Source organism: Lynx canadensis, chromosome B4, assembly GCF_007474595.2.
Source record: "Lynx canadensis isolate LIC74 chromosome B4, mLynCan4.pri.v2, whole genome shotgun sequence".
Taxonomy (NCBI): domain Eukaryota; kingdom Metazoa; phylum Chordata; class Mammalia; order Carnivora; family Felidae; genus Lynx; species Lynx canadensis.
The window spans coordinates 133,647,821-133,791,999 of NC_044309.1; the positions used below are offsets into that span (position 1 = coordinate 133,647,821).

General features: G+C 41.6%; 1 protein-coding gene, 1 non-coding gene and 3 pseudogenes across 2 annotated transcripts; 4 read left to right on the forward strand and 1 right to left on the reverse strand.

Annotated features, from left to right (window-relative positions):
* The first annotated feature begins 8,221 nt into the window (after nt 1-8,221).
* Nucleotides 8,222-90,688, forward strand: EP300 (E1A binding protein p300). Its single transcript, XM_030320751.1, is given in 43 exon segments — nt 8,222-8,851; nt 26,798-26,931; nt 26,933-26,968; nt 26,970-27,135; nt 27,138-27,203; nt 27,206-27,312; nt 27,314-27,436; nt 37,802-37,928; nt 37,931-37,981; nt 39,865-40,035; nt 40,038-40,122; nt 40,740-40,822; nt 40,825-40,854; nt 41,825-42,010; nt 42,013-42,069; nt 47,770-47,863; nt 48,466-48,603; nt 50,282-50,399; nt 51,267-51,326; nt 51,328-51,384; nt 51,386-51,443; nt 59,301-59,378; nt 60,845-60,954; nt 63,230-63,367; nt 64,014-64,154; nt 64,156-64,449; nt 65,688-65,867; nt 66,085-66,229; nt 68,065-68,183; nt 69,592-69,831; nt 70,688-70,776; nt 72,771-72,851; nt 75,372-75,428; nt 76,236-76,313; nt 78,049-78,116; nt 80,302-80,452; nt 80,572-80,718; nt 81,316-81,429; nt 82,368-82,533; nt 83,292-83,456; nt 84,521-84,682; nt 86,806-87,087; nt 87,347-90,688. Coding segments are annotated over 43 exon segments (7,260 nt in total). The 5' UTR covers nt 8,222-8,757; the 3' UTR covers nt 89,561-90,688.
* Nucleotides 79,849-79,943, forward strand: LOC115519578 (annotated as a pseudogene).
* Nucleotides 90,689-91,926: 1,238 nt separating the features above from the next.
* On the forward strand, nt 91,927-94,463 carry LOC115517777 (annotated as a pseudogene).
* A 35,330-nt stretch (nt 94,464-129,793) lies between these two features.
* On the forward strand, nt 129,794-130,440 carry LOC115517775 (annotated as a pseudogene).
* Nucleotides 130,441-136,414: 5,974 nt separating this feature from the next.
* On the reverse strand, nt 136,415-136,521 carry LOC115519613. Its single transcript, XR_003970608.1, has one exon. It is a non-coding gene; the product is annotated as a small nucleolar RNA U13 (small nucleolar RNA).
* Nucleotides 136,522-144,179: the final 7,658 nt, after the last annotated feature.

The following is a 144,179-nucleotide window of genomic DNA, read 5'->3' on the forward strand; positions in this document are numbered from 1 at the left end:
CTGGGTTGCATAAGAATGTTCAGCTAAGTAAGTACATCACAAAAGAAGGCTATGATTTCCTTTTTTTTTTTTTACAGCTTTTTTAATATTTATTATTTTTTTTAATTTACATTCAAGTTAGTTATCATATAGTGCAGCAATGATTTCAGGAGTAGATTCCTTAATGCTCCTTACCCATTGAGCCCATCCCCCCCAACCCCTCCAGTAACCCTCTGTTTGTTCTCCACATTTAAGAGTCTCTTATGTTTTGTCCCCCTGAAGAGTATGATTTCCTTTATATAAAGGTCAAAACTGGGTGAAACTATGCTACAGTGCCTGATGATGCATACATAGGAGAGAAAGCTATATTAAAAAGGCAAGGGAATGGTAATGGCTGAAATCAGTGTAGTGGCTATGCTTCTGAGAAGCAAGGGGTATGTGACAAGAGGCCATACAGCCCTGGGCAGGACTGCTAAACATTGGGTATATTTTATTACATGGTCTAGATGATGATTACACAAGGGTTAGCTTTGCCTTTAAACTGTACATGTATGTTTCACACACTCCTCTGTATGTATGATGTCTATCACAATTAAAAAAAAAATAATTTGAAAGTTCAGAAGAGCACATATATACCATTTAAATAAAAAGAAAGAAGTTGGGGGCCCGGGTGGCTCAGTCGGTTAAGTGACTCTTGATTTTGGCTCAGGTCAGGATCTCACAGTTCGTGGGATGGAGCCCTGCATCGGGCTCTGCACAGAGAGCCTGCATGGGATTTTCTCTCTCTCCCTCTCTCTCTTTGCTCCTCCCTCACTCTCTCTCTCCCTCTCACAAATAAACATTTAAAAGAAAATATAAAGAAATATAAACTTATTTGCTCAAACATGTACTGCTTAGGTCTGGAAGCATATGGGGGAAAGTGGTAACAATGATTGGGGTGGGGCCCTAATTGACTAAGGGACAAGAGTAGGAGAAAAAAAAATACACCTTTTTTTTTAAACATTTTATGTATTTACTTTAAGTAACCCCTACAGCCAACATGGGTCTCGAACTCATGACCACTGAGATCAAGAGTTGCATGCTCCACCAACTGAGCCAGTCAGGTGCCCCTTTCTCATTTTCGAAAAATTAAAAAATGACTTCATGAATCTCCTACCAGCTTTTCCACACATTATTAGCTACAGCAACAGTGACTTCATCAAGCCTTTGTAGAGTCTGTTTCCCTTACCTGGAAAGCTGAGCTGGGTCAAAACACAGAATTTAATTGAGGTTCAAGGATGGGTAAGAATGTTGATTTAGACTGACATGTAATTGCTCTGACTTTGATTTATGCCAAGATGAGTGAAAGCAGTAATCCAAAGAAGAAACCTGCAGGGAGGAAGACAAGGCAGATATTCCTCCAGTGTCTCGGGGAGATGCACCTGAAGTCCTGGAGAAGGAGATGTTTTTCAGGGTGGCAGAGTGTAGAACGCTGGGTTTCCTGCTTTGTATGCCTCTAATGACCTCAGCACCCTAAGATATCACTTGTCATCAGGTGATGCCATACATGTAGCTCCCCAGGAAGTCACAGTGCCCATAGTCCAGGGTTCGGGCTTTATGGTATTTGCTGTGCCACCTCTGGGCACTCTCCCCTTACCTGTGCCTGGACTGCAGAGCCAAGGAGTTGTTCGATTATTTCCCATAGGGGTTTTTGTTTGTTTTGTTTTGTTTTGTTTTGTTTTACCAGGATAGCCACTCTGATTCATTCAAGACTCAGCTCCTAGGCTGTCTCCTAGAGAGACATCAACACTTCCAGGCCAAGGTAGTTGTACCATCATCTTTGAGTGAATTGTGAGCATTATAATTGATCTTTGTATTTACATTTCTGTCTCTTTCACTCAATAACAAGACCCTCCAGGGCAAGGACTGCGTCTCATTTACCTATAGACCTGTATGTCCATCCGTCCATGGGAGATGTCCATCTGGGTGTCCCACAAGAACATCACCATTTCCAAAGCTGAACCCATCCAAAGCACCCATCTGAGTATTCATATAGCACTCAACATTCTACTATTGCATCTTTTTTTTTAAGTTTATTTATTTATTTTGAGAGAGAGAGAGCATAAGCAGGGAAGGGGCAGAGAGAGAGGGAGAGAGAGAATCCCAAGTAGGCTCCGTGCTGTCAGCACAGAGTCCGATGCAGGGCTTGATCTCACAAACCACGAGATCATGACCCAAGCCAAAATCAAGTGTTGGACACTTAACTGACTGAGCCACCCACGTGACCCTCTATCTATCTAATCTGGTATACTAGATCATCGTTTCCTGTTTATAAGACTATCTCTACCACTAGATAGTGAGAAACTGAGGGCAGAAACCATGTGAATTTTATTTATCTTTACATTGTTGGAGCCCAGTCAAGTGCCTCCGTACAGGAACTATTCAGTAAATATTCAGTCATCCAAACTGGATATCTGTATCTTCAGGACCAGGTACCATGAGAGTACCTAGGAAATTCTCAGGACACGTTTGTTACATTAGATTCTAGGAAAGATGCTTCTCCCAAAGCCCTCTGCCCGCCCTCCTTCTCTGGCAGGCTTAGATTAACAGTGAGAGCCAATAGTTTGTCACATAGCAACAATAGTAAAGAATGAGCTACTGCCGAATAGAGCAGACGCTTGCCTGCCGCAGAGAGCAGAGCAGAGCTATTTTGAGATTCTTTAGGTAAAGTCACAGTCTGATAGGCCCACACATTGTGGCGATAGTTACCATCAGCTTAGGGGTACAAGGCATTGAAAACATCTTATTTGCATGTCTGTCGTTTTTGCCATCCTTTGGAGAACCCTTTTAGAATACAAAGGACCAAATTTTAGGTCATGGTTTTCTTATTTTGAAGTCAACCAGGTCTTTATTTATAATACTGCTAACATATTTTAATATCCCACTGAATTACTGTACAGATGTTCTAATTTGTAGATCAAATGACCACATATTCCAAATAAAAAACAGGTCTCAGTCCAAATTTCCCAGTATGGCCACATGGTCTTTTGTGGCCTGGCCTGGCCTGGCCACTTTTGCAGCATCCTCTCCTACCCGGGGCCCTCTCATTAGCATACGCTCCAGTCTTAGTAACCAATGTAACGAGTGTGTTGCTCATGAATTATCCATCCTTGATTGCCTTGAGAGAGCCGTCATCACTCTGTTTGATAACTATCATTATGGGTTTCTCTCCAACCGGATGGGGTGCCCAGAGGACAGGAATAATGTCTTCTCCATCTTGGAATCCATAATACCCAGCAAAATGTTGGGCACAGAGAAGTTGCTCAGGAAAGGTTGGTTTTGGGGTGTAAAGATTACAAATTCTTGCTTGCTGGCAGTTTACTTCAGTCCTTATGTTGGGACACCATGCTCAACACAGAAAGTTACAAGTTCTGTGGCTGCTTTGTTGGTTTTGGCCCTGTATGTTCCAATTTTATAGAAAAGGTTTTGTGAATGTGCGTGTTTGAGTATATGTTTATGTGTATAACTTTCTTCTTCTTCCTTCCTTCCTTCCTCCTTCCTTCCTTCCTTCCTCCCCTCCCTTCCTTCCTTCCTTCTTTCCTCCTCCCTTCCTTCCTTCCTCCCTTCCTTCCTTCCTTCCTTCCTTCCTCCTTGCTTCCTTCATTCAACAGACACTCATTGGCTATGAATCCTGCAGCAGTTCCTATACTAGGTACCAGAGGCATGAGAAAGCATAAGACGGGCTTCCTGCCCTGAGGGTTCAGTGGAAAGAGGCCTGTATGTGATGTTGGAAAACCTGAGTTCAAGTCTTCCTTTTGCCTCAGTTTGGGATCTCACAAAGGACATTTTATTTGCTTCAGAGTCTCAGTTTCCCAAATCATTAATGAATACAAACACTTATTCTCCTTCTGTGATAATTATAAAAAACCTGGGTCAAGATGTTCAAGATTCCAGGAGAGAGGAAGATTAGCTATACCTGATGGGCAGGTAAGATAGACTGTGTCCTTGTCACTGCAGTTGAATAAAAGGATGGACAAAGAGACCCACACACTCAGACCAGATTGACAAATTGATGGTATCTAGTCGTTTGTTCAAGAAGTTTGAGTTGAGGGGTGCCTGGGTGGTTCAGTCAGTTAAGTGTCTGACTCTTGACTTCAGCTCAGGTCATGATCTCATGGTTTGTGAGTTCCAGCCCCACGTTGGGCTACAGAGCCTGCTGGGGATTCTCTCTCTCTGCTCCTCCTCTGCTTGTGCGTGATTCTCTCTCCCCGTCTCTCTGCTCCTCTCCTGCTCATGCATCAGGTCCTGAGTTAGGAGCTGGGAGAGGGAGAGATGGACAACACGGTCACCCTTCCTGATGTCACCAGAAAAGGCCAACAAGAACTATAACACAGTGTGAAATGGAGGCGATTCAGAAGTATAGGATGCTTGCCATGGGAGGGCAGGGGAGAGGTCTGCAACCAGGATTCAAGGAGATCAGGAAGGGCTTTACAGGAAAAGGATGTGTAAGCTGAGACCTGAAGAGTGATTGGGAATTAGGTGGACAAAAGAGGTGGGGGTGGTGGGTGTTTCAGGCAGAAGGACTATGTGTGAATGTCCCAAAGACAGAGAGAGCATGGGCACAAGAAGCATAGAAATGATTCCATTTTGCTGCAAGGAGGGAAGTTGAGAGAAATGAGACAGGTAGACAAGGGCCATTGCTTGTACATGAACCTTTATCCTATGGGCAAAGAGGAACCATTGAAGGCTTTTTAAAAAAATGTTTTTAGTTCTGATTTCACGCCCCACAAACATATATAACGTAGAGTGAAAGCTCCCCGTAACACTTCTCTTACTCCAACACTGTTGAAAGTTTGGTGCATATCCTCTCAGCTTCCAATCAATCCATTATTAATATTAATTACATTTATAAAAGTAGAGCCATTCTAGACCTGCTGTGTTATAATTTTTTTGTCCTTAGCAATATATGGATATCTTTCTATGATAGTACATATCTACCTGTTCTTTTTTTAAATTTACATCCAAGTTAGTTAACATATAGTGTAGTAATGATTTCAGGAATAGAATTTAGTGATGCATCACTTAAAGATAACACCCAGTACTCATCCCACCAAGTGCCCTCCTTAATGCCCTTTGCCCATCCCCCCAACCCAACACCTACCTGCTCATTTTTATTTTTATTATTAATGTTTATTTATTCTTGAAAGAGAGAGCATGAGCAAGGGAGGGGCAGAGAGAGAGGGAGACACAGGATTGGAAGCAGGCTCCAGGCTCTGAGCTGTCAGCACAGACCCCAACACAGGGCTCGAACTCACAAATCGTGAGATCATGACCTGACTTGAAGTCAGACGCTTAACCAACTGAGCCACCCAGGCACCTCATACCTGCTCGTTTTTAAATGACGGCATGATATCCCATCATGGCAAGGCTGTTTAATTGCTTGTTTTGTTTTGTGGTAAAAATATGTTAAACATTTTTAAAAATTGGGGCACCTGGGTGGCTCAGTCTGATTTTGGCTCAGATCATGATCTCGTGGTTTGTGAGCTCGAGCCCCGCGTCAGGCTCTGTGCTGACAGCTCAGAGCTTGGAGCCCACTTCATTCTGTGTCTCCCTCTCTCTGCACCCCACCCTCAAGAACAAATGTTAAAAAAAAAAAAACATTCAAGAGATACTGGGATTTTCAAAATCTATAAGTGTTTGGCATGAATCTAAATACTGGTTCTCTACTCTATCCCCACTAACAGTGTATGAAAATACCAATTCTCCATGTTCTTGCCCATATGGGCTACTAAAATTTTTTTCAGGAACAGATTTTATTAAATGTAGAATAGAAATAAAAGTATTTTCTTACAAACACTGACAACATTTTGGAAGTGTATATAAATCAATAATTCCTTGCGCGGATATGAGGCACTTTCAAAACCCGGCCACATTCACATTTGCAGGAGCAACCCAAGTTTGTGAAGACTTCTTCCCTTGATAACAAGTGCTTGGGAAAAACTTTGTTGCGGCCACATCTAGTAGAGCCCTTTTCTATTTAATTTTAGAACGAATGGCTAGGAACAGCTAAGCTGTATTGAGGTATTGAGTGCTACTGTGTGCCAAATACTATGGTGTTATCCACAAATGATCATGTTTAATCTTCACAATAAATGCTTCTCCACTGCAGTAGGGGTGAATTAGGCCTGAACATCACAGGACAGAAGTCATCCCTGTTGGCAACCTGGGTTGCTCCAGTAATACCTGACTCCTGGCTCATTGATTCTCTTCATCGTTCACTTTAAAGAATAAACAACAACAACAAAGTAAACTCAACAATAAGCAAACACCAACTAAGGAGCCTGAGATTTAAAATGAGTGAAACGCTTTAAACTATCTCCATAGATACTGGTTTGGGGGTTTCCTTGGGGAAACACTAACAACCTTGCCACCTCCTCAAGTACCAATTTACCCAAGGCCAAACACAGCGGAATCCTGTGATGTGTAGGAATGTGAAAGCATGCTAGCGAGGCCCTCCTCTGCAAAACTGTGTTGTCACACACACTTTATTTATATTCAAGAATTTTCCTCCTAGTTACATTTTTGCTTTTGTCCGTGCTTAGATTATCTTTAGCACCTTACGTTTTTGCCCTTGTCCATATCTACATTATCTTTAAGGTACTACCTAGACGGTGGGCTTTTATTAAGCTAGCCTACTGGAGGTGGGTGAAAAGTAGTACCATAAAATGTCTTTAGGTCTCAGATGCACTCAGAAAAAGAATTCAAGTCTCCTTTGGTGAGAGTGCAACCCTGTAGGAGCGAGTGGACACGTGGTGGGCAAGAAACAAATTTAGGTCTGGTCCTAAAGCGTCTTTCCACTGCTGCGATTTTTGTTTTCTGATTACCAAAATAATATGGGCTTATTGTAAAACAAATTGTAAAATTTGGAGAAAAGGGAAACAATTCATCATCAGTGTGATTTTTTGGAGGTGAGACGTTCCCTCCGGAAGAGCGATGGAGAGAGGATGCACTGGGTCTCTGGCCCACGACACTGGCCGACGACGGAGTACCCCCTGCCTGGTTGATTCAACCGGGGTTCGGAAGACCGCCCAAGGGCCCTGGACGCAGGGCTATCCCCACGGCACTCCCGTTCGGCCACCTGCGCGGTGACTTGGCGCCTTCCCCGGCGTAGCTCCCGGACTCCGTCACCCCCAATTCCCACCGCTCCTCTACGCAGAGACCCAACCCAGGCACCTTCCCCCGCAAGTGTCCACCGACTGAAAATAGATCCCGAGTCGGCCCCCAAACCGCCCCCCCTCCCTTCAAGTCCTCCCCTTTAAAGGGAGCCACCGGGTGACGCCGGGGGAGTTTGCGGAAGCGCCAAACGCGTTGGGGCCTTGGGCGGATCCCGTGATTGGAACTGGCTCCGCCCCCGGGTCCTCTTCCCCCATTGTGTGAGCGGCTCGGGCCAAGGCCCCGCCCCCTCGCCACCTCCCTCCGGAGGCCCAACCCCTCCCCTTTTTTTCACCCCCCCTTGGCTCATTTCCGGCCGCCGCTGCTACCGCTAGCCTGTAAGGAGGATTCGGCAGAGGGAAGAAACAACAGCCGCCATCTTGTTTGTGTGCTAGGCTGGGGGGGAGAGAGGGCGAGAGGGAGCGGGCGAGAGTGGGCAAGCGGGACGCCGGGCGGAGTGCGGACTGCGGGAGCCAGAGTGCGGAGGCGAGCCGGGCCGGAGACAGGCGGCAGGGGCCGAGACAGTGGCAGGGGGCCCGGGGCGCACGGGCTGAGGCGACCCCTAGCCCCCTCCCGTCCGCACACACCCCCACCGCGGCCCGGCAGCCGGGCCGGCGTCGACGCCTAGGGGGGACCATTACATAACCCCGCGCCCCGCGGCGCCTTCGCCCGCCGCCGAGGGCGGCCCCGAGCGGAGCCCCGGGGGGCGGGCGCTCCCGGCACCTGGCCGCCGGGGGTGGGGGCCGTAGCGGCGGCCGTATTTATTTCTGTGCCGCGGGAGAGGAGGGCGAAGGAGGAGAGCGCGGCGCGAGGAGAGGCCGCCTGCGCCGCCCGGCGGAGCGGGGCCTCCTCGGTGGGCTCGGCGTCGGCGCGGGCGGGCGGCGCTGCTCGGCCCGGCCCCCTCGGCCCTCTGGACCGGCGAGCTCCGCGCCCGGCGTCCTCGCCGCGCCCCCGCCGCGCGATGTGAGGCGGCGGCGCCAGCCTGGCTCTCGGCTCGGGCGAGCTCTCTGCGGCCATTAGGGGCCGGTGCGGCGGCGGCGCGGAGCGCGGCGGCAGGAGGAGGGCTCGGAGGGTGGGGGCGCAGGTCCGGGAGGGGGCACCGGGAGGAGGTGAGTGTCTCTCGTCGCCTCCTCCTCTCCCCCCTTTTCGCCCCCGCCTCCTTGTGGCGATGAGAAGGAGGAGGACAGCGCCGAGGAGGAAGAGGCTGATGGCGGCGGCGGAGCTCCGAGAGACCTCGGCTGGGCAGGGGCCGGCCGTGGCGGGCCGGGGACTGCGCCTCTAGAGCCGCGAGTTCTCGGGAATTCGCCGCAGCGGACGCGCTCGGCGGATTTGTGCTCCTGTGCCCTCCTCCGGGCCTGGGCCCAGGCCCGGCCCCTCGCACTTGCCCCTACCTTTTCTATCGAGTCCGCATCCCTCTTCGGCCACCGCGACCCGGCGAAGAGAAAAAGGAACTTCCCCCCCACCCCCTTCGGGGGCCGGCGGAGCCCCCCAAGCCCACCCCAGGGAGCGGGGCGGGGAGCCGCGGCCGAAGAAGAGATTTCCCGAGGATTCTCGTTTTCCTCGCCTGTATCTCCGAAAGAATTAAAAATGGCCGAGAATGTGGTGGAACCGGGGCCGCCTTCAGCCAAGCGGCCTAAACTCTCATCTCCGGCCCTCTCGGCGTCGGCCAGCGATGGCACAGGTTAGTCCCAGGAGCCCTGGCCTTCCACATCCCCCCCTTCATCTTTTTTGCTCGGTGCACCTTTCTTCCATATTTTCTCCCTTTTTCTCTTCTTAGTTCTCTGCCTCTTGGTTAATTTTAAAGGTGTTTGAATGAGCTGGTCGAAGACGTCCAGTAGCCCAACCATTTTCTTTGCTTCCTAATACATTCGTTGCAACACTATGTCATATCGGTGTGTGTTCTGGAATTAGAGCTCTTGAGTGGTGCTATGGAAATAGCCTTTATTGTTGCTTCCGTGCAGTTTAATTTTTGAAATGCCAGTGCATTTGTGTGTAAGGCTTTTTTTTGCAATTTTACTTTGAATTTTTTTGTTGTTGTTGAGAAATGAGGAATTGCGAATCCTTTCTCCTAGATTGCACTTATTCTGTTTTCTCTACTTTTCACTCTTCCTTTTCAAATTTTCTCTGTTTGGCACAAGATTTTCTGTTGAGGACGAGGGTTTAAAAAATCTTGGTTTTATTTGTGTGTGTGTGTGTGTGATCCAGGATTTCAGGTTTGGTGTGATAAGGTTTAATGTCAAAGCTGAAATTTGGTTCCGATTATTTTACCTACCATTCCTAGGGGGGTTTTCCCCCCTTTTTATTTGCGTTAAGAATCAATATGGAGCGCAGTTCATTTTACATCTCCCGTTTCTTTCGTGTGAGACCAAAATGTCTGAAACTGGGGTTTTAGGTTGGGAGAGAGCAGAGGCATTTTCTTTGCAGTTTGTAGTCACTTTCTCTTGGGGGGGGGGTGGAGATACCCGATTGTGTGGAGTTCTGTAGTTGGAAATCAAAATTAGAAGTTGTAAGCACCCCAGTCATGAACTGCAAAGATAAACTGATCATACAAAAGTTTAAAGTGTGTGTTAGGTTCGGTAGTTGTGTGTGTTTGTCTTTTTATGCTTTAAACCTATTTGGAGATCCATACTCGAGTGTGAAAAAAGCTCTACAATTCTTAACTTCACTCAGTTGTGGACTAAAACCCTTTTGTCAAGGGAAATTCGGGGAGACTTCCCTCTGTCATCCCCTTCTTATAATTAGTTTGGTGCTGTCTTGATGGCTAGCGATCTTCTCTTTTGCCGTCGTAGTTGTTTGAGGTGCCAGGATAATGAAGAGGAAGAATGGCTGGCCATCTGACAGTCCACAAGATGTTCCCCCTTACTCCGGAGCATCTCTTTAACTCAACGTCATCCCTCCATCTGCCAGTGAGAGTGCATAATGGAGTTAAATGTACCCTAGGAGTTTGTAGAGAACTTCTAAAGCATGTTTCTAAGTAGACTTCGTTTCAGAGGGTGAAAATGTAAGGATGTGGCAAATGCTTTGGATTCTTTGCTTTTATGGGAAAAATGTGTCCTGAGTTTCAGATAACCTGCAAAGATTGAGGATTTTTGCTAAGTTCTTTACTTTAGACTTGTAAAATTGGCAGTGTGAGAACTTTGATCTATTCTTATTCCCTGGACTTTCTGTAGTCTTCACGGATTTTTTTTCTCTTACTTGCCTTTTTTTCCCCCTCAACATTGTTACACATATCAAGCGTTGTATTCCTTTGCACTTACTAAAATGTTCCAGAGGATCTTCAGATCACCTCTAGACATATTTCCACCTGTAGCTTTTGTGTTGTTTTCTTTATTTTTTGTGTCGTGTGGTAGTGGGTTTTACGTTGGAGTTCACCAGAGACTTCGGATGTTATCTAGAAAACTTCTTTAATGTGTGTCATTTTGATGACTCCTGATTTGAGCAGCTTAGTCTTGGAGTAAATGGAGTAACGCAAGGCCTGGAAGGCAGGCTGTGCTCTGTTGTTCAGACACCTCTGTTCAGGTGCAGTGCTGCATTCTCCATTTTTGATCTGAGCTAACTCATCTCCGTAGTATCTCACCTGTCCGGTACACAGAAACTGTTTTTTGCTACTTGAAATATCTTTGGATAATTATGAGTCCTAAATGTATCATGTGGGTTTAGTAGAGTAAAAAAAAAAAAAAAAAAAAATTCCTCAACATTGAGATGAACTCAGTCAATTTTAGTACTAAGAGTTTATTTTAGTATTATACTTGATATTAGTATTTACAGAAAGTTACCTTTCTCTAAATTTTGTGGGGAGGGTTTCAACCCCCCCTCCCCCCCCCCCCATTAAGATTGTACTCCAGGAATTCTTTGGTGTCCAGTTTTTAATCCTAATCAGTCTGGGTTTTTTTGTTGGGGGATGGAGGGAGGTGGTTATTAAGAAAATACTGTCACTGTCGCCTTGTGAACTTAATTCAGGTTGGTGACCTTTTTTTTTTCCCTTTGTTTTTCTTTCCCCCCTGCAGCCAGCACTGTGTAGTGTAGTTTGCAGGGAACTTTTAACAGAGACACTTCACTTTAAAACTTTAAATTTTCAAATATGTAACTCTCTACGTTTTGACTTTTGAGTCATTACCTGGATATTTCATAAACGTGAAAGTAAGTTCTTTGGTCCTCAATTATGAATTTTATCTAGAACTGGGTCAAAATGATCCCAATATTCTAGACATTAGAAACTTTTTTCATGATCAGGGCTTGCAGTTCTAGTAGCATAGGTGTACCTAACAAGAGTGTTTGTGTGTGCCAGTTTCATAGGAAAAAAAACTGGAACCCAACTGGGTTGACATACTACAGTATTAACGAAACAAATTAGTGTTTAAATCCCACCTTCTGAATTTTTAAGGTTGGCCACTGATGCAGAATAAAAATGACTTCTCGTTAGACAGTCAAAGATTCTTCTAAAACATTTCCAGATTGATTCAAATATCTTGAATTAAGTTCAAGTTTTATGTGTTGGAATGAGGAGGAAGAGACTTATTTTTTAGCTTTTGCATCTTTTTGTTCCTGTTTCAGTATTTGTAGTTGATCCATTTGATCCATTGAAAATTTAATTTAAGTTGGTATGGTTAGATCAGAACTATTTGATAAATCAAATGACTTTATGTCCCCCCCCCCCGAAAATGATAAAAGCCATATGTAAAAATATTTTGCTAAAATTATTGAACAGAAAGGTTGACAGGTAAGTCCTGAAAATATTTCTTGAACCTATTTCTAATAACCTGAGGGATGGGCATGATGAGAATGATACTGTTGCCTTCGTTGTTCACTGGATATATTCTGTGGCTGCTTTGTAACACTTAATGCTATATGCACTGAAAGATCAGACTCTGGAAAGATGGTTGACAGTGCGAAGATCTGGCATTTAAATGAAGATCCTTCTGGTCTTGGTACAGTTTTGTGGCCCTACTGTGAACTCAAGTGTCAGAATTGGCTTGGATTTTATGCCTATTTTTCATTTGAGGCACAGAGCAGATAGTGGATAAACTATATCATCTTGATCGCTAGATTACTGTACATAATAGAGAAGTGGCAAGGATTTTTTTTAATGTCAGTTATTTCTCAAAACACTCCTGTGGATTAGTGGTTTATTATCCTGACCACGATATTTTTGGTGGAAGCCATTTCTTTTTCAGCTCTTAAACCTGTGATGCTATGTTTTAATTTTATTTTTTAGGGATGTGTGTTTAGATTAGAGTTCAGCTTCTGGAGTTTTTCAGTTATGGCTCCTTGGTTCACTGAGGTATTGCTGACCTCAGTGTTAAGTTGCAAAACATTTTATTATGTGCCTTGAACTCTGTCAATTGCTTATTTTCAAGGCTTTGTAAGTTCATTTATAGGGCTTTAAGAAGGCTGTCTGTGGTTGATAGTGAGATGAAGTGACTTTTGTTAAGTTGTAAATCTTGTATGTGTTACATACAATATGGGTGCCCTTTTCCAGCAGAAACTCACGTTCTCTCACAGAGCTGAGAAATGTATCGGTTTGTCCAGTGAATGTATAAAGGAGAGAGAGGAAACAGCTTCTGCCTTGATTGCCTTTTGGCATTTTCTGTTTTACTTTGTTTTTCCACCTTCTCCTTAGTCTATTCTATAAAAAGAGAGATAAATTGAAACAAGAAGTTAAAAATTAGTGCCTCATGGTGTTTGTAGGGACATTAAGTGGTAAATAGGAAAGGAAAAAGAAAAGAGTAGGAAGAATGTTGCAGATACAAGTGGGAGTGTAAAATACCTCTTCCTGGTATATTTACAAAAACAGTTCAGGAGCTGTTCTGCCAATTCATCCACCCAACAATTAATAGAAAAATACGACATGCTTCTTTGTGTTTTCTGCACTTTTAGTGTTTCATCCTTTGAGAATTGCTGAAATTGAAATTTTTAGTGTGGCAAACATTAGGGAAATTAATGGGCAAGTTGAAACTGAAATTATACCAAGTGTAAAAATTTTAAAACACTGAATTTTGCAGATAATTTTTTTATGTGATGGGTGGTAGTTTTCTTCTGAAATTTTAGTAGGAAATGTTTTATTGCACAGTTCTCAAAGGTTTAAGAGAATGAATACTGAGGTGTTAAGCCTTTTCTGAACAGTTTAGATATAGATCTTATAAGTGCTTCAAAAGGCAATTAGCAATAATTTAGTGGAGAGAGAAAGGAAAACTAAAACTACTGAAAAAAAGTGAGCAGTTAAAGAAAAGGAGTTTTGGAGTCTATTTTAGAGTTCAGATCCCAGACCTGCCTTTATTAACTGTGAACCTTGGGCGAATTACTGAACTTTTTCTCAGCTTTCTCACCTGTAGTACCCACCTTACAAGATTGTGGGGAGGAGTAAATGAAAATTCTCTTTATCCAGTGCTTAGGGTAGTGCCTGTTGCAGCATAGTATGTGCTAATTCTGTTGATGGTTTTTAACCTTACTACTAAATATACAACAACAAAGCAGTGGTAGATTTTTTTTAATGGATCTGTAGATAGACTGGATAAAGAGAAAGCCAAGTCATGAAGTTCAGAGAGGAGAAGCCTTAGAAGTAAAGCTTATGGTGCAAAGATTAAATTTCTAAAGAGTATAAGAACATGGTAGCAGAGAGTAAAATAAGACTAGAAGTACTGTATGTACTGTCACATAGGGTGTCTTGTATATGTAAGTAATTGTATGTGTAAGTGGAAATCAACAAGTATTTAAAGCATAATGAGAAATCAGAAAGCAGATTGTTCTTACTGTAAATGCTCAAGTTAAGAATGGCTTTTTGCTAAAGAACTGTGTGATTGAGCACCATTTTTTCTGTTTTGTATTTGCTTCTCTGCGTTTTAAAGGACTTTCTTAAAAAAGAAGAGGGAGAAGAGAAGGGGGGGAGGGGAGTGCAGTACTTTTCAAATTTTTTTGACCACACCCAGTAAGAGCTGTATTTTACATGAGTACCAGAGACCCTGTCTCAGCAAGTGGGCAAACTTACCCATACTACTTGTAGTATACTATGTATGATGTTTTCTATTTTTTCTTTTTCTTTCTTTCTTTCGTTCGTTCGTTCGTTCTTTCTTTCTTTCAAGTGCTGGTTGTGGCCCATTGTATTGATTTCATGACCCACTATTGGCATGTGACCCACAATTTGAAAAATACTGGCTTAGAAAGGTTGACAAGCTGTCATTGGTCTCTATTGGGCCAACACTTTCTGTATACTAGGCATTTATCATCAGAAGGGAATACTCTGGTAATCCAGACAGACATAGACCCTTCCTTCCGTAGCTCATAGATAAGGGTGGAAGAGCTACATTCAAGACTGATGTGACCAGCATTATATTGAGAAGTACTGTGTACAGTGGGAGAACTGGAAAGGCCTATAACCTGTAACTATTGTTCCTCTGGTGACTGTCTTAGAGGAATTGGTGTCTGATCTTGAGATCTGAAGGATAGGTGTAATAGGGTTAGTAAGAGTGAGCCCAGGCTGGGAACAAGAGTATGGCCTGTTCAGGGAACCTATTAAATTCTATCTGGCTGGGGGGATAGCAAGAAATATGACCATAGAGGTGAGGATGGGGCCACTTAGGCTTGCCTTATAATGCTTATTGGAGTTTAGACTTTACATTTTAGCACTTTTAAATGGATGGGGCAGAATTGTACTTCATGATCGACTAAAGTGAGGAATGCTTTGGAAAGGAACAGGGAACATATGATGCAGGAACACCAGAGAGATGGCTGTTTTAGGATTCTAGCTGTGATGAGTGTGGCCTAAATTGGTAGATGGAAAGCAGTGAAAAGATTAGAGAAAGGTAGGTGACCAACAGAAGTTGGTTGATTAATTACAGGTTAGGATATTGTGATAGAGAGGGATCAAGGATAATTCCCAAGTTTCAAGTTTGGATAGTTGGGTTGGTGAGGTCGCCATTTACTGAGATAGCAAACATAGGAAGTGAAGTATTTGTGTGTGAATGTGGTGGGGGTTAGGGGTTGTGATGAGTTAAGTTTTGAGCATTTTGAAGTTGTGTGATTCTCCTCAGTGGAGTAGACAGTATTCGTTTAGTGTGGCTTTCTCTCCTTTCAGCCAACAAACATTGACTGCCCACCAGGTTTTAGACCCTTGGAAATGTAAAAATGAATCAAAGTACACTTTCTGCTCTCAAAGCATTTAGGATCTGGTGGGGTTGGCATACTTGTCCACACAGTTTTCCTGAGTAATACTCTGATACGTGTTAAAAAAAAAAAAAAAAAAAAGGTTGTGGATGAAGGTAGTGGATAGGGATTGTTTCTGACAGGCCGTGTTTGGAGGACCGGGGGAAAACTTCAGAGAGAATGTGTGTTTGAACAGAGGCAGGAGAACTTGAAGATAACTTCCCTTAGAAGTAGAGAAAGTTGGAAGAGTATTTCTGTGTCAGGTGGAACAAATACGGGTAGCTCTGGTGTGACTAGAACATAGACTGTGGTGGTATGTTTTCATGTGAGACAGATGGAAAAGGATTTTGGTGTCCTATTATGAAAAGACAAAAATGTGATAAAGAGTTTGACATTTTTTACCATCAGGAAAAAAAAAATTATGAACAAGAGAGTGACATGGTCAGGGAAGGGGGAAAGATGAATTCTGGTGACACTGTACAGGATCCAGTAGCAGGCAGGGATGGCAGGAATACTAGGGGTATGTCACTTGTCTTTTGAGCGCACTTCATTTGCCTTGGAAGTTTTTTGGTAGATTGTAATTATTGATGTGAATTGTTTATGTAAGGTCCCAGGTTTTGTTTACCAGTTGTCCTAAATGTAGAAAATACAGCAGATAACTCAAAAACCAATCACTCTTCCCTTTTTCTTTACAGATAGGCAGTCTTTCAGAATTTTGTTTTTGTTCTTTGGAGAGATGGTATGATAGCTCTATCATTTAGGATCCCCTATAGGCATTTCATTCCTTTAGAGTAAACCCCAGTCAAGCAAACAAATCCTAGCCTCACCGCAAAGCTTCTCCCAAGATGTTACCACTACTCAAAATCAAGAAATTGTCAAGGGCGCCCAGGTGGCTCAGTCAGTTAAGCTCCTGACTCTTGATTTCAGCTCAGGTCATCTCACGACTGGTTAGATCAAGCCCCATGTGGGGCTCTGCACTGATAGTGTGGAGCCTGGTTTGGATTCCCTTTCTCACTCTGTCTGTACCTGTCCTCTGCTCTGCTAGTGTGCGCTCCCCTGCTCGCTCTCTCTCAAAATAAATAAATGTTTAAAAATAAATGATCAGAGCTAGATAAGTGAGCGTGTGGTTTAGGTTTAATATGAACGTGTTGTTTACTTGATTCTTAAGGTAGGATTTTAATAAAAGTGTCCTCACCTTTGAATTAATTTCACACCAGGAAGTGTCACTATATTAATAAATTGATAAAGAGCAAGGCAGGCCACACATCTGATCAATCATAGCACTTCATCTTTGTTTAAATGTTGTGATTTAAATAAATGTGGTGGGATTAAGAATCAACTTCAAGTAAGTCACTTGCCAAAGTATAGTTGCACCTTTTGATGTCATGGTTGCAGGACAATGTTAAGAATGCATATTTTGAAATTTGCTTGCACTTCTGCCCTTTGACCCTGTTGGATTTCAAAATTTAACAGTTGCTAACTTGCATGGCTTTGTGATCCTGTATAACCTAATATTCATCTTCTATCCAAATTTGTGTATAATTCACAAATTGTTGCCAATTGTTTTGAAATGTATTAGAAGTCGTATCTGTCTTTCCAGCATGGATATTTTATTTAATTTTCTTTGTCTTTGAAAGTAGTTTTAAGTGTTTGTCCATTTTTCTCAGTAGGTGGACTGTTTGTGATTAGATTAATTCTGCTTCCTTTACAGAGTATCAAATACTGTTTTTAATACCAAATAAAAGTTAGGAAAGTTGTTTCAACCTAATTAATTCCTGAAGTTTGCAAATTTTTCTTATTTTTTTGTTTTTGTTTTTTTTGTTTTTGCTTTTTTTGTTTTATTTTATAATAAAACTTGTTTAAATTTTATTTTTTATTATATTTTTAAAATTTACATCCAAATTAGTTAGCGTATAGTGCAACAGTGATTTCAGGAGTAGATTCCTTAGTGCCCCTTACCCATTTAGCTCATCCCCCTCCCACAACCCCTCCCGTAACCCTCAGTTTGTTCTCCATATTATGAATTTCTTCTGTTTTGTCCCCCTCCCTGTTTTTATATTATTTTGTTTCCCTTCCCTTATGTTCATCTGTTTTGTCTCTTAAAGTCCTCATAGGAGTGAAGTCATAGGATTTTTGTCTTTCTCTGACTAATTTCACTTAGCATAATACCCTCCACTTCCATCCATGTAGTTGCAAATGGCAAGATTTCATTCTTTTTGATTGCCGAGTATACTCCATTGTGTATATATACCACATCTTCTTTATCCATTCATCCATCGATGGACATTTGGGCTCTTTCCATACTTTGGCTATTGTTGACAGTGCTGCTGTAGACATGGGGGTGCATGTGTCCCTTCGAAACAGCTCACCTGTATCCTGTGGATAAATGCCTAGTTGTGCAATTGCTGGGTTGTAGGGTAGTTCTGTTTTAGTTTTTTGAGGAACCTCCATACTGTTGTCCAGAGTGGCTGCACCGGCTTGCATTCCCAAAATTTTTCTCATTTTAAAGACTGCAGTGTTTTTAAATATCATGCTTCTTCAGCACCCCAAACAGCTGAATTAATAATGTAGGAGTATCCTAAACCAATAAGAATGAGAGATCTTTATGAGCTTGTCAATGTCTAGCCAGACTGTTACCAGATTTTTAAAGTTCTGAAGATTTGGCTTTCGTTTCCCTCCTTACTTTTTAAAATCCTGGGTGCCTCCCCTGTAATAGGGGCTCTGAGCATTCCGATGTCTGCCCACCTTGTCACTCACTTTGCTCCCCCTACTTTGAATTCTTTCAGTTACTGAACTGGCTGAGCTTTCCGTGTTCACAACCCATTCTCTCTCTTTAATTCCACAATTCACCTGTCCAGCTCCTTATCCTCTGGCCTCACCAGTGAGAGGAAAGAAAGGTTTTGAGATCTGGAATGTGCATTTTTTACTTAATTTATTAATGTTTATTTTTGAGAGAGAGACAGTGTGAGCGGGGGAGGGGTAAGAGAGAGGGAGACACAGAATCAGAAGCAGGTTCCAGGCTCCGAGCTGTCAGCACAGAGCCTGACGCGGGGCTTGAACCCATGAACCATTAGATTATGACCTGAGCTGAAGTTGGACGCTTAACTGACTGAGCCACCCAGGCACCCCAGGATTGTGCGTTTGTTTTTTTTTTTTAATTTTTTTTCAACGTTTTTATTTATTTTTGGGACAGAGAGAGACAGAGCATGAACAGGGGAGGGGCAGAGAGAGAGGGAGACACAGAATCGGAAACAGGCTCCAGGCTCTGAGCCATCAGCCCAGAGCCCGACGCGGGGCTCGAACTCACGGACCGCGAGATCGTGACCTGGCTGAAGTCGGACGCTTAACCGACTGCGCCACCCAGGCGCCCCTGATTGTGCGTTTTTTAAAAAGCATTTGAATGCCATAGGGAAAACGAAATGAGAGGCAACGGATGAATTCTGTCTTCTGCGTGGATACTTTAGAGTTGACTAGTTTCAGAACACTATGGGTGTTTTGCTTAATGTGTACAGTTTAAGAGCAGAACTGAGTTTTTATTTGACTTCATTTTATCTGAAGCACAAAAATATGACTTTATCCAACAAATGTGTGAGCTTTCTAAATGGGGCGGGGGAAGATGTATAACTAGGAAGAGGTGCTATTTAGTAGAATAGATTTTGAGCCACAATTATTTCAATTTTAAGTTTCACATCCTAGTTAGTAACTTTTTTTTAAAAAAGCCTTTTATGCTCGCAGTGCAGTGTGTGGGATTATATTAATAATTCTAATTTTGAAGGTTATGCTTCATTTATATATTTCATGGTGGGTAATAGTTGTCTAATTCCTCATATATTATGGGATCATCTTGATTTTTGGAAAGGGTAAGTATTCATTTTATAAGAGATTATATGGCTAAATCCATATACCAATATAGAAAACACCAAGGGTAACCTACAAAATCAGTATGTAATAAGGAAAGGATGTTTTGACTCAACACCAGTTTCCCACATATTCAGTCCAAATTCATTTTTGTTTAGATTGTTGCATTTCTAATACTTGATCCATTGTATTCCAAACTCATGTATTCTAAACTTTGCAAGTCAGATTTAAATATGTCCTGTCAGTCACATTTGTATCACTGTGTTTAGATTGAATATACACTGAAGTGAAGGAACATTTTACTCCGGGCGCCTGGGTGGCTCAGTCAGTTAAGTGCCCGACTTTGGCTCACTCAGGTCATGATCTTGCAGGCTGTAGGTTCGAGCCCCACATCGATCGGGCTCTGTGCTGACCGCTCAGAGCCTGGAGCGTGCTTGGGATTCTGTGTCTCCCTCTCTCTCTGACCCTCCCCCACTCATGCTCTGTCTCTTTCCATCTCTCAAGAAAAATTAAAAGAAGCATTTTATTCCAAGTTACTTTGTATTTGAGCATCATTAAAGGTATATGGGAACTTGTCAACAAGCTATTTGGTAGAAATAGCCCAGTAATGGTGTTGATGGGTTGATAATTTTAGTAATCAGGAAATGTCTTACTGGAGATAGTGTGAGTTGATTGACCAGTTGTTTCTGATACTATTTTGTAATGTTTGCCTTAGGATAGTTTAAAAGGTAATAGAATAAATTTCAGATTTATAAATTTCTAATCCTAGAGAAAGGGGGAATTAAGCAATATTTACTAGCTTAGTTTAGTATCTAGAAAAGGTCATTGTCTTTTAGTTTCTTACCTCCTACTTTACAACTGCACTGAACTGCTCTTACCTAGCTTGCTAAATAATCTTCTAATATCTACATTCAGTAAATTCTCTCTGAAGCACGGGCACCACTAATATTTCCTTCTTGGAACCTCGTTTCCAGGACAGTATTCCTGGTAGGTGGCTGGGAATGTTCGGTTTCAACATCTTCTGGTGGTTAAGATCATTGTCCCTTAAATACTTGTTTATCTGATGATCCTCTTCATTGATGTCCAGTGGCATTTCTCATGTCACTGAGTACTTCTCTGGATTGTCCATCCAGATAGCTGTACCTCTATATATCCTCTTAGGTTGTCTAACCCCAGAAGTTTAGGAGTCATCCTTGTCTTTTTTCTCAAACCCACTACCTGTAGTCCAAAGGAGTTCTTTGTTTGGCTCCTTTGCTGCTTCTGCCCTTTCAGTACTGCTCCAGAATTAACTGCTAGTTTTTGTTATTCTCCAGCAGCAGCCTTCTAACCAGTCTCTCTGACTCTAGCTTGTCTGTCTAGTTCATTCTGCATCCTGTTTGCCTGAGTGGGCTTTAATAAATACAAATCTGTTCATATCATATTTTTGCTTAAAATTCTTCACATCAATTTTCTCTTTAGAGTAAAAATCCCAAACTCTTGTTAAAGGACCCTCTAAATTTCTTATGTTTGTTGAACATCTAAATTTTATTCTCCTGATCTGAACTAATCCCTATGAAGGGCAACTTGAGATGGGGGCTTGAGAAGATGACTTATTTGAATCTTTATTTTTTCCCTTTCCTTGAAGGGAAAGAAAGAACTTGTAGAGCTCAGTAAGCGGCATGAAATTGAGGCTGATCAATACTAATCCCAGTGTTCAGTAGGATTTCTTTAAATTGTGACAGTAAATTTTTGATAATTTTTTCCCCCTTGCATCTTCACACATACCACTTTTAGTTTGGGACTTGCTTTTCTACTAGTTTTAGACCATGGTTTTCATTTGCTGTTTGTGACAAAGTCGTGGCTAAGGACGCGCTCTGGAAGTGATCTTGGCCCTTCCCTCTGGACAGAAGGTTCTGAAATCGCTCACCAGGCATTCAGATTCTCTATCACTTAGCCAGGGACACCAGAGTCTTCTGCGTGAGTTTACCTTTCTCAGTAAATACTTGCCCTAAAAACACAACAACAACAACAATAAAACTCCATGAGGGAGGTAGAAGTTTTCTTTTGATGGAAGAGGTAACTTGAGCTTGGTAAATGAAGTCAGCTTATAGAACTGGGTTTAAATCCAAGTATTTGGACTCCTTGAGTAGTGCAAAGTTACAGATACTAGTGATAGAACTAATGGTGTTTAGGAATCATAAATGAGAGTTTTGAGGCACAATCAAAATAGCTTAGGAATAATAATGATAGTGATATTAGATGAAATAATAGGGTCCGTTTGATTAGAGGTCGAAGTATATATGACTTTTACATAGTCTTCCACATTTAATCAGTATAGCTGTTGAAAATGTTTTACAAGTAGAGGTCAGAGAACTTTTTATAAATAACCCGGGGGCGCCTGGCTGGCTCATAGTGCGACTTTTGATCTCATGGTTGTGAGTTCGAGCCCCACGTTAGTGGTAGAGATTGCTTAAAAATAAAAAATTTTAAGTTCTAAATACCCAGTCAGATATAAATAATTATAGGATGCAATTTTAGAGTTGCTGGTCTGTGAGTATATGCTAGATACTGTGAGAAATGTAAATATTTATTAAGTGCAACTCTGGTCCTTCAGATATTCATAGTTTGGTAGTAAGATGCGCACAAGTATTTAGCCATAACAAAAGATAGAAGATAGGAAGTGCATAGTTGAGGTTGAGAGCTATTTTGGGAAACAGGAGTATTGGGATCAGTCTTTTGAGTTGAAACCTGAGTAATCTCATGTAGTAGTAACTACAGTTTAGGTCTGTTGAAAGTACAGGATTGCCATTAAAAAAAAGAACAATCCTAAACTTTTATTTTCAGGTTCTACCAATGTAAACCCTCCTGTCTGGCTTCACAATGGAGTGTAACTTCGTAATGTGATGTTAAATGTTTTGCACAAACACATAACAACCACATGCAGCAAATTTGGCTGTAGTACCGGATTAAATTAAAATCCTTAGGATTCTAGGGCCTAAAGTAAGACTTCCATATTACTTTCTGTTTATTTTTTAGAGAGAGAACACTCGTGTAGGTGGGGGATGGGGGGGGAGCCAGAGAAAGAAAAAATCTTAAGCAGGCTCCATGCTCAGCGGGGATTGATCCTACTACCCTGGGTTCATGACCTGAGCCAAAATCAAGAGTTGGGCACTCAACCGACTGAGCCACCCAGTTGCCCCAAGACTTCTGCATTACTGAAGTTGATTTTACTTCCGTGCATTCTGTATATGTCTCTATTACCTACTTCTGAGATTGTTGAAAGGATTAGTGAAAATATACAGTCACTGAAGTGGCAAGAAAAATGCTTGACACGTTGAAAGTACCTGGTAAAAGTTTGCTCTCATATTAGAAGACTGCTTTGTCTTCTAATTGGGTAATGATTCCATTGAGTAATAGTAATAATAGATGAAACATTTTCATGGAATTTAATATGTGTCAGGTATTATTCTAAATACTTTACATATATTAACTCATTTAATCCTCACAATAACCTATGAAGGTAGGTACTTTCCTGTTTTACAGAAGTGGAAATAAGGCTCTTCTGTGTATACTTGAGAATTCTCTTGTCTGTTTCTCTGAAAAGCTTTTAGGATTTTGATTGACATTGCATTGAATGTGTAATTTTTCTTGTATTATTGCTTTGGCTAGATTCTCTAGTATAGTGTTGAATTAGAAGCATTTGTCATGGTATCTTTGTTTTGTTCTGATGCTAAAGAGACTTTTGATGTTGGTCCTTTAATGCATATTTGCTCTCAGTTTTTAGGTTTTGGAAGAAGACTTTTCATCAATTTAAGGAAGTTCCCATCACTTTCTTAATCGCTGTCATTTTGGGGGGAGGTTTTTGGTGTGATTGGGCATTGAATTTTATACAGTGCTCTTCTTATAGCCATTGAGATGAATCTTACATTTTCATTCTCATTTGTTAATAATATGAGGAATGGCATTTATAGATACTCTAAGCTTCTAATGCAAACCTGTCCCCTCTAGATTCCTGACATTATCCCAACTTTATCATATTACATTAAAATTTTTATTTTATTTTTTTAGAGGGAGAGAGACCACGAGTGGGGAAACGGGGGGCAGAGAGAAAGAGAGAGGGAGAGAGAGAGGGAGGGAGGGAGAGGGAATCTTCAGCAGGTTCTACCCTCAGCGCAGAGCCCAGCATAGTGTCCTAATCCATGACCTGGGATCATGACCTGAGCCAAAGTCAGGAGTCTGATGCCAATTGACTAGCCACCCAGGCACCCCTCATTAAATTACATTTTATTTATTTATTTATTTTTTTTAATTTTTTTTTTTCAACGTTTTTTTTTTATTTATTTTTGGGACAGAGAGAGACAGAGCATGAACAGGGGAGGGCAGAGAGAGAGGGAGACACAGAATCGGAAACAGGCTCCAGGCTCTGAGCCATCAGCCCAGAGCCTGACGCGGGGCTCGAACTCACGGACCGCGAGATCATGACCTGGCTGAAGTCGGACGCTTAGCCGACTGCGCCACCCAGGCGCCCCTAAATTACATTTTAAAGACGTTAATGAATTTGATTTGTCTGTGTGGTTTTTGTTTTTTGTTGTTGGACTCTTCTGTGTTCATGATTTTCTTTTCTTATACTGGCCATGAATGATTTATAGAGTATTCTATTTTATAGAAGTATTTGTAAACGGTTGAATTGTCTTTTACTTGAAGTTCAGTAGGACATGGGGGTAAAAACATTTAGAACTCGTGTTTTCTTTATGGGAAGATTAACCAATGATTAAGACAGACTGTTTCTTTAATAGTAATAGGATTATTCAGGCTATGTCTCTTTCTTTTAAACTAATTTAAATGGAAAATTTCAACTTAATAGAATAGTGTAAAGGAACTCCCCTATGCCTTTTCCTTTAAGTTACTGATATTTTTGCACACACATACATACTCCCTCTTTTCTTTTTTTGCTGAAGTGTTTTATACCAAATCCTAGACCAGTCATTTCACCAGAAATACTTCAATATGTATCTCTTAGTTAAAAGGATTTGTTTTAACACAGTAACTATGCTGTTATCACACCCTACAAAATTGATGATTTATTATTACCGACAACTCAGCCATATTTTATTTTCCTGATTTTCTTCTTAAAATGTGTGGGTTTTTTGTTTGTTTTTTTGCTTGTTTGTTTTTACATTTGGTTCGCAGGATCCAAATAAGTTATATCTAGTTGCTGGATCTGGTGTTTTTCCTTTTGTGTCATGATTGGTTGCAGAAACTGGGACATTTATCCTATATAATTTCTTTTCAATTAAGGTTTGGTGAATATTTTCTCAGGAACGTATCTATTTTTGGCCCTTGCAGTTTTTTATTACTTTTCTTCAAAGAACCAACTTCTGGGGCACCTGGGTGGCTCAGTCAGTGAAGTGTCCCGACCTCAGCTCAGGGATTGTGAGTTCAAGTACCACATCGGGCTCTCTGCTGTCAACACAGACCCGACTTTGGATCCTCTGTCCTCCCCTCTCTCTCTGCCGCTCTCCCTCTCAAAATTTAACATTTCAAAAGAAAAAAAAAAGTGCCTGGGTGGCTCAGTTGGTTGATCAACCGTCCGACTTCAGTTCGAGTCATGATCTCTGTGCCGATAGCTTGGAGCCTGGAGCCTGCTTCTGATTCTGTATCTCCCTCTCTGTCTGCCCACCCCTGTCCCCTGCTCGAGCTCTTCTCTCAAAAACAAACATTAAAGCAAACAAACAACCTCTGGTTTTGTTGGTACCCTCTCAGCTGTCTGTTTTTCTCTTCCATTGATAATTGCTTTTATCTTTGATCATCTTGCTATTAATTTTTTTCTAACATAACTTGGCTACTTACTACTTTTTAGCTTTATTTTAAGTTTTGAAATGTATTTTATTATTGTTTCTTTTGTGATTTCCTCTTTACCTTCCCACTACATGTATATATATACTTTAAAAATTTCTAAATGAGCACAGATCATTTTATTTTTTCCTAAACACTATAACTAAACTGATGATGGGATATTTCCTTGTATACTCCAGGGGAAAAGTAGAATGCAAAATTGTTCGTAAAATATGTATCATCTTAGTTTTGTGAATTATGTAAATGGAAACGATGAAGGAAATATACCCATATATTAAGCAGTTGTCTTTCAGTAGTGATACATTAGGGAAGTTTTATTTGAAACCTTATTTGTATTCCAAAACACCTAAGACACATTTTGTTTTTATGATGGTGGAGCACAAAATGATTTTTTCAAAAGGAAAGAATAATACTATAGAAGTCTGGACTCTGAATCATGCCCTGAGATCCTGGGGTGTGATTCAGGGCAATTAAAATAAGACCAGATGCTTAAGTGTGTTGGGACATTAGGCAGAGAGTTGGTGTATAGGTGGTGAGACTGTCCTTCCCAGAGAGTTACAGTCTGGATGCAGCAGTGGGGTAAGGGGTCCTGATAGGAAGAGATAGCAGCGGGGGAGGAGAGAGAGAGACACACACACAGATAATTTCAGTGCCATGATAGGATGCTGTAAGAACAAGAAGGGCACATAGAGGAAGAGTTGTGCTTAGAAACCACGATTAATTGAACCAAGTAGGTCATTATCAAGTGGTATCTTCTCTTCAAGGGATGGACTATTTTTTGATAGTATAATCAGTTGTAGATTCAAGTATATCTAATTATTAGATACCCAATAATGCCTTGTTAATGTGAAAACTACTTAGAGAATCAAGAGGAAAGAAAATTCAAAACACCTCCTATGTATATTGAGTTAATACTGTTAGTCCACAAATCAACCAGGGACAATTTTTATTTTCAGGGACATTTGGTAATCTCTGGAGACATTTTTGGTTGTCACAAAATGTAAGGGGTACTCCTGGCATTGAGAGAGACCACAGATCTGCTGAGTATCTTACAATGCACCCCTTTTCCTCCACAACAAGAGTATCCAGCCCAAAATGTTTAATAGTTCCAAGATTGAGAAACCCTGGGTTAGTCCATAATTCGCATCCTCTTTTTAGTGGGGGTGGTTTGTATGTTGAAAGAGCTAGAGGCATGGTTTTGTATCTTACTCTAGCTAGATTCTGATTAAGGAAAACTAATCTGTAGGCTGACGTCAGGTGAAAGTGAATTCATTCAGATCAAGGAATTGGTTTGTGGCAGGCACTGTGATAGGCACTGGGTAAAGAGTGGCAGACAGCCCATGTCTTCATGGAGCTCACTTTGAACGTTATGCAAATGGTGAATCTTTTGTATTCATTGTCTTTGTTATTATAACATTAAACTTCTTTTTCATTCTGTACTTAGTTTGGTTATTTTAACCTTTTCTAAGGATTCTAGAATATTAAACAATTATATACTTTGTTTTCATGACTATCAGTACAAACCCAGCAACTCACATAATGGGTGTTGTTCTAAGATTTAATCCTTTTTCCTTGGCCTTTAGGTACAGTTCGTAAGGGTTTTAAACCAAATATTCTCTAATTTTTAAATACATACGTAACAATTTTTTTAGGTAATGTGAAAAAACCTCAATACAAGTGGATAGTATCCCATGGAGTGAGGTTTGGAAATACTTAATGCTTACCAAGAGCAAAAACATAGAGCAATTTGTAATTTTGGTCAAACTTTAACCTTTATCTTTTTCTTCACTTTTAGATTTTGGCTCTCTCTTTGACTTGGAGCATGACTTACCAGATGAATTAATCAACTCTACAGAATTGGGACTAACCAATGGTGGTGATATTAATCAGCTTCAGACAAGTCTTGGCATAGTTCAAGATGCAGCCTCTAAAACATAAACAACTGTCAGAATTGCTACGGTCTGGCCAGTTCCCCTAACCTCAATATGGGGGTTGGTGGCCCAGGCCAAGGCATGGCCAGCCAGGCCCAACAGAACAGTCCTGGATTAGGTTTGATAAATAGCATGGTCAAAAGCCCAATGGCACAGGCAGGCTTGACTTCTCCCAACATGGGAATGGGCACTAGTGGACCAAATCGGGTCCTACGCCATCTGCAGCGGGTATGATGAACAGTCCAGTAAATCAACCTACCATGGGAATGAACCAGGGATGAATGCTGGCATGAATCCTGGAATGCTGAATGCAGGCAATGGACAGGGGATGATGCCCAATCAAGTCATGAACGGTTCAATTGGAGCAGGCCGAGGGCGGACCTAATATGCAGTACCCAAACCCAGGCATGGGAAATGCTGGCAATTTAATGACTGAGCCACTACAGCAAGGCTCTCCTCAGATGGGAGGACAAACAGGATTGAGGGGCCCCCAGCCTCTTAAGGTAAGTACATTTTTGGTTTGTATGCACTATCAGTATGTTTTTGATTATCCCAATGATGGAGGGGAGGGCTTGAGGTCAGTTATTCACTTATCTTTACTATTCATGTTTAGTCTTCTTACGTGGTGTACCATTTCCCATGGATGCCAAGGATCTACTATGTTGTGATGAATTTTTTTTTTTATTTTTTAATGTTTATTATTTTGAGACAGCATGAACAGGGGAGGGCAGAGAGAGAGGGAGACACAGAATCTGAAACAGGCTCCAGGCTCTGAGCTGTCAGCACAGAGCCTGACGCGGGGCTCGAACCCACAAACTGTGAGATCATGACCTGAGCCGAAGTCGGACGTTTAACCGACTGAGCCACCCAGGTGCCCCATGTTGTCGTGAATTTTATGAAGCTCTTACATTAATTTTAAGTAAAACAATTATTTACAGCTCAAGGGTATTGTATAATAATACTTCAGCTCTAAATGATTGTTAGCTAATTCCTGTTTTCTCAATATTAGAATAAATATTAGAATATTTTCACAAATACCAGAATATTTTCATATCCTTTCTTTTATTTTTTTTAAGTTTTATTTTATTTTGAAAGAGAGAGAGAGAGCATGAGCAGAGTAGGGGCACAAAGAGAGAGGGAAAGAATCCCAAGCAGGCCCCATGCTGTCTGTGCAGTGTCGGACCTGGGGCTTGAACCTACAAACAGATCATGACCTGAGATGAAACTGAGTCAGACGCTTAAACCGACTGAGCCACCCTGGCACCCTGTGTTTTCATCTCATTTCTAAGCCTGCTTTAGCCTGCATAGCCTCCTTATATACTTTGGGGCCGCTTTGGTGGCTCAGTTGATTAAGCAGTTGACTCTTGATTTTGGCTCAGGTCATAATCTCTGGGTCGTGAGATCAAGCCCCTTGTAGGGTTCTGCTCTGAGTGTGGAGCCTGCTTAAGATTCTTTGTCCCTTCCCCACGTGCACATGCTCTCAAAAAACCAACTAACCAAGCAAATAAATAAAATACAGTTTTGAGCCAGCTGGCTTTATATTGTCTTCAGATAGACTCACTTATTTCCCACTGCTTCGAATGTCCTTGGTTTCAAGAGATACCCTAAAAGATTTATTAAATGTTATTTTTTCCTTGTTAGTTGATGGATGTTAAGGTGCATTAGTTTACTGTGAAGCCTCAACTGACATTCCATGTGTCCAGTTACCTGATTTTGGTCATTGTTTGAAAGGGTTTTCTTAAAAAGCCTACTTTTTTTTTTTTTTTTTTAGGTTATTAAGTAGAGCAGGCTAAATACATTTTGTAAAACTTTTTAAATGTGTTCTTTATATATAGAATTTATATAAGCATATATTTGTTGCTTATTCCTTCATATTTTTCCTGCATTTTTATTTATTTTTTCTTGAAGTGGTATCACACTACAGTTGCCAGCACCTGGTATGTGGCTGGTAAATAGGTGTTGAATGAAAGGAGATGGTTTTGCTTGGAAGGGGATAGTTGGGGATAGGCAAGATTTTCACAAGGATTTGGGAGCAAGCTTTCACTGTAAAAGAATACTGAGCAAGCATTGGGACTTCTGTGTTCCTGAAAATTGTGATGAGATGAGAGAGAGTTCAGGGGTGAATTGGGAATGGGGAGACTGAGGTCATGTTAGATATGTGAAAGCCCCCCCCCTTTTTTTTTTGCTATACAGTACAGAATACTGACCTCTTAGGGAAATTCCTACCTCCTCTGTAGATTATCCCTTTTTGATCTTTCATGTTGCTGTGTCGATATGGTTTACTTAGAGTATTTGGAGTGAAAACAGAAGCAAGAAGGTAAATGTTTATTACATACCTCTTCTAGGTTCTAGAACATAGTTGTGATGGAGTCCTTACCCTCCATTATTGTTATACTCCGTGGGGAGAGGTGGTGTGACAGACTAAACCTTCACTGATTGATCAGATATTTACTGCATCCCAGCTTTGGTGCTCTAGATAGAGCAGTGATTAAACTTACTTCATAGATCTTACTTTTTTATTAGTGTGTACATAAGTTGTAAGTTTATAGTATTCTAAGTATTGCTATGAAGAAAAATTTAAAAAGGAAGGTCTCAGGGGCTCCTGGCTGCCTCAGTCCATAGAACGTGCAACTCTTTTTTTTTTTTTTTTTTTTTTTTTAATTTTATTTACTTTTGAGAGAGAGAGACCAAGCCCAAGTTGGGGAGGGGGGGAGAGAGAGGGGGACACAGAATGTGAAGTAGGCTCCAGGCTCTCAGCTGTCAGCACAGAGCCTGAAGCGGGCGGGGCTTGAACTCAAGAACTGTGAGATCATGACCTGAGCCGAAGTTGGACACTTAACTGAGCCACCTAGGCTCCCAGAACGTGCATCTTGATCTCGGGGTTGTAAGTTCAAGCCCCACTTTGGGTGTATAGATGAGTTAAAAATAAAATCTTTAGAAGCAAAGAAAAAAATGGAAAGACTCATTGGGATTGGGGCACTATTCTATTTATAATCTAAATCACAATTTCTTACATCAGCATTGTTTCAGGGACTGGACATATAGCAGTGTACAAAAGAGACAAAAATTCCTGTCCTTGTGGAGCTTCTGTTTTCCTGGGGTGGAGGAATTGAAATATAAAAATTCTATTATTAAAATATTTTGTTATTTAAATGAGCCCCATCTAGTTACCTGGGTGGCTCAGTGGCTTAGGCATCCAACTTTTGATCTCAGCTCAGGTCTTGATCTTAGGGTTGTGAGTTCAAGCCCCCTGCTGGACTCTGTGCTGAGCATAAAGCCTACTTAAAACAGTGATAATAATAGGGGCACCTGGGTGGCTCAGTCACTTGAGCATCCAACTCTTGATTTCAGCTCAGGTCTTGATCCCAGGATTGCGGGATCAAGCCCACGTGGGGCTCTGCTGTATGTGGAGCCTGCTTAAGATTCTCTCTCTTTCTCCCTCTGCTGCTCTCCTCTGCTCGTTCTCCTCGCGCACTCTCTCCTCTTAGAAAGTAGTTAAAAACCAATAATAATTAAGTAATGATCGCACTTATATTTTGTAAGTTGATATTTGTCAGCACTTAGCGCAGGTGCATAAGAACCCTAAATATTGATTTAGCAAATGAGTTTTGGGGAATTGTGGAGGTTTAGGAGTGAGATACCCAGTTAATGTAGAGATTAGTATACAAGTTAGAATATAAAATGTACTTTTATAAAAGGAGTTTTCTCTTTATGGCAGGAAAAAAGAGCCCTTCTAATTTTCCTTATTGAAGATTAAAATAAATGCAAGTCAAGGCATATAATTGTTTGGCTAGCAATTCCCCTTCCATGGGACCAGGTCCTAAAATTACCTCAAAGGGGCAATTATATTCATTACATTTCTTCCAAAATTCCTAAGAGTTCCAGTGATATTAAGAATCAGGAATTAAGGAGGCTTTCATGAGACTTGAAGATGTGAAACCCTGTTGGCAAATGGCAGTGGTTTTGTTATACAGTTCTTTTATGGATGAATCTGTGGTTCAGAGTGTGCAGGCAGGTTGTGACATTACTACTTACAACATTCTTCCAAAAATTTGGCAAACTGGTTTTATGGAAGGAAACTTGGATCATACACCCTTTTAACGTAGCCTTTGATTTTGCAGTTAGCATAAAATAAAGACAAATGTTTGTCAGGAGGGTTCAGTGAGGGGCAGAATATGTGCACACTTTTTTTTGAACCATACTACCTGGATTAGAATCTGGGCTGTTAACATAAGCACCTCCTCTTCTGCTGCATATTGGCAAAGCTTGGTTAAGTCATTTCACTCTGTAATAATTTCACAAAACTATATCTGCCTCCTCAAAAATGCTGGTGACAGGGGCGCCTGGGTGGGCGCAGTCGGTTGGGCGTCCGACTTCAGCCAGGTCACGATCTCACGGTCCGTGGGTTCGAGCCCCGCGTCGGGCTCTGGGCTGATGGCTCAGAGCCTGGAGCCTGTTTCCGATTCTGTGTCTCCCTCTCTCTCTGCCCCTCCCCCGTTCATGCTCTGTCTCTCTCTGTCCCAAAAATAAATAAAAACGTGGGAAAAAAAAATTAAAAAAAAAAAAAATGCTGGTGACAAAAGAGGTAAACTTGAGAATCTTTTCCCTAATAGCTACCTTCTGTGTGTGAAGAAAGATGAAGTTAATAAAAGCATCATAGTTAATGGTGTGGACTATGGAGCTTTACTGCCTGTGTTAAAAATGAACTCAGTCACTCACAGAGTAAGCTATATTACCATGGGCAAGTTGCTTATTGTACTTCAGTTTTCCCACCTATAGAACGGAAATAATAAGAGTGAATGTAACCTACCTCATGGGATTGTCGGGGAACTATAAACGATTAGTAGAAGTAAGCCCTTTGTGAAGGGTATGTAGTAAGGACGTACTTGTAGAGTGGTAATAGTGGTAGCAAGTGCTTAGTATTATTGTAGTTTCCATTTTGTGATGTTCTTTTTTTTTTTTTTAATTTTTTTTTTAACGTTTATTTATTTTTGAGACAGAGAGAGACAGAGCATGAACGGGGGAGGGTCAGAGAGAGAGGGAGACACAGAATCTGAAACAGGCTCCAGGCTCTGAGCAGTCAGCACAGAGCCCGACGCGGGGCTCGAACTCACGGACCGCGAGATCGTGACCTGAGCCGAAGTCGGACGCTTAACCGACTGAGCCACCCAGGCGCCCCTAGTGATGTTCTAAAAACATTTTTGTGGGGGAGGGGAGAAATCAAATCGAGATCATGTAATCTTGTAATGGAGAAGCTGTAATCTTCTAGAGACGTAGAATCTTGTAATCATGTAATCGAGAAGCTGTAATCTTCTAGAGACGTAGCTCTATAAGATTATAGAGCTATAGATTAAGATTATAGACGGCTATAAGGGGAGATGAAACAACCCCATGAAATGGCTGTTGGCTGGAGGATATGGGAATGCCCACCAGTAGAGACTTCAGGGGATTAATATTCTATAAATTTGACAGAAAATTACTTTCTTTGGAAATGAGGACTTTTTATTCAGGAAGTGTTCATTAACATTCTGGAGGGTTTTTTTTGTTTTGTTTGTTTTGTTTTTTCCCTTAGAAAATTAAAAAAAAAAAAAACCTGTTCTGTGAAAGCACTTGTTACAGTTTAAAGAGACAAGATCCAGAATATTATCAAATAGCAACATCAGACAGTATAATTGTACCTAAATTAATGTTAGGCTCCAAAAGCTAAGGAGCTACTACTGAATGTTAGTAGGTATTTAATATGTGTTAGGGTCATTAATTCCTACATCAACCTTATGATTTATTCCCATTATACAGGTTAGGAGACAAATCAGGGAGTGGGTATTACAGAGAACTCTTGTCTTTCTGAAATAAAAGTGTGTGTTATTTATCACTGTAGTATAATGTCATTCTATTATAACAATTCCTGTATTGATAAACATCCACAGCTAAAAACAGATACGATGCTTTTATGTTTCTTACAGCAGCAGTCACCTCCTCACTTGCTTGTAACCTTACATAGGGGTGATCATTGCTAGACTAAGACATGTGAGAGCGGGAACCATACCTGTTTTCTCTAATTCTGCCTTAGTGATACAGACACAGCCTTGGAGCATCTTTATATGTACTACTTTAGTTCTTATTCTGTAGTCCTAGATCTGGGAGATGACAAATCCTACCCTCCTTTACTGTGACTCTGGTTATCTCACATGCTATGAAGACTTATGTGTTACTTGCTATCTGGATAGATTCATAGCCAAAATTTATATGCTTTGTGACTAATGAAATTCGTATTTTAAAACAACAACAACTCTGAACTTCATTTAAATGAATATTAGCCTTGGGGCGCCTAGGTGGCTCAGTCTGTTGAGCGTCCGACTTCAGCTCAGGCCATGATCTTGAAGTCCCATGAGTTTAAGCCCCGCATTAGGCTCTGTGCTGACAGCTCAGAGCCTGGAGCCTGCTTTCAGATTCTGTCTCCCTACCTCTCTGCCCCTCCCCTGCTCACGCTCTGTCTCTCTGTGTCTCAAAAATAAATAAAAACATTAAAAAAAATTTTTTTTAATGAGTATTAGCCTTGGGAATAACTCCCCTTTTCTTTCTTTTCTCTTCAAAAAAATTGGGGTGGGGGTGGTGTGCCTGGCTGGCTCAGAAGAGCGCGCAACTTGATCTTGGGGTCATGAGTTCAAGCCCCACATTGGGTATAGAGATGACTTAAATAAATAAAAAACTTAAATTTTAAAAAAATTTTGAGGAGGTAGGAGCAGTAATGTCATTTTTGGAGCTCTTCTTTTAAAATTAAGATCAGGCTGTGATTGTTTTTGGCATATGATATTAAAGAGTATTAACCTATGAAGTTTAAAGTAAGAGCAGTGATTGAACTTGGATTGGCAAGGAATGAAGCAGGTAGGAAGGACCAGTTGGGCAGCGCGTATTAAGCATAAGTCAAGGAGAAGAATCCACGTTGAGAGAAAGATTGTCTTAAATACTGTAGTCTGATGGGTTTTAGAAACCCAAATTTACAATCTAGATGGATACAGTTTTAGGTATGCAGTATCAGTTAAACTAAGGTATTGGTATAAGAATAACGGGAAGAAATAAAGAAAATAATGTTTAGGATTTGGTGTAGGTTCTGAGAGATCCCTAGTCCTCCTTGTTTATCATTGTACCCTCAGTGATTAACTTGATGTCTGGCATATAACTTGTATACAGGTACATACATGGGCCTTTATCAACTCCAGTAGATAGTAGGAAATGTCTGAATGTAGTTCAATTTTGTTTTTATTATTTGATGAATTTGGAGTCACCTGCATGGTATTTATTGGTTTGTGTTACTGTGGTGCCTGCAAGTCTTATTAAAGGAGTTTTTTCCCCCTATATTAAATATTTCCAAATAGCTATATTCTTTATATGAGGTACCACTTTTTATTTTTCCTATTTATTTGCCAGTGATTGCCGCTCTCAGGTATCTTTTTGTACTCCTGTGCTCTGTACGTTTCTGCTTTTAATATACTGAAAATTTAGAAACAACCTGTAGAGTGAGATTTTTTTTTTTTTTTTTAAAGAGAGAAAAGCTAATCCCCTGAGGTGCTTTTTGTTCTAGTTGCCCAGAGCTGTTATAGCTAGCTTCCTGGTCTCCTGGTCCTCTGCGTTTTGAGTTTAGTTATCTGTATCCTTGTGATGCAGGTAGGTGGTGAGTAGTTGGACACCTGGATCACATTAGGTATAGAGAAGGGGAACAAGATCAAATAACGAACTACAGTGTAGCAGAAATTGAGTACAGTATATGCCCTTCCTGTTATATTTGGTGGGGAGAGTACTGGAGGTTGGGGAGAGTGAAAGGGTAAGGATAGGGAGATTGGTTGTATTTTATCTAACACTGGCAGAACATCTGATGAAGATGGCAAAACCAAAAAAGACTGAGAGCCTTTGTTGGTCAGGGTGTCGAGAAGTGTCAGGAATGAATTGCTGCCAGCTGACACTAGTCAGTGCAGTCTCTCTATTTGAGGCCATAGTCCACTTTGGAGTTCCTAGCTAAGGCATCGTGATTGAGAAAGTAAGCAATGTCAGGAACTGGTTGAAACTCAGTTGGTGTGAGCAGGTAAGGCAGTGTCTGTGTGAACAAACATGAAGGACCAGATTCTCCTCTGATCTATTTGATTAGAACATACTTATTAAGAGACCTCAAAACAGCCTGCAGATCCCAGTATTTTATTTATTTATGTAAATAATGGACTCCTAAAAGCTTAATTTATTGTCTGTTGGTCTTTTATGGTCTGTCCTTGCAGATTCTGTGTTAGAATGGCTTCGTTTTATGTCTATCATGAATTTCCACGCTAATAGGAAACACAGTTAAGTGAACTGTAACTCTCCCAGATACAGGCTCGTGTATTATTGGAACTATAGTAGTATGAGTGTTAGTACTGGAAAAAGCATCTGTAGCCCCCACACCTGCAGCCACACATGAAACTACCAAAAGAACCTGAACTTGGGTTTTAAACCTGTTTCTGTATTTGATCGTCCCTACAGTCTTATTGGCCAAGATTCACTTAAGAAATTCCAGTTATTGAAGACTCAAGCAGTAAGTTTTTTTACTCTGATGCTTCCCGTTCAGGCTGCTCCAAACCTTGCCACTTCTTTCAGGCCTCAATTCCTGAGTTACTGAACTCCATCCTAGTCTCTGATCTCATCTGGAAACTGTAAATGTTCTCGAATTTTTCTTTATTTTGCCTCTTCACTATAGGCAAACCTTGGAACTGATAAAGATGTCATATTCGTATACATTGCCAGAGAATAGGTACTGCATATGGTTGAAAGAACGTTTTACTTACAGGGGCTTATGTGTTTATTTTTATGACTTTTATATTTCTGTTTCCTGAGTCAAGGGGCTCCTTTTGTGATCAGATTTAGGACAATGGGGTTACAAAGAGAAATGAACTGAGTTCTTTCCCCTACTGTGCAGAGTCTTGGGGCATAGAAGAGGCAGGCATTTTATTTTATCATCTGTGTTGTATTATAAATAAAGGCACAAACATTTATGTCAGGGTAGAAAAAGAGTTCTTTTAGCTCTCTAGGACTATAGACAGATGTTTCATAGAGATGGTAGCTTTTGAAATGTATCTTTAAGGCAACAAAAAGAAAAATTGGACTGCCTCTTTGTGAACTTAGTATTTTATTTCTTTTACAGGTTATCATTCAGGAGTCAAACAGGAAGGGAGGGTGTGCCACTGTCTAGTTATAGGGAAAAGGAAAAAGCTTTAAGACAGATGCTAGAGATTCAAGAAGCAAGCTGCTCCTCAGATTTGCGAGTTAGTTGGTACAGTATATAGTAGGACACCATGGGAGATAGGCCTCATGGAGATCATGAAGGCTCTGGGTAGAAAATAGAATAGGACAGAAGGTGAGGAAACACTGTGGACACAGTCTACACAAGCTGTGATTGCGGGGCTGAATTAAGACAGTGACAGTGGACTGGGAGCAAGTGTAGGTGTGTGTGTGTGTGGGTGGGTGTTTGGGGGTGTGTGTGTGGGTGTGTGTTAGAGATGCAATTGAAGGCTCCTCTGATAGAATTGGATCTAGCTGAGAGGGATGAAAATCTAGTATGACTCCTTTTAATTGGGCAGTAGCGGTAGTTTCCCTAGTTTTCTGAGAGCTTTGCTATATGTTTTAGTAGGTGGTGTTTGACTTACAGTGGTTTCTTATATGGAAGGATTGTAAGTTTTATCATTGCTATCTGTAAAACATTTGGTTTCTGAATAATTAATACTCTGTTCTTAATAACTGTCCAGCACTCCAGGTTGACTGTCATAATACAGACAAAAACCTCCTTCTTAAGTATATAGGGGTTACAAAGAAATTTAAATTACTTCAAGATCCAAGCAGGTATTTAATGAATAAAGCAGCTAGGGTTTTTTAAATTTATTTTTTTTTTATTTTTGAGGGAGAGCATGCGAGCTGGGGAGAGCAGCAGAGGGTGAGGGTGAGAGAGAATCTTAAGCAGGCTCCACGCTCAGCATGGAGTCCAGTGCAGGGCTTGATCCACTATCCTGGGATCGTGACCTACGCCAAAATTAAGAGTCAGACACATAACCCACTGAGCCACCCAGGCGCCTCAAAGCTGCTAGGTTTAAGACAGCAAGGACTGATATGGACTCTGAAGTTTACATGTTCTGTCCTAAAGATTCAGATCAGAAGTTTCAAAATCACTCTGCCGCTTTGTTCCTAAATGAAAAATATCCCCTGAACTATCAGTTTGCTACCTTTTATGTAAACAAAATGCTGGAACAAGCATTCAGATGCTTTTCACATATCAAAACTCTCTAACAAATTTAGGGATTAGGTCATTTATTGAGTTGAATTTATTAAGTCATATATTGTACATTAAATAGAATATATTTAATGCATTAAAAGTGAAGATGAATGGCAAACCTTAGCAGATACAGATTAATGAAAATGCTTATAAAAATTTCTAAAACACATTTATATCAAGTATTTACAGAAAATAGCTGTAAATTTACTCTACCTGAGCTGAGGCTCCTCAGTTTGAAAGTGAGTATTTTCATGAACATACTTCTCTAGTCTTATTTATAATGGTAGAGGATTTCCTTTAAATTGTTTTTATAAATTAGGAAGTGGAAAAGGAAAGAGGGGCACCTTTAAGCATCTGACTGAGGCTCAGGTCATGATCTCATAGTTCGTGGGTTCGAGCCCTGCGTTGCGCTCTGGGCTGACAGCTCAGAGCCTGGAACCTGCTTCTGATTCTGTGTCTCCCTCTCTCTCTCTCAAAAATAAATAAACGTTTAAAAAAAAAAAAAGGAAAGAGAATAGTAATGTTCCGTTAATGTAAGGAATAAGATTTAATTTCTCATCTTTTTTTTTTTAATTCTTAGATGGGAATGATGAACAACCCTAATCCTTATGGTTCACCATACACTCAGAATTCTGGACAGCAGATTGGAGCCAGTGGCCTTGGTCTCCAGATTCAGACAAAGTCTGTACTACCAAATAGCTTACCTCCATTGCAATGGACAAAAAGGCAGTTCCTGGTGGAGGAATGCCCAACATGGTGGGTAGTAATCTGTCTACAAATTTGTCTTTAAACTGGCGTTTGACAAAGAACTGTTAAACTGTAATGCTTTCTGCTGTACACACTAGGATGTGAAGATGGACCCTGTGATCAAGGAGGCTTGATACCTTCCATTTCCCATGGGTTTTTATTTCTTGTAGTATTGTTCAGTAAGGGTGTTGGGCCAAATGGGAGCAAGTGGGGGCTGCTACAGTGAAAATTTTGTAGCCTGCCATATTACACATCTTCTTCTTGTGAGTATTTCTATAGAATCTGAAAGTAGAACTTCTCTTGGAAAGTACTCTCAAGCAAAGGATTCCAGCTCTCAGTGACCATAATCTACACATTTGTATCTGATATCAGCACACAAAAGTAATTTCCCTCTCAAAGTTAAACACTGTTTTAAACAGTGATTTTGTGGGGGCGCCTCGGTTGGTCAGTCGGTTCATCTGACTTCAGCTCAGGCCATGATCTCGAGGTTCCTGAGTTCGAGCCCCCAGGGGCGCCTGGGTGGCTCAGTGGGTTAAGCGTCTGACTTCAGCTCAGGTCATGATCTCGAGCTTCCTGAGTTCGAGCCCCGTGTTGGGCTCTGTGCTAACAGCTCAGAGCCTGGAGCCTGGTTTCAGATTCTGTGTCTCCCTCTCTCACTGCCCCCCCTCCACTCATGCTCTGTCTGTCTCTGTCTCTCAAAAATAAGAAATAAAAATGTTTAAAAAAAAAAAAAACAGTGATTTTTGTTTTGAATAATCTCCAAAGCTTCTAACATTGCTATTTTTCTAAAAGTAAAACTGTTTCTACTTGTAAAATTTGTTAAGTAGTCCCTGTTTACCTTTGGGAAAAATTGTCCTATAGAAATTCCATTTCTCTTCAGATTTTTTGTTTTTTATTTTTTGCCTATATTTCAGATACTTTAAGTACTGCAGATCTTTTAAAAAAGAATAAAACATGGCATCTGTGACCCCAGAAATGTTTACTTTATCAGGGAAGAGAAAGCGCTTTCTTCCATAATTACAGAAACTAACTTTTCCACCCACCTAAAAGGCCCCTGCTCAGTCTCCCAGGAGGTTTTTGTTACTGTGCTTCAGAACCTGACTTGGACTTGCTCTTCGCTACGGATTCCTTGCCTTTCCCTCTCCCACCTGAGCTTATGGTGTCCTCTTTGTTTTGCTCTCTGTATATTACGTATACTTTGATTATATTACTTGGTGATGTAACTTTGTTATTGAACTTCTTGATGGTGGGACTGATGTTTATCTACCTTGGAATCCCCTGTGGCACGTGGTGGATGTCCTTAAAGGTTTTAATTGAAAATGTCCAGGTCTGGGGCACCTGGGTGGCTCAGTCGGTTAAGCGTCCGACTTCGGCTCAGGTCACGATCTCGCGGTCCGTGAGTTCGAGCCCCGCGTCGGGCTCTGGCTGACTGCTCAGAGCCTGGAGCCTGTTTCAGATTCTGTGTCTCCCTCTCTCTCTGACCCCTCCCCCGTCATGCTCTGTCTCTCTCTGTCTCAAAAATAAACAACCATTAAAAAAAAAAAAAAAAATTTTTTAAAAAAAAAGAAAAGAAAATGTCCAGGTCTGTATTTACTAAAAAGTACCCTATGGGGCGCCTGGGTGGCGCAGTCGTTAAGCGTCCGACTTCAGCCAGGTCACGATCTCGCGGTCCGGGAGTTCGAGCCCCGCATCAGGCTCTGGTGCGGATGGCTCGGAGCCTGGAGCCTGTTTCCGATTCTGTGTCTCCCTGTCTCTCTGCCCTCCCCGTTCATGCTCTGTCTCTCTCTGTCCCAAAAATAAATAAAAAATGTTGAAAAAAAAAAATTTAAAAAAAAAAAAAAAAAAGTACCCTATGACACCTAATGTTACATGTACCTTTGTTGTTTTCTCTCTTAGGGTCAACAGCAGCCCCACAGGTCCAGCAGCCAGGCCTCGTGACTCCGGTAGCCCAAGGGATGGGTTCTGGAGCGCACACGGCTGATCCAGAGAAGCGCAAGCTCATCCAGCAGCAGCTCGTGCTCCTGTTGCACGCCCACAAGTGCCAGCGCCGCGAGCAGGCTAATGGGGAAGTAGGCAGTGCAACCTTCCCCACTGTCGCACGATGAAGAACGTCCTGAACCACATGACACACTGCCAGTCAGGCAAGTCCTGCCAAGTGAGTGGGCTCAGAGGGTTTCTGTGCTTAGCAATGAATATTTATAGTCCAAGAGAAGAAAAAAAGTGTGTTCTACTCTGTTTTGAGACTTCTTTACCGATAATGTCCATGTTAGGAGGTGATAAAATTCAGTATCATTTTGTTATTATGTAGGGCTATGGTAGAAATTTTAAGGATTTTCCTCTTGTGATGACCCTTACTGACTTTGATTTGCCCCCGCATAGCATAGTTTAAATATTATTGAGGATTTGCTATCATATAGGCAAACACTAAAACAGTGTTACCCAACTTAATACAATTTATGTGTGTATGTGTCATTAGAAATCTGTTTTTATAGAGTAAAGTACATTGCATGTCTTGGTGAAAAATACGGGCTTTGGAGGCAGATTGCTTAAGTTTGAATCCCATTTTGAGTACTCTGACTTAATGCAAATTAGTTAACCAGGTCTTGCCTGTTTTCTTAACTATAAATAGTGCCAATAGCTACCCTATAGGGATGTTAGGAAGATGAAATGAGTGAACATTTGTAGCACTTGTTAAGTGATCAACAGGTTAGTGGATACTGATATAAAAAAGTATAAGCTACATTTGCAGAACAATTATTTTTTTTCTTTTTAGTGGCACACTGTGCATCTTCTCGACAAATCATTTCACACTGGAAGAATTGTACGAGGCATGATTGTCCTGTGTGTCTCCCCCTTAAAATGCTGGAGATAAGAGAAATCAACAGTGTAAGTGATTAAGTCTTTTAAAGCTTTTATTTATTTATTACTTATTTTATTTATTTATTATTTTATTTATTCTCGGTGCAGTTTGGTGGGATTTAGACTAAGTGCTTCTTGATTATTTGAAGTTCTGTGACTGCCCTGTGCTGTCATACTAGGTTGTTTCCACTCCCATTACTTCATATTAATGAGGTTAGGATTGAACTGCTTATTACCTAAAGTAGATCCAGGAACTTTTTAAATAATTATTCTGTATAAAAAGGGTGAATTAATGCTCCATTTTTACATTCATGAAAACTTAAAAGATCATTGCTTTGACGTTGGGCAAGTTACTCTTTTATACCTGTGGTCTAAATATTTAGATACTTTGAAGTATGTAAAGAGAAAGGGAAAAAAGTTTGAAATTATTTTAGAAGGCTAGGATGATGAGCTTTTCTGAGATAAGACAAAAGTAGAAAGATCTAAGTGTAGCTACCATACCTCTCTAGGAACAAAATATTAAGCATTTGTGGTGAATGACAGATTTGGAAACGTGCAACATGTGAAGAAGGAATTAAATGCCATAAATTAATTAAGAAATCATAAATAGCCCAGTAGAAATTGGGATAAGGAAATAGTTCAGTAGAGGGAGGACATTCTCACCACTTGAGCAGAATGCTACCTGGTATTGGCATTTGTATGATTCTGAGTCATTCATACTAGTTGGTGGGAACACTGATACAGCCTGTAGGTAGGCTTTTGGGTACTCTGGATCAAAAGCCTTTCATGCCAGTGATAGTGATCCCCTTTGAACCATTCAGTTGTGCATCTAGACATTTATTTCAGGGAAATAACAGGAAACAAGATGCATGTTGTTTCATGATGAGATGTTTCATAATCACGTAACAATTTTGTGTCTTCTAAATTCATTCAGATAGGTTAGTCTATTTTTCTCACATCTTTAACGTTATAATCCCATCTCTTTTGTCTTCTCTAGCAATTCTGACTGGAGCACCAGTTGGACTTGGAAATACTAGCTCTCTAGGGGTGGGTCAGCAGTCTACCCCCAGCCTAAGCACTGTCAGTCAGATTGATCCCAGCTCTATAGAAAGGGCCTATGCAGCTCTTGGGGCTGCCCTATCAGTAAATCAGATGCCGACGCAACCCCAGGTGCAAGCAAAGAACCTCAGACTCAGCAGTCTGGCCAGTCTCCCCAAGGCATGCGGCCCATGAGCAACATGAGTAAGTTTGTGTCTTCCCCTTGTGACAGATGTGATGTTGGTTATGTGTATACATGCCATGTAATATGCAGAATTATCTTCTTGGTTTATTTGGTCTGTGTGTGTATGTGTGTGTCTCCCATCTCTTAATTTTTTTGTTACATGATTAATTTCTTGGAGTAATTTTTTAAAGATTGTAGTGTAAAGGTCTCATCATAATCTATATACAGAGGCAGCTGCTTGTCCTTGTTGATGATTCTTCCATAACTTTCTAGAAAACAGTCTGGTACTGAGTAATGCATCATACTTTTTCCTATGAAGTCCATTGTCATCCTCTGGATAATATTTGCAATAGCCTTTAGTTTCTGCCCATTATTGTTTGATTCTAAATGAGAAAGCAAAATTGAGCGTGCTACTCTTACAGAAATGTAATCTTGTTGATTTTGTTGGTTTTAACTTGAATGTATTTACAGTTTCTTGACAAGCAGTGCTAACTTGTTAAATAATCATTGAGTGAGGAGATTATAAAAAACTAGACCAGAACTGGATGAAGAGCTAATCCTACCCTTTCAGGCTAGTTTTCAAATTCTTACATATTCAAATACATGAAAAGGGGTCAAAAATAGAGATCTGAGGACTTCCTTCCCTGCCCCTTCACCTTTTTTTTACTTAAGATTGCTTATTTTCTTCTCTCTTTCCGTGTTACCCAAAAAGTTACCCAGACTCTTCCTTGAGTTTTAGGATCTTGACCCAGTGCAGTTTTCTACCCTGGATTTTCTACTGCCTGGCCTGGATTTTCATTTTTGTAACTGGATATTTCCTGTTAATTTTTCAAACTTCTGTTTTAATTCCTAATTTTGTTCTTTTTGTCTCCTTTGTATCATCTGTTATGTACATTTGTATCTAGCCACAAAATTGTTTAAAAGTTAGTTTCTTGAGATATCTTTTCCCTTTTTTTAGTGTCTTTATTTTAGGATTAAAAATTAATCTAAAGTTTCCATTTATTCTTGTTAATTCAATCAGTGGTGCCTTTTTAGTGATAATCATTGTGAACCAAAACTTCTAGATACCTCATTTATTTCTTTTGTTGTATTCAATCCATATTAAAAAACTAATATGAATACACTCTCTTTCTGGCATGTTATATATAGCCTCATGCTTTCTATTCATCAGGCCCACCCAGATAGGCAAAGACTTACATATGAAGTGTTTTTCTTTCATATGAAAGCCCTTTTATTTATGTTATTTTTATTTATTTTTTATTATTTTGAAGAGCAAGCAAGCAAGCGCCCATCAGTAGGGTAGAGGCAGAGAGACAGAGGGATATAGGAAAACTAGAGAATGGATGCTTAACCTACCAAGCCACCCAGGCGCCCCATATATGAAAGCCCTTTTAAAAATAATCTTGTGGGATGCCTGAGTGGCTCAGTCGGTTAAGCATCCGACGTCACCTCAGGTCATAATCTCACAGTTTGTGGTTCAACCCCGCATCAGGCTCCTGTGCTGACAGCTCAGAGCCTGGAGCCTGCTTTCGGATTCTATGTCTCCCCCTCTCTCTCTGCCCCTCCCTTGCTCACTCTCTCTCTCTCTCTCTCTCTTCTCAAAAATAAACACTAAAATTTTTTTTTTTTAATAATCTGTGTGTTTATGTTGAAGGGTGGCCCTCTGTTTTCATATTTTTGAGTTCCCTAAAACTTAGAGAGTAAAAAGAACTGAATATCAAAATGGAATCACCATGATTAGGACATGTAATTTTCTCCACAGTCTTTAAGAGAGTTTTAAAAAAGTATTTTATTGCATATTATGAATGTGGGACTGCTTTTTCACTTCACACCAAAATCGTATGAAATTAGTTTTAACCAAACTTTATACTTGTGAGTGATGTTTGCACTAAAGGTTATTACTATAAATTGTTTTATTGGGTATTTTAAAGTGATCCTTTAAGGCTTCTGTTATTATTAGAGTTTATAATGGATTTTACTTAGGAATATAAAAATTTTGATGATGATCAGAAATGTAACTCAAGTTGCATCTTGGCCTTAGCCTAGTGCCATATTATCAAAGAAATACATGGTTCAATACTCAAATTAGCGTTAACTGTATTTTCTTAATTTTTGATTGTGTCATGATTTTAAAATACTAAAACAAGCTTTTTTCACTTCTGTTTTCTTCCACTAATGGTGTTTTATTTTAGGATATTTTAGGTTCCAACCTGATGTGGTAGACTATATCCACAAACGGGACTATGTTGTGTCCCCTAACAGTGTAAGATTTTTATCACATTTGTAAACAAAAGCCAATTTACTTGAGTATATTTCCATGTACTCAGCAACGTAAATGTTTATCTTTTATGTTTTGCAAAGATTGGACTCCAAATGGTTAGTGCTGTGTGTGTGCGCGTATATATATATAGATATATAGATATATATATACGCGCACACACCACAACGTATATATACGTATATATATACATACACACACACATATATACACACATACTTTTTTTTAAAGTTCATTTATTTATTTTCATTTATTTAAATGAACTTTAAATAAGTTCATTTATTATTTTCAAAAGAGAGCACAAGCAAGAGAGGGGCAGAGAGAGAGGGAGACACAGAATCTGAAGCAAGTTCTGTGCTCCATTAGCATGGAGCCCCGCATCAGGCTCCATCCCATGAACTGTGAGATTATGACCTAAGCTGAAGTCAGACACTTCACAGAGCCACCCAGGCACCCCTGTTTATTTATTTTGAGAGAGACAGAGCATGAGTGGGAGGGGCAGAGAGAATCCCAACGGGCTCCATGCTGCCAGTGTAGAGCCCATTGCAGGCTTGAACCCACGAAACTGTGAGCGAGATCATGACCTGAGCCGAAACCAAGAGTTGGACGCTTAACTGACTGAGTGAGCCACCCAGGCGCCCTCACCCATATTATTTTAATGCTAAGTATTGTTGGGGATCCTACCAAGAGGGCAGATTGGATATATAATTAGAAATTGAGGGGAAAACTCGTCAGGAAATTGGAACATAATAACACTTTTTGTGGCGTGCCTGGGTGGCTCAGTTGGTTGAAATCCAAGTCTTGATTCTGGTTCATTATGCATACCTTTTACCTAGATTTACTTATTTCAACATTTTGCCACTTTTGCTTTATTTCTTCATGTACTCGAGATATCCTGACACTTGACTGCTAGTTTAGCATGTATTTCCTAAGAATAAGGACATTCTTCTCCATAACCACAGTGCTGTTACTGTGCCTACACAATTTAATATTGTTAATAATGTCATCTAATGTACAGTCTATATTTAATTTCTCCAATTGTCCCCCACAGTCATTCAGGGCTTTTCCATTCAGTTTGTACGTGCTTTTTGTCTCTAATCTAGAAGTCATCTTCCTTCTCTTTGTTCACCACACATTGACTTTCGGTGAACACTGTAGATTGTCCTATAATTTGAATTAGTCTGATTGTTTCCTTATAATTAAATCCACACTTGATCTTAGCCAAAAGGCTGAGAAGCGATCCTTATAATTAAAATCCAGATTAAACACTCTTGGATGAATATGCCAATGTATGGTTGTGTGTATGTGATCAGGCTTTAATAATTTCAGCATAAAAATGTCTTAGGATTTTTTGTTTGCCTTTAGCTGGCCTATTCTTTTGTTTATTACTGACCTTCACATTATTGGTTAGCTATCTTTCAACTATGTTATGGAAATTCTGGCCCTATTACTGTCAAGAACTCCTGGGTTTTGTTATGTACTCTCTTCTCAAGGTCTCATATCTCACCTGTTTGGTAGATATGAGTGCTAGTTTGTTTTCCCAGGTTGTTGGATGTTTAGAAAAAGTAGTATTTATGTTTATGGGTCTGTATCATACCATCTTTACCTGAGGTGTGGAGTACTGAATAGGATGAAGTACCCTAAGCAAACATTTATACTAATGCTTATAAGCATACCAAGACCCATTCATAGTAACAACTTGGTAGTATGGATACAACACCCATTGTGGCAGACCTAGCTGTAATGCTGGAACGTTCTCAGTTATAAATTGGAGGTACTTTGATTGATGCGGATATTTGAATAAATGAGAAATAGCATTCATTCAGATATGCCATGTGCTGGGGGCGGGGGTGGGCATAGGAAAGGGCATGGCCTCTACTTTGAGACCTCTCTAGTTTGGATGGGCATTAAGTAGACAGAACTACAGGATCTGTTAACATATATCAGGTTATAGAGATTCTGTAGCAAGAAGAGAGAATCCTTTCTGGAGCCCTAAATTAGAATTTTTTACTATAAGACTTCCTTGACTGTATTTGACCATGTTCTTAATCTTCTAGTACCTACTGAATTCACCTACTCTATAAAGGTCTTATTAGTATGAGATTCCTCCCAGGGCTTAGAAAACAAAAAACACGTGTTTTTTCCCCTAAGTTTGTTTGTTTATTTTAAGAGTGGCAGGGGAGGGCAGGGAGAAAATCCCAAGCAGTCTCTGTGCCTTTAGCACAGACTCCCGGGCTTGTGGGATTTGAACTCACGAACCATGAGATCATGACCTGAGCCAAAATCAAGAGTCGGACACTTAACTGACTTGAGCCATCCAGGCACCCCCAAAAATGTATTCTTGATGAGTTTTAGGTGTTAATGATTCCTTTTTTTTCTTTCTGACTTCTTCTCTGGCAGTGCCAATAATTTCTGACTTCCATCATTTTTGTATTCTCAAGGGAATGCTCCCTCTTAGGATCTTAAATACAGGCCGGTGTAAGGGTATTCCTTTTCAGGTTATGGTTGAGCCATTTCTTAGAGTCAATGCCAAATATTAGATGAACCTGGAGACTTCAGAGAGAATGTTTTGCTGTTTTCATGTGCCATCAGAAGGCAACGAGATAAGCAAATTGGTGTACATTATAATCAGTTTTTCTTTCACCTCTTCATATGGTTGCCATCAGTAAAGCGAATCAATGTTATAGGTATATAGTTTCGCTGAAAAGGAGTGTTTACACATGGAGTATTTACATCGACAAATACAGAATTAGGAACAATACAATTCTGTTTTAGAAGACCATTTCCAGTAACTACATTTCAGAGCTAGGCTGATGCTATCAGAAGCAAATTTGTGCCTTACTATTTAGGAAACGTGAAGGAAAGCAACAGCATTTTTCTCCATTAAATGTTTATAGATCTAGCCAACTGTTGGCATTTAGTGGGAAGTTTTGTTTGTTTCCTTGTTTTTAACTAACATACCTTGAGAGGTATATTAATAGAATTGTGTATTTTAGAAGAGTTTTTTAACCGCATGAAAATCTAGGTTAGTGTCAATATTGCTGTTTTTGTTTTTAAAGAATTAGACTATTCAATAAAATTGCTAATTGAAGAGGTAATGTATGCACATAGAACTATTCAGGGCAGTTTGAAGGAGTATTCAAAATGTTTTACCAAACACAGTCTTTGATTCCAGTCTCCAGGGATCATCGCACTTAGGTTCCCTATGTCCTCGCGTAAGTTGTGCTTAAGAAAGGATATGTGCATATATAGTTACTTAAACGGTTGCGGTTTTAGGTTTTGCTCATCCAGTTTCTAAATCTTGTCCTTATGGCTTCTGGGTTTTGGGTGTTTGAAAGGATACAAATTTATTGTGATAAGTTCTTCTAGTACTTTTATAGCTTTTCTTTCTTTTTGGTATTGGTATTTAAAATATTCAATCTCGTTTTTTGTTTTGTCCTAGGTGCTAGTCCTATGGGAGTAAATGGAGGTGTAGGGGTTCAAACATCGAATCTTCTTTCTGACTCAATGTTGCATTCAGCCATAAATTCTCAAAAGTAAGTTTTTTTTTCTTGATATTTGCCCTGTGTCATGTTTCATACTCCTGTTCAAATTCCTTTTCTGTTTTTTGTTTTTGTTTTTGTTTTTTTCCCCCTGATTTGAAGCCATCCTTGATGGATAAAGACAAGTAGTATATTGGAGGTCATACTTTTGGCTTTCTACAATCTTATGTGAAATTGTATCAATGGGTGATCAGTACCTTCCCCGAATATAGTAGGAAGTTGCAAGTGTGCAGTTGCTTAAAAAAAATGAGTTTGCTCTATCCCATTGGTAAGAATTAATCCATTACCAGTGATTCCCTGGGATAAGCTGTGTCAAAATAAGTTTAGTCTTACAACATAACACGTAAGTCTTCTAAACCCAAGACTTCCTCCTCCCCTCCACATGATGAAGTGTTGTGGGTTAACTCTGCCTCATACAAACACAAACACACACACACACACACACACACACACAATTTCCCCTAGATTCCTTGATGTAAAGAAATTTGTCATAGTATGTTGGACCCATTGTAGTAATCACTGTCAGCTCTGCTTTAAATGAGATCTTTTTTGTCCTGCCTTCTTCACTAAAACTATTTCACAATATCTTTTTAAAGCCCAATGATGAGTGAAAATGCCAGTGTGGCCTCCCTAGGTCCTATGCCAACAGCAGCTCAACCATCTAATACTGGAATTCGGAAACAGTGGCATGAAGATATTACTCAGGATCTTCGAAATCATCTTGTTCACAAACTGTAAGATTATAGGCATGTCTTATTCATAGAGAGTTACCATGTCAACATGGTACCGATCTGCCAGGCACTTAACCACAAGAGGAGTATTATTGATTTTTCTGTAGTCTGGCTATTGCTGCAATGCTTCTGCTCCTGTGACTGTCTTGCTGCTTGTTCTGCTTCTGAGCCTTTCCACCATCATTTGTAGGAGTATTATGGCTTTAACAGTGTGTGAACTATTTTACCTAGTGGCAGTTTTCAATATATTACATAAAAATTACTCGTTTTAGTGTCACTGCCTTTGCAAAAGTCAAATTTTAAAAGGAAAACCAGGTCTCTCTCAGCTCTTTAGAATATGGTGGTGGCAACACTCTTTTCCTTTATCCCTATTGAAGCTTTTATGATGTTGACAAGTTTAACCTGGTAGAGTGGCTCCTCTATGGTCTTCTGGCCCTCCGGATGTGCATGTCAGTAGTTGGTGAGATACCTCTGTATTGTTTGTTATGGAGTTGATGGATGCCAGCCATTCAGCCACCCTCTTCTTTAAAGAGGTCTTGGCAGGTGAAGGAGGAGAAAGCGATAGCAGTAAAATGTAATGTGCCCGATATTATAAAAAAAACAGAGCTTGAACCTTGCTCATTGCTATGGAACTTGCACTTTGAGTGACATCCAGCATTTTTCTCCTCGGGGAAAGCAGTCTTTTTTCATTTTTTTCTCCACTTAATAGAAGGGTCTCTTTCAGTCCATCCATATTTTTTATTGGCTTAGAGCTGTGTGGTCTATTTTTTATCTAAACTAATTTTTATATTACATTAGCATACCAGTTACATTTGACTTTCGTTTAGAAATTCAAAATCAGTGGTACCAGAAGTGGAATTTGACAAGAAAACCCTATGATTTTAATAAAATGAATTAAAAGGAATAAGCAAAGCAAACTTATTTTGTGATACTCCAGTTGTTTAGCACCTGTTCTCTCATATTAGACAATGGATTATTTGGGATCGATCATCTGACTTGACATTATATGCTTGCGAAATTTTACCAACTCAAAATATTCTTCTAAACTTTCATTTATTTCTTCCCACCTGGTTTTCTTCAAGTCCTACACAAGTGAACACGAAATCTCCAAATAATAAAATTAGAGGCTGGAAAAGTATTGGTCAAATCTTCAGGAACCCTAGTGCCAAACATTTTGTAGGGAACTGTTAGAAAGTAAAAGACACTGAATTTGGCAGAATCGTTATGCATTTCTGCCCCTTCCACTTGAAGTTTTTGGTCTTGAAAGATTTTGTGGTGATTATTAGGTTTTATTAAGCTGAATAAATTGAGAGTAGAAGGATCTGAAGGTCGCTCTACTTAAAACAATGAGAAAGGTCAGGTTTCCTCACTTCCTTTATGCAAATAGCAGAGTATAATTTTTTTGCTCCTATGTTAGCATGACAGGAACCAGAGGGGGTTATTATGGTGTCATTTTTTTATGTTCTGATTGGGGAGACCCTTTGTTTACCACAGAGACCATTTCATTTGCTCTGTATCATTTAATATTTGAGCACATCCACCATTTTTTGTTTTACATAATGTGTACATTGCACAGAAATGAGAAAGTACTAACCAGGAAAAAGTTTAAAGTACTGGACGTTTCCATGACAAGAATGAAAAGTTGACATGATATAATAGTGGTAGAATTTTCTGTTTCCAGAGTTCAAGCCATATTTCCTACTCCGGATCCTGCTGCTTTAAAAGACAGACGGATGGAAAAACTTGGTTGCATATGCCCGGAAAGTGAAGGAGACATGTACGAATCTGCAAATAATCGGGTGAGTATCTATTTTTCTACATAAGTCAGAAATAGACCTATCCTAGTTGTTTGTTTCTTTTCGTACATGTACAAACAATACCGTACTTTAGAGGATACCCTTCAGCTGTCCTTAGTTTTCACTGCACAGTCAAGATAACAAAGCAATTTCTTCAGGCGTATGTCATCAAGAATCTTACGTTTTTCCTCTTAATAATCCAGTGTACTCGTGTGGCACTTTATCTGGGTTGTCCTTCTGTCAACTTCAAAGTGGTTGAGCTGTTACCAGCTCTGTGCTATTTTCACTAGAATAATGGTGATCAGCTGCTTAGTATGTTCATCTCAAGTAGTATTCCATTTTCTCTATATCAGTTTGAACATTCTTCTCTAAGTTGGCACTTTTCCAAAATGTAGCATATTCTTGCATGTGCCATAAATCGCCAGCATATATTTCATTAACCTACTTTGAGAGGTCATGCTTTACTATGTAGCTTCATCACAAAGCTGCTTTTTCACATGATGATTCCAAACATGAACTCACATCTGGGATGATCTAAGAAAGTAGATTTTTATGGTGGTTATATCAGAGGAGAAGCGGGGGTGGGGAGGATGGGTGAAATAGATGTTGCGGACTAAGGTATGCACTTGTGATGAGCACCAGGTGACATATGAAGTATTGGATCACTACATTGTACACTTGAAATTAATATAACACTGTATATTAACTAACTGGAATTAAAATAAAAACTTTTAAAAGGGGAATAGATTTTTCCCCTCTTTGGGTTTCTCCTTATATCTGTAAATGAAGCTAATATCTGTTCATTTTTTCTGTTACCTAATAGTAATTCCTCTTTTTTCTTATCTGTGTTTTATTTCAAAATTCAAAAAGGCCGAATACTACCACCTGCTAGCTGAGAAAATCTATAAGATCCAGAAAGAACTAGAAGAAAAAACGAAGGACTAGACTACAGAAACAAAACATGCTACCAAGTGCTGCAGGCATGGTAACCAGTTTCTATGAATCCAGGGCCTAATATGGGGCAGCCACAACCAGGAATGACTTCCAGTAAGTGCTTTTCATTATAGCTGTTTTGGGGAAGAAAATGGTAATAAAAGGTTTTCTAGCCAAAGTCACTAATTTGCATTAGCTTGCATAACTTTTCTAGAGTTATTGATGACCCTTTTTTGCCTTTGCAAAGAAAATAATTCAACCCTTTATAAGAGCAGTGATTAAACAGTATGTTTAAGATTCTGGTCATAGTGCTTAACATGTTTTGATCATCTGGCATCATTTTTAGAAGCCCAAGATACTCTTCTCTCTGAATGAACGCCTAGAAAATGGTAGCCTACAGGCTTATATGGACTTATATTTGGTAGGCAGCCAGTGCTGAACAGGTTCAGAGGCCCCACCAGCTTTCATACATCCTAAACAAATGATCAACACTGTGTTCCTTAACATTGTCACACTTTCTTCTTGATACAGTATGTTTGAAGGCTAAGAACTTTTTTCAGAAGCATTTAATTTTTGTTAATATTTGAGAGACAGAGTGTCAACAGGGCAGGGCAGAGGGAAAGGGAGACCAGAGTCCACAGCAGGCTACAAGCTCTGAGCTGTAAGCACAGAGCCTGATGCAGGGCTCAAACTCATGAACCGCAAGATCATGACCTGAGCTGAAGTCACATGCTTAACCGACTGAGCCACCCGGGTGCCGCCCCTAGAAGCATTTAAAATTCATCTTGAGGGGCGCCTGGGCGGCTCAGTCGGTTGAGTGTCCGACTTCAGCTCGGGTCATGATCTCACAGTTTGTGGGTTCGAGCCCCGTGTCAGGCTCTGTGCTGACAGCTCAGAGCCTGGAGCCTGCTTTAGATTCTGTGTGTCTCTCTCTCTCTCTCTCTCTCTCTCTCTCTCTCTCTCTCTCTCATCTCGCTGCCCCTTCCCTGCTCATGCTGTGTCTCTCAAAAATGAATAAACATTAAAAAAAATTAATAAATAAAAATAAAAATTCATCTTGACAGTTTTAGTATTCTGGTATAGCAGCCTTCTCAACTTAGTGAATTAACCAGATAGCCAAGATGATTATGCATTGCCTTATTCACTGACTGATGACAAGGTTTCAAGCAGTGACATAAGGAGTTAGGTACACAGTGATGAGGAAGAACACAGGCTATATTAAATGATGTGAGAAAGGCTATGATAGCAGAAATTCTGTATAGCTTGAGTCAGGGAAAGCCGATTACCTGTAGATAGTGCCAAGCTGAGTGAATAGGTACCAACCATGCAGGATTTTGGTGGGCTCAAAATTCATCTCCCTCAGGCCTCAAAGTAGTAAAATGGAGAACTGCTGGTTGCCACTTGCCTTTAGCAGCTCCGTTTGTTAACTGCAGTGTTCTCATTGGGCCATGGTGGGAGAAGATTGAGAAGAGGAACAGCATCTCTGGCAGAGAAAGAGTGTACAGGAGGCCCACTGACAAAGGAAAAGCAGCTGTGTTTGAGTAGGTAGGAGAGCAGATGTTCAAAAAACAAGAAAGTCAAAAGTGATTCAGTGCTGATGGTCTAAACCAGGACAGCACCTAAGGTATAGAGACAGGTGGGCAAACCTGAGACACTTGGGTGCAGTAGAGCTTTCTGGAGTTCGTTTTCTGGTTTTTGTCTGGAGAAATTGGAGCCAAGTTTAACGTCTACAGATACTAAATTGTAGTCTCGTGGGGGTGGAAGCAGTGTGGTAGGGGTGCAGGCAGGAACCAATGTTAGTGGAACTGAATAGCCCTAAGGATATGTTGACCTTTAGCTTATACTAAATCTGGCCTTTTGTAGAATGAGATCCCCACCCTATCCCATATGCAGATTGTAGAAGAATGAGAAGTTTTAAATTTTAAGCTAAAAATTGAAAGTAGCACACAGAATGTATAGAAGAAAATGTAAAATAAAACAAGAAACGTCTTTAGATACTGCCTAGAAGTTTTGAGGAAAAAAAAATGACAACAGAAGATACCATAAGTGTAATTAATAGACAAACCAAGGAAAGTATTTTCAGTGTTAAAGGTATAATTTCCTTAGTATATGACTTGGGGGGAAAGATGAAAAATGGGAAAAGGAAAGAACAAGTAAAATCAATATGACCTTTTGGCGTCTCTAAAGGTTAGAGTGGGTGTTAATGACTGTATGGTAACATGGTTCTGGAATATGCTGTTGGTAAGAATTTAAATGTTTTTTTCATTACCTTAAATCCAGTTGTTACATTTCTAGAAATACAAAGTAATGTACAGTTGCGTAGAAATATTCACAGTAACGTAATTTATACTATTGAAACATCCGACAGGATGTTTAGAAACATCCTAAAAGTGCCTCCAGTATTGCACTGCTAAAGTAACCATACACTATACAATAGAATATTTTGAGGCTTCTCCAGAGCATCCCCCTTTTACCCAGGCAGTTGAAAGATTGAACAGATTTAACCAACCATCTGGAACCCTCCACTTAAAGGTGAAGGGCAAGGTGTGGCTGCCAGAGAAACCCCTCTGAGGTAATACCACCTACCCTCTTGAGCACATAGCACACACACACCCTGAGGGGATCGCTCCCTATACAGAGATAAAGGAATTCCTTCTGTGGTCCATGTAGATAATTACAACTGCAAGGGAGAGTTATTACAGAAAAAGGAAATTTTCAAAAGAAAAAATTACTATACACAGACATAAAAAGACAGCAGGGGATGGAAAACGAAATGGGAGAGTTGACTGAGTTTAAAACCAGATTAGCAATAACAAAACACAGAAGATAAGAATTAAAAAACGGCTTAAAAAGATACTAAATATGAGGTGCCTGGCTAGCTCATTCGGAGCAGCATGTGACTGTTGATCTCAGGGTCATGAGTTTAAGTCCCCACATTGGGTCTTAGATCTTAAATTAAGAAGAAAAAAATCGGGCACCTGGGTGGCTCAGTCAGTTAAGTGTCTGACTTCAGCTCAAGTGATGATCTCAGTTCGTGAGATCGAGCCCCACGTCGGGCTCCATGCAGACAGTTCAGAGCCTGAAGCCTGCTTCAGATTCTGTGTCTCCCTCTCTCTTTCTGCCCTCACCCCTTCGTACTCTGTCTGCCTCTCAAAAATAAACATTTTTTTAAAAAAAGTCAGTAGATGGGGCGCCTGGGTGGCTCAGTCGGTTGGGCGGCCGACTTCGGCTCAGGTCATGATCTCACGGTCCGTGAGTTCGAGCCCCGCGTCGGGCTCTGTGCTGACAGCTCAGAGCCTGGAGCCTGTTTCAGATTCTGTGTCTCCCTCTCTCTCTGCCCCTCCCCTGTTCATGCTCTGTCTCTCTCTGTCTCAAAAATAAATAAACGTTAAAAAAAAAATTAAAAAAGTAGAGAGATGATAGATATGTAGAAAAAAAATTGAGAGATTCGGAAACCCAATGTTAGGTACTATTATCCCCATTTTACCAGTAAGAAACTAAGGCATAGAAAGGTTGCCTAACTTGCTATGGTCACACAGTTAGTGAATGGCAGAATCAGGAGTCAACCCTCCCACCCCCCACCCCCCACCCCGGCATTTCGTCTTCCCAGTCTGCTGTAAATCGTTAAGATATGTTAAATAAAGAAAATTGTAATTAAAAAGTAATAGAAGAAAGTTTTCTTGAAAGAAAAGACAATTGCCCAACCAAACCTAGCTCATCGCTGTCTTAAAGTAGATGATGAAACATCCAGAAAATAAAATCAAACTATAAAGAAAAGGAATGATTAATTTGATTAGGTTAAAAAGCCCAAAATGCACCATAAGGAAGAAACTAGTTTAATAAGGTAAACATATATGCACCCCCATGTTCATTGCAGCATTATTTACAATAGCCAAGATATATCCATCGATCAAGAAAATGTGTGCTCAGGCACACACACACACCCAGAGTACTATTCAGTCATAAAAAAGAAGGAAGTCTTGCCATTTGTGACATGGATGGAGTTTTTTTTTATTATTATTTTTTTAACGTTTATTTATTTTTGAGACAGAGAGAGACAGAGCATGAACAGGGGAGGGGCAGAGAGAGAGGGAGACACAGAATCTGAAACAGGCTCCAGGCTCTGAGCTGTCAGCACAGAGCCCGACGCGGGGCTCGAACTCACGGACCGTGAGATCATGACCTGAGATGAAGTCAGCCGCTTAACCGACTGAGCCACCCAGGCGCCCCAACATGGATGGAATTTGAGAGCATTATGCTAAGTGAAATCAGTCAAAAAGACATAGCATATGATTTCCCTAGAATTTGGAATCTTTAAAAAAATGAGTTTCTAGATAACAGTTTGGTGGTTGCCAGAGGCAGGGGCGGGGAGGGATGGCAGCGGTATGGGGTGGCTGAAATATGTAAAAGAGATCAAAAGGTTCAAACTTGCAGTTATAAATAACTCCTGAGGATGTGTAATATACAACATGGTGACTGTAGTTAATAATACCTTAGGGGCACCTGGGTGGCTCAGTTGGTTAAGCGTCAGGTCATGATGTTGTGGCTCGTGGGCTCAAACCCCACATCGGGCTCTGCTGACAGCTCAGAGCCTGGTGCCTGCTTTGGATTTTGTGTGTGTCTCTCTCTTGCTCCTCCCGCACTTGTGCTCGGTCTCTCAAAAGTAAACATTAAAAAAAATTTTTTAATGTTTTTAATAAAAAAATAATACTGTATTGGGCATTTGAAACTTGATAAAAGTGTATCTTAAAAGTTCTCATCACAAGAAAAAAAAACTTGACAAAGACGTACTGTGGTCATCTTTTGTAACACATAAATATCAAATCATGTACGCTTGAAACTAATGGAATGTAATACCAATTATATCACAGTTTTCATACTCATTTAATGTGATATACTGAGTATGATTTATTTCTATCTCATTTGTATATTTGCATGAGAAAATGATTACGGGTAAGAGGAAGGAATATAGAAGACTTGAACTTTACAATTTTTATATTTCTGTAAAGTTTGTTTTGTTTGCAAAGGGCATGCATTATATAATCAAAGGGTGGCTATGGTAGGTATTTGTATTGGCCTGGAAAGATGTTTATAATAAGTGAATATAAGCAATATACATTATATGTAATGTGAAAATGATGAACCTAATTATTAATGAGGTTGAATAAGTGGCTGACTTCTCAATTTTTTTTTTTTCAAACATAAAAACTTTGAGAGTTGACAAGTATGTATATTATCTGTGTGGTTGGACGGGAGGAGGGGCTGTTTTTTGTTTTTTGAGAGAGCACATGCACCAGCAGTGTGTGTGTGTGTGTGTGTGTGTGTGTGTGTGTGTAGAGAGAGAGAAAATCCCAGGCAGGCCCCACACTCATCCCAGAACCCAGTGTGTGACTTGATCTCATGAACCATGAGATCATGACCTGAGCCAAAATCAAGAGTTGGATGCTTAACTGAGACAACCAGGTGCCCCAATGCTAATTTGTTAATATTGGTTGCTTGGGGGGGGGGTAGGGGGTTGTGATAGGCTTACTTGGATATATTTAGTGTTGTGTGTTATAAGGAATTTGTTCAATCTAGGTGTGTATTTTGCCTTGGGGTATTTATCTAGATGTGAATGATAAACATTTTAATTAATGGTTTCATATGTATATGTATATATACATATTTTTTATCTAAATAAAAATTGTCATCAAAATGTTCTTCAGATGTTCATCATATGTTCCTTATGATAAAATTTTTTCAGAGTTTTTTTATTTTTAACATCTATTTATTATTGAGAGACAGACATAGAGCATGAGCCAGGGGAGGGGCAGAGAGAGGGGGAGACACAGAATCCGAAGCAGGCTCCAAGCTCTGAGCTGTCAGCACAGAGCCTGACACAGGGCTTGAACTCATGAACTGTGAGATCATGACTTGAGCTGAAGTCAGTCGCCCAACTGACCGAGCCACCCAGGTGCCCCCCTTATGATAAAATTTAAGAGCTGCCTCCTGGGCCCACAGTAGGTTTCATTGCACATTTATACCATGCAGTCAGTAAAAACCATCATGTGCATTATAGTTGTAAATGAAAGTGAGCCAGCTGTAGGCAGTAGAATTAGGTTTTTGTTTTTTCATCTGAATATTTTCATGTATTTGAAAAGATTTTGCATAGGGGTGCCTGGGTGGTTCAGTTAAGTGTCCTGCTCTGGATTTCAGCTCAGGTCATGATCTCACCGTTCATGGGTTCAAGCCCCACATTGGGCTCCACGCTGACCATGCGGAACCTGGTTGGGATTCTGTCTCCCTCTGTCTCTACTCTCCACCACCACCACCCCCGCCCCGCCTTGCAATAAATAAACTTAAAAAAAAAAAAAAAACACTTAAAAATATACAGATTCCTGGTTTCCTTTAGAGATGGAAGGATCTAGCATATTTGGCCCTGTCTTCCCCACAGCAGCACCACAGTCTCTCACTAGAGTAATGGCTGCTTATCATTATAGTTGTGCTTTTCCCACTTCATCTCAGTTGCTCCCTTTTCCCTGTTTCAGATGCCTGGTCTCTGCTGGCATTTAGCTTGCAACACTTATCTGTGTTATTGACAGGGAAAAAGTTCCTTGTATATTAAGTGAAAATTTTGCTTTTATATAAAGTGTAGATGAATATACATGTGGAAAATTAAAAGTATACAGGTTTATCTCTATTCTCTAATTTTTATATAGTGAACATAGGGTATATATGTAATTTTTAGAAATCTTGCACAATTGTGGATAAAAGAGTATATGAATAAATGTTCAGAATTCTCTCCAGTATTCAATTTGACTGTATTATAGTTTTATTAGGAGCAATATTAGTGGCAAATCTTGATGGATTTAGTTAACTTGAATTGCACTAACCCACTTAGTTGTGTGATCATTTCTGTTACTAGTTAGTATAGCACACTGTAGGCTTCTCTTTAGAGCGTAGTCGTCACAAGTGTGTCTGAGATTTGAGTGCAGTAGCACTTTGGGTCAGGAGGTGTCCAAGGCAGAGTTGGGTCACTACAAGCATCCTGTCTTTTCCCACGGTGCTATAGAAATATTATTTGATCTACACGATGATGTGGAGAAAAGTTGGAAGGTCTATGCTAGAAGATGTGCAAATAATCCATGAAAATACTAGAAATTACATACAGTTGACCCTTAAACAACCAAGGGGTTAGGGGCGCCAACCCCTGCACAGTTTAAAATCCACATAAAACTTTTGACTCCCAAAAAAATCTGTTGACCAGAAGCCTTAGGGATAACAAACAGATAACACATATTTTGCCTGTTAAGTATGTTAAATACTGTGTTCCTATAGAAAAATAAGCTACAGGAAAGAATCATAAGAAATACACATTTACTAAAAAAGTCCACATGTAAGTGGACTTGCAGAGTTCAAATGTTGGTCAAGGGTCAACCGTGTTTACATTTTGATGTCTTTTTTAATTCTTTCTACTTTTGTATTTAAGAGGTGTGCACAATATCTAGAGCAATAGAGTACCTGAATTATTTAAAGTCAGTGTTCACAATGGGTTTGTGCGCATAAAAACACCTATTATTGGGGTACACAATCAAATCTGGTCACTGAACACAATCTGTAGCTATCTGTTGAAGACATTCTCCTGCATAACAACCAAAAACAACTTAATTCAAACAGTTTAGTTAAATAGTAGCATATTAAATGCTATAATAGCCTTTCTCTTTTCTTTAAAGTTAAGAATTTACATTATTTTCTTGTCAGCACTGAAAGAAAGCATAGGATATACTGTAATTATTTGGAGGCTTTTCTTATATTCCAGAACTAACAGTTTTCTTCAGGTTCTTGTCTAAATTCATAGCTTTATTCTTTGGAGATTCAGGCTGAATTTTTCAAGATACTACTAAAGATATTTTGTGTTTTGTTTTTTTTTTTTTAAACAAAAGTGCCGCTTGCCAAAGATGATTTTCTAACCATTTCTCTATTCTACCCTAGATGGCCCTCTGCCTGACCCATCTATGATCCGTGGCAGTGTGCCAAACCAGATGATGCCTCGGATAACTCCACAGCCTGGTAAGTTATGAAAGAAATCCATATATTTATTTAGCCATGGCTTTTTTTTTTTTTTTTTTTCCCCCAGAGTAAGCTCCACGTCCAACATCCAACATGGGGCTTGAATTCATGACTCTGAGATCGAGAGTCCCATGCTCTACCAACTGAGCCAGCCAGGTGCCCCTCACCATAGCTTTTTTATTTTCAAAGTTTGTTTTGAGGGAGAGAATCACAAGCAGGCTCCACACTCTCATCGTGGAACCCAATGTGGAGCTCGACCCCACAGACTGTGAGATTGTGACCTGAGCCAAAATCAAGAGTCAGATGCTCAACCGACTGAGCCACCAAGGTGCCCAAGCATGGCTTTTTAAAACAGTCTCTGGTGTACTATAAAATTATTCTTGAGGCGCCTGGGTGGTTCAGTCGGTTAATCATCTGACTTCGGCTCAGGTCATGATCTCATAGTGTGTGAGTTCAAGCCCTGTGTCAGGCTCTGTGCTGACAGCTCAGAGCCTGGAATCTGCTTCGGATTCTGTCTCCCTCTCTCTCTTCTCCTCCCCCATTTGTACTCTGTATCTCTCTCAAAAATAAAGATTAAAAAAAATTTTTTTTTAAATACTATTCTTGTCACCTTAATTCCTGCCTCAGCCCAGCAGCGTGTATCCTACTTGAGAAATCAGAACATATTTTGGATTTGGAGCCCAAGGAGAAAGGAAGGGTGTGGAACACAGTTTGGCTGGCAGGTGGCAAAAACATGAAATGGTCGAGCATCCATTTAAAAACAACCAGTCCAAGGGCGCCTGGGTGGCTTAGTGGGTTAAGCGTCCAACTTCAGCTCAGGTCATGATCTCACGGTTTGTGAGTTTGAGCCCCGCATCAAGCTTGTGCTGACAGCTCAAAGCCTGGAGCCTGCTTCAGATTCTGTGTCTCCCTCTCTCTCTCTGCCCCTCCCATGCTCATGCACTGTCTCTAACTCTCAATAATAAATAAATGCTAAAAAAAAATTTTTTTTCTATTTTTTTTTAAAAAAAAAAAAAAAAAAAAAACAATTGTTCCAGGCACCTAGGTGGCTCAGTCGGTTAGGTGTCTGACTTTGGCTCAGGTCATGACCTAATGGTCTGTGGGTTCGAGCTCTCTGTCGGATTGTGTGCTGACAGCTTGGAGCCTGCTTCAGATTTTATGTCTCCCTCTCTCTACCTCTGCCTATCTTTTGTGCTCTCTGTGTCAATAGTAAATGCATAAACTTAAAAAAAATTATTAAAAATAAATAAAAACAACCGGTCAAGATGGATTTTATTCTAAATTGTAAAATTTTATTCAGAGACCTTATGTTAAGTAACAGTGTGGCTATAAATGGAACCAATTCATTCACAGTTGAAAACTGGTTCCTTTATTTGTCCTGATAAAATGTCACAGAATCAGAATTCTGTCTTTAGTTCTCCAATTCCATGAAGGCATTCAGATCTAATATTTTGTACTTACCACAGGTATGAATCAATTTGGCCAGATGAGTATGCCCCAGCCCCCAATTGGACCCCGGCAAAGCTCTCCTCTTCAGCACCATGGACAGTTAGCTCAGCCTGGAACTCTCAACCCAGTAAGTTTGACATCTTTGGGTAATTATCTTGGCCTTTAACATTTAAAAATCCTTTTTATCTGTTTGTACTTTGTAAACAATGCTTAGAGTTGCTTAAATAGCTAATTATAAGTGAGTAACTTTAATCCAGATTTTTATCTTTAATTCTATTGTATTTGGCCTTTATTATACACTTAATAAATGATTATATATGTGTTTTGGAGTTGAGGGTAGTTATTTTTTTAAAGTGGAGTAGGAAAAAACTAAACCATATACCATAATTAGGCAGGCAGTAAATACTAAAATCCCTGATTTTTATCTATCTCTTTTACCTATAAATTGTTTTTAGAAATGTATCCTAAAGAAATCATCACTAAGATACCAAAAGGATATCATTTGGAGAATATTCATGTTAAGCATCTTGTATACTCTGTTTTGGGGGAAAAAAAAAAGTGGCATCCTGAATGTGCAGTAGGGGATTCACAATGGTTAAATTATGGTACATTCATAAATTGTAATGCTCTACAAGCAATAATTTCAGAACTTACATGTTGGCATAAAAGCTGTTTACAGCCTTAAATGAAAAACCAAGTTTCTAAAGTGTATGTATTATAGGATCCAATATAGCTAACTCTCTTGATTATAATCTGTGTAAAATAAACACTTAAAAAAATTTTGTTTCCAAGTACTATTCATAGTCCTAGTACTAGAAAACTCATAAGAGCATCCAGTCACCTTTCCCCGGAGTCTCATTGTTTAGTAGTCTGCACACTTTGATAGTCCTCTCTCTTTTATAATGCTCATCAAACATACAGCCTACCCAGGTAGGAAACTGTCTTTTGCAAGAACGATGGAGGAACAATTGCTTGGTTCTAGACACTGGAGAAGAGGGACTCTGAGCATCTCACTGCTCCTTATGCAGTCCACCTTTCCATGTTAACCCCAATCCTAGCCCTTTGAGAATTAGCTAGCGCCTCTAATCCTTGAGCCATTTTGGAGTTGTCTAGCATGTCTTGGTGCCATACTGCTATCGTTATAAGATAAATATCTTACTGTTGTGCCAATGCTGTATACAAAAGCTGTGGCTGAACTTGGTAGCATTCATGGTCCACAAATACTTGAGGATTGTTACTTTTTTTTTTTTTTTTAATGTTTGGTGAAGTTTTTGGCCTTTGGTATTTCATAATTTCTCTATTAAAGGCCTGTATTGGGGGGGGGGGGATTTTAGACATGAAATGTAACAGTCCTCAAGATAAAGCACATTTCCACTGGAGCGTACCCTCATGCCTCCTCCTACTTAATTCCTATCCCCTTTAGACAATGGATACCATGATTTCTGTAACCTGGATTAGCTTTACTTGTTTCTTAACTTCATATAAATGGGATCATTCAGATGTACTGTATTGTGTCTGACCTTTTTGGCACAACATGATGGTTTTGATGTTCACCTACACTGTTGTTTATATCAATAATTCATTTTAAAAAAATTTTTTTAACATTTATTTTTGAGAGAAAATGCGTGAGTGGGAGAGGGGCAGAGAGAGAGAGGGAGACACAAAATCCAAAGCAGGCCCCAGGTTCTGAGCGGTCAGCACAGAGCCCGACGTGGGGCTCACACTCATAAACCATGAGATCATGACCTGAGCCGATGTTGGATGCTTAACCAACTGAGCCATCCAGGCCACCCAGTAATCCCATTTTTTATTGCTGAGTAGTATTCCATTTTGTGAGTGTGCCACAATTTGTTTATTCTTTGCTATTGATGGACATTTCGAATATTTCCAGTTGTTGACTATTATGAATAAAGCTACTATAAACATGTTTTCACCAAAAATAAAAAGAAAGAGATGTAACAGTCTTCAAGTATTTGTAGACCATGAATGCTACCAAGTTCAGCCACAGCTTTTGTAAGATTTTAATTGTACCGATTATGGAGTCTTATAATTTGTGATGTTACAATATCATGACATGAGCAAAGACCTCATGAAGTTGTAGTTCATGATCACTTAACAAACAATATGCAAAAGCAGTTACTTCTGTACCTTGTCAGGTGCATTTGTGTATTGGGAGAATCAGTTTGTGTGTAACCTCCTGTAATTGCTTTAGAGTAGGCCTTGGTCAGCTTTGAGGGTGTTCTCCACTATCTTTGCATAAGAGTCCACTGTTGCACACTTTCTCCCTTTCCTACCCCACCTTCCCCTCAGCAGAACCAGAGTAGTTGGGGATTCTGGCTGTAGTAGAATAACCACAATGAAGCAATTTGGTGCTCTGTGTTTATTCTTTTCCCCCTCTGCAGCCAATGGGCTATGGGCCTCGCATGCAGCAGCCTTCCAGCCAGAGCCAGTTCCTTCCCCAGACTCAGTTCTCAACACAAGGAATGAATGTAACGAATATGCCTTTGGCTCCGTCTGGCGGTCAGGCACCGGTGTCTCAAGTATGTCCCACAGATGGGTTTTTTTTACTTGTTTTTGTGATCCTTGAAACTTCTCTTGATCTGGCAACAAATAATGGGTCAAAATAGATTTTTTTTTAAAGCTTTTAATAAGAACAATTATGGACATATGGTATTCTGAACATGAGTTTACCATGACATAGCAATGCTACTAATTGTTACAAACAAAATAGATTAAATTGATAGTTGTAACCATTTGTTAAAGTAGCGAACACTTTTTAAAATGAATTCTGAACATGAGATTACTATGACATAGCAATGCTACTAATTGTTACAAAGTAGATTAAGTCGATAGTTGTAACCATTTGTTAAAGTAGCATACACTTTTTAAAATGAAATCTTAGAACTTTAATGCAAAAGAACTGTGACTGAAGAGAGCAGAGCCAGGCAGAAAATACTGTGGACTCAACTGTCCCATGCCTCTACAGTGGCTGTGGCCATTCTGGTGGGTTTTTTTGAAGCCTACCTAATTAAATACTACATTGGTTGGATTATCTGAAGACATGCCCCTAGTAACAAGATTTTTGACATATTTTGAAGTGGAAGCATATTGCATATAGGCTGCCTATGTAATTACTTCTTGCATTGTGTTCTGAGTCGTCATGTTGTTCTGTTTCTCATTTAACAGGCACAGATGTCCAGTTCTTCCTGCCCTGTGAATTCTCCTATAATGCCTCCAGGGTCTCAAGGGAGCCACATTCACTGTCCCCCTCTCCCTCAATCAGCTCTGCATCAGAATTCACCCTCTCCAGTACCTAGTCGCACCCCACGCCTCACCACACCCCCCAAGCATAGGGGCTCAGCAGCCACCAGCAACAGCAATTCCAGCCCCTGTTCCTACACCTCCAGCCATGCCGCCTGGGCCACAGACCCAAGCTCTCCATCCACCTCCAAGGCAGACACCTACACCGCCACCAACGCAACTCCCTCCCCAAGTTCAACCTTCACTTCCTGCTGCCCCTTCTGCCGACCAGCCGCAGCAGCAGCCTCTCTCACAGCAGAGTACAGCAGCATCTGTTCCCACCCCAACGGCACCGCTGCTGCCTCCGCAGCCTGCGACTCCAGTAAGCAGAGACATGTGTTTTGGCAGAACCCTTCTAGCTGTACCCTAGTGTTAGATTATTTATGTGCGGTTTGTATTCTGTATTGTGCCGTCTCCCCAGTTAGACCAGAATCTCTCTGTAGTTAGGGACTTTCTTTTCCTTCCTGTTCTTGCCATTGTAGTACCTAGCATGGAGGGAGCTCAAAGGTTTTGTTTAGGTCCGATGTTGACCATGGTGTGTTTTGTCTTATACTCCAAGGCTTACAGGCATGTAAGTGGGGTGGCAAGCAGAAAGAATCCATAGTATGTTTAGCACACCACATAAATTTTATATATTTTAAAGAATCTTTTTTCAGACAGTCTGACCTGTAATATTTGAGAGCAAACGAACAAAACCATGGATCTATGAGTGTCTGTGGTCCGAGCCAAGGTTAGAAAATCATGACCTAAGATGATGAAAAGTATGGGTCTGAAACAGTCTGTAACTTTCTTGTGAGAGGCTCATTATGTATGTAGCAGAAATGCAAGTTCACATCTAATAGCTACATCGTTACCAATTCTCTGTGTCAGGGCATAGAACTTTCTACTTGTTAACTGATACTTAATTTTTTAGTTTCTGTCCTGTTAGTAAGCCAAGAAGTCCCATGAGTCACAGCCACTTCATAAAACACCATAAGTAAGCAACTGGTTCATCCCAGCCTCTGATAGGTGAGGAACGGCAGAGTGCACAAAGGGAGCTTTTGATTCAGGTAGCTCCTGAAAATACTAACTACTCGGTATGAGGTTTCTTATTGGAAGACTTAGGATAAAGAAATTACCAGTTATCCCGTTAACACGTGGTGAGTGTGGGAGTTCATTTTATTCTACTTCTGTACATTTGCAGCTTTTCCTGCTGATAAGTTCAAAGCAAAACAAAATAGCCAGTCATCCTTCTTTTCTTTCTACTTCTCTGTAAACGTGAGCTCTTCGGAGGCAGTCAGCTCTACGACCCCATCCCTCCCACACTGCCACAGAATGACAGCCAGTGCGGGCTCTCTTAGGTACAGCAGCCAGTCGGCCTTTGCAAGTCCTCAGTCTCTTGTTCTTAAGCACAGTTTACTTCAAGGGAGCGAAATAGGCCGAGTACACGAAAGCACCATAAATGAATAGAATGATACTAGCCTCAAAATAGGTGGTTAATCATACCATCCTGATGCGGAGCTTGAATTCTGGTTGTATACATGGCACACTTTTGTGTTTTTCCCCCTCTTTTCTGTCCAGCTTTCCCAGCCAGCTGTAAGCATTGAAGGGCAGGTATCAAACCCTCCATCTACTAGCAGCACAGAAGTGAATTCTCAGACCATTCCTGAGAAGCAGCCTTCACAGGAAGTGAAAATGGAGGCTAAGATGGAAGTGGATCAACCAGAACCAGCAGATACTCAGCCGGAGGACATCCCAGAGGTGAGGGTAGGGCAATGGCTGCTGTTACTTGGGTAGGACCTCTGTCTAGGAACCCCACTAAACCTGTTACAGGAAGGTATTCTGGTAATTAGGTCTCATTTCATGATTTCCACATGAGAAAGGCATTTGTCCACAGGAGAGAGTAAATAGGACGGTAATCTTACTGCTTCCTGGTGACAAGTCTTTGGAATAATAAAAATTTCACCTTGTCTTTCAGACTAAAGCAGAAGACTGTAAAATGGAACCTACAGAAACAGAGGAGAGAGGCACGGAGTTAAAAACTGAAACAAAAGAAGAGGAAGACCAGCCGAGTACTTCGGCTACCCAGTCATCTCCAGCCCCGGGACAGTCAAAGAAGAAGAGTAGGTCTCTTAGGCTTTCTGTTCCTGGAGGCAGGGAAAAAAACACAAACTTTGAATAGATGGGGTCGGGTTCTTGGTCTCAGAAATTGACTTTGATGTGATTTCATTAAGCTTGGAGCCCTTTTGGCCTGGTCTCTGTGTTGTTACTGGTGTTGGAGAAGACTTTGTCTTTCCTGTGGTAGGTATATTTGCTTCCTGCAGTCACTGGGTCAGTCACACCCTTCATTTCTCCAGGGTTGGGTGCTTAACAACCTCTCAAAATTGTCTTTTCTTCAGAGGAAGAAATTGTTACGTACCCTTGACTAAAATGCAAGAAACAGTAGCAGCGATTATAAATAGTACTACGTATTGTCAGCCTACTGTATGCACCAGGTACCATGCCACACACCTGTACTCTCCCATCTACTAACTTTACAACAACTCTGGGCAGTTACTGAAAACCTGAGGCTGGGCAAGTTTAAGTAGCTTGCCCCAGCTCACTCAGCTGGTTAAGTGAACCCAGGCAGACCAATTTCAGTCTGCTCCCAGCCAGCTCCTAAATATTAATGAGTCAGACCGAGCAAGCAGCTCAGCTTAGTACAGAGTGTTAAACTCTGTTTAATTCCCACAGAAATTGATTTACCAACTTTGGGACTAGGACTTCTTAGGGCTCTAGTGACACCCTCTATGGCACAGGTAGGGCTTCTTTCAAGGGAGGAATCTGCCGGCTCCTAAAGATGCTGTATATAAAGGTGTTCCATTAATACAATGCAGCTTAAAATGTTAGGGTTAAAAATTTACTTGGATTTAAATAAGGTTTATATGATCAAGGTGTATTTTAAGGTAGGCTGCAAGAAACCCAATCTCACACTGTTAGGAATCTGTCTTTAAAACAGCTAATTTCACAAATTTGTTCAACTTTGTTCTTTTGAGCACAACCAGATATGAGAAACAAAGAATCCTCTCCCATCTGTTTAATTTTTTTCATGGCTGCCCCACTATGAAGTGAAAAATACCTAAAGTACTAACAAATAAGCTATCTTGAAGATAAAATTATTTTGTAAACAGAAGAAATAACAAAGCCTCTGCTCAGAGTGTTTTAAAGCTCAAACCTGGACCCTTAACGAGTAGCTTCTTAAATAATAGCTTAAATTAATTCCATTTGGGACACACCAGCAAATCTTTCCTGACTTTAGAAACATACCCAAGTACACTGGAATGAAATTTGATCAGTTGAGTCTGTTGTTTGGGCAATAATAATTTAGTTCTCTCTTTGTTTAGACTTGAACCTACCATTTGTTATTAAGATAATAAATATATGTATTCCTCCTAAGCTCTAAAACATCAAGCAGTTTAATGAGGGACTCTTCCCACCAGGGGTTCTGATTCCTTTAGTGGTGAGACAGTATCAGGTCTTCTGACTTGTTATATACTCTTCTCATGAGTGAGGACCTCTTTCTGTTCTTCTTTGACAGCACACCCCCCTCTCCCCCGCCATCACTAGTATATTTTGGAATTTTTTTTGACCAGTGTCTTCATAAATTTCTGGAATGCTTAGGATGCTGTTTCTACTTGGTCAAGACTATTTTAACTGAATTTCTGATCGAAAAAGTAGCTGAGCTGTTCAGGGTATTTAAAGCTGACTAGACATGGTGTCTACCTGACACCATTTAAAGGCGCTACCTGATGTGGACCAAAAATTAGAAATAGGAAGTGTGCTGTAAGTGGTATTTCCATGGAGACGGTACAGGCAGTTTTGTGTTTTGTGGCTCTTGAGATTTGTTTTAATAGCTTCAGCTTGAGCGTTTTCTTTTTCTTTTACTTAATTGATAACTAATTTCAATTGTGCTCTTAAGTTTTTAAACCAGAAGAGTTACGACAGGCACTGATGCCAACATTGGAGGCACTTTACCGACAGGATCCAGAATCCCTTCCCTTTCGTCAACCTGTGGACCCTCAACTTCTAGGAATCCCTGTAAGTATGTGGTGGTATTTTTTTTTCTTTCTTTCTTTTTTTTTTTTTTTTTTTTTTTTTTTTTTTTTTTTTTTAGTGTTCATGCAGGTGAGTTGAGGAGCAGAGGGAAAGTGGGGGAGAGAGTCTTAAGCAGGCTCCGTGCCCAGCATGGACCCCAGTGCTGTGCCACGCTCGATCCCCTGACTGAGATCGTGACCTGAACCGAAATCAAGACTCGACGCTTAACCAACTGAGCTACCCGGTGCCCCTGTGGTGGTAGTTTTTTGATTTTTTTTTTTTTTAATTTGTAACAGCTTTATTCAGCTATAATTCACATATTATTCAAGACACTCAAACTGTACAATTCATTGATTTTTGTGTATTGACAGAATTGTGCAGCCATCACCACGGTCAATTTGGGATCATTTTCATCACCCCAAAAAAGAATCCCTGTGTCCATGAGCCCTCATGCCCATTTCCTCCCCCATCCAACCACTAGTCTGCTTCTGTCTCTATGGATTTGTTTATTCTGGATGTTTCATTAAATGGAATTATATAGTATGTGTTTCTTTGTGACTGACTTCTTTCAGGGTTCATTCATAACGTAGCACGAACCAGTACTTGATTCCTTTTTATGGCTCAGCAATACTCCATTGGACGGCTATGCCACATTTTTGTTACCCATTCATTAGTTGATGGACATTTTAGTTGTTTACACTTTTGGGCTATTGAGGATCGTGCTGCTGTGAATGAACATTCATGTATAAAATTTTTGTGTGGTATATGTTTTTGTTTCTTTGGGGTATATACCTAGGATCGTGATTACTGGGTCGTAGGCTTATTTATTTTTATCACCTGAGTAGCAGTAGCTCTGGTAGAAAAGATGGACCCAAATTAACTTCCTCTGTTTTTAAAATTGCCTTTGCACACCAGACCGCTGGCACACTTCATTTGAGGCTTGTCAGTGGTATTGGATAAGGCAGTGGAGTGCTTACAGGGGCAAAATTCATTAGGAACTTCTTTTTCCCTATATTTTGAGGCCTTAGATCACTGAAGTTCACTGGGTTTAGTTTTCTCAAGAGTAGGCCCCTTTTAATACTAAAATGTTAAGGCTGTTTTACTTCTTGGTGTTTCAATGGATCACACATACACTGTGGTAAAGTATCTGGAGTTGTTTTAGTAGATCATCAGCCTGCTGTCTGAAAAGTTTATGTAGTGACTCTTGTTATTTCTGCCCTCTGAGTTGCTTCATATCTCTGTAGCCTAATAATTTAAAGAAGTGATAGGTATCAACTTAATTCCTTGGACATATAGTCAGGACAGCGACTTAACTTTTCCGGAAAATTAATGATTATAGGAAGAAACACCAGCTACCTTAAATATACTGAGACTTTGGGGTAATGTTGCTTGGTGTCACTTACCCTTCTAGGATTACTTTGATATTGTGAAAAGCCCCATGGATCTTTCCACCATCAAGAGGAAGTTAGACACTGGACAGTATCAGGAGCCCTGGCAGTATGTGGATGACATTTGGCTTATGTTCAACAATGCCTGGTTGTATAATCGGAAAACATCACGGGTGTACAAATACTGCTCCAAGCTGTCTGAGGTCTTTGAACAAGAAATTGACCCAGTAATGCAAAGCCTTGGATATTGTTGTGGCAGAAAGGTAAGAAATTTTTGCATGGTAAGAATTATTGAAAACTTGACTAATAGAATCCTGAATCATCAGATTGTAAACTCATAATAGGGCTTTGGATCTTACTTATCTATGGGTGCACAGTGCCTGGCACGTAATGTTGTTTTCTTGCACACCAGTTCACATGTAGCTCCTCTTGTCCCATTGAGTTTTTTTGCTAAGTGGCTGAAGGATATGACTGCTAAGCCTACCTCAGAGTGGTGACATAATACTGTACCGTAGTCTCTCCTTACCTGTGGTTTCACTTCCCGCCATCTCAGTCAACCATGGTCCAGAAGCAGAGATTCATCTTCTGACGTATTGTCAAAAGGTCAATATCGTTTATGCTACATCACAGTGCCTCCATCGTTCATGTCCCTTCATCTCATCACCTAGGCATTATATCTTTTGTCATCACAAGGAGGGTGGGTACAGTGCAGTAAGTAAGATATTGAGAGAGCCCACAATCACGTAACTTTTATTACAGTATGCTATTGTAATTGTTCTATTTTATTACTAGTTATTAATCTCTTACTGTGCCTAATTTGTAAGTTAACTCTGTCATAGTTATGTACGTATAGGGAAAACCACAGTATGTATAGGGTTTGGTGCGGTCCACAATCTTAGGCATCTACTAATGGTCTCTGCCTGTGGATCAGTGGGACTGCTATAGTATAGTCAACTAGAATGGTTGTAGTTCTGTGTGTTGCCTTGGAAACTGAAATAGCTCGTTAAGTGCATAAATGAGACTAAGAATTCACTGACTTTTGTTTCTGATTTGCCAGTGTAAATATTCTAGCTTGTCTTGCAGGTGTGTGTACTATTTAACAAATGGTTTCTGTTGCAGTTGGAGTTCTCTCCACAGACACTCTGTTGCTATGGCAAACAGTTATGCACAATCCCTCGTGATGCCACTTACTACAGTTACCAGAACAGGTAAGCTCAACTATGTGTGGACCATGGTCCGTGTATCCGTGTGTCCAGGGACTGCATGCGGATGGACCAGCACACATACATTCATGGTCATGTGTACCTTGCTTGAAAACAGCTGTACAGCACAAGTTCTGGTCCTAGCATTCTGCCTTTTTTGCAGAATTAGTGTAGTTTTCTAGCAGGAAGTAGCCTTCCGTCAGTTATCTGGCCCCTTATTTTTTATAAGGCAGGAACCCAAAGCCTTGGGAGGTTAAGCAGCTCAAAGAGTTGGTGGCATAGATGGGATTACATCGTGGCCCCCGCTTCTCTTTCCCATTTCTGTTCACAGCTTACCACAGCCTGAGGCAAACTGAGAAAATTTGTGAACGAATTAGTGTTTTCTTGTCCATGAAACTGCTGCTATCGCCTTTCCCAAAAACTATCCACAAACTTTTAATCAAAAGTTTGTTAGCCAGCTGTATCATTTGGGATATGTTTCATTTTTGTGTGCAGCCTCTCCATAAATTGTTCTTCTCAGAGCATTTGAAAACAGGATTTCAGAGTTTCTGCTTTGCCGGGTTAACCATATAAAAAGGAGTACCTCCAAAAATAGGTCTGCACCAGACTTACTTAAAAAAAGACTTGCATATGACAGTGGATGGTAGAGTTGTAATAAATTAGGTGCCCCTGCTTTATCTTCTCCTGCCCAAACAATGGCTGTAATCCCAGAGATGGCATTCAGTAATCTATTTTAACTAAGATCTGTCTCCTAGATTCATTAATTAGCCTACAATATAACATGCACAGAATGTTTTGGGGCTCTGAAACGGTAATAACAAGGCGGGGCAGTTAATATCTTTTAATAAAACCAAGCTCATGGTGGTGGTTTTTGCTGAACTTGTGTGCTACAGATGCATTTCCAGCTTTGAAAAAGTCGCTTGAACTTTTTGTTTTGATGACAAAAAGGTGCGCTCTCCTAATGGTTTGTTGTAATCATTAGAATCCACAGCTTTTCACTCTTAATACCTGGGGAAAACCCTCAAGTTGTTAAAAGCACTTGCATTTTAAAAAAACAAGTTAACAACCGGCATGAAGTTCTTCTCATGCTGCAGTCTTGACATTTATACCAGTTTGGATTTTTTAACATGAATCTACAGTGTTTGTAATCTTTGTATCCAGAACATGTCATCATGTGCCTGCACACACCACTGCCTTTCTTTCTTGCCTTTTAAACTATGTCAGTTGATGGCTACGATCCATAATTTAAGCACTTGTGCAGATTTTTCATTGAAAAATAGAGAATTTTTTAAATTTATATGCCTTCCTTGGGAAGCAAAAAGAAATTTTGTGGGTTTTTTTCAACCCAGGGTTGTTTTTAGGTAATTGCTTCCTGGTCTTGTATTCGTAGTGAATTTTTTGTTATTTATTTTGCTGTTATTGGAAATGGGGAGAAGTGTGTGATTGCTGTGTTTCAGTAATAGATTAGCAATTCTTCTCTCTCCAGTATGTTTATCCTTCCCCTTTTTGATTATTTGCATCAAATAGCATTAATTACTAAAATGAAAGAATGTAGGTCTGTGTAAGTGATACTTTTTTGTTTTATTTGCTGTAATCATTTGCTGCTTGTGATCCCATTTGAGATATTTAATGCTAATCTGTGCTTTGCCTTGGCTTTCTGCTTTGTGTTGTCTTGTCTTGCTTTTATGTTTTTTGTTGTCCTGCAATCCCTCATTTCTTCGTTTGTTTTGTGTTTTTTTTTTCTCCCTCATGCTTGTCGTTGTCTGCACTTGGCTTTGATTGAAAAAAAAAAAAAAACAAAAACAAAAAAACAAAAACAAAAAAACCCAAACTGTGGGGCCCATAAATCTGCATCATTGAATGTCCTTGTCGCCGTTGATGACCTGCTCTCTGCTCCCGTCCCCCTCCTTGGCCTGCTGTGATTGGTGGCTTCGTTGCTTGGCTTGGGCTGTGTTGTGTGAACGGAACAGTTCACCCCAGTATGGCCTTCTTGCCGACAGGTATCATTTCTGTGAGAAGTGTTTCAATGAAATCCAAGGGGAGAGCGTTTCTTTGGGGGATGACCCTTCCCAGCCTCAAACGTAAGTAACTGCATTATTTTGGGAAGTGCTGTCTTGGTGTGTTAAGTGCTGATGCTAAAGCTTTTTTAAGTGGTCTTGAGTTACACGGCCTGTGTAGTAGCCATTAGCCAGTTTGCTATTTAAATACAAATTAATGAAAAGGAAATAAAACATTATACTCAATGCTGCAAGTGCTAAACAGACATTTGTGGTTAGTGGCTGCCATGTTGGTCAGCACAGATAGAGAACATTTCCGTCACAGCAGAAAGTTCTGTCAACCCTAATCTAGGAAATATATCAACACTGGATGGTCATTTCGATTTCTCTTTATAAGGAAACAATGAGCTTTTTGCCTAAAAACTGGAAGACTGTAGTGCAAGAGAACTTTATTATTAACGGTTTTAAGTTTGCGGGAATTGAACAAATAACTACCTTACAGCCTTCATCAACCTAGAAGAGAGAGACCGGTTGGGTGTTTGCAGTCTCACAAGCTCTTGCTAAATTCCAGGACAAATTTCAGACATAGGCTAAATTAGTTAATAGTTCTTCTGATTGCTAAGATGTAGTTAGTGTGCTTTTAATATTCTTGGGTTCCTTCTTTCCTGGTTTAACCTATAGTAAGCAGAAGCGGTTCAGAACATTCCAAAAAGTGAGGAATTGTTATATTACTAGTTAATATAGGGCTTCTGAGGAAAAACTGGTTCGCTTTTCCAAATTAAGTCTTAACGTTGCACTTTTCCTTCAGTTACTATTGAAATATGATGTGGTAGAGTCTAGCCTTAAGGAAATTTTCTGACCCTTGGGTGAATTGAATTAGGCTGACAGCTCTTAACTAGGTTTCCCTGATGTGGAAAGGAAGGCAGCCTTACCGGTACAGTTGAGTGACTTCCCACATGTCCTAAACCTTAGGACAGTGCATCTCTTACACTGAAGACTATAGAAACCCCCATCCGATTCTGCAGGTCTGTAGCGGGCCTGAGAGGCTGCATTGTTGACAAGCTTCTGGGTCTTTCTGCGCTGCTGGTCTTTAGAACACACTTTGAGTTGCAGTGCCTTCGGTCATTTAGAGAATAATGTCTAGAACCATAACCAGTAGGAAACGGTTTGAAGGTGGAGATGTCCTCATTTTTGTGAAGGGGAGTCGCAGTAGTCACAGTTGGGCCTCCTGAAGTTTATTCTAGGTGGAGAAGGAATAAGACTGTTAGCATCTGTATTTGTGAGGCTAGGAGTTGTGTGGTATGCTAGGTTTCAGGATAGGAGGCCATGTGAAAGTCTTAAATACTATAAAATGAAGAATTTTTACCCTTTACAATTACCCTTTCTGGGTAACTGTAAATAACCTGAAATAGGTATTCTTAATATTGAGGCTTTTTTTATTTATATAAAAAGTTGTTTGACTAGAGTATTAATTTTAGTGGTTTAGCTTCTTCCATATACACCATCTTTCATAGCTCAGTCTAGGAATATTCAACTATTAAATGATACAAATACTAGGGGCACCTGGCTGGCTCAGTCAGTGGAGTTATGTGACTCTTGATCTCAGTGTTGTGAATTCAAGCCCACATTGGCTGTAGAGATTACTTAAAAATAAAATCTTTTTTTTTTTTTTCAACGTTTTTTTTATTTTATTTTTGGGACAGAGAGAGACAGAGCATGAACGGGGGAGGGGCAGAGAGAGAGGGAGACACAGAATCGGAAACAGGCTCCAGGCTCCGAGCCATCAGCCCAGAGCCTGACGCGGGGCTCAAACTCACGGGCCGCGAGATCGTGACCTGGCTGAAGTCGGACGCTTAACCGACTGCGCCACCCAGGCGCCCCAAAAATAAAATCTTTAAAAAAGAAAAAAAAAAGGTATAAACACCTGATGTTAAGAGTAGTAGACAAGATTTAAAAAGGAAAAGAAGAGGGGTGCCTGGGTGGCTCAGTCAGTTAAGCATCCAACTCTTGATTTTGGCTCAGGTCATGATATCCCAGTTCATGAGTTCAAGCCCCGTGTCAGGCTCTGCGCTGATGGTGCGGAGCCTGCTTAGGATTTTCACTCTCTCTCTGTCCCCTTCTCCCTCTCCCTCTCCCTCTTCCTCTCCCTCCCTCCCTCCATCTCTCTCTCTCTCTCTCTCTCTCCCTCTCCCCCTCTCTTTCTGCCCCTCCCCTCCTCGCTTGTTCTCAAAATAAATGAGTACATATATGCATACACATAAATATGAAATTACATATATATAAATAAGTTATAATATTTAATATATATTAAAATTCTCCAGAAAGAAAAGAACAGACTCATGTTTCCAGTTGTTGAGTTCCTGGGTTCTCCATTTCCTATAAGGGGAAATAGATTTACTATAAATTCCTTTCTAAAAACAAAGGCATTCCTTTATGTTATTGTACGTTTTGTGGGAGCCAAGAACGTACCTGTTTAATGATATTCTCAGTATTTTCTTAGAAGTATAATTCGTTTACAAGATTTGTTCCTTTGGTTAGAATAGTGGTCAGACTGCTCCTCTCTCCATATCACTTTTGCTCATTGTGTCCCTCTTTTCTCCTTAGTACAATAAATAAAGAACAATTTTCCAAGAGAAAAAATGACACACTGGATCCTGAACTGTAAGTAATTTCCCTTGAATAATCAGTACACTTTGGTGTTCCGTCTTCCTTCGTTCTCTTGGTTTGCAGAGGCAGTGAGATGGTTCTATATCCTGAGGATACCTGTACATAACATACGTGCAGCATAGATGGTAGAAAGGTGGAAGTTTGCTTTATAGTCCATATTCGTTTAGATTTCACTAAATCCAGCTGATAGTTTGGTGCTTTATGGGCCCATGTGAAGCCACAGCACACCTCTGCTCGGTGTCCTGTGTTCTGTCCCTGTTTCCTGGTGCATTTTCAAACGTCTTCATGCTCCCCTGCTTTGTAGCCAGGCCATTCAGAGCACTGAACTGTGCCAGTACTCTGGGCACGCCTAAAATGGGTAGGATGGTGTCAGACTTCTTTGGAAGTTTAAAAAAGCAGCAGTGAGCTTTCACTTATTACTGTCTACCCACAGTCCATTTAAAATGGTCACATTCAGGGGCACCGGGCTGGCTCAGTCGGTAGAGCGTGCAACTCTTGATCCCAGGGTTGTGAGTTTGAGCCCCATGTTAGGTGTAGAGATTACTTAAAAATAAAATCTAAGCAATTAAAAAAATTTTCCCATTCGGTAGCTTAACTTAATTGCTTTTGAATTTGTTCTGCCTGTTAATATTAAAGAGCTTTTAAAAACTAAAAACCTTTTTAAAAAAATAGCTATTCATTTCTTTGAATGTGATGTTTGGCTATCTTTTGAATTGTTCAGAAATCAAGGGAAATGTTGGGAAATTTTGATTTGGTTAAAGTTTTGGATTTCATCTTGACTTTTTGGCTTTTCATTTTCAGGTTTGTTGAATGTACAGAGTGTGGAAGAAAGATGCATCAGATCTGTGTCCTTCATCATGAAATCATTTGGCCATCTGGGTGAGATGGCAGTATTTTTTCTAGAGTTACTTTTCATTGTGCATTTTAGCAAGTTTTTGGTTTTGCAGTGGGAATGGGAAGAGATAATTAAAATTCACTTTTAAAACATTTAGTAAGCTAGAATCCAAAAATATAGGTCTTTTAATTTGCATGCATTGCTTTAATCCAAATACAGATATTTTACTCTGTTGGTTTTTAAAGTTCTCTTGTAAAGAATTTATATCAAAAATAAATGTTTTTGAAAAATCAGTAGAGATAAGAAATCTCTAGCACCTGAAAACTAGCAAAGGGGTGTGTTAGAAGCAATTAAAGTTGCCAGGTTTTGAACGCTACTTATACTGGCAACAGTAGAAAAATTAGAAGATCTGGAGGGTGTCGATGGGGCAGCTCTGTTGTTACCTCTGAGAAAATGTCATGCTGTAAATGATACGCTAAATGGTGATGCTGGTTAGGATTTGATGTTTTGGGGGTTGGACAGTAAGTTTCATGGCTATCGTCCAGTGAAGACAGAGTTTCATAAAAATGACTAGGTACAGACTTTAATAAACAAGCTATTCTTTAGCCCCATGTTCTGTTTCTGAATATTCTCCATGTATTTACTCAAGCTTCATATTATCAAAGACTTTGTCAGCAATGAGTGGATTTTTGTCCATTCTGACGCTTGTCTGCTACTCTGGGTCTCCTTTTACTCTCCAGGAATGGGAGTTGATCCCAGCTCTGTTCCAAGGGTGGGAGTGTCTATGCATGAAGTGACTCATTCAGATGGGATCTAGGGGTGCCTGGCTGGCTCAGTCAGAAGAGCATGTGACTCTTGATGTCAGGGTCACAAGTTCGAGCCCTATATTGGGGATAGAGATTACTTAAATGAATAATAAAAACTTAAAGATGGGATGTCTGCACTGCTCTATGCTTTGTTGATGCTGGTTTGGAGGTCACAGAAAAGAGGCAGCTAATCTACACATTTCTCAAAAGTAACACACAGGGAAAATCACAGTCATTTGATGTGTATATGGCTTGTCTTTAGATACGCCTTTTTCCTGTTCTCCTTAATTACAGAGTAGGTAGGAATAGTTGAGAGACTGGCAGTGCTTCTTGCGATTTAAGGTCAGTCACCTGGTTAATGAACGCTTGTATGTTCTCAAGTTTTTGTAAGAAATTCTACTTACGCACACATCCTTAAATAATTCGGACAAAGAGTGTACCTTCTAAATCTGTTGGTACTGGGGCTCCTGGGTGGCTCAGTCTGTTAAATGTCTGACTCTTGATCTCAGGGTTATGAGTTCAAGCCCTGCATAGATATGTAGATAGAGATATATAGATACATATAAATAAATCTACTGGTACTCCTCTCAAAGTGTACTTATTTACATTCCTGCCAGTAGGCATTTGGATTTTTGCCAATGTGACTGGCCAAACAAATTCTTGTTTTCATCTGTAATCCATCATCTTGTCACATGTCCAACCAGTTTATATGCTTATATGTTTATATGCTTAACATTTCCTCATGGTTTTTTGCATGTTTTTCAGTTATGGTTTTTTATACTTTTTTTTTTCTTTTAGTGATTTCTTCATAATGCTCTTTGTATATTAATTAGATTAACTCGTTAAATATTTAGAAATATTTTTCTCAGGTTGTCTTTTGGATTTAACTTGGTACATATATATGGTAAATTTTGTGGCATATGTTACTTTGTTTCTCTAAGCTGTGTAAGCAAAGTTCTGGTTTACGTTTTAGATTTGTCTGCGATGGCTGTTTAAAGAAATCTGCACGAACCAGGAAAGAGAATAAATTTTCTGCTAAAAGTAAGTTTCATTCTTACAAGTAAATCTTGGCAATACTTCACTGAAGCATAGTTAAAAATAACCATCCAAGGGGCACCTGGCTGGTTCAGTTGGAAGAGCATGTGACTCTTGATCTCTGGTCATGAGTTCAAGCCCCTTGTTGGGTATAGAGATAACTTAAAGATAGGTAGGTAGGTAGGTAGGTAGATAGAACTTTAGATAGATAGATAGATAGATAGATAGATAGATAGATAGATAGATAGAACATAGATACATAGGAAGGAAGGAAAGAAAGAATAAACCATCCAAAATGAATTTTCTTCCTTCAACCTTATTTAAAATATTTAATTAAGCAAAGTCAGAACCAAAACCCAAAATTTTTTCTATAATCTACCTAAAGGTAAATAGTAAATGTACTTTGTGGTGTAAAATTCATTAGACCTGGGGCTCCTGGATGGCTCAGTCAGTTAAGCTTCTGACTTCGGATCAGGTCATGATCTCATGGTTTGTGAATTTAAGCCCTGCATCAGACTCTGTGCTGATAGTGCACATGATAATAATAAACATTACTTAAAAAAAATTTTTTTAACGTTTTATTTATTTTTGAGACAGGGAGAGACAGAGCATGAACAGGGGAGGGTCAGAGAGAGGGAGACACAGAATCTGAAACAGGCTCCAGGCTCTGAGCTGTCAGCACAGAGCCCGATGTGGGGCTCGAACTCACAGACCAAGAGATCATACCTGAGCTGAAGTCGGCTGCTTAACCGACTGAGCCACCCAGGCCCCCCAATAAACGTTATTTAAATGTTTAAATAAACATTAGAGAAATTTATTAGACTTAAGGGAAAAAATTGTACATGTGGAGGATATGTGGTTTTCTTGTTTGTTTGTTTGTTAATGTTTCTTGGAGGGAGGGAGACCTCTGGGGGTAGGGGGGCAGACAGAAAGGGAGAGAGAGAATCTGACACAGGGCTCAATCCCACAAAACGTGAGATTGTGACCTGAGCCAAAATCAAGATTCGGATGTTCGACTGACTGAGCTACCCAGGTGCGCTGGATACATGTTTTTCTTTTTCCTACATTTCTTCATTTTGGGGCATTTCTTAACAGGGGCCACATGTGGAAATATTTGTCCAGAGTTGCCATCCCATGAGTCATTACCTCAGTTTTATCCATACCATTAGTTGGGGCTTCTTTTATAATCTTGATTGGGGATTTGGGGGAGTGGTAGTCAAAGATTGTATCATACAGCTGGTATTATCTTGCGATAGTATTTGATTTAGTTTTGTAGATGCCTTTGCAAATTTTTGCTGACCTACAGGTTGCTTTTACTCCTGCAAGGTTTTTCCTAATACCCAGCCATTGTTATTTTTAAATATTACTACAGTCAAGGGAAAGTGCATATGGATGTATTTTGTTTTAACATCTGAGATTGGAAATTTTCCCAACTAAAAGGTTAGGGGAGAACATTTAAAAAGTATTGGCTACCAGGGCGCCTGGGTGGCTCAGTCCGTTGAGCGTCCGGCTTCGGCTCAGGTCATGATCTCGCAGTTTGTGAGTTCCAGCCCCGTGTCGGGCTCTGTGCTGACAGCTCAGAACCTGGAGCCTGTTTCGGATTCTGTGTCTCCCTCTCTCTCTACTCCTCCCCCACTCATGCGTGCGCTCTTGCTCACTCGCTCTCTCAAAAATAAATAAACATTTAAAAAAAAATTTTTTTTTTTTTTAAGTATTGGCTACCATGCCTGCCTCACCTATACTAAAATCTGTACTAAAATTGGAATGATATAAAGATTTGCATTGCTCCTGTGCAAGGTTGGTACACAAATTTGTGGAATAGTCCATATTTTTTTAAAAATTGTTTTCAAGTATTGACCACATTGTTCTTTGTTTTTTGTTTTAATTTTTTTAATGTTTATTTTTGAGAGAGCAGGGGAGACACAGAATCTGAAGCAGGCTCCAGGCTCTTAGCTGTCAGCACTGAACCTGACACAGGGCTCGAAGTCCTGAACCATGAGATCATGACCTGAGCCAAAGTCGGACACTTAACCGACCAGGCCACCCAGGAACCCCCACATTGCTAGCTTTTAATAAAAGTTTATCCTATTTATACCAAAACAGAAATGATATTTGATATTGAAGTCTAAGACTTGATAGAAATAAATTTGCACTGTGGTTACAACTGAACTTTTCACTTCTACATTCCTAGGGTTGCCATCTACCAGGCTTGGCACCTTTCTGGAGAATCGTGTGAATGACTTTCTTAGGCGACAAAATCACCCTGAGTCAGGAGAGGTCACTGTTCGGGTAGTTCATGCTTCTGACAAAACTGTGGAAGTCAAACCAGGCATGAAAGCAAGGTATCTAGTAATTTTCCCTTTTCTTCTCCTATGGTTCTGCAAATGCTTATATAGTCACTGCTGATGATTCTGATCTGAATGAGGTGTTGTGGTTTTTCCCTCTAATCTGAATTGTGTAGGTTTGTAGATAGTGGAGAGATGGCAGAATCCTTTCCATACCGAACCAAAGCCCTCTTTGCCTTTGAAGAGATAGACGGTGTTGACTTATGTTTCTTTGGCATGCACGTTCAAGAGTATGGCTCTGACTGCCCTCCGCCCAACCAGAGGTAGGAATTAAACATCTGCCTTCCAATTTAAATGGGAGTTTGAAGTTTAATAGGCAAAAAGCATCATGGGCAAGAAACTGATGTACTTGGTTTGGAAATGGAAATGTGGATTCTCACTGCTCAGTAACACTCTTCTGTGGCCTTAGTATATCAGGAAGGGGATATGAACAACAGCCTCAAATCAGAAGTGGGAAGCAGTGGGCTTAAATCTAGATTGTGTTAACAAGTACCTTGCCTGAGAGGTATATGAAAGAATGTCACACAAAAAAAGTTAGGATATGGTTTTGAATTTCTTGTTTCCAAAATAGTATAAAGGCCAGAATAAGAACACTGCCAGAATACATTTGGATCCATAAATACTGATTCATATACTCTGCTTCAGGCTCTACTGGGCACTGAGATTAGAATAGAGCCATAAGCTCATGAAACTCCCCTGAAGTGTTCACAGTCTAGTCATTTATCTGTGACTACGTGATGTGCATTACAAATGAGGTAAAAAAAAAAAAAAAAAAAAACGAGAAGAGAGAAAATATAATGTCACAAGTCACATAAGGAGTTGGTTTCTTGACTTGGTTTCTTTCTCCCCACTTCGTATAGGAGAGTTTACATATCATACCTCGACAGTGTTCATTTCTTCCGTCCTAAATGCTTGAGGACCGCAGTGTATCATGAAATTCTAATTGGATATTTAGAATACGTCAAGAAATTAGGGTAAGAATATTGATCAATACTATTTTTACTTTTTTTGTTGTTGTTGTTTTTGTTTTTGATCATTTATTTTTGAGAGTGCGTGAACAGCGAAGGGGCAAAAAGAGAGGGAGACAGAGGATCCAATGCAGGCTTCGCACTTACAGCACAAAGCCTGATGCGGGGTAGAACTCAAAATCCGCAAGATCCTGATCTCAGCCAAAGTCAGACACTTAACCAACTCAGCCACCCAGGCACCCTGATAAATGCTATTTTTTAAAAGCAATTAGCTTAAACTAACTAGGTTTTAAACTAATCACTGTGTTGTTGTGGTAAGACCTAAGTTAAAACGTACAGATATGTGACTTTTTGGCCCCTTTTCTCAGTGCTGCCAGTCTGACAGTAAGGGATATTTTGACCCTAGTTGTACTTGTCCCAGATTGGTTTTACTTAGTTCAGTTAAGCTGTTGGGTACAGTTTGATTGGAAGGTTGATTGTTACTTAAGGCCAGAATCTTAAAACGGCAGTTGATCTCTGAAACCTGGGTTTCCGAACCAAAAACAGACTAAGGTCGGGAGATACATATATCAGACTGGTTCCTTACCTTCAAGTATATGTATGTGTGCTTAAGAATATTCACCACTTCACCTTGCAAGTTATTACTCTTAACATTTTGCATCTCGTTTAGCTCTCTTGTTGGAATGGACCCATATTCCTTTGCATTGTAGTTTTTGGGTCTTCAAATGCAGCTTTTTGGGGGTCTTTTTTTGGGATTTTTAGATCCAGGATTATGCCTGGTTCTGGCCTAAGAATTTTGGTCTGATGCTAAATTGTACACTTTTGTATTATCTTGTAAAAAAAAAAGAAATCATTGGTTTCTGTACTGACTCCATCTTGTAGCATTCTTTCTGGAATGGATGATAAATTTTTCTCTTGAATATTCCGTCTATTTGTGTTGATAGATATACAACAGGGCATATTTGGGCATGTCCCCCGAGCGAGGGAGATGATTATATCTTCCATTGCCATCCTCCTGACCAGAAGATACCGAAGCCCAAGCGACTGCAGGAGTGGTATAAAAAGATGCTTGACAAGGCCGTGTCTGAGCGAATCGTCCATGACTACAAGGTCAGGAGGAGTGAGGGGCGATGACAGAACTGGAAATATACTAATCCTCCTGCTCTGTATTCTGTCATTTGACTATCTTAACAAAAATCTTCTGTTTGTTCTTTTTCAAAGCAAGAAAAACTGTTTTAAAAGAGACTTAGATCAACAAATCTCTTTTAAAGATGTGACGAGAAATGTATTTTAGCCATTCATGATTAGAGAGCTTCTCACGATAAGAACTTGAACAGATAAGTTTCTTATCTGTTGTTAACTCCTGGGGAGAAAAGCACCACCTGGTTGTTTCCCGAGCAGCATAGAGAGCGGGTCTGTAGCCATGCAGTTTCCAGTATTTGTAGTTTAGGTTGTTTTGAACACATTTCCCAGGAGGTGGGGGATGGGTATAAGGCAGGCATTCCTCACATTACAGTGTCTTGTGTTATCAGGAGTAGTAAAGGCCACAGTGTGATTGATGATGCCTCTGCCTCTGCCATTGGTCCTAGCAGGATAATTTCCTACTTTGTATAAAGGCAGGTAATCTCCCTGTCCTCACAGGCAAAGAGGAAAGACAAAACCAGAAATACTGACTGCAGACCATGATTTTTCATTGTTTATGACTGAATGTCTCCTCGGGCCATGGGGCTTAGGTATAAAATCTCTGCCACCTTTCTTTCAGATGACATTTTAATCTTTCATGTTTCTTATGTCCATTAGCTATGACTGTTTTTGTATGGTAAATGCTTTTTTTAAAAAAAACTATTTGTACCTGGGTATTTTCACAGGATATTTTTAAACAAGCTACTGAAGATCGATTAACAAGTGCAAAGGAGTTGCCTTACTTTGAGGGTGATTTCTGGCCCAATGTTCTGGAAGAGAGCATTAAAGAACTGGAACAGGAGGAGGAAGAGAGAAAGAGAGAAGAAAACACCAGCAACGAAAGCACAGATGTAAGGGCTTTGCATTTTCTTTCCAGCTTCTGCCTTGATTCTCATGGGTAATCAGGAGCGGGCTTCAAGTTTTGACTAGGTCTAAAGCTCTCAGGTGTGAAAGAGCTCCTTAAATTGGTCAAGAAATAATTGGCTTAGATAAGTTACTAATGTTCTCTTTCCATGGTTTTAAACCTTTTTAACATCAGATGTTGCCCTCCCCCCCACCCCCTTTTAAAACGGAACCTTGGATTTCTGGTAATGGAAAACAGAAGGAAGGAAACCCTGAAAAACTGATAGAAGAATCACCTATATAGAACAGGGGGTGGCAAAGTACTTCCTGTAAAGATCCTGATCGTGAATATTTGGGGCTTTTTTTTTTTTTTAACACTACTTTATACATGTACATACCGTTCTTAGCCATATGAAAACAGGCCTGGGCCAGAGTTTGCCAGTCGTCCATACACGACCTGGCTTTTGTCAGAGGACCATCTGAGATTTTCCTGGTCAGTTATTTCTCCATAGCGTAGCTAGAATGGTCTTCGTTGAGTCCAAACTACTAAAGTCACCCTTTAAGTAGCCTGTTGAACTCTTCATAGCCTTGTAGTTTGAGTTGTCTTTTCAAGCTGTTGTTTTATTTTTTACAGTAGACTCATAAAATTCTAGAATGTGAGTGGAAGGAAATGAAACCAAAGTGTTTGGCTCCCTGCTTCCAGTGTATTCTTCAGTATCCCACACTGCTACTCCTTGTTCCCTGTCCTCAATTCTGGAATAGGATGGATAGATCTCAGGGGTCTCCACAAACTGTGAGGCTCTTGTCAAAAAGCTAAGACTGCCATTGCCTTATTGAGGGATCTTAGTGTAGGGATTCTTCACTGGGAGAAAATTAGTACAAAAACTTTAGTAAACTTTAGTTCACCGTAAGTAACAGCTTAAAAAATCGGGTACATGTAAGAGTTGGCAGAAGGCATAAAATTAGAATCTCTAGTGTCAAAGAAAAGGAGGATCCTTCTACCATTAGTATTATTCAAATCACTTCTTAACAAAAATGTTAACGTTTTCTTGTCCCCTCTGTTAACCTGCAGGTGACAAAGGGAGACAGCAAAAATGCTAAAAAGAAAAATAATAAGAAAACCAGCAAAAACAAGAGCAGCCTCAGTAGGGGCAACAAGAAGAAGCCAGGCATGCCCAATGTGTCCAACGACCTCTCGCAGAAGCTGTATGCCACGATGGAAAAACACAAAGAGGTAAGGTGTGGCCATTTTGGGAGGAAAAGCAGGGCAGGGGTTCTGAAACACTGCCTACCATGGTTGGCATTAAACATGAGCACAACAGACCATTTGAAATTCAGAAGAAAGAAATCATCCGAGGAGTAAGAAGGAAGAAAAGAGGCTAGCTAGAATAGGAGGTAAGAACAGGAAGTGATACGGATGCTTTGATTTACAGCTGTGTTAGAAATCTTGATGGCTTTGGATCGTGCCTCATACATTAAAAGCATAAGCATAGCCTGTCGGGGGTTTTTTTGTTCGTTCGTTTTTGAGAGAGAGCATGAGTGGGAGAGGGGCAAAGAGAGGGTGGAGACAGAGGATCTGAAGTGGGCTCTGTGATGACAGCAGAGAGCCCGACATAGGACTCAAACTCAGGAACTATGAGATCATGACCTGAGCTAAAGTCGGACACTTAACCAACTGAGCCACCCAGGCACCCCCCTGTCCAATTCTGTTTGTAACCATCAGGACTTCTGAGTTCTAGTGGGTGCCTCATTTGATATTCTCAACCATTAATAGTTACTATTTCAAGCAATATTTTGTGTCACAAGATTCTAGCATAACAGGATAGTTGGGAAGTACCCTTAGAGTACATTGTAATACGTTTGACTTAAGTTGTGGATGTAGTCTATGATTTTATTTACTCTGAAGATGTAAATAGTGGGAATTAGAGTCTGAGGTCGTCAACTTGGGTTTGTTTTCTTAGCTGGAGGGTAACATACAATGGAAGTAATCATGATCGTTACTGGAAGGTTGGCCATAGTAAAGATTTCCAAGGGAGTCACCAGATGGTTTTATGTGCCTCTGTTTTGAGTGATTTATTACAGGCATTCCCCACTTGTTAGATTCAATGCTTTCCGGTGCATCACATTTTCAAAATGCTCTTCCTCGCTTTGAATGCTTTCTTTGAGCCACAATATTACAAGGTCTAGCACACGTCAAGGTTCTTTGATGCTTTTAACTTTTGGCATCTGTTTGAGATGTGTCTCTACTCAGTGTGCTCTCTTGCTGTATGTTCTTTTTCTGGAAATGTGTCTTAAGGCTCTTGTTTTATGCAAACACTGCTGCCCAAGTATATTACAAGTGTTACTGCCAGTTCGCTGGTCTCTGGGAAACTGGTAGAATATAGTGTCCAGTACCACAGTTGCTCACAAGGTCCTGATCTCTTAAAGGTACATTTTTCAGTGTAATGAGGTTTCACATTTAGAGACTAGTTAATGTAAAATAGACCTACAATATCAGCTTCCTGTTGCAGCCTTTACACTAATGGTTAGAGTAGTTCATGGTGATTGGGTCCTTTCAGAATTTAATGAACAAAACTTTTGCTGTTTCTGCAGCAAGAGCTAAGAAGGTTTTGTTTTGTTTTGTTTTTTCTTTCCTTCCCATCCCCACCAACTTTTTAACATTTCAGACTTGCGGAGAGTTGCATAGTGGACCCCCTGCCATAGCCCTCGCTGAGATTCACCAGTTGTTCGTGTTTTGCTACATCTTTTCTTTATCCCATTCAAGCTAAGGAAGAAGACCTCCTTTGCTTAACCACACTGTGGCTTCACACTCAGGAGACTTCCCCCAGTGCCACCATCTAATGTCTGGCCCTTCCGCTCCAGTTAAGGATTGTGTGTCAGGTTGAGCTGCCACATCTCAGTTCCTGGCTTTCTTTTGTTTCATAACATGGCCGTTTGTTGTAAGTCAAGGCCGAAAAGTGTTTCGTAGGATGTCCCTCGATTTGGATTTGTCTGACTTGTTCCCTCTTGATTCAGGTCCAACCATGGATTCGGTCTTAGAGTAGACCACTTTGGGGCAAAATGTGCACTGTCCGTGCACTGTGCTTGCCCCAGACCCTTCTTGTTTTGAAGGGATTATTAACGAGAAGGTAACAAGCTGTCGATTTCAGGCCCATTGTAGTCGTTCTCAGAGAAGAGACGAGAGGCTTGTGAGCAGGAGAAAGCAAGGGCTATATCGTGGGACCTTGTGTGATTGTAAGCTCTTCCAGTGGCCCCGGCCTCACGGGCATTCAGCTCGACTCACCTGTTTGCTGCCATTGGCCCGGTGCCACGCAGCGCTCTTGTTCCAGAGTCAGACTGAGGTTGTCTGCTTCACAGGTCTTCTTTGTGATCCGTCTCATCGCCGGCCCTGCCGCCAACTCCCTGCCTCCCATTGTTGACCCTGACCCCCTCATCCCCTGCGATCTGATGGACGGGCGGGATGCCTTCCTTACCCTCGCAAGGGACAAGCACCTGGAGTTCTCTTCGCTGCGCAGAGCCCAGTGGTCCACCATGTGTATGCTGGTGGAGCTGCACACCCAGAGCCAGGACCGCTTTGTCTACACGTGCAACGAGTGCAAGCACCACGTGGAGACGCGCTGGCACTGCACCGTGTGCGAGGTAGGCCCCAGGGGTGGGGAGCAGAGGGTGCTGGGGTGTTCCGGGTTCCTGAGAGGCAGTGCCTACAGACGTGACACAGGTCCGCGCTCAGTGCCAGGGGTGAAAAGTAGCGCAGAGTGGGACGGGCCTGCTTCTCAGATTTTCATGGTAGAGCTGAAGAGTCTTTCTCAAGGGGGCCTTTGGGACCCCAGCAGAATACATGCAATGTCTCTGAATGACTTAAACCTTGGAGAGTTGACCGTGCCTGTTTCTCCCCCAGGATTACGACTTGTGCATCACCTGCTATAACACTAAAAACCACGACCACAAAATGGAGAAGCTAGGTCTCGGCCTAGATGACGAGAGCAACAGCCAGCAGGCCGCGGCCACCCAGAGCCCAGGAGACTCTCGCCGCCTGAGCATCCAGCGCTGCATCCAGTCCCTGGTGCACGCCTGCCAGTGCCGCAACGCCAACTGCTCGCTGCCGTCCTGCCAGAAGATGAAGCGGGTCGTGCAGCACACCAAGGGCTGCAAGCGGAAAACCAACGGAGGCTGCCCCATCTGCAAGCAGCTCATCGCCCTGTGCTGCTACCATGCCAAGCACTGCCAGGAGAACAAGTGCCCGGTGCCCTTCTGCCTCAACATCAAGCAAAAGCTCCGGCAGCAGCAGCTGCAGCACCGGCTGCAGCAGGCCCAGATGCTCCGCAGGAGGATGGCCAGCATGCAGCGGACCGGCGTGGTGGGGCAGCAGCAAGGCCTGCCCTCCCCGACTCCCGCCACGCCCACCACGCCCACCGGCCAGCAGCCCACCACCCCGCAGACGCCCCAGCCCCAGCCCCCCTCTCAGCCCCAGCCTACCCCTCCCAACAGCATGCCACCCTACTTGCCTAGGACTCAGGCTCCTGGCCCTGTCTCCCAGGGTAAGGCGGCGGGCCAGGTGACCCCTCCGACCCCTCCTCAGACTGCTCAGCCACCCCTTCCGGGGCCCCCACCTGCGGCAGTGGAAATGGCAATGCAGATTCAGAGGGCGGCTGAGACGCAGCGCCAGATGGCCCACGTGCAGATTTTTCAGAGGCCGATCCAGCACCAGATGCCCCAGATGACTCCGATGGCCCCCATGGGTATGAACCCACCCCCCATGGCCAGAGGTCCCAGTGGGCATTTGGAGCCAGGGATGGGGCCCACGGGCATGCAGCAACAGCCGCCGTGGGCCCAAGGAGGCTTGCCTCAACCCCAGCAACTACAGCCCGGGATGCCAAGGCCGGCCATGATGTCAGTGGCCCAGCACGGTCAGCCCTTGAATATGGCTCCCCAACCGGGACTGGGCCAGGTAGGCGTGAGCCCTCTCAAACCAGGCACTGTGTCTCAACAAGCCTTACAAAACCTTTTGCGGACTCTCAGGTCTCCCAGCTCTCCCCTACAGCAGCAACAGGTGCTTAGTATCCTTCACGCCAACCCCCAGCTGTTGGCCGCGTTCATCAAGCAGCGGGCTGCCAAGTATGCCAACTCTAACCAACAGCCCCTCCCCGGGCAGCCTGGCATGCCCCAGGGCCAGCCGGGGCTGCAGCCACCTACCATGCCGGGCCAGCAGGGCGTCCACTCTAACCCGGCCATGCCGAACATGAACCCCATGCAGGCAGGCGTCCAGAGGGCCGGCCTGCCGCAGCAGCAGCCGCCGCCGCAGCAACTCCAGCCACCCATGGGAGGGATGAGCCCCCAGGCTCAGCAGATGAACATGAATCACAACGCCATGCCTTCACAGTTCCGAGACCTCTTGAGACGGCAGCAGATGATGCAGCAGCAGCAGCAGCAGCAGCAGGGAGCCGGGCCCGGAATCGGCCCTGGAATGGCCAACCACAACCAGTTCCAGCAACCCCAGGGAGTTGGCTACCCCCCACCGCAGCAGCAGCAGCAGCAGCAGCAGCGGATGCAGCATCACATGCAACAGATGCAACAAGGGAACATGGGACCAATGGGCCAGCTCCCCCAGGCCTTGGGAGCCGAGGCAGGAGCCAGTCTGCAGGCATATCAGCAGCGACTCCTCCAGCAACAGATGGGGTCCCCCGCTCAGCCCAACCCCATGAGCCCCCAACAGCATATGCTCCCAAACCAGGCTCAGTCCCCACACCTCCAAGGCCAGCAGATCCCTTCTTCTCTCTCCAATCAAGTGCGTTCACCCCAGCCTGTCCCTTCTCCGCGGCCACAGTCCCAGCCCCCCCACTCCAGCCCTTCCCCGAGGATGCAGCCTCAGCCTTCTCCACACCACGTGTCCCCACAGACCAGTTCTCCACATCCTGGACTGGTAGCTGCCCAGGCCAACCCCATGGAACAAGGGCATTTTGCCAGCCCGGACCAGAGTTCAATGCTTTCTCAGCTCGCTAGCAATCCAGGCATGGCAAACCTCCATGGTGCAAGCGCCACGGACCTGGGACTCAGCACCGATAACTCAGACTTGAATTCAAACCTCTCACAGAGTACACTAGACATACACTAGAGACACCTTGTAGTATTTTGGGAGCAAAAAAATTATTTTCTCTTAACAAGACTTTTTGTACTGAAAACAATTTTTTTGAATCTTTCTTAGCCTAAAAGACAGTTTTCCGTGGAACACATAAGAACTGTGCAGTAGCTGTTTGTGGTTTAAAGCAAACATGCGAGATGAACCTGAGGGATGATAGAATACAAAGAATATATTTTTGTTATGGCTGGTTTCCCACCAGCCTTTTTTTCCCCCCTTGTGTGTGTGGTTCAAGTGTGCACTGGGAGGAGGCTGAGGTCCGTGAAGCCAACCATATGCTCCTGCCTTGCACCTCCAATAGGTTTTATTATTTTTTTTAAATTAATGAAAATATGTAATATTAATAGTTATTATTTACTGGTGCAGATGGTTGACATTTTTCCCTATTTTCCTCACTTTATGGAAGAGTTAGAACATTTCTAAAACCAGAGGACAAAAGGGGTTAATGTTACTTTAAAATTACATTCTATATATATATAAATATATATAAATATATATTAAAATACCAATTTTTTTTCTCTGGGTGCAAAGATGTTCATTCTTTTAAAAATGTAAAAAAAAACAAAAACAAAAACAAAAAAAAAAACTCCTTTCCTCCCCTCAAGTCAACTTTTGTGCTCCAGAAAATTTTCTATTCCGTAAGTCTGAGCGTAAAAACTTCAAGTATTAAAATAATTTGTACATGTAGAGAGAAAAATGACTTTTTCAAAATATACAGGGGCAGCTGCCAAATTGATGTATTATATATTGTGGTTCTGTTTCTTGAAAGAATTTTTTTCGTTATTTTTACATCTAACAAAGGAAAAAATTAAAAAGAGGGTAAGAAACGATTCCAGCGGGATGATTTTAACATGCAAAATATCCCTGGGGTTTCTTCTTTGCTTGCTTTCTTCCTCCTTACCCTGCCCCCACCCCCCCACACACACACACACACACACACACACACTTTCTGTAAAACTTGAAAATAGAAAGCAAAAACCCTCAACTGTTGTAAATCATGCAATTAAAGTTGATTACTTATAAATATGAACTTTGGATCACTGTATAGACTGTTAAATTTGATTTCTTATTACCTATTGTTAAATAAACTGTGTGAGACAGATACCTGACCTTGTTTCACTTCTTGCCATCACATCTTTGTCTTAGCACACATTGATCTGATTCAATGTCTGGTACGTGGGGTTCAGAGGAAAAAACAAAAGCACTAGTTTGCAGCCTTCCTACACTATTACATAAAGTGAATTCACAAATAGATTTTGGTAAGTTTATCCAAAGTTCAGGGGAAAAACCAAATACCAGCTAAATGTCAATTTCACCAATTTTAATTGATATTCATTAGCTTTTCACAGCTTGACATAGGACCTTACAGGGATAAGAGTGAGCACCTCAGCTGGATCATACCTAACTCAGAAGTAGCTCCTTGAGAAAACAGCACTTGCCTTGGGCGACATAAGTGCTTACCCTCTGTTACACTTTGGTTTTGCTACCTGCTAACCAGTAAGTCGATGAGAGGGGACGCAGGGTGAGGATGTGAGAGAGGAAAATGTGTGGAAGTAAAATCTGGAAACCTAAGAGATTACAACAATGAGTCCAGTATTGTGCTAGGTGTTTACAGAATGAAGAGGTCTCCAACTAAATCATTAGAAACTTAAAAAGCAGAATATTGTTAGCTGCTTTGGCGTCATCGGGCAGTCCTTGTTTTTGTCGTAGAGCTTTACCACAGTCCACTAAGGACTAAAGAAAGATCTTCGAGTAGCTTAATTCAAACACCTATTTTATATTGTCTCAACAAAAATAACCAGCATCTCGATGTGAGATGAACTCGCGCGCTGAGCATTAACCAGAGACCACTCCAGAAAATGTCACGCACCTACCTGCCTTGGCTCGGTGGTCCAGCAGATACACCTGGAGCACCTCCGTTCTGTGCCAGGCAGGATGGCACACAAGGACAGGACGCAGCCCTGCAAGAAAAAAAGATGCTTAAGGGGGATAAAAGTAGAAAGCGTCGATGGTACAAGCAGGGAACAGGTGCGAGTCGGCAAAACCTGCTGATGGGAAAGTCTGGAAAGGATAGTACTTAAAATGGATCTTGGGGGGCGCCTGGGTGGCGCAGTCGGTTAAGCATCCGACTTCAGCCAGGTCACGATCTCGCGGTCTGGGAGTTCGAGCCCCGCGTCGGGCTCTGGGCTGATGGCTCAGAGCCTGGAGCCTGTTTCCGATTCTGTGTCTCCCTCTCTCTCTGCCCCTCCCCCGTTCATGCTCTGTCTCTCTCTGTCCCAAAAATAAATAAATGTTGAAAAAAAAAATTTTTTTTTTAAATAAAAAACAAAAAAACCAAAATGGATCTTGGAAGGGCGCCTGCCTGGCTGGTTCAGTCGGTAGAGATGCGACTTAATGACAGGGTCCCAAGGCCGAGCCCGTGTGGTGGTGTACAGTTTACAATACATGTGATACTAAAAGAAAATTTAAAAACCAATCTTGGAGGGAAGATGGAAAAGGTGGAGGATGAGTAAGGACAGAGAAGAATCCGACCCTGTTGGGAAAACAGCTTCAAGGTCCACTTGACACCAGATTACAGAAGAGGGTGGACGCCTGCTACAGAAACCCCCGCCCACCGTTTTCTCCCTAGTTCTAGGGGCCCAGGATTAATCGGAGCCCCCAACAGGGAAATAACTCCGAATTCTAAGCTATTTCCAAGCAGTAAATACTAGCCTCTAGCTAAGGACAGCTGGGTTGAAGTGTTCAATCATTTTCACTACAATGTTGTAAAGAGGGAGTAGGGGCGGAAATAAGCGGGAAGGGGGGAAAGCTGTCCTTCCCCAGGCCAGGGTCAGTGTTAGGGGGGTAGATAAGGATGAATCCAGAATCAGGAATACAAGAAGCTGATTTCAATGTTTCTGTGTTTGAATATTCTCACCACGAAAAGTTGGGAAGAGCTGAAAGGCCCAAGTCTCTGGGCTGTTAATAACACATCAGTCTAGGAAGTGGACCCAATGGGGGCGAGTAGTGTTCCAGGTGCTTCCATTTACCTTGCTTACACACAGCCCCAACCGACAAAGGAAAAGTGACAAGTCGCTCAAGGTCACACAGCCAGTAAATGGCTTCCCAGAGTCAAAGGTCTGTGGAGCTCCAAAGCCTCTCTTCTCCGTATCATTCATCCCCCTTAATACGGAGAAGCCCTAATGATGGCATCAAATTAACTACATACGACACAGGGACCCCGTTCCAAGCAAATGCAACATACAGACTAAAACCTGAGAGGGGGGAGGGCAGCAGAGGGGGTGTAGGGAACAAGGAATCATAAAGATAAGTTCCCCAGACTTCTTTTACAACCAGATGGATGGTGTCCTGGAATGCTACGTTTGTGATGAGGTCACCCTGGTTAAAGAGCACAGACCAGGATCAAAAGTAATAAAATGTTTTAAGAATAAAGTTAACAAAAGAGGTGTAAGATTTGTACACTGAAAACTGAAAAAACAAACAAAAAAACATTGTTCATGCATCAGAAGCCTGGGAAGACCTCACTAATGCTCCAAACCCATCTAGAGATTCAATGCAACCCGTACCAAATTATCTGCTGGCTTTTTTTCTTTTTCCTTGGAAGACACTGAGATGCCGATCCTAAATCGTATATGGAAATGCAAAGGAGCCAAATAGCCAAAACAATCTTGAAAAAGAAGTATAAATTTGGAGGACTCATACTTCCAAATTTCAAATTTAAACTACAAATCTACATTTCACGAAGATGGCGCTAAAGGCAAAGAAGGAAGCCCCTGCCCCTCCCAAAGCTGAACTGAAAGCACAGGCTTTGAATGCCAAGAAAGTGGTGCTGAGAGGCGTCCACAGTCACCAAAAAAGAAGAAGAAGAAGAAGAAGAAGAAGAAGAAGAAGAAGAAGAAGAAGAAGAAGAAGATCCGGGGCTCCTGTCTGGCTCAATCGGAAGAGCATGCAACTCCTGATCTTGGGGTTATAAGTTCAAGCCCCACATTGGGGGTAGAGATCGTTAAAAAAAAATACACTTTAAAACAAGAAAAGAAGGGGCGCCTGGGTGGCGCAGTCGGTTAAGCGTCCGACTTCAGCCAGGTCACGATCTCGTGGTCCGTGGGTTCGAGCCCCGCGTCAGGCTCTGGGCTGATGGCTCGGAGCCTGGAGCCTGTTTCCGATTCTGTGTCTCCCCCTCTCTCTGCCCCTCCCCCGTTCATGCTCTGTCTCTCTCTGTCCCAAAAATAAATAAAAACGTTGAAAAAAAAAAAATAAAAAAAAAAAAAAAAAAAAAAACAAGAAAAGAAGATCCGCACATCACCCACATTCCTATGGCCCAAGACACTGCGTCTCCTAGGGCAGCCCAAATATCCTTGAAAGAGGCCCCCTAGGAGAAACCAGCTAGAGCACTACGCCATCATCAAGTTCCCCCTGACTACCGAGTCAGATATGAAGAAAATAGAAGACAACAATACACTTGTGTTCATTGTGGATGTTAAGGCCAACAAGCACCAGATCAAACAGGCTGTGAAGAAGCTCTATGACACTGATGTGGCCAAGGCCAACACCCTGATCAGGCCCGGCAGAGAGAAGATGGCATATGTTCGAATGGCTCCTGACTAGGAGGATGCTTTGGATATTGCCAACAAAATCGGGATCATCTAAACTGAGTCCAACTGGCCAAATTTAAATTTTTTCACTGTAAAAAATTTTAATACAAAATAAACTACAAATCCAAAGTTGTTAAGGTAACAGTAGTAGCATAAGGACAGACATTTAGATCAATGGAACAGAGTCCAGAAATAAACCCAAATATTTCAGTTGAGTTTTGGCAAGAGTGCCAGGAGAACTCAATGCAGAAGGAATAGTCTTTTCAACAAATGGTGCTGGGACAATGGGATATGAACAATGTAAAAGAAAGAAGTTGGACCTCTACCTCATGCCAAATACAAAAATTAACTCAAAATACATCATAGACCTAAATGTAACAGCCAAACCTACAAAAGTCATAGAAGAAAACAGGTATAAGTCTTCATAACCTTGGATTAGTCAATAATTACCTAAATTAAAGCACAAGCAACCAGGAAAAAAATTGGACTTGAACATAATTTGAAACTCTTGTACATCAAAGGATAGTATCAGGAAAGTGAAAAGACACTCCCATGGAATGGGATAATGTATTTGCAAATTCTATCCGATAAGGGTCTGTGTATCTGGACTATATAAAAACTCTGATACCAAGGGGCGCCTGGGTGGCTCAGCTGGTTAAGCGTCCAACTCTCTTGGTTTCAGCTCAGGTCATGATCTCACAATTGATTAGTTCAAGCCCCACTTTGGGCTCTGCACTGACAGCGTGGAGCCTACTTGGGATTCTCTCTCCCCCCCCCCCTCTCTCTCTGCCCCTCCCCTGCTCGCTCTCTCTCTCTCTCTCTCTCAAAATAAATAAACTTTAAAAAATGGAATCATCATGGGGCGCCTGGGTGGCTCGGTCGGTTGGGCGTCCGACTTCGGCTCAGGTCATGATCTCACGGTCCGTGAGTTCAAGCCCCGCGTCGGGCTCTGTGCTGACAGCTCAGAGCCTGGAGCCTGTTTCAGATTCTGTGTCTCCCTCTCTCTCTGCTCCTCCCCAGTTCATGCTCTGTCTCTGTCTCAAAAATAAATAAAAGTTAAAAAAATAAAATAAAATAAAAAATAAAAAATGGAATCATCATGATGTATCATCTTAAAAAAAAAAAAAAACAACCTCTCATACTCCACAATAGAAAAAAAAAAAAGATACATAACCCGATGAAAAAAATGGGCACCAGATTTGAATAGATGTTTCCCCAAAGATGAGATACAAATGGGTAATAAGCACATGAAAATGAAACGGCTATAAAAGTACAAGTGTTGGGGCGCCTGGCTGGCTCAGTCAGTAGAGCATGCAACTCTTGATCTCAGGGTTGTGAGTTCAAGCCCCATGTTGGGTGTAGAGATTACTTAAAAATAAAAACTTTTTAAAAAGTACAGATGCATAGACATAAAGATGGACACACTAATGCTTCAGCAAAAGGCTGACTTGAAACTGAGGAATTTTTCTCTTCTTCATTTTTGAAGCCTCCTCCTCCACCTTCACTTGTTGTTCTGTAGAATCCTTTGTTCCAGGAACTTCTTATCAATATAGACATCTCGGTGACCTCAGTGTATACTTAGTAACAAGATTCAGACAGCTGTTGCCAGGGCTGGTCATGAGACCACCTTGAAGACATGACGAAGGATCGTGGCTGGCAGCACATACCAGATTCTTATCAAAACAGCCTAGATCCTGTGTTTTCCTATAAAACCCTTCAGCCTTTCACCCCAGGCGGCTCTACAGTTTTTCTTTTTTCTTCTTTCTTTTTAAAGCAGTTTCCATACCCATTGTGGGGCTTGAACTCACAACCCCAAGATCAAGAGTCGCCCGTTCCACCACTGACTGAGCCAGCCGGGTGCCCCTGGTCTACAGTTTTGAAGACATCAGCCTGTGGCAACCTCTCCTGCCTGGCAAAGTAATACAATTATCGTCGCTCTTTATCACCAAACTGTCTTCGTGTTCTATTTCGGCTCCGGAGCAGGAGCACAGAGGTCAGTTCTCGACAACAAAAAGATACTCAACGTCATTAGTAATTAGGGAAACACAAATAAATCGAAACTACAATGAGATGCCACTTCACACCCACTAGAATGGCCATAATCGAAAATAGACAATAACCAGTGCTGGCGAGGATGTGGAGAAAGTGGAATCTCACCCACCGCTGGTGGGGTGGAGAATGGTGCAGCCACTTTGGAAAACTGTAGCAGTTCCTCTAAAAAGTTAAATATCTGTATGCGTAGGAATGATTTATACACTGCAGAAAATGTATCTCAGTAAATGTCTGTCCATAACATAAGAAGTAGTTACATACAGAGTTACGATATGACCTAGCAATTCCTCTCCTTGTTATATACCCAAGAAAACTGAAAACATATGTTCACACAAAAATTTGTGCCCAAATGTCCATGGCAGCATTATTCATAAAGGCTGAAAAAATAAGCAATTCAAATGTCCATCCAACGGAATAGGATCCAGCCCCTGGAAGCAAGGAAGGAGGGATTTACACAACAACCTGGCTGAATGTTGAACACATCGTGCTCAGTGAAAGGAGCCAGACACAAAAGACGACATACTATATGGTTCTATTTCTATGAGATGTTTCAAACAGGCAAATCCACACAGAAAGAGAGTAGAGCAGTGCTTGCCAGGGGCTCAGGAAAGGGGAGAATGAGGAGAGACTCTTGATGGGTACAGGGCTTCTTTTTGGGGTGATGAAAATGTTCTGGAATTAGACTGTGACGATGGCTGCACAGCCCTGAAAGTACTAAAAACCACCGAATTGTAAGCTTTCAAAGGGTGAATTTTACGATATGTCAATTAGATCTCAATTAAAAAGGAGGCCACAGACCAGCTGGAGGGACAGTGCTCTTTCGAGCCGCCTCCCAAGGGCCCCACCTGAAGTTCCAGGGGTGTTCAGTGGGCAGGCGGGAGGCCTGGAAAGTCAGAAGGAGTGGGTCTGCGGGATCATTGAGAGGAAGACCTGTTGTCAGGTGCAGATTTGGGCAAAGTCTGTCCCAGGAGAAGCGGGGCTCCCTCGGGGTGCACGTGAGTTTCTACTCAGTGGAAGAAACAGACCTCTAAGATCGCCGGAGTCTTTTATTAAAAATACAGATAGAAGGGCTCCTGGCTGGCTCAGTCGGTGGAGTGTAAGACTCCTGATCTCAGTGTTGTGAGTTCGAGCCCCACGCTGGGTGCAGAGATAACTTAATAATACAATCCTTAAAAATAGAGAGAGAGGGGTAGAAAAAAGTGAATAATGTACTTCATAAATGCTCGATAGTGATACAATGATTTTACCTAAGCCTGACATTTTTGAGAGGGAAATTTGTCATCCTTCTTCCTGGATATGCAGAAATTAACCCAAAAGGGAGAAAAAGCAGCAGATAACATCTCCCAGCTAAAACCCTAAACCTCAGCTCAGTCATTGCCCATTTATGAAGCACTGAAGGCCTACTGTGTGTGACAACCCCTGGAGACAGAAGAAGGAAGAACCAAAACAAAAAAACCAAAATGAAGCGACAGCCAAAGTAAACCATAAAATCAAAAGGTTTGGGAGACAAGTGCCAACAGATGAACGCGTCGAGGAGGCCTGGGATAGGTACCAACGGGGTGGTATCCCGCCTTGAGAAAGAAGGAAATCCTGCCATTTGTTACAACATCGGTGGCCCTGAAGGGCGTTATGCTGAGTGAGGTAAGTCACACAGAGGGAGACAAATACTGCAGGCTCTCAGTTATATGGGGAATCTAAAAAAAGTCAAATGCGTAAAAACAGAGTCAAATAAATGATGGTTACCAGAAGCCCAGGGGTGGACAGACTTGGGGCATCTGCTGTTTAAGGCTATAAACTTGGAACTAGCAGACGCACGCGTCCTGGAGACCTAATGCACAGCACGGTGATTACAGTCAACAATTCTGTATTATCAACTTCAAAGGCACCGACAGGCTGGCTCTGAATTGCTCCCACCACAAAGAAACAAATAATTATGTGACACAAGAGGTGTGAGCTAAAATGGTGGTAATCATATCACAATAAGTAAGTGTAGCAAATCAACGCATTGCCCACCTCAAACTGACACAGTGCTACATGCCAGTTATATTTCAATAAAGAAATATCAAAAGGTTTGGGGGCAACTGGCTGGCTCAGTTGGTTAAGCGTCTGACTTCGGCTCAGATCATGATCTCACGGTTCATGAGTTCGAGACTCGCACTGGGCTCTGCTTGGACAGCACAGAGCCCACTTCAGATCCTCTGTCCCCCTCTCACTGCCCCTCCCCCACTCAAGGTCTCCCTCTCTCTCTTTCTCTCTCTCTGTCTGTCTCCCTCAAAAATAAACATTTAAAAAAATCAAAAGGTTTGGACTAATGACTATGGAGACAACTCACCAGTCTGTAACCTTAGGCAAGTAACTCGACCTCAATGGTCTCAGCTGTGAAATGGAGAGAATGTTGTCCACACTCCTCACCAAGCAGCTGTAAAGATAAATGAGTACCGGTGAGGATGTGCAGAGACCAGAACTCTTGTGTGTTGGTGGTGGGAACGTAAAATGGTACGGCGACTGTGGAGACGGGATAGCAGTTCCTCAAAAATTAGACATAACATTATCCTATTGGCCAAGAATTCCGATTCTGAGTAGATACACTAAAGAATTAAAGGCAGGGACTTGAACAAATATTTGGACACCCGTGTCCATGGCAGCATTATGCATTATTCACAATAGCCAAGAGGTGGAAACAGCCCATGCGTCCATCAATGGATGTAATGGATAAAGAAAATGGGGTATATCCATACAGTGGAATATTATGCCTTAAAAAGCAAGGAAAATCGACAAATGCTACGAGATGGACGAACCATGAAGACATGATGCCAAGTGAAATAAACTAGACACAAAAGGGCCAATATTCTATGTTTCCACTGTGTGAGGTACCCAACTAGTCAAATTCATAGAGGTGGCAAATAGGATGGTGATGGCCAGGCGTTGGGGACACGGGACTGGGAGATTATTGTTTAATGGGTACGGAGTGCAGTTTGGGTTGTGCGACAACGTGAGTGTGCTTAATGCCACTGAACTGCACACTTAAAAATGGCTAAAATGGGGGCGCCTGGGTGGCTCAGTCGGTTAAGCGTCCGACTTCAGCTCAGGTCACGATCTCGCGGTCCGTGAGTACGAGCCCCACGTCGGGCTCTGGGCTGATGGCTCGGAGCCTGGAGCCTGCTTCCGATTCTGTGTCTCCCTCTCTCTCTGCCCCTCCCCCGTTCATGCTCTGTCTCTCTCTGTCTCAAAAATAAATAAACGTTAAAAAAAAAAATGGCTAAAATGGTAAATTTTGTGTTCTGTATAGTTCATCACAATAAAAAGATTACATAGGGGCGCCTGGGTGGCGCAGTCGGTTAAGCGTCCGACTTCAGCCAGGTCACGATCTCGCGGTCCGTGAGTTTGAGCCCCGCGTCGGGCTCTGGGCTGATGATGGCCCAGAGCCTGGAGCCTGCTTCCGATTCTGTGTCTCCCTCTCTCTTTGCCCCTCCCCCGTTCATGCTCTGTCTCTCTCTGTCCCAAAAATAAATAAACGTTGAAAAAAAAAAAAAAAAAAAAAGATTACATAAAATCATGTTAATGAAACTATGCTGCAAACTGTAAAGCCCTGACTTATATACTATTTTTCTCTTTCCTTCATGGATGCTGTCAATCAATTAGCCAAAAAGGAGCCAACTATATATTATTACCTGTGATGGCGAGATTTCTGGCCGTGAATTCTAGTCCTTCCTCCTAGTTCACACATGCAACAGAGGCCGACAGAACAGCACCGCCAAAAGGAAGGGGAAAGACGGCTGCGTCCTTGGGGCAAAAACAACAGGGTAGGCACGATTTTCCATATATGGCCTGGTGATGAGAACCACAGGAAATGAAGCAGTAGGTGGTGACATCCTGGAATACTAGGCACAGAACAGTACCCTCGATTCTCAGGGCTACCAGGTGGTCGAGGACAAGAAGAAAAAAGACACACCACAGAAGGAGTGTACGATCAGACACACACACACAACAAGTACTTGGGTGCTGTCCTGAGCGGGGAGCCGGTGGGGGGAGGGGGGGCACTCATGCCAACAGATGGCCCTTCCAGAGATGAAAAACACCGTGTCTGGAGTGGAAAGTTAATGAATGAGTTTAACAAAAGATTTAATATCACAGAAAATTATGATTGGTGAATTAGAAGATACAACAATACAAACCATCTAAAATGTAAAGGAGAGAAAAAAGACTGAAAATACTGAACAGTATTTCAGTATTTCTAGCCCCTGTAGAACACTATCAAGCATATGTGTAATTAAAGTTCCAGAAAAGGGGGCAGGGAAAAAAAAATTTTTTTTTTTTTTTTGAGAGACAGGGGGAGAGAGAAAGAAACACAGAGTGTGAGCAGGGGAGGGACAGATAGAGGGAGACACAGAATCCGAAGCAGGCTTCAGGCTCTGAGCTGTCAGCACAGAGCCCGACGCAGGGCTCAAAACCAAGAACCGCGAGATCATGACCTGAGCTGAAGTCAGATGCTTAACCAACTGAGTCACCCAGGCGCCCCAGGAAAAATAGTTTTTGAAAAAAATGACAGAAAAATTTGCAAATTTGATGAAAAGCATAAGTTCACAGATCCAAGAAGCTCAACGAACCCTAAACAGGATAAACACATAGAAAATAAAACCAAGGCACATAATAGCAAAACTGCTAAAAAGCCATGAGTAATAAAAAAAAATGCTAGAAACAGAAGAGGGTGCCTGGGTGGTTCAGTCAGTTAAGCATTAAGCGTCTGACTCTCGATTTCTGCTCAGATCATGATCTCATGGTTTCGTGAGTTTGAGCCCTGGTCAGGCTCTGTGCTGACAGCCCGGAGCCTGCTTGGGATTCTCTCTCTTGCTCTCTGTCTCTCTCAAAGATAAATAAATAGGGGCTCTTGGGTGGCTCAGTCAGTTAAGTGTCCAACTTCAGCTCAGGTCATGATCTCGCGGTTTGTGGGTTCGAGCCCCGCGTCGGGCTCTGTGCTGACAGCTCAGAGCCTGGAGCCTGCTTCGGTTTCTGTCTCTGTCTCTGTCTCTCTCTCTCTCTGCCCCTTCTCCACTCACACTCTGTGTGTCTCTCTCTCAAAAATAAACATTAATTTTTTTTTTAGAAAGATAAATAAACATAAAAAAAAACAGCCAGCAGATAAAAAGACACTTTATGGAACAAAGATGAGTGTAAATTTCTTATCAGAAACTCTGCAAGTCAGAAGTCAATTAAAAAACAAAACAAAACAAAACAAAACTCTCAGGGCACCTGGGTGGCTCAGTCAGGTAAGCGTCTGACTTCAGCTCAGGTCATGATCTCAGGGTTCATGAGTTCAAGCCCCAAGTTGGGCTCTGTACTTACAGTGAGGAGCCTACTTCAGATTCTCTGTCCCACTCTCTCTCTCTCTCTCTCTCTCTCTGCCCCTCCCCCACACCTGTGCACTTTCTCAAAAATAAATACTTAAAAAAAACCTGTCAACCTATAATTCTTTTTTTTTTTCCAATGTTTGTTTTTGAGAGACAGCACGCGCTCATGCATGCACGAGCAGGGGAGGGGCAGAGAGGAAGGAGAAAGAGGATCCAAAGCGGGCTCTGCACTGAGAGCAGACAGCCTGATGCGGAGCTCAAACCAAACAACCGTGAGATCATGACGTGAGCTGAAATCAAATACCTAACCGACTGAGCCACCCAGGTGCCCCGAAATAGAATTCTATACAAGAGAAAATAACCTTTAATTTAGTAATTTTTAAAAGTCCATTTGAAAAAGTCTGTTTGCCTTCATATTTAAAGGTTGCGGCACCTGGGTGGCTTGGTCAGTTGAGCCTCCGACTTTGGCTCAGGTCATGATCTCACAGTTCGTGGGTTTGAGCCCCATGTCGGGCTCTGTGCTGACAGCTCGGAGCCTGATGCCTGCTTCCGATTCTGTGTTTCCTCTCTCTCTGCCTCTCCCCTGCTTGCTCACTCTCTCTCTTTCTCTCTCTCAAAAATAAACATTTAAAAAAATAATGTACAGGTTTAAGCCTAGATTTCTAAAACTAATGAAAATAACCTTTAAATATAAAGACAAATAGACTTTTTCAAATGGACTTTTTTTCATGTATTTTTTTAAAGTTATGATTATTTGTTTTGAGAGAAACAGGGACAGCATGAGCAGGGGAGGGGCGGAAAGAGAGGGAAAGAGAGAGAATCCCAAGTGGGCTCTGCGCTCAGACAAAACCAAGAGATCATGACCTGAGCTGAAACCAAGAGTTGGACACTTAACTGACTGAGCCACCTTGGTGCCCCTTTCTCATGTTTTTTAAAGCAAAGTCTACAACCAACATTGGGCTCAAATTCATGACTCCGAGAACAAGAGTTCCATGCTCTACGGACTGATCCAGCCAGGTGCCCCTCAAATAGACTTTTAAAAGTTACTGAATTTGGGGCGCCTGGGTGGCTCAGTTAGTTAAGTGTCCAACTTGATTTCGGCTCTCTTGGTTCGTGGGACTGAGCCCCACGTCAAGCTCTGTGCTGGTAGTGCGGAGTCAGCTTGGGATTCCGTCTCTCCCTCTCTCTCTGCCCCTTCCTTGTTTTCTCTCTCTCTCTCTCAAAATAAATAAACTTAAAAAAAACTTTTTTAAGTTACTAAATTAATGCAAAAGATTACAAAGAGCAGACAGATAAAGAGCAAGGTGTGAGATTTAAACTCAACCATAGTATTTATAGTAAATGTAAATGTTCCAAACACTCCAATTAAAACATAGACATTATTAGATCATATTTTAAGAAAGACCAAAACACAACTATATACGCTCCATAAGAAACCCATTTTGAATGTAAAGACACAGATAGTTTAAAAGTGAAAGGATGGAGAAAGATAGACATACAGATGTTAAAAGAAAACTGAAATGGCAATATTAATATCAGGAAAAGCAAACTTCAGAACAAGGAACATCAACAGGGATGAAGAGGGAGATTTCCTGGCGGTAAAGGTGTCAGTTCATCAAAAAGATGTAGCAATCCTGGGGCGCCTGGGTGGCGCAGTCGGTTAAGCGTCCGACTTCAGCCAGGTCACGATCTCGCGGTCTGTGAGTTCGAGCCCCGCGTCAGGCTCTGGGCTGATGGCTCGGAGCCTGGAGCCTGTTTCCGATTCTGTGTCTCCCTCTCTCTCTGCCCCTCCCCCGTTCATGCTCTGTCTCTCTCTGTCCCAAAAATAAATAAACGTTGAAAAAAAAAAATTTTTTAAAGATGTAGCAATCCTAATGTGTATGCCAATATATCTGACCATTTATATAAAATGGAAACATTCCTTGAAACATAAAATTACCAAAACTGGGGCGCCTGAGTGGCTCAGTCAGTTAAGCGACTCACTTCAGCTCAGGTCATGATCTCGCGGTTTGTGAGTCGAGCCCTGCGTCGCGCTCTGTGCTGACGACCTGGAGCCTGGAGCTGCTTCGGATTCTGTGTCTCCCTCTCTCTCTGCCCCTCCCCTGCTCACGTTCTGTCTCTCTCTGTCTCTCAACAACAAATAAACGTTTAAAAAAAATTTTTTAATTACCAAAACTAACAAGAAAAATAAAAAGTCTAAATAGCTCTACATCTATTTAAGAAATTCAACTGATAATTCAGGGGTGCCCGGGTGGCTCAGTTGGTTGAGCATCCGACTTCGGCTCAGGTCATGATCTCACAGCTCGTGAGTTCAAGCCTCGCCTCAGGCTCTGTGTTGACAGCTCAGAGCCTGGAGCTGCTTCGGATTCTGTGCCTCCCTCTCTCTCTGCCCCAACCCACTCGCATTCTGTTGCTGTCTCTCTCAAAAATAAATACACATGGGGGGTGCCTGGGTGGCGCAGTCGGTTAAGCGTCCGACTTCAGCCAGGTCACGATCTCGCGGTCCGTGAGTTCGAGCCCCGCGTCAGGCTCCGGGCTGATGGCTCGGAGCCTGGAGCCTGTTTCCGATTCTGTGTCTCCCTCTCTCTCTGCCCCTCCCCCGTTCATGCTCTGTCTCTCTCTGTCCCAAAAATAAATAAACATTGAAAAAAAAAATTAAAAAAAAAAAAATAAAAAAATAAATAAATAAATACACATGAAAAAAAATTTTTTTAATTCAATTCATAATTCAAACCTTCCCACAAACAAACCTTCAGGCCAAGATTATTTCACTGATGAATTCTATCAAACATATAAGGAATAAATAACAGAAGTCATATATGATTCTTATAGAAAATAGCAGGAACACTTCTCAACCCATTTTTATGAAATCAATGTTACCCTGGTACCAAAAATTTTTTCAGTTATAAGAAAACAAAAGACCAGTAGCCCTCATGAACATAGATGTAAAAGTCCTAAGCCATCTACCCAAAAGAATAGCTATTACATTATAAGTGTAATATAATGAGAGCAAAGGATTTCTCCCTAAGCTCAGGAATCAGGCAGTAATCTCCATTCTCACCAATTCTTTTCAACATTATACTGGATGCTTTTGGCAGCAATATAAAACAAAAAAATAAATAAATCAAAGACAAAGTTGTTAGCAAGAAAGAAGTGAACTGTTTTTATTCTCGGTGTCATGATTGTGTAAATAAAAAAACCCATTAGGAATCTACAAAATAGCTATTCAAACTAGTAAGTTAATTAATCAAGGAACGAAGACACAAGAAAAGTAAACAAAGATCATTAGCATTTCTATGTATCAGCAATTAACACTTAGAAAATGAAATCTATAGGGGCATCTAGGTGGTCAATCGAGTAAGCTTCAGACTCTTGATCTCGGCACAGGTCATGATCCCACAGTTCGTGGGATCAAACCCCGCATTGGGCTCTGCGCTCACAGTGCTGAGCTTCCTTGGGATTCTCTCTCTCCCTCTCCCCCATGTTCTCTCTCTCTCTTAAAAATAAATAAACTTAAAAAAAAGAAACATATATTCTATGGGAGCCTAAGTGGGGTGGCTCACTCAGTTAAGCATCTGACTATTGATTTCAGCTTAGGTCATGATCCGAGGGTCCAGGGTCAAGCCCTGCATCAGGCTCCTCACTGAGCATGGAGCCTGCTTAAGATTCGCTCTCTCTCTCCTTCTGCCCCTCTCCCATTCATGCAAATACATAAATAAATAAAATATATATTCTAAATATGAGTCTTTTGTCAGATATGTGGTCTGTAAATGTTTTTACCAGCTTATAGCTTATTTCTCCATCCTCTTAACAGGGTTTTTATGAAGTCCAGTAATACAATTTTTTCTTTTATGGATCATGCTTTTGGCATCATGTCTAAGAACTCTTCAACCAGACCCTAGGTCTTAGAGATTGTCTCTTATGTTATCATCTCAAATTTTACAGTGTTTTTTTTTTAAATTTTTTTTTAACGTTTATTTATTTTTGAGACAGAGACAGAGCGTTAATGGGGGAGGGGCCGAGAGAGAGGGAGACACAGAATTGGAAGCAGGCTCCAGGCTCTGAGCCATCAGCCCAGAGCCCGACGCGGGGCTCGAACTCGCGGACTGTGAGATCGTGACCTGAGCTGAAGTCGGACGCTTAACCGACTGAGCCACCCAGGCACCCCTCAAATTTTACAGTTTTATGTTTCACAGTAAATCTAAGAACAATTTTGAGTTTATTATTATTTTGTACCATTTGAGTTTGGCTTGAGGCTTGCTTTGTTTTTGTTTTTGTTTTTGTTTTTTGCCTACAGATACCCATCCAGTTACTCCAGCACCCTCGGTTCCAAAAACTATCCTTTCTCCCCCAAATGACTTGTATCCCTTTGTCAAAAATAAAACAAACAAATGAACAAAAGTTGGTCATACTTGTGTGGGGCTATTTCTGCATCCATGGAACCGTATGTGCGTTCCTCTGCCAATACCACCATAGTGCTGATCAACGCAGCCCAAAGTCTAAAAATCAAGCAGAGCGATTCTTCCATTTTTCTTCTTCAGAATTGTTTAGCTATTTTGGTTCCTTTGTTTTCCCCATAGAAAGTGTGGAATAATCTTGTCAAAATATACAAAATAATCTTGCTGGAGTTTTGATAGGAATTGTGCTAAATCTATATATCAACTGGGGGATAACTGACATCTTTACTATATTGTATCTTCTTGTCCAGGAACACAGAATGTTTCTTTATATCTCTTTGATTAATTTCATCAATGTTGTTTAGTTTTCAGCATGCAAGTCCTGTACATGTTTTGTTACATTTACACCTAAGTATTTTTTTTCTTCTTTTTTCTTTTTTTTGGGGTGTGTGTGTGTGTGTGTGTGTGTATGAGTGATGACTTTTTTTATCTCATTTTTTAAGAATTTTTTTTAGGGGCGCCTGGGTGGCGCAGTCGGTTAAGCGTCCGACTTCAGCCAGGTCACGATCTCGCGGTCTGTGAGTTCGAGCCCCGCGTCAGGCTCTGGGTTGATGGCTCGGAGCCTGGAGCCTGTTTCCGATTCTGTGTCTCCCTCTCTCTCTGCCCCTCCCCCGTTCATGCTCTGTCTCTCTCTGTCCCAAAAATAAATAAACGTTGAAAAAAAAAATTTTTTTTTAAAAAGAATTTTTTTTAATGTTTAGTTATTTTTGAGAGAGAGAGAGAGACAGAGTGCAAGCAGGAGAGGGAGACACAGAATCCAAAGCAGGCTCCAGGCTCTGAGCTGTCAGCACAGAGACCAATGCGGGGCTCAAACTCACAAACCGAGAGATCGTGACCTGAGCTGAAGTCAGCCACTCAGCTGATTGAGCCACCCAGGTGCCTCTTCATTTTTATTTTTAGAGAGAGAAAAATATTGAGAGTGCATGAGCAGAGGAGAGGAGCAGAGGGAGAAAGAGAATCCCAAGGAGGCTCCACACCGTGGAGCCTGACATGGGGCTCGATCCTACGGACCTGAGCCGAAACCAAGAGCTGGACACTCAACTGACTGAGCCACCCAGGCACCCCTGTAATTATACATGCTATTTTTACTTTTAATTTTGATTTTCATTTTTTAAGTCTTTCTTTTTTAATTTATATCCAAATTAGTTGGCATATAGGTTTTTTTTTTATTTCAGTCTCATTGATAGTATACAGAAAGAAATACAGTTGACTTCTATATGTTCATCTTGTATCCTATAACCTTACTGAACTCATTTATTAGTTCACTGAGTTTTATTGCTGTTGATGCCATGGGATTTTCTACATAGACCATCATGTCATCTGCAAAAAGAAATGTTTTATTCCTTCCTTTCTGATCCATATCCCTTTTATTTCCTTCTCTTGCCTCATTGCACTGGCATGAACTCCCAGTACATGTTGACTAGCAGTGGTGAGAGGGGACATTTTTGCCTTGTTTCTGATCTTAGAGGAAAAGTATTCAATATTTCCATCAGGTATGATGTCAGTTGTAGGTCTTCTGTAGATGTTTTTTAGCAAGTTGAAGAAGTCCCCTCCATTTCTAGTCTCTTGAGTTTTTATCATGAATGGGCATTGAATTTTGCCAAGTATTCTTTCTATCAATTCATACGATCATACAATATTTCTTGGTAAATTACACTGATTTATTTTCAAATACTGAACTAGCCTTGGATCTCTGGAATTAACTTCACTTGGTTGTGATGTACAATTCTTCTTATACATTTCTGAAATCTATTTGCTATTATTTTGTTAAGTATTTTTGAATCTATATTCATGAGAGATATTGGTCTATAATTTTTTTTTGTTTTATTTATTTTTTATTTGTTTATTTTTTTTACTGTCTTTGGTTTTAATATCAGGGCAATACTAGTTTCATAGAATGAATTGAGAAATGACTGAAATGGCTCTCATCTTCTATTTTCTGGAAGAGATTATATAGAATTGGTGTTAATTCTTTAAACATTTTTTTAGAACTTTCCAATGAAACCATCTGGACCTGGAGACTTCTTTTTCAGGAAATTTTATGAATTCAATTTCATTAATAGTTATAGGGCTATCAGGGCTATTCAGATTATCACTTTAATATTTGATGAAGTGAGGTAGTTTATACTTTTTAAAGAATTGATACATTTCACCTAAATTATCAAATTTGTGTGTATAGAGTATTTTGTGGCATTCTATTATCCTTTCAATGTCTGCAGATTCTGTAGTGATATTCCCTATTTCATTACTGATCTTAGTAATGCGGTTTGTCAATTTTGTTGATCTTTTCAAAGAACCGAGTTTGGTTTCATTGATTTTTTTCTATTTTTCTGTTTTCAATCTCAATTTTTTAGCTTCATTATTTCCTTCATTCTATTGGCTTTAGAATTTTTTTTTTTAATTTTCTATGTTTGTTTTTGAGAGACAGAGACAGAGCACAAGTGGGATGGGGGGCAGAGAGAGAGAGAGGCACAGAAAATGAAAAAGGTTCCAAGCTCTGAGCTGTTTGTGGCTCAGGCTCACAAACTACAAGATCATCACCTAAGTCGAAGTCAGATGTTTAACCAACTAATCCACCCAGGCTCCCCTGCTTTAGGGCTTTTTAAATCTCTTTCTGATTTCCTGAAGTGGGAGTAAAGATCATTGATTGATTTGAGACATTTCCTCTTTCCCAATATAAACAGTAAGTGCTACAAATTTCCCTCTCCATTCTGCTTTAGCTGCATCCTACAAATTTTGATATGTTGTATTTCACCTAAATTCGGTTCTTTTTTTTTTTTTTTTTTTTAATTTCCCTTGAGAATTCATCTTGGAGCCATGAAATATTTAGAAGTGTCTTGTTTAATTTCCAGGTGTTGGGAGATTTTCCTATCACCCTTCTGTTACTGATTTCTAGTTTGGTTCCATTTATTCCAGTGGGCAGAGATTTTACTTTATATGATTTCAATCCTTGCAGACTTGTTGAGATTCACTTTATGGCCCCAAATATTATCTATCTTAGTTCCATGGGCACTTGAAAAAAGAATGTGTATTCCGCTGTTGTTGGGTAGATTGTTCTAGAACATCTGTAATGTCCATCAGATCTTGTTGGTTGATGGTGTTATTGAATTGTATATCCCTGCTGATTTTATGTCTAATTGTTTATAGTTGTTGAGAAAAGGGTGTTGTCTACAGCCATACCACCCTGAACGTGCCTAATCTCGGCTGATCTCGGAAGCTAAGCAGGGTCAGGCCTGGTTATTACTTGGATGGGAGAAAAGGGTGTTGAAGTCTCCCAACTGTAACTGTGGAGATGTCTATCAGTTTATGCTTTGCATCTTGTTATTTGGTGCACAAACATTTAGGATTCTGTCTTCTTGGTATATTGATTCTTTCATCATTATATAATATCCCTCTCTGTCCCTAGTAATTTCCTTTGTTATAAAGTCAACTTTGTCTAATATTAACATAGCCACTCCACTCCTGCTTTCTTTTTATTAATGTTTGCATATATTTTTCTATCATTTTACTTTTAATCTATAGTTATTATAGTTAACATTATGTGATATTTAAAATGTATTTCTTATAAACAGCATATAATTAGGTCATGTTTTGGGGTGCCTGGATGACTCAGTCAGTTGGGCATCTGACTTCAGCTCAGGTCATGATCTCACAGCTTGTGAGTTCAAGCCCCACCTCGGGCTCTGTGCTGACAGCTCAAAGCCTGGAGCCTGCTTCAGATTCTGTGCCTCCCTCTCTTTCTGCCCCTCCCCTGCTTGTGCTCTGTCTCTCAAAAATAAATAAACATTTTTTAAAAATTAAAAAAAAAGAATATTCTGTGCTACCCCAGTAGTGCCTAGATGTAGACACACATAAATAAGACATATTTTTAAAAATTATGCCGTGTTTTTATGTAATTTTTTTTTAATGTTTACTTATTTTTGAGAGAAAGAGAGTGAGCAAGCACACAAGGGGAGGTGGGGCATAGAGAGAGAGGGAGACATAGAGTCTGAAGCAGGCTCCAAGCTGTCAGCACAGAGCCTGATGCAGGGCTCAAACCCATGAACCATGGGATCATGACCTGAGCTGAGGTTGGATGCTTAACCAACTGAGCCACCCTGGTGCCCCTATTTTTTTTTTTTTTTTAATTTTTTAAATATTTCTCAGTAATCTCTACACCCAATGTTGGGCTCAAACTCACATCCACAAGATCAAGAGTCACACACTCTATGGACTGAGCCAGCTAGGCACCCCTAATTGGGCCATGCTTTTAAACCCATTCTGCCAGTCTCTTCTAACTGGTGTGTTTAAAAGATTTCCATTAATGTAATTATTAGTATATTAAGGCCTCAGTTTGCCATTTGTTTTCTGTTTGTTCTCTCAGCTTTTCACTTGTTTTCTTTTTCCTGTCTTACTGTGCATTACCTGAATATTTGTAGAGTTCCATTTGAATTTATGTGTAGTGTTATTTAGTGCATTTCTTTGTAAAGTTTTTTAGTGTTTACTCTAGCTATTTCATCATTTACACATAACCTATAAAGTCTCTTGGTGTTAACATTCTACCAGTTTGAGTTAAGTACTAAAATCTTCACACCCCTTTATCCTGCCTCATTCTAGTATCTTCTACAAACGCTGAGGACCACATTAGGTCATACTAAAGGTTTTGCTTCAACTGTCAAATACAATTTAGAAAACTCAGAAAGAGAAGTCTATGTATTTACCCATATTTTTGCTCTTACAGTGTTCTTTTTTCCTTTCTGATGTTGTAAAATTCAATTTCTTTTATTTCCTTTCTGTTTGACAACTTGTTTTAGTCATTCTTTTAGGTTAGGGCTGCTGGAGACAAACTCTCTTAGTCTTCATCTGAGAATGCCTGGATTTCCTCTTCATTCCTGTCTTGCTAAGCTTCCCATTTCCTGGGCCTTTGGCTTGAGGATTTGTTTTTGTCTGTGTCTGTGGACGGTTCCACGTTCCAGGCTTCTCCAGATCCAGTCTGGGAAGCGTCAGGCAAAAGGAAATTCAGGAACTCACCGCCATGTCATTCTTTGTGTCCAAACATCCCTACCTGGTCCACCTTCTCTCCACCTTTCAGAATTTTCTTGTTTGTTCAGTGTATAGTCTCCGTATATAGAATGCCCAGGACTTTTAGCTGTACTTAGCAGGGAAAATAAGGAAAACTACGTCTACTCCATCTTCCTGGAAACAGACACCCAGGAAATTATTTTTTTTTAATACTCATATTTATAATGGCATTAAAATATGAAATACTTCAGAATAAACCTAACAAAACATGTAAAATGGCTGTACAATGAACAGGATTAAGCACTAGTAAAAGAAATTTTAAAAGCCTAAGTAAATGGAGTGACACACCATGCTCCATATTATCCAATATATCCATCCAATATTATTACGATGATACTTTCCCCCACGTGAATTATAGATTTAGTGCAATCACAGTAAAAATCCCAGGGTGGTTTTTTAATTGATAAGCTGATTATAAAATGTATTATGGAGATGCAAAGGATACAATAGCCAATTTTGAAATTTTAATAGCAAACAATCTTGAGAAGGAAAGACTAAGTTCAAGGACTTCTACCTGATAAAGACATACCGTAAGTTACAATAATCAAAAGAGTAAGACGTTATCATAAGCATGAACAGGCAGATCAATGGAACAGAATACAGTCCAAAAAGAGAACCACACATTCATGGACAACTCATGTGCAACAAAGGTGTCAAGGTAATTCAACAGTGACAGAATAATCTTTAGAATAAGTAAAAGTGGAACAACAGACAGAGATCAACAAAACAACAAAAACCCCTTTGATCTATACACCAAACTACAAAATATTAACTCAGACTTTATTTATTTGAGAGAGAGAGAGAGAGAAAGAGAGAGGGACAGACAGTGAGGAGGAGGGGCAGACAGAGGGAGAGAGAATCCCAAGTAGGCTCTGCACTGTCTTCCTCTGCTCCTCCCCACTCTTGCATGCGCATGCACACGCGCTCTCTTTCAAAATAAATGAACTTAAAAAGAAAGAAAAGTGCTTACCAGCATTCATCTTCAGGGGAATGCAAATTAAAATGACAATGAGATATATTATACGCCCACTAAAATGGCTCCAATTAAAAAGACGGTCAACACCAACTGTAACCACAACTAAATTTCTGTTTGGCATGTAAAACGCCAAACTTTGGAAAATAGTATGATGTTTTTTTATAAAGTAGATGATACCCTTACCATGAAACCCAGAAATTCTATTCAGAGGTACTTACCCCACACGTCTGTCCATGGTGTATGCCTGTTCACTGCCGCTTTGTTTCCAACAGCCCTAAAGTGAAAACAACCTAAATGTCCATCACCAGGCAAAAAGATATCCATACCCTGGAATACTACTCAGCAATGAAAAGAAATAACCTAATACGTGCAAAAAAAAAAAAAACATGGATGAATCTCAAAAACTTTATGCTGGGTGGAAAAAGCCAGATATAAAAGTATATACTATATGACTCCATGTGTGTGGAATTCTAGAAAAGGCAAAGCTAATCTATCAGTAGCAAAAACCAAAACGGTGGTTGCCTAGGGCCAGGATACTGGGGGTAGAGTGGGAATGACTGCCAAGGTGAGAAGTGAGAACTCTTCTTTGTGGTGGTTGGTGGCTACATATCAAACTGTATCCTTAAAATGGATGCATTTTAGGGGGACCTGGCTGGCTCAGTTGGTAGAGTGTGTGACTCTTGATCTCAGGGTCACGAGTTCAAGCTCCATGTTGCATGTGGAGCCTACTTAAAAAAAAAATGGAAGCATTTAATAATATATATGTCCTATCGAAATAAAGTTGATTTAAAAGACATTTAACTTTTTTCCTAATTTCTTCACATCTTTCTGCAAGATGTGATGCTCTTCCCACTCCTTGCTTCTAAAACACTGTCTTTGATTTCCTTAATATCATCTGTCTTGATTTTCTTCCTCCTTCTCCAACCACACACCTTAAACCTTTCCCAAACGGGTTTCACAATTTTGGCCAATTTCTCGAGTATTGGGTTTTTTTTTCAGATTTCTGCTGCTCTCTCTACACACTTTCCTGGCCGACCTCCCCTACTCCCAAAGTTTTACATTAATTAATAACCTCTGTTTGGGGCCCAGATCTGCCCCCTAAGCCGCTGGCCCACATTTTCCCCAAAGGCAAGGGAAACAGTTCCACCTTGAATATACTAGACACCTCCAACTTCACATGCCCTATACTGGGCTCATCACCAAACACTTCGGTGTCTCTTTAATGACCACTGAACCCCAGCTACTCAAGTAAGAAACTATGGAGTCTTCCTGGCTCCTCCATCCTATTCATTTTCCATCCAGTGCAAGTCTTGGCTACTCTATCCTCTAAGTTATTCAAGAACTTGTTTCCTTTTGGCCACCCCCACTGGCATATGTCAGGCCCTCAGAGACTCTTTCCTAATCTATCACAGTAGCTTCCAAACTGGTCTCCCAATCTCTGGCTTTTCTCCCTAAATGCATCCCCCTAACCACAGCCAGATTACCTGTGTCATCCTCTTGACTAAAAACTTTCTAGAACATAAATTATCCATAGGTCAGGTTCCAAATTCCAAATTCGCATGACACTCACAATCCGGTCTCGCTCCCTTCTCCAACGTCGCCACCTTCCAACACCATGTTGTGACAACTCCGACATGCAGGGTGTCACAGTATTTCTCATTAAAACGTGCTCTGGACGTGTCCTCTCTTCCCTGGGCTCACGATGTTTCCTCTGGAATTCCCACTCATCCTGCAGGACCCAGCTCCATATTCCTGCTCCATGAATATTCTCTGGCTCTCCCTCCATGTCCCTAAAGAACCCCATTTCTGCCTAGACTCCAGCATACGAGCACATATGACACTGTATCATAACTTTCTCCATTTGAGTGTGTCTCCCACCAGACTGACCTCCTAGATACTGTCATTCATCTTTGTCTCCGGGCCTAGAGCACACAGCACAGTGCTCAGCACAGAGCAGCTGCTCAATAAATGTTGGACGGATGGACGGATGGACGGATGGATGGATGGATGGATGGATGGATGGACGGACGACTAAATGAATAAAAAAGGAAGCTCTTTGGCCCAATGGTTTCTACTTTGTAATATGATGCATCCATATGCACACGTTCACATCCATCTTCGATTCATTCCTTCTAAATATTCCTGTGATTTTCTTTTCCTTCCTGTTATATTTTACGAAAAACTGAAAATTCTCGTACAAGCCATCACGAAGTGTTGGCCTGGTCAAGCAGTTGTCATGGAAACAGGAGACTTACTGCACAAACAGTTCTAAATTTTTTTTTTTTCAACGTTTTTTATTTATTTTTGGGACAGAGAGAGACAGAGCATGAACGGGGGAGGGGCAGAGAGAGAGGGAGACACAGAATCGGAAACAGGCTCCAGGCTCCGAGCCATCAGCCCAGAGCCCGTCGCGGGGCTCGAACTCACGGACCGCGAGATCGTGACCTGGCTGAAGTCGGACGCTTAACCGACTGCGCCACCCAGGCGCCCCATGCACAAACAGTTCTAGAGACCCCTGATGCTCTTTAGATCATCGCTGTTTCTTCCTCCTCCCCCCAGCTGGCAGGAGTGCAGAGAACATCAATGAGGGCAGCCCGCGGTGGGGGGGGAGGGGGAGTTCAGAACCTTGAACCCTAATTTTTCCTTGCAACTGATGAATTCTAGGAAAAAATCCTGAAGTCATAAGGAGCAACAAAGGAAGAGGAGGCGGTGCAAAGACAAGTCTGGATTGTTTCCTTCTCAAGGGAGTGAAGCAAGGCCCAGCTCAAGGTTCAGTGTTCCCATGGAGCCTACCCCTACCCCAACCCTCAGCACACATTCTTAGTCCTTCTTGGCTCTCTTCAAGATTCAGTGAGCCTAGAAGGAATTTTTCAGCTCACACAGGCCCCTCCAGTCTGCTAAGAGTTTATCATGAGTTGACTCATAGACATGTCCCATCTTATCTCATCTAGACAAACCTCCTGGCCAGGGGCCACACCTTCTCTAGCCTCCCCACTGCCCCAGCACCAGGCCACCAATCCCAACAACCACTTGAACTTGGCACCATGCACTATGCTTTATACTCATCATTTCACTGAACTCTCCAGAGAGGACACGTTTGATGGTGGAAATGTTCTAGCTCTTCATTGTCCAGTACAGAGCCACCAGCCACAGGTGGCTACTGAGCAGTTGAAAGGTGGCTGATGCAACTAGGGAACTGATTTTTTATTTAATTGTAATTAATTTAAACTTGGATAGTCATATGTGGCTAGTGGCTGCTGTGTCACACAGCACAGCCCTAACTGCCCCTGAAGTGGGGATGATAATCCTCATTGAACCAGTGAATAAACCGGGGTTCTTGTGAGGTCTTTGTATCGGTGCGCAAGGGAAATATTAGGGTTCTCCCAACCACTCAGGGGAGACAATGGAAACATGAAATGGAAGGTCCCCTAATGGATGAGCTCAACACTACAAAGTCACCACAAGAAAAAAAGCAGGTCCCAAGTCTACACTGACGTCCATGACTGATGTTAACACACCAGAAGAAGGGCCAGACAACAATGGCAATAGGGAAAAAGGATGGTCAGACACACGTACCCTGCTCCATCACCAAAGGGCAGTCACCTCATATACACATCCCAGCCCTGGCAAAGGGTCAGCCCAGACATGTCCACAAGTCTTTAGGTTCCCAGAGTTCAAGGACACGCATTGCTAACCAATTCCCCCTGCACAAATCCCACATCTCCCAGCAACAGCCTAATGATAGTCAGGTGTCCCACTTGGCCTGTCTCCCAGAAGAGCGTGCTCGATCAGCTCCCAATTTCTCCATGTAAGTGTACGAGCTAGTGCTTGTTCTGTCGGCCACTGCACCCTTGCTGATCACGTGGGGGGGGGGGGTGTTAGGGGGCTCTGAGGACAGGAGGTGCGCTCCCAGAGCTGAGCTGGGTTTCTGAGCCTGCAGGAGATCCCAGCTGACAACTGCAGCTGGCTGCCTAGCGAGATGCCCATTTGTCTAGGACAAACTGATCTTTCCCAGGTAACTCCCCAGCTTTTCCGCCAGTCTCGTTTCCAGTTAACCGTACATGGCACTTAGCACAGAGCCAGGGTGCGCAGGAAGCACCCAGTGCTGGTTTGAGGCCCTCCTCTCCCAGAAAGCAGCCCTGAGCACGGGCCCACACAGACTCCTTTCCTTTCAACTCACAGAGACCCTTACTGTCACAGCACACTTGAGCTCTGGTCACACACTGTTCCCCCTACACACGCTGCCACATTCCTGGTCACCCTGCGCCAGGCTGGCCTGTCTTCCGGGTTCACCATGCTCACCCACGTCAAGGCGTGTACAAACCGGCCCTGCCTCGCCCAGGACCGTCGCGTGACAAGCTCCGCCTGGTCATCAGCTCTCAGATAAAGTATCACCTGCTCAGAGAGGCTCTCTGACTCAGGCTGCAGAAGGCACACTCTTGCCCCCCAGCACATTGCCCCGTGTTCAAGCTCCCCAGAACCCTGTCACTGAAATGTTTCCTGTTAATTGTTTGTTTCAATTCTGTTGACTGGATTAAGTCCCGGTTCTACTTACTACCCACTGGGCTCTGTGATTTTCGCCAATAATAAAAATTATAGCTCAAAGTTCCTGAGAAGTTGTGACCTGCCAGGCACTGCTAACCTCCATTAATACTCCCAAAACCATGGGACGCCTGGGTGGCTCAGTCAGTTAAGCACCCAACTCTTGGTTTCAGCTCAGGTCATGATCTTGCGGTTCGTGGGTTTAAGCCCCATGTAGGGCTCTGTGCTGATGGTGCGGAGCCTGCTTGGGATTCTCTCCTCTTCTCCCCCACTCTCTCTCTACCCCTCCGCCCCTCCCCTGCTCACTCCCATGCTCTCTCAAAATAAAGAAACTTAAATTTTTAAAAAAAAATACTCCCCAAACCCTAGTGACGTAAGTGCTACTGTTACTCCAGTTTTACACGTGAGAAAAGTGAGACTCAGGAAGATTGGAGAACTTGCCCAAAGCCATGCAGAGAATCAGTGATAGAAGAACACAAATTCCTCTGTGCCCCAGTGCCCTCACCCAGAACGGGAAGCTCGCCTCTCAGACGAATAACAGTAGAGAAGACAGTATCTCATAAAATTCCCATTAGCTTCTCCTTTCCCGCTAGGTACAGGATGTCAGGGCTGTCTGGGAGCCAGGGAGCTGGTGGCGGGCCTGCCGATATGTCCACCCGTACAGGGAGGGCCCCAGCTGGCGGAGGCATCGCTCTGCTGGCGACGGGGATTGTGCACATGCGAAGACCACATAAAGCACATGCTTAGGGACGACGGAGGCACACGGCCCTCTCGGGTTTAGAGCAGATGGGATTTTAATCTGCGCCTCTGTAGGCAAAGTTATTACATGAACAAGGAGGTACACTAATGCTCCCCTGGGGAGAAAATCAGTTCGGGGGATGTGAACTCAACTCCTCCTGCTGAGTGCTGGGATAGTAAGCTGGCCTGGAATAGAAGACCATGAGGGAGAAACAGAGCTCAGGAAGCAGGAGGAAGCCCACAGATCAGTCGGACTTGCTGCGGGCGGCGTCCGTCGGGGAAGAACGGGAACGGAGCTAGCCGCACACATCCGACCGCTGTGGCCCGCTCGCTGCAGGACGAGGTCACGGAAGAAATCGTGTATCTGCGTCTCCACTGCTACGGTATTACTGCTTAAGCGTCTCTTGAGTCCCAGGAAAGAGGTTTTCAGGGGATGATAAGAAAATGGTAGAAGGGATGGGGAAGGCAACCAAGCTCTGGGGATGCCCTGCTGGGAGGAGGGAGCCACAGAAGGAGCCCCAGAGTCTGGGAATGGCTCCCTTCCAGCCACGGGGTGACTCCTGAGCCCCGACACACTCACTGGTGAGACCCCCAGATGCCCAGGGGGAGGCTGGAAGGCCAAACAGAGGTTTTAGCAGCCACCCCCTGCAGGGGAACACCAGTTTGGAGTGTGAGCCCTGCCAGCTCAGTAAACACCTTGGCTTTCTACTGACACCCCAAAAGAGCTGCACTGGAGGGGTAAAAACATCTCAAGGACTAAGGGATTGATCCTGCCGTTAAAGGTAAAACTATGATAGGCTGCCCCCGTCAACCCTAAAAACAAGCCACAAGATCAAAGTGGACCGCCAGGAATTCAACCACCCATCCGGAGTCACTATGACCTGTCATCCATAATGACCAGTAGATAATTAAATACATAAATAAATGTAATTAAATGTAAATGTAAAATTAAATAAATGTAATTAAATAATTAAAGAGACATACAAAAAATCGGAAAATGTGATCCACTCCGCAAAGGACTGCCAGGCAACAGAAACAGGCACACAGACCCATACTGGAACTGGCAATCAAACTATTTCCTTATTAAAGTATAATGAATATACATCGTTACATTAGTTCAAGTGGCAGTCAATCTTACAGCTACAATATCTTTTCCAGTACCATTTATAATATCTCCAAAAGAAAGAGGAGGAGGAGGGGGAGGAGGAGAAAGATCTAGATATAAATCTAATAAACTGCGTGCAGGATCTTTGCGCGTCAGTGAGAGAAATCAAAGAAAACCTAAACAAATGGAGAGAGATGTCATGTTTACGGATTGGAAGACGCAGCACAGTAATGGTGTCAATTCACTCCAAACTGATCTGTGGATTGAACACATTCCCAATGATTATTCCAGCACTGCTTTCCGTAGATACAGACAAGCTGATTCTAAAGTATATGTGGAAAGTAAACATTAAAAAAAGAAAAGAAAAAAAAAGCAGCGTGGGTGGCTCAGTCAGTTGAGCATCTGACTTCAGCTAAGGTCATGATCTCGCGGTCTGTGAGTTTGAGCCCCACATCAGGCTCTGTGCTGACAGCTCAGAGCCTGGAGCCTGCTTTGGATTCTGTGTCTCCCTCCCTCTATCTCTGTCCCTCCCCTGCTCACACTCTGCCTCTCTCTCAAAAAATAAACATTAAAAAAATTTTTTAAAGATTTAAATTATATGTGGAACTAGAGGAGCCAACAATTTTGAAAGAGAAAAACAAAATGTCAGAACTAATGCCACCTGATGTTAAGACTTACTATAGGGGCGCCTGGGTGGCGCAGTTGGTTAAGCGTCCGACTTCAGCCAGGTCACGATCTCGCGGTCCGTGAGTTCGAGCCCCGCGTCAGGCTCTGGGCTGATGGCTCGGACCCTGGAGCCTGTTTCCGATTCTGTGTCTCCCTCTCTCTCTGCCCCTCCCCCGTTCATGCTCTGTCTCTCTCTGTCCCAAAAATAAATAAAAACGTTGAAAAAAAAAATTAAAAAAAAAAAAAAAAGACTTACTATAGAGCTACAGTAATCAAGACGGCATGCTTCTGGAGAAAGAACAGACACACAGATCGAAGGAACAGAATAGAGAGTCCAGAAATAGATCCACACAAATATGGTCAATTGATTTTTCACAAAGGGTAATTCAGAGGACAAAGTGTACCTTTTTCAACAAGTTGTACTGAAATATCTGGATACCCACATGCAAACAACCTCAACCTACACCTCACATCGACCACAAGAATTAACTCAAAGTGGATCACAGACGTAGGTGCAAAAAATAAAACTATAGGGGCACCTGGGTGGTTCAGTCAGTTAAGTGTCCAATTTCAGCTCAGGTCATGATCTCACAGCTCGTGAGTTCGATCTCCTCATCGGGCTCGCTGCTGACCGCTCAGAGCCTGGAGGCTGCTTCAGATTCTGTATCTCCCTCTCTCTCTGCCCCTCCCTTGCTCATGCTCTGTCTCTCAAAAAATGAGTAAACGTTTTAAAAAATTAAGAAATAAATAAAACTAAACATAGGGCAGAAACAAAACTAAGCATGGGTCAGTCAAAGAACTCTTACATAGGACTCTATACCGGGACTCAAAACAATGATAAAAGTGGACTTAATCAAGATTTCACTTTGCAAAAAGAATAAAAAGACAAACCACAGACTGGGAGAAAATATCTGGAAATGACATTTATAACAAAAACTGATATCCAAGAAATTACAGGCAACAAAAACAAAAGTAAACCTGGAGCACCTGGGTGGCTCAGTCAGTCAAGCGTCCGACTTTGGTTCAGGTCACGATCTTGCAGTTCATGGGTTCAAGCCCCACATTGGGCTCTGTGCTGTCAGTGCAAAGCCTACTTTGGATCCTCTGTCTCCCTCTCTCTCTGCTCCTCCCCTGCTCACTTGCATGCTCTCAAAAATAAGTAAATATTTTTAAAAAAGTAAATAAATGTACTACATCCAAGTGAAAAGTTTCTGCACAGCAAAGGAAATCATCAACAAAATGAAAAAGCAACTTATGGGGCAACTGGCTGGCCTACTTGGTTGAGCATGTGAGGCTGGATCTTGGGGTCATAAGTTTGGGCCCCACGTTGGGCATAGGATTTACTTTAAAAAAGCAGGGGCACCTGGGTAGCTTAGTTAAGTGGCTGACTCTTGACTTTGGCTCAGGTCATGATCTTGTGGTTCGTGAGATCAAGCCCTGCATCAGGCTCCACACTAAGTGTGGAGCTGACTTGGGATTCTCTCTCTCCCTCTCTCTCTGCCCCTCCCTGGGTCCCTCTAGAAATAAATAAATAGGTATTTAAAATTTTTTTTAATGTTTTAATGTTTATTTTTGAGAAAGAGACAGAGTGAGTGGGGGAAGGGCAGAGAGAGAGGGAGACAGAATCCAAAGAAGGCTCCAGGCTCTGAACTGTCAGCACAGAGCCCAACGTGGGGCTCGAACCTGTGAACCGTGAGACCGTGACCGGAACCAAAGTCAGATGTTTAACCAACTGAACCACCCAGGTGCCCCCAAAAAACTTTTTTTAAAAGCAACCTACTAAATGGAAGAAATTATTTGCAAATCCTATGTCCGATAAGGGGTTATTATCCAAAATAGATAAACAACTCATACAACTACATTTCTAAAAATCCGAATAAAAACGGGCAAAGCATCTAAACAGACATTTTCCCAAAAAATACATACAGATGGCAAATCAAAACCACAATGAGGTATCCCCTCACACCTGTTAGAATAGCTACCATCAAAAAGACAAGAAATAACAAGTATTCGTGAGGATGTGGAGGAAAAAGACCACTTTTGTGTCCTGTGGGTGGGAATGTAAACTGGTACCACCACTCTGGGAAACTTTATGAAATAACTAAAAATAGAACTATCATGTGACCCAACAATTCCACTTTATTTTGAGTGAGAGAGCACACAAGCAAGCGGGGGAGGGGCAGAGAGAGAGAGGGAGAGACAGAGAGAGAGAGGGAGAGACAGGATCCCATGCAGGCTCCATGCTATCAGCACAGAGCCCGTCTCAGGGCTCAATTTCACCAACTGTGAGCTCATGACCTGAGCTGAAATTAAGAGTCACTCAACCGACTGAGCCACCCATATACCACGCACACACACACACAATGGAATTTTACTCAGCCATAAAAAGTAGGAAATCCTGCCATTTGCAACAACCTGGATAGAACCTGAGGGCCTTATACTATGTGCAATAAGTCAGATAGGAAAAGATAAATACCATATGATCTCACTTATGTGTGGAACCTAAAAAAAAAACAAACAAAAACCTTGAACTCACAGATACAGAGAATAAAGTGGTGGTTAACAGAGTCGGTGGGGGTGTAGGCAAAATGAGTAACGGGGGTCAGAAGGTACAAATTTCCAGTTATAAAGTTTTAAAGTCCTGGGGATGTAATACATAGCATGGTGACTATAGTTAATAATACTGTATTGAAGGGGCGCCTGGCTGGCTCAGTTGGAAGAGCGTGCGACTCTTGATCTGGATCTTGGGGTCATGAGTTCAAGCCCCACGGTGGGCACAGAGATTACTTAAATAAAAACTTTAAATAATAAAAATTAAAAAATAATAATATATTGCCTATTTAAAAATTGCTAAGACTGTAGACCTTAAAAATTCTTATCGCGGGGCGCCTGGGTGGCGCAGTCGGTTAAGCGTCCGACATCGGCCAGGTCAGATCTCGCGGTCCGTGAGTTCGAGCCCCGCGTCAGGCTCTGGGCTGATGGCTCAGAGCCTGGAGCCTGTTTCCAAGTCTGTGTCTCCCTCTCTCTCTGCCCCTCCCCCGTTCATGCTCTGTCTCTCTCTGTCCCAAAAATAAATAAAAAACGTTGAAAAAAAAAAATTTTTTTTTTAATTCTTATCGCAAGAAAAACAATTGTAACTGTGTAGTAATGAACATTAACTCAACTTATTGTGATGATTTCTCACTATTTCACCATATATAAATTATATCAAATCATTATGTTGTACACATTATGTTGAACGTATAATGTTATATGTCAATTATATCTCAATTTAAAAAAAAAAACAAACCTAGTATCCAAAACATATAAAGGACTTCTATCTCAAAACTCAACAAGACAAACCAAACCCAATTTTTCAAAATGAGCAAAAGATCTGGACACTTTGCCAAAAAAAGACATACAAAAATGGCAAATAAACATGGGGAAAAGAGACTCATTATTAGACATTAGGGAAATGAAAATTAAAACCACAGTGAGATATCACAACACACCTATTAGAATGGAGGGGGGCAGGGGAACCTGGCCATAGGGTCCTGGTGAGAATGTGAATGAGGGACTTTCATGCTTAGGGGATGCAAATGTACAACCACTGTGAAACAGTTTGGCAGTTTCTTAAAAAGTTAAACATACCCAAGGAGCCCCGGTGGCTCAGTCAGTTAAGCGTCCAACTCTTGATCTCAGCTCAGTTTTTGATCTCAGAGTTGATGGTTGAGCTCCACACTGAGCATGAAGTCTACTTAAAAAAAATTAAAAATAGGGGCACCTGGGCAGCTCAGTTGGTTAAGCGTCTAACCCTTGATCATGGCTCAGGTCATGATCTCACAGTTGGGGAGTTTGAGCTCTGCATCAGGCACCTGGCACTGACAGTGCAGAGCCTGCTTGGGATTCTCTCTCACTCTCTCTCCCTCTCTCTCTGCCCCTCCTACACATATTCACTCTCTCAAAATAAATAGACTTAAAAAAAAAAAAAGAAAGAAAGAAAATACAGCACATATTTTTAAAATAATAATAATAAAATTAAGGGGCGCCTGGGTGGCTCAGTCGGTTAGGCGGCCGACTTCGGCTCAGGTCATGATCTCACGGTCCGTGAGTTCGAGTCCCGCGTCAGGCTCTGCTGACAGCTCAGAGCCTGGAGCCTGTTTCAGATTCTGTGTCTCCCTCCCTCTGACCCTCCCCCATTCATGCTCTGTCTCTCTCTGTCTCAAAAATAAATAAACGTTAAAAAAATTTTTTTTTAATAATAAATTAAAATAAATAAAAATAGGGCTCCTGGGGTGACTCAATCAGTTGAGCATCGGAATCCTGATTTCGGCTCAGGTCACGATACCAGGGTCGTGGGATGCAGCCCTCCTTTGGGCTCCACACTGAGCAGGGAGGCTGCTTGGGATTCTTTCTCTCTCTCTCTCTCTCTCTCTGTCCCTCTCCCCTGCTCTCTCTCTCTTAAAAAAAAAAAAAATTTAAATTAAAAAATAGAGTTGGGGGGGCAAAAAAAATAGAGTCAAACATACCCTTACTCACCTTATAACTCAGCAATCGTACTCCTAGATATTTATCCTAGAGAGAGGACAACTTCTGTTCACATAAAACCTGTACGAGAATGTTTGTAGCAGCACTGTTGATAATCATCAAAAACAGGAAACTGAAATTAGTGTTTTTTCTCTCCCAAAGATTTTTTTTTAATCATGGCAGGATATGGTAAAATTAAACATTTAACCATTTTCACGTGGGTAGTTCAGTCGTGTTAGATAGATTCATATCATCTTGCAACCATGCCCAGGATTTATTTCATCCTGCAGATCTGCAACTCTGTACCCACTAAACCCGAACCCGTCCCCACTCCCACCAGCCCCTGGCAACAGCCTAATTTCTGTCTCTATGTGTTGACTACAGGTACCACATATAAATGGAATAATACAGTTTGTCTTTTCCTGACTGGCTTATTTAGTAAAATGTCCTCAAGATAAATGCATAGTGTAGCATGTGTTAAAATTTCCTTCCTTTTTAAGGCTGAATAATATTCTTCTGCATATATATATATATATATATGTATATATATATACACACACACATTTACATATATATGTAAGATACGTATGATAGACATATATAAGCGTGTATATATATACATGTGGGAATGTTATATATACGCACACATTATATACATATATTTTTAAATTTATTCATCTGTCAATGGATATTTGGGTGTTTCTACTTTGGGCTACTGAGAATAATGCTGCTATAAATATGGGTGTATAAATTTCTCATCAAGGGACACCTGGATGGCTCAGTTGGAAGACTGTGCGGGGCGGGGCGCCTGGGTGGCTCAGTGGGTTAAACGCCTGACTTTGGCTTAGGTCATGACCTCGCGGTTTGTGAGCTTGAGCCCCAGGTTGGGCTCTGTGCTGGCAGCTCAGAACCTGGAGCCTGCTTCAGATTCCATGTCTCCCTTTCTGCCTCTCCCCGCTTGTGCTCTGTCGCTCTCTCTCTCTACACACACACACACACACACACACACACACACACACACAAAAGAGTGTGTAATTCTTGATCTCAGGATTGTGAGTCCGAGCACCACACGGGGTGTAGAGATTACTCAAAAATAATTTTGTTTTACAGTTTATTTATTTTGAGAGCAAGCAGGGGAGGGGCAAAAAGAGAGGGAGAGAGAGAGAGAATCCCAAGAAGGTTCCACACTGTCAGCACAGAGCCTAACACAGGGCTCGATCTAACAAACTGTGAGATCATGACCTGAGCCAAAATCAAAAGTCAGACACTTAATGGACTGAGTCACCCAGGTACCCCACAAAAATAAGTTCGTAAAAATATATATAAATATAGGGGCGCCTGGGTGGCTCAGTCGGTTAAGCATCCGACTTCAGCTCAGGTCATGATCTCACACTCCATGAGTTTGAGCCCCGTGTCGGGCTCTGTGCCGACAGCTCAGAGCCTGGAGCCTGCTTCAAATTCTATGTCTCCCTCTCTCTCTGCCCCTCCCCTGCTCATGCTGTCTCTGTTTCAAAAATAAATAAAAACATTTTTAATATATATATTATATATAATATATATATATACACACACACACATGGATATGTATACATACGTATACATATCTTCACGACCCTGCTTTCAATTCTCCTGGATATACTTAGAAGTAGAATTTCTTGGGGCGCCTGGGTGGCACAGTCGGTTAAGCGTCCGACTTCAGCCAGGTCACGATCTCGCGGTCCGTGAGTTCGAGCCCTGCGTCAGGCTCTGTGCTGACAGCTCAGAGCCTGGAGCCTGTTTCAGATTCTGTGTCTCCCTCTCTCTCTGCCCCTCCCCCGTTCATGCTCTGTCTCTCTCTGTCCCAAAAATAAATAAACGTTGAAAAAAAAAAAAAAAAAGAAGTAGAATTTCTGGGGGCGCCTGGGTGGGTCAGTCGGTTAAGCGGCCGACTTCAGCTCAGGTCACGATCTCACAGTCCGTGAGTTCGAGCCCCGCGTCAGGCTCTGGGCTGATGGCTCAGAGCCTGGAGCCTGCTTCCGATTCTGTGTCTCCCTCTCTCTCTGCCCCTCCCCCGTTCATGCTCTGTCTCTGTCTCAAAAATAAAACGTTAAAAAAAAAAAAAAAAGAAGTAGAATTTCTGGATTTTTTCCATTTTTAGTTTTTTGAGGAATAACCATACCGTTTTCTGCAGCAGCTGCATAATTTTTTGCATTCCCAGCAGCAATACAAAAGGACTCCAATTTCTCCATATTCTTGTCAACATTTATTATATTCTGTTGTGGTTCTGACTTGCATTTCCCTGAGTGATGATGAGTGATGTTGAGCATCTTTTCACGTGCTTGTTGGCCATCTGTATATCTTCTTTGGAGAAATAGCTATGCAAGTACTTTGCCCATTTTTCAATTGGGTTATTTGGGTTTTGTTTCATTTGAGTGTACAAGTTCTTTACATATACTGGTTGTTAACCCTTTATCAGATACAGGATTTGAAAATATTTTCTCCCATTCTGTAGGCTGCTTTTTTTTTTTCTTCAGTAAACTCTACACCCAACATGGGGCTCAAACTCACAGCCTCGAGATTAAGAGCCACATGCCCTACTGACTAAGCCAGCCAAGTGCCCATGTGGGCTGCCTGCCTTTTCACTGTTGATTGTGTCCTTTGATAAACAGAAGTTCTTGATTTTTATATAGTCCAATTGATCAATTTTTATTGTTTCCTGTGCTTTTAGTGTCAGAGTCAAAAAAAAATCACTGACAAATATACTGTTCTGAGGCTTTTCCCTATGTTTCCTTCTACGAGTTTTATAGTTTTAGCTCTTAGGTCTTTTTTTTTTTTTAATGTTTATTTATTTTGAGAGAGAAAGAGAGCAGGGGAGGGACAGAGAGAGAGTGAGAGAATCCCAAGAGCACACACCCAACGCGGGGCTTGAACCCACAAACCATGAGATCATGACCTGAGCCAAAATCAAGAGTTGGACACAACCAACTGCCCCACCCAGGTGCCCCTAGCTCATAGGTCTCTAAAGTTCAGTCTCTTGGGTCTCTTAAGTCTTTGATCCATTTTGTGTTAAATTTTGTACATCATATAAGGTAATTCTTTTACATGTGAATAATCTAGTTTTCCCAGGACTACTTGTTGTAGTGTTTTTACATTTTGTTTTAATTTTTTGACAGAGAAAGAGCACAAGTGAGCAAGGGGCAGAGAGAGAGGGAGAGGGAGATTGAATCCCACGAGGGGTAGAGAGAGAGAGAGGGAGAGAGAGAAGTAGGGCTCACCCGAAGTGGGACTCAAGCTCACAAACCGTGAAATCATGACCTGAGCCAAAGTCAGATGCTTAACCTACTGAGCTACCCAGGTGCCCCTTCTTCAAAAAAATTTTTAATGTTTATTTATTTTTGAGAGAGTGAGTGAGTGGGGTAGGGACAGAGAAAGAGGGAGACAGAGAATCCAAAGCAGGCTCCGCACTGTCAGCACAAAACCAGATGTGGGGCTCGAACCCACAAACTGTGAGATCATGATCTGAGCCAAAGTCAGATGCTCCCGAGGACTACTTGTTGAAATGACTCCTTTCCCCCATTAAATGGTCTTAGCACCCTTGTTGAAAATCATTTGAGCTATTTTTTTTTAATATTTTTTAACATTTATTTATCAATTTTTGAGAGAGAAAGAGACAGAAGGAGAATAGGGGAGGGGCAGAGAGAGAGGGAGACACAAAATCTAAAGTAGGCTCCAGGCTCCAAGCTACAAGCTGTCAGCACAGAGCCCGACGCAGGGCTGGAACTCACAAACCTCAAGATCATGACTTGAGCCAAAGTCAGACACTTAACTGACTGAGCCACCCAGGCGCCCCGAGCTCCCTATTCTATTGAGTGTTAGTGTTTAATGAGTACAAAGTTTCAGTTTGGGAAGACGAAAAAATTCTGGAGATGGATGGTGGTGATGGTAGCACAATGGGAATGTACTCATACAAACTCCTTCAGAAAGAGGAAGAGAAGGGAATACTTCCCAGCTTGTCTTATGAGGCAGCATAACTCTGATACCAAAGTCTGCTACTGTGTAAAAGAAAATTGCAGATAATATCATTCATGAACTTAGACCAAAAAATTCACAAATTGAAAAATATCACTACCGGGGCGCCTGGGGTGGCGCAGTCGGTTAAGCGTCCGACTTCAGCCAGGTCACGATCTCGCGGTCCATGAGTTCGAGCCCCGCGTCGGGCTCTGGGCTGATGGCCCAGAGCCTGGAGCCTGCTTCCGATTCTGTGTCTCCCTCTCTCTCTGCCCCTCCCCCGTTCATGCTCTGTCTCTCTCTGTCTCAAAAATAAATAAAACGTTAAAAAAAAAAGATTTAAAAAAAAAAAGAAAAATATCACTACCAAGTTGTAAAACAAAATATTAGCAAATTAAATCCAGCAATATATAAAAATGATAGTCATATCCAAGTGGAGTTTATACTAGTAATACAAGGTTGGTTCAACATTTGAAAAATCACGGGCACCTGGCTGGTTCAGTTGGTAGAGCGTGCAACTCTTGATCTCACGGTTGTGAGTTTGAGTCCCACATTGGGTGTAGATATTATGTAAAAATAAAATCAAAAAAAAAAAAAAAAAAAAAAGAAAGGAAAGGAAAGAAAAATCAATGTACTCCACCATATTAATGTAATAAATGAGAAAAATCAGATACCATTTCAATAAATACAGAAAAGTATTTGACAAAATTTAAGATAAAACTTATTCAAGATCAGACTCCTCACAAAGTAAAAATGGTAGGTGATTACTTCAAACTAATAAAGAGCATCTATGAAGAATCTATAGTAACAACATCATACTAATTGGTGAAACAGTCAGTGCTCTCCCCCTAAGATTAAAAACAATGCAAAGATGTCCACTCTAAACACAGTCTAGTCAACATTGTAGCGATGGTCTCAGTCTATATAATGTAAGAAAAGAAATAAAAGGCATAAAGATTGGATATAAATAAGTAAAGCTGTCTTTATTTGTAGATCACATGATTGTGTAAATAGGAAATCCTAAAGAATATACAAAAAAGCTACTGGGATAGATGAGTTTAACAAAGTGGCAGGATACAAAGTAAATACTCAAGACAGTATAGTACTGAAGTAAAGTTAAATCAGTGGAACAACAAGAGGTCGAAAATTCTCACATATACAATCAATTGATTTTCAATAAAAGCATCAAATTAATTCTATGAATAAAGAACATTCTTTTCAATATGTATTATTGGAACAACTGGATACATACATTATGAAGAATTAATCTTGATCCCTACCTTACACCAAATATAAAAATTATTTTGGGATGGATCATATATCTAAATGTAATATATAAAACCATACAATTTCTAGAAGACAACACAGGAGAAAATCTTTGCAACCTTAGAATGGCCAACAATGTCTTAGAACACAAAAACACTAATCATAGAAGAAAAAGCTGGAAAAAAAAAAAAAGGCTGATAAATTGGACTTCATCAAAATTTAATTTTTCCGAAGCATCTGGGTGGCTCAGTTGGCTGAGCGTCTGACTTTGGATCAGGTCATGACCTCATTGCTTGTGGGTTAAGCCCCACATCGGGATCTCTGCTATCAGCATGGAGCCCGCTTCAGTTCCTGTCTCCCTCTCTCTCTGCCCCTCCCCAGCTCGTGCTTTCTCCCTGTCTCAAAAATAAACTAAAAAAAAATTTGTAATTAAAATTTTCTGCTCATCAAAAACTGAAAAGGTAAGTCTTAGATTGTGAGAAGATATTCATGATGACAAAGGACTTACAATCAGGTTATACTTTTTAAAAACTCCTAAAACTCAATTAAGAAAAAAAAAAGGGGCGCCTGGGTGGCTCAGTCGGTTAAGCGTCCGACTTCGGCTCAGGTCACGATCTCACGGTCCGTGAGTTCGAGCCCCGCATCGGGCTCTGGGCTGATGGCTCAGAGCCTGGAGCCTGTTTCCGATTCTGTGTCTCCCTCTCTCTCTGCCCCTCCCCCATTCATGCTCTGTCTCTGTCTCAAAAATAAATAAAAACGTTAAAAAAAAAATTTAAAAAAAAAAGAAAAAAAAAAGGCCACCCCAATTTTTTTTTCAATCCAATTTATAAAAATGGGCAAAAGTTGTGGACATTTCACAAATGAAGGTATAAAACTGGCTAATGACCACATTAAAAGATACTAAACATCATTAGCCTCTTCCCGTAAGCGGCCTGAGGTGATCTCTGAAAATGGTTCGCTATTCACTTGACCCGGAAAACCCGACAAAATCATGCAAATAAAGAGGTTCAAATCTTCGTGTTCACTTTAAGAACACACGGGAAACTGCCCAGGCCATCAAGGGTATACATATCCAAAAAGCCACCAAGTATCTGAAAGATGTCACTTTGCAGAAGCAATGTGTGCCATTCCGACGCTACAATGGTGGAGCTGGTAGGTGGGCCCAGGCCAAACAGTGGGGCTGGACACAGGGTCGGTGGCCCAAAAAGAGTGCTGAATTTTTACTGCACATGCTTAAAAATGCAGAAAGTAATGCTGAACTTAAGGGGTTTAGATGTAGATTCTCTGGTCATTGAGCACATCCAGGTGAACAGAGCCCCCAAAATGCGGCATAGAACTTACAGGGCTCATGGTCGGATTAACCCATACATGAGCTCTCCCTGCCACACTGAGATGATCCTTACTGAAAAAGAGCAGACTGTTCCTAAACCACAAGAGGAGGTTGCACGGAAGAAAAAGATATCCCAGAAGAAACTGAAGAAACAAAAACTTATGGCCCGGGAGTAAATTCTGCATGAAATACATGCAAATAAAAGTAAAAACAGAAAAAAAAAAAAAAAAGATACTAAGCATCATTAGGAATTATTGCGAAAATTAATAGAGAAATCTCACTACAGTAGTCTTGGAGGCTAGGAGGGGAGGCTAGAAGAACCTACCACTCAAAATCAATTACAGGAAAAATTGTCAATTACAGACCCAACAGAAGAATGTCAACAGGAAAGAATTGTCAATTGCAGGCCCCAACAGGGAAAGATGCACATTGCGTCTCCTACAAGAAATCAACTACCCTTTCGACTCAACCAATGATAAACTGTTGTCTCCAATGGACTTTCATTCAAAACAGCCCCTTCAAACCACCTCCTTCTCCAGAAAATAACATTCCTCTCCTTTGTTTGGTGGACGTGCCTACGGTTTTGCTCTAGCTTGCGTGTTCCAGATTGCAAGTCTCTCCATTCCTGAATAAACCCATTTTCGCTGGGAAAATAACTGCTTTATTTTTAAGATTAACATTATGAAAATGCGGATCAAAACCACTGTGAGGTCTCACTACATACCTATTAGAATGGCTGACATAAAAAAGACTGACAAGACAACGTTTTTGTCAAGGACACGGAGAACGGAAACCCCCACCTGCTGCTGGTGGGAGTGCAAAATGGCATAAACACTTTGGCAGTTTCTTCTAAAGCTAAAATGTACTTAACACACCACTCAGCAGTCCCACTTGTATTTACCCAAGAGGAAAAAAAAAACAACTCTATGTTGGCACAAAGACCTTCATGTGCTTTATTGATAACAGCCAAACCATGGAAATAGCCCAACAAATGGTGAGTGTATAACCAATCTGTGACATAAGCACATGGTTCATTATTGGAGCAACTGGGTGGCTCAGTCAGTTAAGCATCTGACTCTTGATTTCGGCTCAGGTCATGATCTCATGGTTCGTGAGTATGAGCCCAGAGTTGGGCTATGCACTGACAGCGCAGAGCCTGCTTGGGATATTCATTCATTCTCTCTCTCTCTCTCTCTCTCTCTCTCCCCGCCCCTCGCCTGCTCGGGTGTGCACTCTATCAAAATAAATAAATTTAAAAAAAAAAAAGAAAGAAAGAAAAAGAAACACACTACTGAGGGGTAGAGGTAGGGCGGGTTAAAAACAAACTACTGATAAACATGACATGACCAAATCTCAAAATCGTTACACTAAGTGGAAAAAGCCAGATGCAAAAGACTAAATACTGGATGAAATTCTAGAAAAGAACATAAAGAAAATAAAGCAATGGAAACTCTCATACCATGCTGGAACAGAGTAAAACCGTCCTGAAAAAACTTGGCCATTTCTTGCTTTGCTTTTTTAAGATTTTATTTTTTATCTTTTTTTTTCTTTAAGTTTATTTATTTTGAGAGAGAGCTAGCACAGGGAGAGCACAGGCAGAGAAAGAGGAAGAGAGAGAAAATTCCAATATACTGGCCTGATGTAGAACTCAAACTCACAAACTGTGAGACCATGACCTGAGCTGAAATCAGAGTCAGACAATTAACTGACTGAGACACCCAGTGCCCCTAAAGATTTTATTTTTAAGTAATCTCTACATCCAACGTGGGGCATGAACTCACAATTCCAAGATCAAAAGTCACATGCTCCACCAACTGAGAAAGCCAGGTGCCCCTGGCCATTTCTTATAAAGTCAATCATATACTTTTCTTCTGACCCAGCAACTCTACCTCTGGTATTTATTTAAGAAAATGAAAATATTTGTCCACAGAAAGAATGTTCACAGAGCTTTATTCATAGTAGCCAAACCTGGAAACCATTCAATTGTCCATCAATAGGCAAATGGATAAATAAACTGATACAATGGAATACTACACAATAAACATGAATATACTGTCGGGGCACGTGTGTGGCTCAGTTGGTTAAGTGGCCGACTCTTGATCTCAGCTCAGATCATGATCTCATGGTTAGTGAGTTCAAGCTCCAAGTCGGGCTCTGTGCTGAAAGCATGGAGCCTGCTTAGGATTCTCTTTCACTCTCTGTCTCTCTCTCCCTCAAAAAATAAACATTAAAAAAAAGAAGATGGGGGCACCTGGGTGGCTCAGTTGGTTAAGCGTCTGACTTCAGCTCAGGTCATGATCTCACAGTTCGTGGGTTGGAGCCCTGCGTCGGGCTCTGTGCTGACAGCTCAGAGCCTGGAGCCTGCTTGGGATTCTGTGTCTCCCTCTCTCTCAAAAATAAAATACAACATTAACAAAAAAAAGATGGTATGTTTAAAAAAATAATAAAAATATATTGGATGAATGAGTAAAATAAAGTAAGTTGAAACAGGGATTAAGCTAGTATACGAATGTATGCCATTAGTCCCATATGCTTGCAAGAGGAGGGGTTACAGATTTGATTTTTAGCTTGTTAGCCACAGAAGCAAAGAATAGAAAACAATTGATTACATGATTGCAGCCAAAAGATCAGAAAAACAGTATTTCCACAATTTTTGGAACAGGGACATCAGAAAAATTCACTCACTGATCCTCATGGTGGACAAGATTCTCGACAATACCCTGAGTTTACACATGGAGTTCCATTAGACTATAGTTTAAAAGGTCTTGTGAGGTAACAACAAAATGAAATTCGGTTCAAGCAGTTCCATGAGAGGTCGTGACACATCTCTAACGGTCTAGATCATTCTAAAGGCAAGCATTTGATATTCAGGGATGAATGACATCAGGGCAGATGTCACCTCCACAGAGGGCTCTTCCAGCCCCTGACATTGAGCAACCCAAGATGTCGTCACATTACCCCATTTTAGTTTCCGCATAGCCCTTACCCCTGGTTGGCACTGTTTGCACATTTACTGTCTAATTCTACTGACTGGAATGGCTGCTCCATGTGGATAATGACCTTAGCTTGTCTTTTTCATCATCGTATGCCTAACATGTAGTCGGTGCTCAACAAATACTCTGAATGAAGAGGACAATCTATTATTTCCCACAACCACTCGATGGCAACCACATCCCTCCAACTCAGACTAAACAACACGGGGTCACTACGCATATAAAGAAAGACAGCAGGGGCGCCTGGGTGGTGCAGTCGGTTAAGCGTCCGACTTCAGCCAGGTCACGATCTCGCGGTCCGTGAGTTCGAGCCCCGCGTCGGGCTCTGGGCTGATGGCTCAGAGCCTGGAGCCTGTTTCCGATTCTGTGTCTCCCTCTCTCTCTGCCCCTCCCCCGTTCATGCTCTGTCTCTCTCTGTCCCAAAAATAAATTAAAAACGTTGAAAAAAAAATAAAAAAAAAAAATTTAAAAGAAAGACAGCAAACTTCGCTGGGCACACTCTCACTGCCCTGTACCAGTCCCTCAGGAGTGAATGCTGGCTTCTCAACGTTTCCAGAATCAGACTCTCCTCACACCTCCTCTGACTACTCTGGCCTCACTATATCCTGTCCAATTTTGCCAGAGCCTCTTGCCAGGTCTTCCTACTCCAACCCTTGCCCCTCACTACTCCCCGGTTATTCCTAGTACGCCAGAGAGAAAGACCGACTCTTGCTGTTCCTCTGTGAACCACCCACCCGTGTGGTTCCATCTCACTGAGAGTGAAAGCCCAAATCCTCACCAGGGCCTCACGGGCCTCATGTAAGCAGGAACACTTCCTTTCTAGTCTCTCACCCAACCCAGCCCCAGGTGTCTGCGATGCTGTGGAACTCGCCAGACTTTTTCCTATGGCCGTTCATCCTGCCTGGAATACTCTTTCCTCAGAGAGCAGTTGAGCAGATTCCCTCACCCTCTTCAAGTCGATTCCAATCTCGCCACCCAATTTAAACATGGAATCCGCCCCCTCTTAAGAGCTCCCACAAACACACAGGACTTACTAGGTGGCGGGGATGGTTCTGAGCCCTTCAGCTTTCCTCCTGGGTTCCCATGTGCCAAAACCATTTTATTTCTGCCCTTCTCCACCCCAACCCCTGTGCGGCTCCTGCACTGAAACCCTGCGTGTTTGTGAAATAGTCACCAGCCACCTGCCCAAGTCCCGGTGGCATCTCTGTGGAACGCTAACCACTAGGAACTGCTCCAAACAGCTCTATGTTTTCATCTGCCACCGAAAAGAGGGTGTAACTACCAATGTCACAGCTTCCTAAGGGGCCAGGAGTGCCTGGTGACGGGGAATCAGGGAATCCCGTGCCTCTTGAGTTAACTTTCCTGAAGAATTCTTAGCCAAAGGAGCAACTCTTAACACTTTGAGACCACTATTATTGAAAAGCCTCAGGGGCATAGCTGGCTACCTTCCTCCCCACACAACCCACCTTAAAAGCCTGGCTCTTAGAGCAGTTCTGTATTCAGAATGGCCGTCTGAGCATACTCTCAAGCAGAAGACACATCAGAGAAGTGCCCGGGAGAACTCAGAGGGCCTTGGGCTTATCCCCAGAACCCAAATACGATTCCCAGTGTTCCCAGTGGTGGCGGCAGAGAAATCTTCCAGATCCCCCAGACCTATTTCAACACAAGACACCCTTAGTTTTATCTTCCCAATAAATAAAGACACCTTATCTTCTTTGGGCTTCACAGACCTAATCCCTTCATCTTTCTTCTTGGGTTCCATGTTCCAAAAACATTTTAATCTCTGTTCTCCACAGGGCTTAAAGGCTCCCATCCGCCTCCTCAGATCTGGTTAGTAGTGGAATTCTCAAGTGACCAGAAGTGAAAATCCTCATGGTTCTTTTCTAACCCTTGTTCAAATTCTATGCCATCTTTTATTTCACTGTATGCTTTTTTTTTTTTTTGATGCTTATGTATTTTTGAGAGAGAGAGAGAGAGAGAGAGAAGGAGAGAGAGAGAGCACAAGCAGGGGAGAGGCAAAGAGCAAGGGAGACACGGAATCTGCAGCAGGCTCCAGGCTCAGCTGTCAGCACAGAGCCCGACACGGGGCTTGAACCCTCGAACTGTGAGGTCATGACCTGAGCTGAAGTCAGACGCTTAACCGACTGAATCACCCAGGCGCCCCTCACTGTATTATTTCAACAGGTACTGGAACTAAGCTGTTCATCTCACAAAGCAACGCTAATAATCTGTTTCTGTAAAGCACTTTATAGTTTACAGAGTATTTTTTTTTATATTCCTTCTGTCACTTGAGGCAAACAAGATGTCACACATCTGCTAGGGAACACACCATTAACAACGAACACTTTTTCTCAACCTCTGAATTACAGATACAGAGTTGGATGGAACAGAGCGGTGGGGGCAGGGGGTGGGGGCGGTAGTTCTAAAGTTCATTTGTATTATTGATTTATCACAATTCAGGACAAAGAACTGGACTTTTAACTTTGCAGGAACAAGATTTTATTATTTTAATGTTTATTTATTTATTTACAGAGAGAGAGAGAGAGTGAGTGAGTGAGGGGGAAGGGATAGAAAGAAAGGGAGAGAGATCAGGCAGATTCCATGCTCATAGCAGAGCCCAGAGTGAGGCTCAATCCCACGAACATAAGATCATGACCTGAGCCGAAATCAACATTTGGCACTTAACTGGGCCATCCAGGTGCTCCAAGATTTTATTTCTTATTTTATTTTTTATTTTATTTCTTCTAAGTTTATTTATTTTGAGAGGGGGGAGGGACAGAGAGAGAGAGAGAATCCCAAACAGGCTTCCTATTGTTAGTGCAGAGCCCCATGTGGGGCTTGACCCCATGACCTCGAGATCATGACCTGAGCAGAAATCAAGAGTCAGAAACTTAACTAACTCAATCACCCAGGTGCCTCTATTATCTTTTTTAATAGGCTATACGTTCAATGTGGGGTTTGAACTCACGACCCTGAGATCAAGAGTTGCATGCTCTACCAACTGAGACAGCCAGATATCCCAGAAACAACCTTTTATATTTCTTTTATATTTCCCTGTCTTTCAAAAGGCACATGGTAAATACTCATTAAAATATTTTTTGATTGCTTAGAGTTGTATAATTCCCACAGCCCTCTTTTTACTTCACTAAATGGGTAGCTCTAATGGGGATACTTAAACTTGTTTATGAGCTTCTAGATACATTTGTTTCCACGTCAGACAGGTAATGTGCCAGTGCCATAATAAGGTTTGAGGGAAGCACATCTCACACAATAACAGCATGAACTCTCAATCATCACATCTATGGCCCACAAAAGGTTCTACAAAAATTTTTTATTAGACTTCTAATTTTTAGAGTTTTAGGTTCAAAGCTAAATTGAGTGGAAAGAGGGGCGCCTGGGTGGTTCAGTCAGTTAAGAATCCGACTTCGGCTCAGATCATGATCTCATGGTCCATGAGTTCGAGCCCCGTGTCAGGCTCTGTATTGACAGCTCAGAGCCTGGAGCCTGCTTCAGACTCTGTGTCCCCCTCTCTCTCTGCCCCTATCCCGCTCATACTCTATCTCACTCGGTCTCTCAAAAATAAATGTGAAAAAAATTTTAATAAAAAATAAATAAATTGAGTGGAAAGTACAGAGATTTCCTATATGCCCCTGGCCCACCCACATACATTCATGGCCTCCCCCATTGTGAACATGTCCCACCAGAGCAGTACATTTGTTATAACTGATGAACCTACATGGACACATCATTATCATCCTAACTCCACAGTTTACTTAGGGCTTACCCTTGGTGTTGTACATTCTGTGAGTTTAGGCAAACGTATGGCACGCATCCACCATTATAGCATCACATGGAATACTTTCACTGCCCTAAAAATCCTCTGTGCCCTTGTCTCTTCATCTCTCCCTCCCCCTAACAACCACTGATCTTTTATTGTCTCCATGGTTTTACCTATTCTAGAATGTCATATAAGTGGACTCATACAGCATGTAGTCTTTTCAGATTGGCTTCTTTCACTTAGTTATACACATTCAAGGTTCCTCCATTGTCTTTTCAAGGCTTGCTAGATCGATTCTTTTTAGCACTGAATAATATCCCATTGTCTGGACGGACCACAGTTTATCTCCCATTTGCCTTTTGGCAACTACGAAGAAAGACGCTTATGAACGTCCATATGCAAGTTTTTGTGTGGACACAAGCTTTCAACTCCTTTGAGTGGACACCAAGAAGTACAATTGCCGGACGGTAGGGTTAGGTTATGCTTAGTTTTGTTAGAAACCATCCAACTGTCTTCCAAATTGAATGTACCATTTTGCATTCCCACTACCAGTGAATGAAAGTTCCTGCTGTTCCGTATCCCTGCCAGCATTTGCTGTCAGTATTCTACATTTGGCGATTCCAAGGGTGTATACTGGCACCTCGTTTTTTCTGCAGTTCATTGCTGTACATGATGTAGGGCATCTTTTCATATGCTTACTTGCCATCTGTTGTGTCTATTAAGATCTCTGGCCCCATTTTAAAAATCAGGTGGTTTCTTATCATTGCATTTTAAGAGTTCTTTTTATATTGTGGATCTGGTCCTTATCAGAGATGTCCTTTGCAAATATTTCTCCCAGTCTGCTCTTCATTCTCTTGACAATGTCCTTTGTAGAGCAAAAATTCTTAATTTTAATGAAGTCCAGTTTCTCAATTCTTTCTTTCATGGATCACTCCTTTGTTGTATCTAGAAAGTCATCACCATGGGGCGCCTGCCTGGCTCGTGGGTTAGAGCGTGGGACTCGATCTCAGGGTTGTAAGTTCAGCCCCACATGGGTGGAGATTACTTTTAATAAATAAATAAAAATCTTGGGGCGCCTAGGTGGCTTAGTTGGTTAAGTGTCTGACTCTTGATTTCGGTTCAAGTGAACATGTCACAGTTGCGAGACTGATCCCCTCTGCTATCAGTGCAGAGCCTGCTTAGGATTCTCTCTTCTTCTCTTTCTGCCCCTCCCCTGCTCATGTGCTCTTACCTTCTCTCTCAAGAAGAAAAAAGTTAAAAAAGTCATCACCATCTCCATGATCACCCATATTTTTACCCTATGTTATCTCCTAGGGGTTTTATAGCTTTGCATTTTACATTTAGGTCTACGATTCATTTCAAGTTAAATTTTGTCAAGGATTGAGGTGCCTGGGTGGCTCAGCCAGTTAAGCATCCAACTCTTGATCTCAGCTCAGGTCATGATCTCAAGGTTCATGGGTTCGAGCCCCCCATAGGGCTCTGGGCTAATGGTCCAGAGCCTGCTTAGGATTCTGTCTCTCCTTCTCTCTGCCCCTCCCCTGCTTGTGCTCTCGCTCTCTCACAAAATAAATAAATAAATAAACTCAAGAAAATTAAAAAGAAAAAAATAAGTTGTCAAGGATGTATGGTCTATGTCTGGATTCTTTTTTTTTTTTTTTTTTTTTTTTTTTTGCATATGGATGCCCAATTGTTCTACACCATTTGTTGAAAAGGCTACCTTTGCTCTATTGCATTGCCTTTCTCCTTGGTCAAGGAGTCAACTGTTTTTAGGTGCGTCTATTTCTGGGCTTTCCATTCTGTTCCATTGACCTATTTGTCTATTCCTCACCAATACCACATTGGCTTGATTACTGTAGCTTTATAGGAAGTCTTGAAGTTGGGTGGTATCAGTCCTCTGGAGATGGAGAAACCAAAAGACTCCATAAAACTCTGCTCTTTGCCAGGTGCCTGGGTGGCTCAGTCAGTTAAGCATCTCACCTCGGCTCAGGTCATGATCTCGTGGTTTGTGGGTTCGAGCCCCGTGTCGGGCTCTGTGCTGACAGCTCGGAGCCTGGAACCTGCTTCGGATTCTGTGTCTCCCTCTCTCTCTGCCCCTTCCCCACTCATTCTCTCTCAAAAATAAACAAACAGGGGCGCCTGGGTGGCTCAGTCGGTTAAGCGTCCGACTTCGGCTCAGGTCACGATCTCACGGTCCGTGAGTTTGAGCCCCGAGTCGGGCTCTGGGGTGATGGCTCAGAGCATGGAGCCTGTTTCCAATTCTGTGCCTCCCTCTCTCTCTGCCCCTCCCCCGTTCATGCTCTGTCTCTGTCTCAAAAATAAATAAACGTTAAAAAAAATTTTTTTTTTAAATAAACAAACATTAAAAAAAAATTTTTTTTAATCTGCTTTTTGCTCCTTTTCCCACTTCCAATCTTGCTAGGACCTGCACACCTCACTTCACACAAGCCTCATAATGCACATAGTGGACATCCTCCTTGTAAGGGACAAGGAGTTCATGATTTCTTTAGAATAGACAACATCTAAAGGAGGACCAGTTGAGAACGACCAACAGAACCATCATATGCGTATTCCAGACCACAGGTGCTAGACATCTCAATGCCAAAACCCTCTGGCGCCAAGGAATAACACTTGAGCCTTTGTCTTTGTTCTAACAGGTTCCTTGATGCCTGAGAGGGCACATACACCAGACTATAAGCCTCAGTCAAAACCCCAAATCCTGAGCAAAGATGAGACCCTCTCCTTTCCTCTCTCAGTCTCCCAGACACTCTGTACCTGCACTCTCTTTGCACCTTCAGTAAACTCTCCTCTCACCTCCTGCTGGCCTGCATTGGATCTCTACCCTGCGTGCAGCTAGGGATCCTCTCGGCTGGTCCTGTAGGAACCCCTTTAGATCCTTGGACCTGGTCTGCCCGCATCACTCAGACTTTGCTCTTTTTCTTTTTCTTTTTTTTTCTTTTTCATGTTTATTTATTGGGGGGGGGGGGGTGGGCAGAGAGAGGGAGACACAGAATCGGAAGCTGGCTCCAGGCTCTGAGCTGTCAGCACAGAGCCCGACGCAGGGCTCGAACTCATGAACCGCGAGACCACAACCTGAACTGAACTCGGACGCTTAACCAACTGAGCCACCTGGGCGCCCCTGACTTTGTTCTTTCTCAATGCTTAGTTATTCTTTTTGCCTCTACATACAAACTTTAGAATCCACAAAAGAACTTGTGGGATCTTGAGATTGAACTGAATCTAGAGATCAAGTTGAAAAGAACGGACATCTTGACAATATGGAGTCTTTCCATCCATAAACATGAAATATCTCTCCCTTTACTTAATCTTTAAAATCTTTCATGAGTTTCACAGTTTTCCTCATACAGATCTTATACGATATAAATTTTTAAAATGCAACTGATGTATTCAATATGGAGTTTGTCCGTGTAATTGCTGTCTTTGAGGTCAGGGCCATGTCTGTTTTGTTTTGTTTTTTAAAGTTTATTTATTATTGAGAGAGAGAGAGAGGCAGAGCAGGAGCAGGGGAGGGGCAGAGAGAGGGGGAGACACAGAATCTGAAGCAGGCTCCAGGCTCCGAGCTGTCCGCACAGAGCCCAAAGCGGGGCTCAAACTCACAAACCGCGAGATCACAACCCAAGTGGAAGTTGGACACTGAACCGACTAAGCCACCCAGGCGCCCCTGAGCCATGTCTGTTTTTAACCAGCAGATGGCCATGACAACATCTGCAGGTGTGGGTATGGGAAATGCTGATGAAGAGGAAGAGAATCTGATGGATTCCTTTAGAATCTGGATCCTAGTCCCAGCTCAGCCACTAACTTGCTGTATGACCTCCGGCAAAAGATTTCCCTTTCTAGGACTTAATGCAAGCGTTAGGCTAGACCAGTGGATCCTGAAACTGACCCAGGGCTCAACTCCCAGATACTTTTTTCAATAGGGTCTCGGGTGGGACGTGGGGAAACCTGTAGAATTAAAATCTTCCCCTGGTGTTGCTGACTTGTTTGGAGTAAAGGCTCCCAACTTTTCACCATTCATGGGGCAGCCAGTGTTTCAGTACTTGTTTCATGACTCCCTGGGTCTCCAGAAATACCTAACAGTTCTGTTCATTAAGCAGATAAGCCCAAACAAACTCAGTATTTCTGTCCCAAGAACTGAATGCCTGTTTAGCACCGCACACCTCCTCAAACCTCGGAATCAGGAATCATTTCTGGTTCCACATCACGCACAATACTTTTTATCACAACAACATCTAACAAACTCAGCTTTGCAGACACAGGATGGCACCTAAAGGAATGTAGTGTGAGCTCCTGCTGAAACTACCTCAAGCCGGCAGCTTTGTGCAGCACCGGACAGATGTCACTTGTGTTATGGGCTCAACTGCATCCCAACCTCTTTAAATCTGTGACTGTGACTGTATTTGGAGACAGGGCCACAATACAATCAAGGTAGGGGCACCTGGGTGACTCAGTTGGTTGAGCATATGATTTTGGCTCAGGTCATGATCTCACAGTTTGTGAGTTCAAGCCCCGTGTCGGACTCTGAGTTGACAACACAGAACCTGCTGAGGATTCTCTCTCTCCCTCTCTCTCTGCCCCTCTCCTGCTCTTTCTCTCTCTCTCAAAAAATAATAAACATTTAAAAAAAAGATATAATCAAGGTAAAATGAGGTCATGTAGGTGGGCCCTATGACTGGTATCCTTATAAGAAGAGATTAGGACACAAACACGTGCGCACAGATGAATGACCATGGGAGGACACAGCGAGAAGCTGGCATCTGCACGCCCAGGAGAGAGGCCTCCGAAGAAAGAAAACCTGCCGACACTCTGATCTTGGACTTCCGGCCTCCAGAAAAAGTAAACTTCTGCTGTTTACGCCACACAGTCTGTGGCACTTTGTTACAGCAAACTAACACGCTAGGGTCAGCCAGGAAATTTCCATTCAACAGAAATACACATTTCTGCCCTTTAGGTCACGATCTCATGGTTTGCAAGATGAAGCCCCACGCTGGGCTCTGCACTGACAACACGGGATCCTGCTTGGGATTCTCTCTCTCCCTCTCTCTCTCCCTGCCCCTCCCCTGCCAGTTCTCTCTCTCTCTCTCTCTCTCTCTCTCTCAAAATAAACAAGCTTAAAAAAATATATTTCTGCCCTAATAGTGCACCTGATTCTTTGCTTCAGCAGATACCAATAAGCAGTCAGAAGAGGTGCCTGAGGCCAGTGATTTAGGTAACCACTGGGAGGTAGTAGTGACATCTAGGACAAGTCAACCAAGAACTGGAGAAGGGTGGTAGCAGTGGGAATGCAGCAAGTGGACATATGGAGATATATATTATAGGTGAGAAGTTCTGCTTCTTTGCAGAATTTGCAGAAGGAATTGTGAGTGGCAGAGAGCAGAATCAAGGCTAATTCCTAACTTTTGGTTAATAATGTAGTTCTATTTCTATTGTGACTACAATCTTTCATTCCACGATTGTAATTAAGAGCCTGCAAAACACCGTGCAATGTCCAAGGTGCTGGGACGCAGAGGTGGGAAAGATAAGGTGTCTGCTCTCACTTAATTAAGAGTGTGGGTACAGGTTTCCCCAGAACTAGAACACATAGTTAACATTTTGTTTGGAACCACAAAAGATCCTGAATAGCCAAGCAAATCTTGAAAAAGAAGAGAAGGCTGGCACTATCACAACCCCAGATTTCAAGATATACTACAAAGCTGTGGTAATTAAAACAGTACGGTGTGGACGCAAAAAATGGACACACAGATCAACGGTAAAGAGTTATGAGCACGTGGGGCGCCTGGATGGCTTGGTAGGTAGAGCATGCGACTCTTGATCTTGTGGTTGTGAGTCTGAGCTCCACACTGGGTATAGAGATTACTTAAAAATAAAATCTTGGGGGGGGCACCTGGGTGGCTCAGTCCGTTAACCATCCAACTTTGGCTCAGGTCATGACGTCACGGCTCGTGAGTTCAAGCCCTGCATGGGGCTGTCTGCTGTCAGCACAGAGTCCACTTCAGACTCTCTCTGTCCCCCTCTCTCTCTGCCCCTCCCCTGCTCATTCTCTCTCTCTCAAAAATCAACAAACATTTAAAAATAAATTAAGTAAATTAAATTAAGGGAAAAAAAAGGAATAGAGAACGTGGAACAAAATCCACACATATGCTTAATTAATCTACAACAAAAGAGGCAAGGATATTCAATGGGCAAAAGATGATCTCTTCATTAAATGTACTGGGAAAACTGGATATCTACATGCAAAAGAATGAAAGTGGACCACTTTCTTACACAATACACAAAAATAAACTCAAAATGAATTAGAGATCCAAATGTGAGACCTGAAACCATAAAACTCTTAGAAGAAAGCAGAAGCAGTTAATTTCTTTGATAATGACACTAGCAACATTTTTCTGGGTAAGACTCCTCAGGCAAGGGAAACAAAAGCAAAAAAAACTATTGGGATTACAAAAATAAAAAGCTATTGTTGCACAGAGAGGGAAACCATCAACAAAAGGAAAAGGCAACCTACTGAATGGGAGAAGATATTTGCAAATGATATATCCCATAAGGGATTAATACCCAAAATATATAAAGAATATAACTCAAAGCTAAAACAAAACAAAAATCCCAAAAATCCAATTAAAAATGATCAGGGGAGGGACGCCTGCGTGGATCAGTCCAGCTCTTGGTTTTAACTTGGTTTTAACTTGGTTTTAACTCAGGTCATGATCTCAGAGTTCGTGAGTTCAAGCCCCTTATCAGGCACTGAGCTGACAGTGCAAAGCCTGCTTGGGATTCCTCTTTCCTTCTCTCTCTGCCCCTCCCTGGCTTGCTCTCTCCCTCCCTCCCTCCCTCCCTCCCTCCCTCTCTCTCTTTCAAACAAACAAACATTTAAAAACTGGGCAGGGGTGCCTGGCTAGCTCCGATGGTAGAGCATGCTCAACTCTTGACCTTGGGGTTGTGAGTTAGAACCCCATGTTGGATTTACAGATTAAGAAAATTAAAATTTAAAAAAAAGGGGCAGAGGACCGGAATAGACATTTTTCCAAAGAAAACATACAGATGGCCAACAGACAAATGGAAAGATGCTCAATATCACTCATCATAGGGAAATGCAAAACAAAACCACAATGAGATATCACCTTACACCTGTCAGAATAGCTAACATAAAAAAGACAAGAAGGGGCACCTGGGTGGCTCAGTTAGT